Source organism: Castor canadensis, chromosome 6 (genome assembly GCF_047511655.1).
Source record: "Castor canadensis chromosome 6, mCasCan1.hap1v2, whole genome shotgun sequence".
NCBI classification, from domain to species: domain Eukaryota; kingdom Metazoa; phylum Chordata; class Mammalia; order Rodentia; family Castoridae; genus Castor; species Castor canadensis.
The window spans coordinates 69349606-69482050 of NC_133391.1; the positions used below are offsets into that span (position 1 = coordinate 69349606).

The 132445-nt window shown below is 51.7% G+C and overlaps 4 protein-coding genes across 5 annotated transcripts; 2 read left to right on the top strand and 2 right to left on the bottom strand.

The window, feature by feature from the left end:
* Window positions 1-4072: 4072 nt before the first annotated feature.
* Arsi (arylsulfatase family member I) lies at window positions 4073-10821 on the top strand. The gene is made up of 2 exons (XM_020157781.2): window positions 4073-4796; window positions 8254-10821. Exons 1-2 carry the CDS (start codon window positions 4486-4488, stop codon window positions 9656-9658), a joined length of 1716 nt encoding a protein of 571 aa, XP_020013370.1. The 5' UTR covers window positions 4073-4485; the 3' UTR covers window positions 9659-10821.
* A 5976-nt stretch (window positions 10822-16797) lies between these two features.
* On the top strand, window positions 16798-75867 carry Camk2a (calcium/calmodulin dependent protein kinase II alpha). Of its 2 annotated transcripts, XM_020170174.2 has the most exons (19): window positions 16798-17088; window positions 31934-32028; window positions 38362-38421; window positions 45547-45601; window positions 46439-46504; window positions 46615-46687; window positions 49209-49311; window positions 50939-51022; window positions 51145-51239; window positions 52230-52352; window positions 52671-52754; window positions 53884-53926; window positions 56457-56497; window positions 61559-61591; window positions 62547-62595; window positions 68891-68966; window positions 71298-71392; window positions 75140-75368; window positions 75649-75867. In XM_020170174.2, exons 1-19 carry the CDS (start codon window positions 17027-17029, stop codon window positions 75650-75652), a joined length of 1470 nt encoding a protein of 489 aa, XP_020025763.1. In that variant the 5' UTR covers window positions 16798-17026; the 3' UTR covers window positions 75653-75867. The 2 variants fall into 2 exon arrangements, with proteins under 2 accessions (XP_020025763.1, XP_020025764.1); XM_020170175.2 differs by lacking the exon at window positions 61559-61591 and having other exon boundaries at window positions 16801-17088.
* A 10554-nt stretch (window positions 75868-86421) lies between these two features.
* Slc6a7 (solute carrier family 6 member 7) lies at window positions 86422-105198 on the bottom strand. The gene is made up of 14 exons (XM_020162567.2): window positions 105059-105198; window positions 100609-100792; window positions 98919-99050; window positions 98574-98808; window positions 96655-96793; window positions 95065-95199; window positions 94114-94217; window positions 93866-93990; window positions 93056-93168; window positions 92851-92982; window positions 92309-92408; window positions 92019-92119; window positions 91008-91175; window positions 86422-88030 (listed from the first exon to the last, which is right to left on the bottom strand). Exons 1-14 carry the CDS (start codon window positions 105089-105091, stop codon window positions 87821-87823), a joined length of 1911 nt encoding a protein of 636 aa, XP_020018156.2. The 5' UTR covers window positions 105092-105198; the 3' UTR covers window positions 86422-87820.
* Window positions 105199-110491: 5293 nt separating this feature from the next.
* Cdx1 (caudal type homeobox 1) lies at window positions 110492-126431 on the bottom strand. The gene is made up of 3 exons (XM_020162581.2): window positions 125885-126431; window positions 112076-112221; window positions 110492-111539 (listed from the first exon to the last, which is right to left on the bottom strand). Exons 1-3 carry the CDS (start codon window positions 126333-126335, stop codon window positions 111327-111329), a joined length of 810 nt encoding a protein of 269 aa, XP_020018170.1. The 5' UTR covers window positions 126336-126431; the 3' UTR covers window positions 110492-111326.
* Between the last annotated feature and the right edge of the window lie 6014 nt (window positions 126432-132445).

A 132445-nucleotide genomic window follows, 5' to 3' on the forward strand; every position in this document is an offset into this window, starting at 1 on the left:
GGGCATCAAAAGAAAACCCATCACAAAAAAGGGCTTGTGGAGTGGCTCAAGGTGTAGGCTCTGAGTTCAAACCCCAGAACTGCAAATATATATCTGCGCTGACTTTCTTAAAAAAAGAATCCTGACTAGGATTTAAACTTTGGAAAGTGATCCATCATTCACTTCAGTGCCGGGCTATAATTCAGTGATGCCCTGGGGTCTGTTCTGGTGGTTCTGATCATTGCTGCTGAGCCAAATGCTCCCAAATTCCCAGGCTTTTGGAATTCATCAGAATGATTTTACATTTATTCTTTTATTTCTCTTTAATGTTTTGCTGTGCAACTGTATTACTATAAAGCAGGCAATCGCCTCAAGACACCTTCTTATATGTTCCCTCTGAGCTGCTTTTAATACTCTTGACTGGGAATGAAATGATTAGTCTTGCAAGAATTGTGTATGAAATAAGAGTCAGTAAGGGCTCTCCTCTGACAACGGATTGGACTCTGATGTTTCTGACTGTTCAGAGGCCTGCTATATTTTCTTGCAAGTCTCTGATGTGGACAGCCTAGATAAATTGACTTCTAGTGAGAGGAAGACAGCATGCATAACCTGTGTACAAGGTCTTTGCCAAGGTCAATAAGTCAGAGGAAATCGTATCTATATTAAGATAATTTTAGTTTGAAGACAACCACACCTACCCACTCTCATGCACACACATAAACACACTCACACATCATAGAAATGAGAGACAAAGCCACAAAACAGACTCACCTACTTTTCCATTTTTATATCTTCATAACCCTAAAAAGCTCCCTGGGGACAAATAATTAGAATAATGACATTTTCATGTTGAAAGAACTTTCAAATATTGCTCCCTATTTTAGTTCAGGTAAATCTTCTGTTACCTTCCAGACAGATGGCATTTTATCCCCTTCTTGTTTAGATCCAGGAATGGGGAACTCAGTACTTTTTGAAGTCTGATTTCATCAATGGAAATGAAATATCTGTAACAAAGCTACACCCCTGCCACATCTGATCTGCATTTCGTGGGCAGATGTGAGGTTTCTTATAGTGTTTGGATGTGGATTTCTTGTGGGGGGCAGGAGATAAGGGCACATCTATGTGAGTGGGGGAGAAGATCTTTCCTGAATAGGCGGGCATTCGTGATGTCAGTCATTTTGGAGATAGCTGCTCTTGAGACAGAGTGAAAAGGCTGGATTGGCCAGCCTAGCAGAGAGAGGGGCTGCTTCTCTGAGCCTTCTTTCTTTGGCCTGAACTTGAGACCTCTTGTAGTTCCCAGAGTCTTCATGGATGGGGTCTGGGTGGGGGTAGGGCTCCTACACATTGTCCCAAGGAAGAAGGTGGGCAAGCACTCTGGAGAGAACACAAAGGAAGATAAGCAGCCAATCTTAAAAGCAGTATGACCTGGATTCACATTACACTTTGTGTTTATTTCTGCCTTGTCCTCGCTGAGCTTTTGGAAATGTCTGGTTGAAATGTTCCAGCCTGGCCCAGCTGTATAACAGCATTGAAGAAGGAGCAATAGAGGAGGAATGGTGTCCTCAGAGGCCACTGTGGGTTTCTGTGATTGCCACGAGATTCTTAAAGAAATGTGACTATTGGGGCACAAGACTTGAGTGCCAGTGATCCACCCACTCCGCTGCACATGGTGATTCACCCATTACCCTCATCCTTTTATTGAGCAAGCTGCCAGAGTTCCTATAAAAGTAATCCCTTAAATTGGCCTGAAATCTGTCTCCTAGTAACTTTCACCCACAGGACTTAGTCCTTTCTCTCAAAAGCACGGAGCTGGGTGGGGTGGTACATACCTATAATCCCAGCTACTTGGGAGATGGAGGTAGGAAGATCAAAGTCCAAGGCTGGCCTGGGGGAAAAGTACAAAGACATGAAATCCTATCTGAAAAACGAACTAAAAGTGGCTCAAGTGGTAGAGCAGTTGCCTAGTAAGCATGAAGCACTGAGTTCAATGGCCAGTACCTCAAAAGCATAGGGAATAATCCTAACTACCCACTTTCACTGAGCGCTTGCTTTGTGCTGGGCCCTTCACTGAGCATTGTAGTAGCCCTCATTTATATTATTATCCCATTAACAGACTGAGAGAGGTAAAATCACTCACCAAGGTCAGACTCCAAATAAGTGGTAGGATTTGAACTCAAGCAGTCTGATGTCAGAGCCCACAATCTTGACCTCTGAAATACTGCCCGTCCTGTCCTTGTGACAGCTCCACAGAGATCCATAGCCTGTGCCCTTGTTCCTCTGGATCATTTTTGGGCCAACCTAAAACCTTACCCCCTTCTCCTTGCCATTTCTCTTTGTGTATGTGGAGCTAGGGGAAGGCAGCCCTGACCCATTCTTCCTGCCCAAGTTCTGGGACAATGTAAAGAATGCAAAGCACAGGTCCCTCTGACCTCCAGCGACTTGTCCCACTTTGTCACCCAGGACAGCCTTAGCCAAAGCCTCCGGAAGCACCATTTTAGTAACCTTCCCCTCAGGAGGCTGTACTTTTCTTGACTGTCCTCAACATCTCTTTTGCCAGAACAACAGGCTCAGTTTTCCCTTCTGATAAATCTGGTCACCCTAAATATGGGGCTTTGAGCAAACAGGAGTGGCTGGCCCCACGCAGCCAGCCCTCATTTTGAAATGCAGATTCACAATGGGCTGCTATTTTGGAGGTCTGGTTTCCTTCCCCATACACAGTGGTTTTTCAGCAAGAGGGAAGGGATCTTGGCAGGGAAAAGGTGTTAGAAGAGAAAACGCACCTGGACAGTCTTGGTTTCCTACGTTTCCCAAGAAGCTCTGGGAAAAAGGGGGCCTCTCGTCACATAACACTGGGAAATGCAGCTTTGCCAGCCCCTCCTGGTGATCAGCAGTGTTCATGTTAAATATTTGAAGTCCTACAAGTGAAACAGCCTAACTCGTTTTCTTTAGCCCAGTTTCCCTATTTAAAAATGCAGTCTAGTAAAAATTTGGAAAGCGATGTAGAGCTGAAGTTGAAATGGGTACCCAATGGCCTGATGAGTTCCTCAGGTAGGTTTGATTGGCCTTACACAGCGCTTAAACTTTACCAATATGTTACTAACACTTAACACTTGGAATATTCTTTTATAACTCTGGATTTGTTATTCTTTTTGAAAAATCAGAAGATCTGGATACACTAGTTCTCATTCTCAGGTGACAAGTGGACACTAGAAACAAGGTTGTAAGGTCTTTAGTCGCCTGCAGCCCCTATGCTTGCCTGTGCAATCCTGGTGCCCCTGCCTTGCTCACCCACACACCTGCCTGCGTTCTGCAGCTTGTTCTCTCTGACTTGCAGGTTTCTTTCTTTAGGAATTGGCCTGGGTGAAGTAGGAACTCATTCACCTGTTCATTCATGCAATAAACACTGATTGAGCTCCTACTGTGTGCCAGAACCCTGTGGATATAAGATGTACACAACAGTCATGCCCCCTGGACTCGAGGGCCGGTTCTTTAAGATTCTAGTTGGGAACTGCAAAATGAAGGGTTGAGGAGAGGGAAGCTGGCAAGTCCAGAACTTGCCAAAGAACTTGCTCATGGGAGGGAACTACCACTCAAACAGCCACTGTGAACCCCAGGAAAGAAGCCACTAACTTGTGGCTTAGACCATTTCCCGCCCACCTCAAGGCCTCAGTTTCTCCATCTCTAGAATGACCCTGTTGGACTAAAAAATGATGCGCGTCTTTTCCACTGCTGGCGCTCAGAGATGCTAAGACTCCATGATCAAGGAATGTCTGACTGGGCCGTTCCGGAACTGTTCCACCGAATTCCAAGCGGCCCCCCTCCCTTCTCTCCTTAGTCCGGGCCAGGGGCGGGCGCGGAGTCCGCCAGCTGAGCAGGCCTGGGCTCCCCGCCCGGAGGAGGGGCCGTGCTCAGCGTCCCGCCCCTCCACCTGGGGCTCGGCCGGGCAGATGTTACAACTTTTCGCATTCTCTCCCTTGGTGTCCCCTCCCAGACCCGCCCAACCCGTGTCTCCCTCCCTTTCCCCTCTGGGGTCCTGCCCACCTCCCTGCGGGAAGCCGGGCCGGTCTGAACACTGCAGGCGGGGTGCGAGGCCGGGCCAGGGGCTGGAGGGTCTGGGGGAGGAGAAAGGGAAAGCAGAGGCGAGAGAAATTAGGAGGCGGGAGAAATCGGGGGTAAAAAGGCAGAGGAGAGTCAGAGGATGGTGGAAAGCACTTTTGGGCAGCCGCCACGCCGCGTTTCAGGCTGGCCGGGCTGAACTCGGGGAGAGGGAGCGAGGAGGGCTCAGGGCGGGCGCAGGGCGGCCGGAGGCAGCTGGGCGCGGGCCTGACCTTCCCAGAGCGCCCACCAACCCGCTGCCACTCCAGAACAAGACACCCGCCCCCCACCCCCCGGGGCGCGGAGCGCTCTCACAGCACCCAGGCCTGCGGGCAGGTCGTGCGCCCTGGGCGCGCGAGGCACTGAGGCCCCTGGAGCCCTGTGCGCCTGGGCGCGCGGGCCAGCTTGGAGATGCACGCGCTCACTGGATTCTCCCTGGTCAGCCTGCTCAGCTTCGGCTACCTGTCCTGGGACTGGGCCAAGCCAAGCCTCGTGGCTGACGGGCCCGGAGAGGCCGGCGAGCAGCCCTCGGCTGCTCCAGTCCAGCCTCCCCACATAATCTTCATCCTCACCGACGACCAGGGCTATCACGACGTGGGCTACCATGGATCAGATATCGAGACCCCTACGCTGGACCGGCTGGCGGCCGAGGGTGTCAAGTTGGAGAATTATTATATCCAGCCCATCTGCACACCTTCGCGGAGCCAACTCCTTACTGGCAGGTAGGCATGGGTCAGACCCTTGGGGCTGGATGCCCAAGCCCCACATTCACCCCCTTGCTAGATTTCCCCTTCTGGAACAACTTTTTGCTGGGACCTGGGAAACACCCCTGTTATGGGATCATTTTGCCTCCAGTTGGCAGTGAGATCATTGGTGAGTCCTCTGCCCTCTCAGGCCCTCAATTTCCATATCTTTAGCACTGAATGGATATGATTCGCTCTCCCTCTCTCCATTTCTCTCGTGTTCTAGGACATGCACATTTCACAAATGTGGAGGAGACATCTGGTCATCCCTTTGTTGGAGGAATATGGCAGCCCCTGACATTTATTTTAAATAGACCCTGAGCCTCTGTGCAAGTCACTTGACTTCCCTAAGCCTCTGTTTCCTTGTCTTTAAAATGGGTTGAAGAACAGTTTTTGTCTTGAAAAGGAGCTATGCAAAATGCGCTTAGCTGTCAATAAATGGCAGCCTCTATATCAGTGGAAAGATTTGAGTTCCCACAGTTCCAGTGACTACAATGGAAGAAGACCAAGGAATTGATAAGTGGGAGTAAAAGATGCTGTGACCCGTGTAGCCTTAGGCTGGTTACCTCACTTCTCCAAGCCTCTGCTTTTCATTTGTAGAATCCTCCCAAGTTGGCTGGGAGTCCCAGGAGTGCTGCTTTCTCCTAAGAAGCTGTCCCCAGGTGGGGCAGCAGAATTACAGGATTAAAAGAGCTGGGAAATGGGGTGGGGGGGGGCAGTGAGGCAGGCAAGCTCTGGACACTTAGGAGAAAATCCTTTGGCAGGCTGAAGCTAATCCTCCTTGGAAGGAGGCCAAGGCATGCTTTCTTCAAGTTCCACCCCAGAGCCACTAATGTGATCTCAGGAGCCAGACTCCTTGTCTCCCTGTTTCCTGGACGGGAGAAACTGAGGCCTGGAGTGGGTGGGGGGCCTGAGAGGTCAGGTGCTAGGCAGGGCTCCTGGAGCTGGGAATCAAGTGGTCATGCCCTTTCTTCCTTCGATCTGGCATTTATATCCAGGAACTGAGAGAGGAAGAACAGGAGAAAGAGGAAAAGGGGTGGATGTGGATGTAGACGTGTTACAGGTGAGGGCTATTCAGACCAGACGTCACAGATATCTACTAACCTGAAGAGGGAGGAGGGATCTGCATGCTGAGAGTTTTGTATTCATTAGCATTTCTCTCCCTAGAGAATGGTAACTTTTGGTTTAAGCGGAAGAATGAGCAGCCAGCAGGGCAGCACTCCAGCCCACTGATCTGTGAAGTTAGCAGTGCATGGCACCGAATGGCTGGCCAGCACCTGCCCTCCACCCTCTGCAGCTGGCTCCATCTCCCAGATGCTTACTCCTTTCCTTGCTGTTCGTTGATGCATCAGGTTATGTTTGGTGGAGCTGGGGAGAGCCAAAGTTTCTTGGATTACTCATTCGTAAATGGGCTTTGGTGATTTAACTGGCCCACCCACCAAACAAGCCAGTGCCTCACCCACTCCACCCTTATGCAGAGAAGCAGAGAAGCTTGGTTGGGACTCAAGGCCCTAGGCGCTTCTCTTATCAGTCCAGTCACTTATGAGTTTGAGTGAGGCCTGGAGAAGCTGTATCATGTACAGATTTTGAGCATGAGTTGGGTAGACCTGGGTTCAAAGCTTAGTGCCTCTGCTTGCCAGCTATCTGACCTTGGCCTTGTTGTTGCACTTTTGGGAGCCCCAGTTTCATTGTCTGTAGAAGAACAGTAATAATAGTCTACACTATGGTTTTTTAAAATGAATATTAAATGAAATAATGTATGTGTGTAGCACATAGTGTTAAAAATGGCCTTAAGATAAGGGAATATAAACAGAGTGGGGGAAGGGAGGCTGGAAGGTATCAAGTGCGCAGGTCTTGGTTAACATGGGTGCCTGGGGAGAAAAAGGTGTGGGATTCTAACATTCTTGGGAAGTTCCAGGCTTCTTTTTTACTCTGGGACTTTTAAGACCTCATAAGCAGATCAAATGGGGGCCTTGACCACAGAAGAGGGACGATGGGCTATAAATGGATAAATGAACTTCAGAACTCTGCTAACATTCCACCTACTGCCACCTCAGGACCTTAGCCTGTGTGAGTGACCTGGATCAAGGGACCACAGCAGACACGTGGGAGCTAGTCTCATAAAACTTGGGAACTGGGTGGGTCTTAGAGATCTCCCATTCCAGCCAGCTCACTCACACACATGAGCAGCTTAGTTTGCTGGAAAAGAACCCTGCCTGGACTCGGCTTGGATTTACCTTCAAGTCTCAGTCCTGCCCCTGACCCCTGAGTGACTTTGAGCAAGGCCCTTCCCCTCCTCTGACCTTAGTAGATGACTAAACTAAAGGAAGTACTAGTTCCTTTCTGGCGATAAAACCCTCTGTCGTCATTCTTTCCCTCATTCATTCATTCATCCATTCGTTCACTCTACAAGCAACTGAGTGAGCTTTAAATATCAGCAGAGTGCTAGGAATACAGAGTAAAGGGCCCAAGAGTATGTACAATTGAGTATAATCCCATGGCCAAGTAGGTCAATGTGGTGTGCTCTAAATGCTGGAGGAATCCAGAGGCAAAAGTGGGTTGCAAGAGACATTACAATTGGGGTAATATTTGGGCTGGGTCTTCAAGAGTGAGTGGAGTTTGCGTGGGAGAGCAGGACTTACTGTAGGCCCTATGGCACATTAGTGGCTTAGAGCTCAGGGACTCTGAAGTCTGTAGCCAGACTGCCTGGGATAGAAATCCAACTACCAGCTGTGTGACTTACCAAACAAGTGATTTAATTTCCTGAGCCTCCAGGTCCTTATTTGGGAAATGGGAATAATGACATGTACTTTCTGGTTTGTGGTGAGGATTTAGTGAGATAATTCAAGGGGCTTGTTGCAATGCTGAGCACACAACGAGTGCATGGTGTTAGCTATTATTGTCGTTGTTGTTGTTATCATTGGCAGTGCTGGAGACTGAACCCCAGGCCTTGCACAAGCTAGGCAAGCATTCTACCACTTGAGTCATGCCCCTAGCCCTTTCATTTTTATTTTTGAGATGGTCTCAATGCCACCTTTGCCAGGGCTGGCCTTGAACTTGAGATCCTCTTGCCGCCTCCTCCTTCTCCAGAGTAGCTGGGATTGCAGGTGTGAGCCACCACTCCCAGCTTGTTATTATTAACCTTAGTCCAATCCTTAACTCCCCACCTTCCTAGCTGTGTGATCCTGGGCAAGTGGGTTAACCACTCTGAGCTTCAATCTCTTTTGTAAAATGATAGCACTATCTACTTCAGTTATTCGAGAATTCAGTGAGAGGGTGCTTACCAGCCCCAGTAACACCTGGTGATTATTGTTACTGTTTTTGCTGGTGGTGCTAGACCAGAGCCCACCATGGTGTGTTATTAGGAGTTGGTTGGTGGGAGCAGTGGTCCACAGCTCACCTGTGCCTTACCTGTTCCTTCCCCTCCCCACACCAGGTACCAGATCCATACAGGACTGCAGCACTCCATCATCCGCCCACGGCAGCCCAACTGCCTGCCTCTGGACCAGGTGACACTGCCCCAGAAGTTGCAGGAGGCAGGTTACTCCACCCACATGGTGGGTAAGTGGCACCTGGGCTTCTACCGGAAAGAGTGCCTGCCCACCCGCCGGGGCTTCCACACCTTCCTGGGCTCGCTCACAGGTAATGTGGACTACTACACGTATGACAACTGTGATGGCCCGGGAGTGTGTGGCTTTGACCTGCATGAGGGTGAGAGTGTGGCCTGGGGGCTCAGTGGCCAGTACTCCACCATGCTCTATGCCCAGCGTGCCAGCCACATCCTGGCAAGCCACAGCCCCCGGCGGCCCCTCTTCCTCTACGTGGCCTTCCAGGCGGTACACACGCCACTACAGTCACCTCGAGAGTACCTGTACCGTTATCGCACCATGGGGAATGTGGCACGGAGGAAGTACGCAGCCATGGTGACCTGCATGGATGAGGCTGTACGCAACATCACCTGGGCTCTCAAGCGCTATGGTTTCTACAACAACAGTGTCATCATCTTCTCCAGTGATAATGGTGGCCAGACTTTCTCAGGAGGCAGCAACTGGCCCCTCCGAGGACGCAAGGGTACTTACTGGGAAGGTGGGGTGCGGGGTCTGGGCTTTGTCCACAGTCCCCTGCTCAAGCGGAAGCGACGGACCAGCCGGGCACTGGTGCATATCACCGACTGGTACCCAACGCTGGTGGGCCTGGCAGGTGGCACTGCATCTGCAGATGATGGGCTAGATGGCTATGATGTGTGGCCGGCCATCAGTGAGGGCCGGGCCTCGCCACGCACGGAGATCCTGCACAACATCGACCCACTCTACAACCATGCCAGGCATGGCTCCCTGGAGGGTGGCTTCGGCATCTGGAACACTGCTGTGCAAGCTGCCATCCGTGTGGGTGAGTGGAAGCTACTGACGGGAGACCCTGGCTATGGTGACTGGATCCCACCGCAGACACTGGCTGCCTTCCCTGGCAGCTGGTGGAACCTGGAGCGGATGGCCAGTGTCCGGCAGGCTGTGTGGCTTTTCAACATCAGTGCTGACCCTTATGAACGGGAGGACCTGGCTGGCCAGCGGCCTGATGTGGTCCGCACCCTGCTGGCCCGCCTGGCTGACTATAACCGCACAGCCATCCCTGTGCGCTACCCTGCTGAGAATCCCCGGGCCCATCCTGACTTCAATGGGGGTGCTTGGGGGCCCTGGGCCAGTGATGAGGAAGAAGAGGAGGAGGAGGAGGAAGCCAGGGCTCGAAGCTTCTCCAGGGGCCGTCGCAAGAAAAAATGCAAGATCTGCAAGCTTCGATCTTTTTTCCGTAAACTCAACACCAGGCTGATGTCCCACAGGATCTGATGGGTGGGGTGGCAGGGGTCTTGGTCCCCCTATATCACTTCCCCACTGGCTCCCTGCTCCTCAGGGAGAAGTCTGAGGTCAAGTCTCCATCTGCAGGGAATTGGAGGGTATAGAGGCCCTCCACTGAATAGGATGGGATGCCTGGGTCCCAGTCCTGCCCTTCTACTGACTTGCTCTGTGACCTTAGGTGACCTGCATCAGCTTTCAGCACGTCTCCTCATCTGTGAGATGAGCTCTATGACTTCATGACTCTGGTGTGCATCAGTGCCTGGGACTATGATAGAGGTCCTGGCTGACCTTGCCACATAACAACTGACATAAGGCCTTGTCCTCTCTGTGGTGCTGCTTGGGTGAAGGGCCACATGGAGGCAGCTCCAGGACAGACACTAGCTGGAGCCCAGCCATCTGGCTGCTCTTTTAGGTACCCCTTCAGAGCTGAAGGGTGTAGGTGCAAGGTTGGGAGGTTGCCCATCCTGGGTCTTCAAATGTCTAGGCCAGTCTTGGGGCCAGATAGTGTGGGGATTCATGGTGGGAAGCTCTTCTTCCAGTCTCCCAGGATCCAGAGAAACTGGCTGGGTCCTTAGCTGCTGCAGTATCAGGAATGGTGGAAATAGCTGTGAAAAAGAGCCTCTGAACCAATCATCTTCTTTGATCTTGGGTAGAGTCCTTCCCCTCTGGGCCTCAATTTCCCTACCTACAAATTGGGTTGCCGGCCCTGGCTCTGCCTACCTCACAGCACTGCAGAAGACTGGCCAAGCTAATAGCTGTGGAAGAGCCTGTAAACTTGATTAAAGTGCCATTATAGGGCTGGAGGCATGGCTCAAGTGGTAGAGCACCTGCCTAGCAAGTGCTAGTCCCTGAGCTCAAACCTCAGTACCACACACACACACACACACACACACACACACAAGTCATTAAAGTGTTATCACACAGAGACAAGGGATGCATACTGTCTGTGAGCTCCTGTGTGTGCATGTGCATCCTGGGGCAGCTGGGAGTTCATAATTGGCTGAGTGAATGGCAGAGAAGGTAGACATCCTGACTAGGAGGCAGAATCTTAGGGAGTCCTGTTACAGATTCACTATGTGACTTCAGGCAAGACCCTGACCCTCTCTGGGCCTCAGTCTCCCTACGTATAGTGGATGAGCTAAGAGCCCTTTCCATTTGGTCACTCTGGGCGTCACTGTGTGTGTGTGTGTGTGTGTGTGTGTGTGTGCATCTGGGGGGGTGGGGCACGGGCTAAGTGATGGGGAGGAGGGGCGTGGGGGTTGCAAAGCCTGCTTGCTGCATAGCACGGCTCCATCCGCACACTGCGTTCTGCATATCTCCCTTCAGGTTCCAGTCGACGCAGTGTGTGTAGGCGAAGGCCCTGCTGTGAATTTTGAAAATAGTTATTTTTGTCACTGGCAAAGGAGGCCTGTTAGGACTCATCAGCTTGTGGATGAGCAGGATGGGTGGGGGTGGGGTGGGTGCGGTGCAATGGTTGCAGGGCTGCATCTCCACTGCAGTGACCAAGTCTTGGAGCAAGGGTCTGGTCTGGCCCACAGGGTGGAGGTGACTATGGTGTCCTAGGCCCTTCCTCCTGGCTCTGTTTTTTGCCTCTTGTCATCTTTCCCACATGGACTCTTTCTTCTCTGCCTCTAAGGTATTGATGACTGGCTTGTGGGGCAGGGGCCAGGGCTGACAGAGGCCTTTGGACTCTAGGGACCGTAGGATTTGTGTATGCTCAGGACGGAGGCTCTAAAGAAATCACCTGCTAGGTGACTCGGCCTGGTGTATCCCAGGGGGTGGACTGTCTTGTCTGCCCACTGCCCAGGATACTCCAGCTCTGCTGGTGCCCCTTCCAGCTGTGTGTTCAGGGCCTGACAGGCACACAGCCAGTGTTTTCTGTGACTCCAGGCTTGTGAAATTGCATGGACATTTTCCTAGGGCCTGCTGAGTTGCTTCAAGCTCCAGTCCCAGGCCCTGCTTCTCTTCCTGAGTCCCCTGCCCTTTAGGGCCCCAAGAGCAGAATCATAAATGGTTCTTTCTGCCATCCCCTGGCCACGAAGGCCTACTCCCTATGACCAACCTAACCCCAAGCAATAGACACCAACTGGGGACAGGGCTGGTGCCTGCTCTCAGATCCCTAAGTAGGAGGCTTGGCCAGCTCTCCATCTAGTCTCAAATCCAGTGCAGAGCTCACCTGTCTCAGAGTCCTCCTCATTCTAGACACCAACATAGACCAGCAGTCCTATTCAAGCTTCAATCTGAAGCCTGCTTCTGGGGAGCTTGTGCCTGGCCCAGCCCTCAGACTGGTGGAGGGTCTCTGTAAGCATTGCCTCGAGAGGCTCAGCCTAGCCATCAGGGTGTCCACCATCTCCCCATTCCTCCTTCACTTTGTGGCAGGTCCCTGGCTGGTACCACTGAACATATACTTATGCCACCTGAGCCCCTGAGGGGGAAGACAAAGAGAGGGCAGCCAGAGGCAGCCTTGGGTGCTTGGTCATAGGTCTGGGAAGGTGGAGCCCAGCGATGTTTGCTGTGGCTCCTGTTTCTCCCTTGGCTAGACTGGGAAGCTGCACACCTGTTAGCTAGAAGGGTCACAGCCAGGTAGCAGCCTATCCAAGCTGGGCTCTGGCTTCAGAGTCCAGTCCTCTAGGAGCCAGGAGAGAGCCCCACACCTGCCTGACCTCTTTTCACCAGGTCCCTCTGGCTCTGTTGGGTCCTAGGCAAGCACCCTGGCAATGCCAGGAAATGGAGCAGAGCCTGGCAAGGAAAGGAACTCAGGTTGTCATCCTGACTGCCCCTTGTATGTGAAACTGTCAGAGGGGCGTGTTCCCTCTCTGGGCCTTGGTAGACATCTGTAAGGGCCTTGTGCTCACTGGAGGACTGGAAGGGCCTAATAACCCCGCCAGGGGTGTTAAAGTCACACAGACCTGAGCCCCAGCTGTGTGGGCTTGGGCCACACAGTAAGTAATACCACATCTCTGCAAATTGGGCACGGTTGCATGTGCTTGCCTTGAAGTCTAAAGAGTGCAGGGCCTGGCTCCTGATATGGGAATTAACAATCTTCATATCCTTGGAGTCAGAGAATGAGTATTTTGTCTCCAAACTTCCCAGGAGGAAGTGAAGGTCCCACTGGGGAGAAGACCCACTGCCAGCTCTCATGGCATTGGAAGTTGGGTCCCCTAACTTCAGGGCACTGTTGTACAGCCCTTGGCTCAGCAGCCTCTGCCCTCTGTCCCATGGCTCGCTTTGCTCTCCCTTGCAAGGAGAGCCCCTACGGGGAGCACATCAGGGACAGTGCTGCCCTTGGACAGCCTCTGCTTTCAGCCTGGTGTCACTCACTACACTGCATTCACCCAATCTCTCTGCCCCAACCCTTGGCAGGATTGTTTCTTTCCTGGCCCACTTTCCACTGATTCTGCCCCCAACACTTGCTGCCCTTAGTGGGACAGGCCCCATGGGAACTCTTCAGATGGCACGTTTTCTGTGGTTCCTGCTCAGGCCCTGCAGGACCCTGTGACACTCGGGCATATGCACGTGAGCACGTGGGTGGATGTGGAAGGTAGGATTTGAGTCAGCTGTCACAGTGTCACTAGGGCTCTGATCCATCACTCAAGAACTCAGTCACTATCCTTTTGCCCCTCCCCTCAACAAGGGCACTGCCTGCGTTTGCATGCTGTCCCCTGTTCTGGCATGTCATGCCAGCTCAGCAACCTCCGGGCCCCCACCTCTGGCCACCAGCCCACAGCACAGAGGCCTGCTCTTGAGTACCACACACATGGTGCACACAGGGGCGCACGTGCCTTCCGTGGCCCTGGGGAGTGGGGAGTCTGGCAGGAACAATCCCCCTGTTGCAATCATCAGCTCATTCAGTGCCACACAGGCATGGCTGGCTCCTCGCTGTCCGCCACCACCGGGCACAGCTGCCAGCCTTGCAGGCACAGCAGAACAGTGAATTAGCTGTGGTGCCTCCTCATCAGAGTGGCAATTGCACTCAGTAAGAACGTGCCCATCAGAGGCAGTGCCCACACCTCTGAACTAGGCTCTAGAAGATTCAGGAGTGTGTGCACACATGTGTGCAATTCCTGCCCAGGAGATCTCTACCTCTTCTGCCTTCCTCTCCGTCCAGTGATCTCTCCACAATCAGGTGGGTCTGCAGCCTGGGACCTGCCCATCCCCCAGAATGGGAAAGAAAAGTGTCAGAAATCAACAGACAGAAAGGAGGGGAGATAGAAATGAGAGCAGATGTGAGAAGGAATGGGAAAGACAAGGAAAACTGAAAAGGAAGGAGGCAAAGAAGGAGAGGAAGGAAAAGGAAAGAAACAGGACGAGCAGACAGACAGGTGACTTGTCCCTGTCTCCTGCAGGCACCTTGGTGACCTCCCCATGCTCCCTTACCTGGCTATCTATATACCTCTGTGCCTTCTCATTGTCCCCTGAATCACTGTGTGCTCTTCCAGTGACCATGCCAGTCTCTCCCCTAGTCTCTGAGCTGCTCCATTTTGTCAGTGGTGGTGGTGGGCAGGGCGGGGAGGGGGAGAGGAAACAGTGGTCAGACCTGTGCCAAGCCAAGAAGATCTATCACCACCTTTGTTCAGAATGTTAGGTTTCCATTAATACAGCCCGTAGCACATTTGCTTTTTGTTATATCAATTATTTTTTTCCAGTGCTGGGGACTGAACCTGAAGCCTTATGCATGATAGGCAAGCATTCTACTGCTAAGCCACACACCTTGCCCGTTTTACTGATTTTGAAGCTGGAGGTCCTAGTGACCACCTCTTCTTCTAGCCCCAGCCTTTTGTTCGACAGGAATTTCTACAAATGAGGCCTGGGTAAGGTGATGTCCAAACCATGAACTAACCTCCTGTAGAGACTCAAGAGAACAGCACCAGAAAGTCCTGGGCCTCAGAGATGGTAGTGTGTGCTTCCACGATTTGGAAGGCATGTAAGGGAAAGGATTTTGAATTCCTCAATAATAATAACTCCCCCTGTATTGGGCATGTAAAGTGTGTCAGCTACCATGTTCATTTCATTTCACCCAAGAAATAGCTCTGGAGGTACAGAATGTTATTTACCCAATTCTGCACATGAAGAAACTGAAGTCCAGAGAAGTTAGGCCATTCATCCAAAATCACACAGCTTATAAGTCATGTAGTCACTCTAAGGAGTAATCTACACTGTTTCCCTTGGGTAATGCAGGTGACCTTATGGTCACCGAAGCTGTTCCATTGCTTTCATGTGTGGAGGCCAGGAGGACAGCCTGGAGACAGGTTAGAGGGTCTGGGGAAGAGTGGGTAGCAGGGCAGCCCTTCCCCCACCACCCTCCTGCCTCTAGCTTGGCCACGGTGTTCTGTGCCCTGCCTGCTGCCCACTGGCTGTGCGGCCCCCGAGGGCAGGCCTTTCCTCTCTGCCACTGAATTACCACGTTGGCGGCAGAATTGGGGAAGCATGTTGTGCGCAGAAACAAAACCAAGTGGTTTTTCCTTTTTCCGAAGGTGGTAATGGTGCAATTAGTGGCTAAGCCATTACCCTCCTCCCTTACTGCCTCCTTCCTTCCCCTCCGCCCTCCTCTGCTCTTCTGAGAGAAGTGGCTGGTGGGGCACTCACCCTTCATTCTCCTCATCCCTGACCTCTGCAAAAGGGCAGCGATTCCCTGGAATGTGTCCAGGGTCCCCTGGATGCAGGTGAGCCAGGCTCTTGTTGGTGCTGGAGAATACCCAAAGCCAAAGGTACACGCAGGGCCATCTGGGGTGGATGTCCAGAGCATTTGGATCTGTGCTTCCTTTCATCTGCCCTACACTCACTGAGGGCAAAGGCTGGATCACAGTCTCTGAAATGAGCTGAGGAGCCTTTCTTTCTGATAGAGGGGTGGCTGTGCAAGTCCAAGCCATAGTGTTGGGGTACTCATGACCCCACTTTAAGCCTTCCCTCTCCTCTTCTAGAAACTGAAAAAAGACCTCATGTTTGCCTACTTTCAAAAGGCGCCCATGGCCCTCGGGCCAGTCCAGCTTTGCAATTTCTTCTGCATGGGGCAGCTTTATTCCTCTATTTATACAAGGGAGCTGGAGGCTCAGAGAGGGTCAGTGACTTGCTAAGGGTCACACAGCTAACAAATGCTACAGCTGGAATTTGAACTCGGATCCTTAGTCTTAAACTCTAGTCCCTTTCCTTCTTAATCCCTAGGCCTTGGATATGGCTGATGGTGTGAAGAACTGACGTTGACAGGGAAGGTGCCTAAAGAATTTGGGAATGAAGACATCAGGGTAGGCAGGTCTGTGCCCTGGCCTAGTCTTGGGTCAGCCAGGCTGTGCTTGCCTCACTGTGCTGCCTCTTGCCTCTTTACCTTGGTTTGAAGTACAAGCAGAAACTGGGACAGGAGCTCCAGGAGACCAGGTCTCTTGGTCCCTTTGGGGGCACGGGTGGGGGAGAGGTTGTGGAAGATGCCTCAGGAGGAGCCCAGCTGTCACAGCTGTGAGGTGGGTGGCGGTGACAGGCAGTCAGAACTATTCCTCTCCAGATCCTGGGGTCTCCTCTGCTCTTTCCCCACTAAGCTAGAGTGACACAAATGGCCAAGGTGGCAGAAGAGCAAAGAGAGTAAGAGCAAAATAAGCACCCAGGTAAAGGCCAAAGCAAACCAAACCATAACCACAGAGGGAAGCTGAGAGAGAGAGTTCCAGAGACTACGGAGAAGAGAGAAAGAGATCCCAATGAATTGGCTGTTTCCCTGTAAACCTTAGAACCCAGCTGTTGCCAGGGCAACGGGGCAATACCTGTCTCTCCAGAGGAGATGAAGTTGCCAGGGTAACTACATCCTGTCTTTCCTGAGGACCATCCTAGAATGTGGCACCCACTGGCCGTTACTATAGCAACTGCCTCTTTGCCCCATTTAATCTCATCCCGTTTACTAAAAGGGCCTCATAGTTGAAGGGGGAAGGTGGGAAGAGAGAGGATCACTTGTGGACTAAGTTTGTTCTCTTCCTTCTTCTTCACCCCCCTCAGTCCCTCACTCCGGGGGGTGCCGGGTCCACCCGCCCCCGGGCCCACACAGCTCTGCAGTACTGTGTGCGATAGGGCCAGGGCGACTGGGAGCAGGTTTCGCAGTGGAAGGCAGGTGTTGGGGAGGCAGTTACCGGGGCAACGGGAACAGGGCGTTTCGGAGGTGGTTGCCATGGGGACCTGGATGCTGACGAAGGCTCGCGAGGCTGTGAGCAGCCACAGTGCCCTGCTCAGAAGCCCCAGGCTCGTCAGTCAAGCCAGTTCTCTGTTCATCCTCCTCCTCGGCAGCGGGCAGGCGAGTGGCCCCTAGTTCCGGGAGCAGAGCAGCAGCATCCCAGTCCTAGTCCTCCAGCCTCGAGCCTCGCCTGCCCGCCCAGTGCCAGGATGGCCACCATCACCTGCACCCGCTTCACAGAAGAGTACCAGCTTTTCGAGGAACTGGGAAAGTGAGTTGCGCCTCAGCAAGTACAGGAGGGTGCAAAGGGTCAGCCTCTTGGGCTGGGGTGTTTGTGCCTGTGTGGTGGGGGATCTCCTGTGCACACAGAGGAAGGCAGGCTGCACGGTTTGGGGACACTTGCATGTGCACAAGGTGTCCAGAGTCAAGCATAGACACATTTGTGGGTGCAGATGTGCCATGTCAGCTGGGTGTGTGTGTGTGTAAGGGTGACGAGTTCACAGCGTATGCCTGAGTGCACACACCCATGCACACGAGTGTTCACAACCTGGGCACACACAGATTCTTAGAAATTGAGGGTGAAAAGGGATTTTCCCACTCAGCTGGGTGCAAGCTACAGTCCTTTCTGTATTTTCATTTGTATACCTCCAGTGACATAGTGTTCACCACCTCCTGGGTAGGGCTTCCTGACTTTACTGTGCAGAGTGTCAACTTCTCCTTGTAAGTACATCCCTTCCCCACCTCCTCCTTCCCATTTCCCAGTAAGAGCGAGGCCATTGGTGCAGGAGGGGTTAATATGTGAGCAACTGATGTTGGGAGGAGGGGAGAGGCAAATCAGCAAGCTAGGGGACATCGCTGTTGCAGGGCTGTGCACACAGAGGCTGTGATCCTTTGGCAAAGTTGCTCATCTGTCATGCCTCTGGTGTTGATGAGAGAAGGATGGGAGGTTGAGGAGAGAGGAAGCCAAGGGATAGCCCAGTGGGCTGCAAGTGTCCATTGGGGAAGGTTCCTGGGTGCCCCTAGCACCCTGGGATGGATCAAGGGTTGGAGTGCAGTTTGGAGGCAGAGTGTGCTCCATGGGCAAAGGAACGCCAGTGCCCTGGTTGGTTCCTGCTAGCAGCAGGAGTCAGGGGAGAGGGGTCCTGTGTGCTGGTACAAGATCTGGATGTGCACACACCAGCCTGCATTTCGAGGAGGGGTCGATATATGTTGCTGTATATGGACTTTCAAGGAGAGTTGGTTGTGTTGTAAGAACTGATTCTGGGGTACACTTGTGTGCAAACATTTGTGTGTGTGTACCAGGAAGAGGTGGTTGTAGCTGTGATCTATGTGTAAAGTCTAAAACTGCAAGTGTGCCTTGCAAGGGTGCATGTGTATGAATATGCCAGGGCTGCTGTTAGAGTGCATGGGAGTGAAGGTGTGCACATGTATGGAGGTCAGGGCTGTGTACACACACCAGTAGACACACGTGTAGGGGGTCTGGAGGTGTGTAAAGATGCACATGTGAGACGACACAGTGGTGTTTGAGTGTGCACATCTGTGTGAAGACTGGGGGCATATACACAGAAAAGTGTCTATGTGTGTACATGTATGTGTGCGTACATATGTGAGGCTGGACTCACAGGCTCTTGTGGGCGTGTGGGTGTTATAGGCATGTGTGAGCTCATGCTGGTGTCTGCATATGTGTGGGAGGTGGGCCTATCGCTGTGTATAAGCAGAATGCTTTCACACACATTTGCATACCCAGACTATCCTGAAATCTACAGTCACACACCAGCTCCCTGGTGCAGACACACACCCTTGTGCAGATGTGTGCTCATGCTTGTCTGCAGACTTCCTGCCTATTTCAGTGTGTCTTTTGTTAGGGCTGTTCTGGAGGACTTGGGTTGCCCTTAATCTTGAGCTAGGACCCCTCTCCAGTTGGTATCCAGTGCCCACTGGGAAACCAAGAATTCCCTAAGTAGCCAGGAGCTGCCTTTCAGGGAGTGACCAAGGCTAGGTTCCAGCAGGACTGCGTCACAGAGCACAGTGAAATGGAGTAGAGATGTGACTCAAGTGTTCCAAGTGAAACAAAGTGCTGTTTTGCCCTGGGAGGAGATGGGCATCATCAAGATGTGATCCTCCATGAGCCTTCCCAGTTCTTCTGCCTGCCTGGATCCTCAGAGGGACCATAACAAGGACAGAATTTCAGGGGACAGGGAGCCATGTGTGGCCATGGCAGGAAAACTGAGGGTAGCAGGCATGGCCAGGCCTCATCTAATGAATTTCAGACCTCTTCCTTCCAGAACCATCAGTGCTTTTAACCTTTTTTTAGGTCATATATTCCTCCAGGAATCTGATGAAAGTCTAAGTCGACATTCTCTAGAAAAATGCACAAACCTACAAAATGTTACGTATAGTGCTAGGAGCTTGCAGGACCTCGGAGGCGGTGCACGGGGCTAGGGTGGAGGATGCTTGTATTGGAGAGAAAAGGCTGAGGTGGCTGGGCGCTGTGCCTCTGGTGTCCAAGTTACAAAGGCCAGGGCATATCACAGAGGAGGCTGGCAGCTCCTGCTTTGTATAACAGATTCAGTGTGAGGGTCCAGCAGGGCAGGGGTGGCAGCACTGCACCGTCCTCATCTCCGTGACATTGGGCAGGATGTGACTTTTCCCCCACCTGCAACTGGGAGATAAAAAGGGCCATAAGGATTAAATGAGATGGTGCATGTGAAGATGCAGCCTCGAGCCTGGTGCACAGTGAACTTCCAGGAGCATCCTACCGGGATGGTGTTATCCTCCAGGCCTGGGCAGGAGGTGGACCTTCTAGATGTTTCCCTTTTGCCTGGAGTGTGTCCAGCTTGGGGGAGGGAATCATTCACGGCTCCCTTGGGCGGGTGGGGAGGAATTGAAGATGTCTGCAGGCATTTTCCACTGATGAGCTCCCACACCTCCCGGCCACGAAATTGTAGTCACTGTGTAGAAGTTGAGCCCCCTTCCAGAGCCCACTCTAGATGACCAGTATGGTGATTCCCAGGGGAAACTGGGTTGACCTTAAAAGGAGGCATGGGGACCTTTGACCTTCCTTCAGCAGGGCCCTGGGCTGCCTAGCTGCAGAGGAGGGCAAGTGCCTCTCTGGACTTCTGGTGTCCTGCTCAGTGAGGCCAGTATTTTTGTCACCATCCTTCCAGGAGCCCCGGGTACAGCTGGCTACAAGTGAGGGGGCTGCCCTTCCCACCTGGTGGGCACATGAACTCCGAAGAACCAAGAACTTGACTTGGGTCCCCTAAAGGGTTAGGTGGGGTTGTCTCTTGGGACCCAGAGAGTTGCTCACTTGACCTCAGTCTTCCTCCCTGGGATGAGGGGAACGGAAGCCTGGACCCATGGAGCACTAGCTTGCTTGGAGGTGACTAGCGCCAGCTCCGGGGGGTCATAATGAGCAGAGGTGGCCAGGGCTCCCATCACACTTGGCCTTCTCTGATGTCCAGAATCGCTGAGAAAAGCAGGAACTCTGGGCTGGGGGACAAAGGAAGCACCAGAAGCTTCAGGAAAGGGTCAGGTGGAGGAGAGGGAAGGGAACGAAGCACCCTCCTTTCTTTGCCTTCCCTGGCTGTGGATTGACCCCTGCCAGGAGAGGTTAGAGAAGCAGAGTCCTGGTCAATCACCGGGCTGCACAGAAAGAGCCTCAGAAAGAGATTTGACTTGAGAGAGGGAGAGGGAGGGAGGAGAGAGCTCAACCACTCTTTTCTCTCTAGAAACAAGAATCTGAAATTGACTCAGACAGTGCTGGGTAGGGGAAGCTGGCAGGGGTGCAGGTGGCCAGCCACACTGACAGAGAGCGGCTGGCCACTGAGCTATAGCCCTGTGCTCTACAGATTTATGTTCCACAGCAGACGTAGCTGTAGCTGGGCCGATCCTAGGGTGGTGGCGTGGCCCAGAAGCAGCTCCTGCACTGGGGTTCAGGGTCCTAGTGCTTAAGCCTTCTTGGACCCTGTCACCTACAGGCTATGCAGAGCCGTTAGGAGGATAGACAGTGTCATATTGAAGAGAACACCGAGGTGCTAGTGCCCCACCCAGAGACAGCAGGGTGTGCCTTTTTTCAGATCCTAATCACCTCTCCCACCCATAGCACTCTGGGCCAGCGAGGTGGCTCTCAGTCCAGTCCATCAGCTCATTGCTGAGGGAGGAGGGCGAGGCTTACTCCTCCATCTTCTAGATGAGCAAACTGGGGCTGCAGGATAGAGGATGGCTCTGGGCATGGTGAGCATGTCTCCCATACTAAAGCATGGGGGGAAGTGCCTGAGAGGGACTCCTTGGTGCTGTCTCTGGGGAATATCCTCCCTCTTGCCCATGAACAAGGGAAAAGGGGCAGTGGCTTTGGGGATGGGAGGCCTCTGAGCTGTCACTTGTTTTCCAATCATGATTTTGCCTTGAATTTCCTGGGCCAGCTTGAGTGAAGCACTTATCCTTTGTGTGCCTCAACTTTACCATCTGTAAAATGGGGATCCCTTTTCTGGAGATGCCTGAAATGCCCCATTAGGTTGCTACCCTTAGCAGCTTCCTTCTGTGGAGGGCTACCTGGGAAACTGCAGGCCCACCTGGGAAACTGCAGGCCCTCAGCATACCAGAATTCAAAGGACCATGGGGACTGTCCAAACATGCACGTGTGGAGGACAGCCCCCAGAGGGAAGTGGTTTGGCCAAGTCCCCATGAGAGGCAGTGGCAAGGTCAGGACTAGGCAATGATGTGCAGGAACCAGAGGCGGAAGGTTGGGAAATTGGGAAGCAGGACCTGAGGAGGGGGGTGCAGGGACAGGGGAGGGGACAGCCTTCCTGGCTCTCCCTCCAAGCCATCAGAGCTGCAGGCAGGCACATGTTCTGGTGCATGCCGCAGCCCTCCGCCCCCACACAGCCGCCCCCACACAGGCTGAGACACACTGACACTCTGCCGAGCCTACCTTCCTCCCTCCTTCCCACCTCCCTCCACAAGCACACAGCGACACTGCTGCCACCAGCCCCTGCAGTCTGGGGTCAGGGCCCTCTGTGTGGAGTGAGGCAGCCCCTTTAGACACCATTCCAATGCTAGTGAACACACCACACACACCCACACACACACACACCCACACACACACACACACATACACACAAATGCATACACATGTAAACACACCTCCCCACGAATGCAAATACGTGCCCACACAGAGGGATTGTCCTTTCCCCAGGTCTGCAGAGATGCCCTGGGGACCAAAGGGCCTCAGAGGGCAGAAAGGCCAATTGCATAGAGGAGAGGAGGTGGATTTCATCTCAGCACCAGGAAGAGCTTTCTGAGGGTCACAACTGCTCCTCTGTCCCGCAGATGGCTGCAGCCTCTGGAGACGATGCTGAAGTAGAAGAGAGGCAAGTTCACAGCTCTTGGCCTCCTTGGCATCCTCCTGCCCAACATCCCTGCCCTCTCCTTGCAAGATGCTTGTGGCAAAGATGAGCAGGAGGGCCAGAAGTGTGGCTCAAGGCGTAGAGTGTCTATTTAGCAAGCACAAGGTTCTAAGTTCAAATCCTATTTCCACCACCACCACCAAAACAAAGCAAAAAAACAGTGAAGGGAAGATGCATGGCATGGGTGAAGATATTCTCAGTTCATTCAGAGTATCTGAGAGACAGGTGCTCTGTTGTTTTATGGCTGGAGAACTAGGGCCCAGAGAGGGAGAGAGAGCAAGGCCTTGTCCAAGGCTACATGGGCTGGTGACACATGAGAACTGGGCCCTCTTTCCATTCCGGTATGTGATCTCATCCCTTGGTGCCTCTCTGACACAGGACATCTGAAAGCCTCTGGGATGTGCACCGTGGACAGAGCAGGCCAGGCAGTCATCTGAAGCTGGGAAGAAAGTAGCCCCTCTGGAGTCTCCCCTGCTTGGCTCTGCTCCAGCCCTGCCTCTAAGCACGGTCAACAGTTCTCTATTTTTCCTTTTTTCTTTTTGTAACCCATTCAAGAAAACCCATGTGCAGCCCAAACAAGGAATACGTTGGAAGTTCTGTTGGTTCAATGTTCCCTGAAGCAAACAGAACCTTCTGGTCCCCAGGCCTTCTGTGTCCCCTGTGAGATTTCTGCTGGGGTGGCGGGTGGGTGGGGGGTTGTGGGACAGCTCATGCCCATGGCATCTTCTGGAGTGGGCGGTGCAGCAGGAGCGGAGAAGCACAGTTTCAGTAACAGGTCCCAGGACGCTCTGGCTGTGTAATGCTGTGGTGTGTGGAGTTCTGCTCACAGAGCCCCTGCAGTGACGGGAGAAGCGGGCAAGTTAAGCAGAAGACATCCTGAACCCAGCCCCAGCCCCTCGGATTATTTTTGCCTTTTGGAACCAGCATAGCTGTGTTTTGATTGTCTACTGTTAAGAAAGGACACTATTGTCTAAAAAGGAAATAATGAAAAAGGAAGAAAGAGAGGGCTGGTACATTATTACCAACAGTTGATTTCACAGATGGGTAAACTGAGGCCCCCAAAGAGAAAGAATTTGGCTAAGATCCATAGAGTTGTAGAAGCACCTTGCACAGGATTTTTCCTTTGTTTCTGAATGACCCTATCTGGATCCAGCTTTTTAATTGTTTTGCGAATTATGAGCTCTTAACGATTGTCATGGAAGCTACTGCCATTCTCCCCGCCAAACACGCACACACGGAGAGTAGGAGATACCAGAAAAGCAACAGACTCTGGGTCAGGAGTCCCGGGTTCAAGGTCTCATCCTCAGCTTCTTTGTCTTTGGAATTAGACGGGTAGAGCTCCATAAGGTATTACTGCTCATGCCAGATTCTGACACAGCCACTTGCAGACCAAACTCTAGACCAACAGGTGACACTGTTCCATGGCCAACCCGTGCTCCATGGCTTTTTCTCTTCCTTCAGATGTTCTAACCCTGCCCGCTGTGGGCTCCAAGTCGTCGGTTGTCAGATCAGCTGGTTTGGGACACAAGTTACTGAGACCAAGACGTTCAGATGCTGGTCTTCTTGCAGGCAGCAGGTCTGTCTGCATTGGACCAGGAACCTTCCAAGAGCACTCCACCTCATTTCAGAGAGGCAGAACGTTCAAGTATCTTCACAGACAAGAAGTTTGGAGGGAGAGGCTGTGTTTTGATTAGGAGATGCCTGCTGTGTGGCATGCAGGCGGGAGAATGAGGAACTTGCTTAAAGGCTGAGGACAGGAGGGGACTATGGATATAGACTATGGAATGGTCAGTGGCTTTAATCCTTTAGAGACAGAGACTCCTCTGCAAGGATGAAGAAGAATGCACATCCTTTGCCCCAAATGATGCACAGACACAGAGTCATTTTAATACAATTTTAAATGGGTCATGAATGACCAGAACTTCCCCAGAGGTCCCAGCTAATGGCCCCTGATACCATTAGGGGATGAAGGAGGAAGTGGTAAAGAGTACAGGGAGCACCACTATGGGTTGGGAGGCAATGGGACAGCAAGGGCACTGCTATTGAGGAGGCGACACCAGAACTAAAAGGAGGATGGGCCTCAAAGCCATATGGTCAATGGGCCAAATGCCACCTGCTATGGGGCAGGCAAGGCAGATTAAGCCCAGGGTGGGTAGGGGGAGGAGGGAACTGCCAGGAGTAGTGGGGGAGGGGAGGCACTGAGTGGGTGAGCTTGGCACCAGCACTTCTTCCATGGAGCCCCGGGGGTGGCAACCAGATTGTGGTGGGTTCACGGAGTGTGGGAGGTGGGAAGAAGAGGCGGCGGATGTCGGACATTTGTTCTGAAAGTTTGGCAGCAAATAGGAAGGGAAGAAGGAAGCAGCCAGGCTGCTGGGTCGAGAAGAACGTTCTTGGATATTTTATCTGGGGTGAGAGGGTGTTTGAGGAAGCAGCCAATGAAGGGAAGACCCTGAAGACTGTCTGGAACCCAGAAAGCCTCCATGGATTATGGTGTTCCTCCATCCACGACCCCCAGCATGTCCTCAGCTCTGAGCAGCTCTGGGAGAAGATAAAGATGTCACTCTATAGGGAGCTGGCATCTTGGGTTGCAGGGACCACTCACAAATGGCCCAGGAGGAAGCAGGGCCGGGCTTCTCACCTCCCTCTTTCAAGTGGAGAAACTGAGGTCTAGCAAGATAAGCAAATTGGTAGTTCAGGTTGTCTGGGTCCTCATCTATGGCCATTGAGATTGCTGCTGGCTGCCATAGTAACACTTCAGGGGGGTCCAGGCCAGAGAAGGCAGACTGGCCCCTTGTGACTGGCAGCCAGCCGTGCCCAGGACACTGTGCCTGCCAGACAGCCAGAAAGCAATTTCCCAGTGTGAATCTTGCTCTTCACAGCCCATTAGCACATTCCCACATTCTCAGCCACACTGGCTCCACCATGGCTCTGCCCTCTTGCTGCCTGCAGATGCTGGGTGGGGCCTCCTGGCCTGTTGGCACTCACTGTGCCTGTACACATGGGGGCCAGAGGTCGGTTGCTCACCCCTGGGGAGCAGCCCCTTCCCCTCCTTGCTATGGTCTCCACCCACCTCCTCCCTGGCTTGCTTCTACCCTGAGCTTGATAAACAAGGTCCATTTTATTTCCGATGATGCTAGCTGTTCTCATCCCCTTCTACATAATGATGCCCATACAAGGCATTGTGTCTTGAGCATTTACTGTTCTCCAGGGACTCTCCTAAACTCATTGCATACCTTATTATTTCATTGAATCCTTGAAGCAACTGCATGGGGTAGAGACTCTTACTGTCCACATTTTACAGGAGAGGAAACAGGCAGACAAAGGTGAAGTAACTTGCCAGTAAGTGGCTGAACATATGTGAAGTCTGGCTGGGCTGGTCCCCAAGTACCTGCTCTTACCCACTTAGAACTGCATTTTCCAACACTCTGGGCAGTACCCACATATAGCTACTTAAAGGAACTAAAGTAAGGGCTGAGAGCTCAGCACTTGTCTATCAAGCACGAGGCCCTGAGTTCAAACCCCAATACTACTAAAAAAATAAAGTTAAAATTCGGTTCTGTAGCCCCACTAATCTCATGTCAAGTGTCCTTTAGCCTTATGTGGCTGTGGCTAGTGGTTGCCACGCAGCACAAAATGTTTCTACCGTTGTTGAAAATTCTATTGCACAGTGCTAGGCTACAACATCAACGCTGGCAAAGTGTCCGTTCTATTAAGCCATATCCCCACCTAGCCTTACATTGGTGATGAAGAAACTTAGGCCTCCATCTGGGCCCATCTCTACCCTAGATGGACCACTCATAAGTGGCCCAGGTGAAAATGGGGCTGGGGTTCCTCACCTCCTTTTTTCAAATGGAGAAACAAGCCCAGCAGGATAAACAAGTTGGTAGCCATGCTGGGTGAGGACTGAGGTCTTCTGAGACCTCTTCTAGGGCCCTTGGTATTTCATCTGGCTGCCATGTCAACCCTGCAGGGGGTTCCAGGCCAATGGCACCTGAGATTTCATCCCTCTAATGTCTGTCTGTCTGTCTCCTATACCCCTCCCTACCTCCATTGTGTGATCCACATGGATACACACTTCATACCCAGGGTGACACATGCATACTTTGTCATACCTAGAACTTGATGGTATCACATACTCAGGGGCTACATTCAGCTGCCAATAAATACCTGTGGCCAGACACCTGTCCTTTATACCCAGAGGCACTGTCTCTCCATTCTGCACCCTGGAGCACTGCTCTTCCCTATTCCCTCCTGCTAAGGAACACTGCTCTCCCCCTGCCCCTGGAAACCCAGGAGTATTTTCGTAGGCACTCCCAGGATCCCTTCCCTCCACACAGGGCTCTCACATCCTCACCTCTCCTCCCACCCTTGCGTTCCCCACCTTGACCTCCTTCTTCCCCAGCCCTGTCCTGTTCCCTAGCTCTTGCCTGCCCACTCACCTGCTGTCCACCTGCTTGGCTTAGGGCCATGGCAGGAGCTGGCTGGCTCTACTCTGCCAAGGCTGCTGGACTGTGGCCACTTGCTCACACAGGACAAGAATACAGAAGTATATTTTTGCTGCATAACAGGGGATCTGTCCTGTCAACCTGATTCCCACCATCATGAAAGGCAGGAGAGACTTCCTCCTTATGGATAGAGACCTGAGGCTACATGAGTAGAAAGAGGGGTTCCCTGGTCCAGGTTCTTTCCTATCCTCACTGAGCCCCATCTCATTGCCCTACTGTGTCTTGGGCTCTGTGTGCTTCGTCCTGAGTCAAGTGTTTGCACAGTTACCTTACTAGTCTCCCTAACAAACCCAGGGGGTAGATGCCATCATTTCCCTCTCATGCAAGGAAACAGGTTAAGTGCCAAGTTCAGAGTCACACAGTTAAAGGCGAAGTGGGATTGGACCACAGCCTTTGTAATCCCAGAGTCCCAGCTCCTTAGGACTGTACTCTTCTGCCTTTGATGGAATCAGAAGGAAAAGCTCAAGCACCTCACAGGTTCACCAGGACTCTTCTTGCTTGCTTGAGGCTGCCAGTTTCCAGGTCTGTTAAATGCAGGATCAAAATTCTGATTTCTCAAGGTTGTTGTAGGATCAAGAGGAACCTAGTGGTGCCTAGGTTCTTGAACGGGGAAGCCTGGGCTTAGAGGGTTTGGTACTGTCAAATCAAGAGCTCTGACCTGGTTCTAAGGAGTTCCTCCTCCGAGTGCTGGGTGAAGGCTCTGAATCCCTGTCCCAGAACAAAATGTTGTTTCTGACCTCACTTGCTCAGGATGTCCTTCAGGGCCTCAGTGGCCTATTCCTGCCCAGCCCATGGCCCAGGCCCTTGGTTAGGACCCTTTGGATTATGTGAAAGCTGGAGCTGTTCCTAGGAACCTGCTTAGAGAGTGCAGTGTTTACTGTTTTATAGCTATGGCAGAGCCCAGGTTCTTGGGGCCTGGCGAGCATCCCAGCACAAGAGCCCACGTCATGGCTCTCTCCAGTGCAATTCCAGGGGAGCTGGGATTGTAGCAGGACTTCCCCAGAAGGTAGATAGGGTGCGTCTGAGCTGGCTTGGAAAGAATCACCTATTCCTAGGCCCACACTCAGGGGTCTGACTGAGTTAGTAGGTCTGGGTAGGGCCTCAGAATCTATACTTTTATGATTTCCCCAAGGGATCCTGTAGCAGTCAACTTGGTGATGATTGATCTAAGGGCTCTACCTAGAATAGAGGTGTTTAATTATTTTTCTTTTGCAATACTGGGGATTGAACTCAGGGCCTTGTGTTTGCTAGACAAATGCTCTACCACTTGAGCAGTGTCCTCAATCCTTTTGCTTTTAGTTTCTTTTTTGGATAGGATCTTGTACTAACATTGCTTGGGCCAGCCTCAAACTGATATCCTCCTACATCTGCCTCCTGAGCAACTGGGACAATGGGTGTGTGCTACCAAATCCAACTTGTTTTTGAGATAGGGATTCCTTAACTTTTTGCCTTCTGTCCTCCAAAAGTTACACTCGTCTCTGCCTCTGGAGTAGCTGAAGTAGGAATGCTACCAAGGCCAGCCTGGAGTTTTGTTTTTCTAATGGAAAAATTATATCTGTCTCTCCCTCCAACTTTCCATTCACATACTAACTGAGCTCAACTCTGGACCAAGAATGAGCTAGGTGCTGGTGAGCAAGGCAAGGCCCAGCTCAGCCCTCCTCTCCACAGAGCACTCACAGCCCTTCCCAAAAGTGGCCACTTTAAATGTTTTTCCTAAGAGCCTTCGGATTCATTTCCCTACCTGAGTAGGATGGATACCTTTGACAGATCAGTTCCCTTCTACCTCAGATGCTTGATCTTGTCCCTAATACCCCTGACTGAAAATCCTCTCTCTTGTCTCATTTCAGTTCCTCTCACTATTGCTTTAATTCTGACTCCTGCTCCTGCTTATCAGGGTCCAGTGGTGCAAGACACTGAGTACTAGGTGCTAGGGCACAGAAAGGAAAGTAAAATCCTGACGCTCAGAAATTCACTGGTACAGTGGAGGAGACACCCATAACTGATGGGAAGGTGCAGAGTGGTCATACTGTGATAGAATACAACAGATATTTGGTGTTCATGCCTAATTCTTGCACAGAGCTCCTAAAACTCTTGCAATTTTGCAAGTGACAGGGGTGACTGGAACATCTTTTGTAATACTATTTGGTCTTTAACCCCACTCTCTGACACAGAGCTCCTAACTCCCTTGGGATTTCCTGGGTGACAGAAGCATTTTTTGTTTTGATGAGTTAACTTAATATTGCTGATGAGGGTGGTCATCAGAAAGATCAAGCAATGATTAGAAGCATGGAGCCTTCAGCCTTATCTCCTGGCTCCCAGGGAGAGGAGAGGGATGGGGATTAAGTTCATAATCAATCATGCCTACATGGTGAAGCCTCCAGAAAGATCCTGAAAGCATGGGGTCAGGAGAGCCTCCAGTTTGGTGAACACATCCACACCAAATGGCAGGAGCATGACCCACCCAAGCTCCAAAGGACAGAGCTCCTGTGCTCAGGACATTCCCAGGCCTTGCCTTCTGCACCTCTTCATCTAACTTGTATCTGTAATACTTCGTCATACTCTTTTTGTATAATAAACCAGCAAATGTATTTTCCTGAGTCTGTGAGCCTTCATAGAAAATTCTCAAGCCTGAGGAAAGGGGAGTGTGGGAACTGTCAATTGCTGGCTAAATTGAGCAGAAGTATGGGTAACCTGAGGACCCGCTTCCTGTGGTTGGCATCTGAAGTAGAGGGGCTGTTTTGCTGTTTTGTGGGCCGGATCCCCTACCTGTGGGTCTGTGCTAACTCTGGGTGGCATCAAACTGAATTGTAGGAGACCCAACTCATGTCGAGAGAATAGGAGCACAGTTGGTATGAAAGAAGCTACACATATTTGGTGGCCAGAAGTGTTGTGGAAGTGATTAAAGGAAAGTGAGTTTTTCCTATACAAGGGACTCAGGGGAGCACAGAGGAAGGGCCTCATAGCAGAGCCGGTATCTCAGGGTCTCACTGCTTTCTTGATGGTGAAGAATAGGCGGGGGCTGCATGCCCCAGAAAAAACCCATCACTGTGCAGTGCTATCAATTTATGCATGAATTCTGGCCTCTTCCCTCTTTCACGGTTGCGCAGCCACTCACTTCCTGCTGCTCTAATGTGTCGCCAGTGAAAGCACTTCCTAGAGTGTACAGAGTGGGCATCGGTGCCAACTTGCAGGCTTCCTTGGGGCCACCAGTGTCATCCCCTGCCCCTGTCTGCCTCATTCTTGTGGCTTGGGCCTGCCTGTCATCATAGGTGGGGGAATGGAAGCTTGGAGGTTGTGTTGGAGTGAGGCCATGCCAAATCTGAGCATGGCCTGGTAGGCAGGAATGGGGAAGCTCATATGGTGTAGAAGTCAAAAACCACAGAAGTACAATACCTGAGGCCTAGAGCTGGCTCTGCCTATAACTTGCTGTGTGAGTTTGAGTCACTTACATGGTGCTACACTGGAGCTCAGAGTCATTGGCCCCACTCTAGACCTGAGGAACCAGAATCTGCATTTTAGCAAGAGGCACAGAGGGTTCATACGAACACTAGCTCTGGGAAGCCCACCTAGGGTTCCCTTTTCTTGCCATAAGCACATGATTAAGGCAACAGTGGTGGTGACCGTGGTATCAGGCCCTTTAGGGGCTTCCTCTGTGACATGACAGTTGACCAGATGGCCTTAGTGGGGAGGTGTGCAGAATGGCACCTCACATCCAAATCTAGCCCTCAGCCCAGTTTTGTCTGGCCCTCTGCTCAAACTCTTTTGTAATAAGGTACCAGTATTGAAAAACTTGGAACTTTCTCATCAATATCTAGACTTCTAGATTCTTTTGAAAAATTGAACGACGTAGGAAATGAGCTCATTCCACTTGACAAGTTTCCCTGTGCGCTCTGAAATTGATGCCAAACTTGAGCTCTTGTCCCATGCTCTCTTCCCATCACTGATCCTCTGAGGATAAAATCCCAGAAGTCTGTTAAAACACGTGAAAGATGTTTAGTCTTGCTCTTAATGTAACAATTAAAAACTAAATCTGACACTGGTGGCTCATGCCTGTAACCCTAGCTACTCAGGAAGCAGAGATCAGGAGGATCACAGTTTGAAGCCAGCCCCAGGCAAATAGCTCTCCAGACCCTATCTCAAAAATACACAACAAAAAAAGGACTGCTGGAGTGGCTCAAGTGGTACAGCACCTGCCTAGCAAGCCTGAGGCCTTGAGTTCAAACCCCAGTACCACAAGAAAAAAAAAAAAAGCCCAAGAAACAACAAAAAAAAAACCCTAAATCTACACCAAATTGCCATTTTCCACACCCCTTACTAGCAAATATTAAAAAACAAGTTTGGTAACTTGCTGTGTTGACAAAGGCAGAGGAGATTGGTCCCTTCACATACTGGCGGGAAATTGAGTTAATACAATCTCATTATCTCTCAAAATTGCCAAACACTACCTACCCCCTGACCAAAACCCCCAGTTCTAAGACCCTGTCCCGCAGACATGTGCACACATTGCAAATGTAATTCTAACGCACACATACAAACTTAGCCATTGAGACACTGGTAATAGCTAAAGATTAGAACTAACCAAGTTGGCCCTCAATAGGGACTGGCTAGGCACAGTACAGCACAGCTGTACAATTACATATTACGTAATTTTGGAGCTCTTTATGTTATGATATTATTAGTTGAAAAAAGGAGGGAACAGAACAGCCTACCCAGTCCAGTACCATTTGAGGAGGGAGAGTGTAGAAAGAGATTCAAGGACTCAGCAGCTTCTGCCACATCTGGGGAGGGGCCTCAGAGGCTGGGGCACAGGGGTGGTTGGTTCTTTTCACTGTCTACACTTTTGTATCCTTTGAATGTTGAGCCACATCTGTATATCATCTACTCAAAGAATTAAAAGCGAGCTAAAAATTTCCTGAGACCTAGAGTCTGTGGTCCTGACCTTACAGGATTCTAACACTTTTTAACGTGGTGAACCTAACTTTTAACAACTCTGGAGAGCTGGTCTGAGGTGAGACTGGGCTTCTGGGCCTTTTCTGGGTCTATCTGTCTTGTTTGTCTTCAGTCAGGCCACAGCAGCCTCTGTGAACATGGGCAGCTCTGATGGGGGTTCCTTTCCCAGCATGGTGCAGCTGCATACACACTAGCGTCTTCTGGGGACACAGCCCTCAGACTCCTCTCTTCTTTGCCTTCTCTGTTGACCTAGGGGAGCCTTCTCTGTCGTACGAAGGTGTGTGAAGGTGCTGGCTGGCCAGGAGTATGCTGCCAAGATCATCAACACCAAGAAGCTCTCAGCCAGAGGTAGGTACCTAGCCCATGCCTGCATCCCCTATTCCTTTTCTTCTGCCCACCCTCTACCTCTTGGCTTGGAACCAGGCTCTGAGTCTGGCCCCCTGAAGGACACAGGACTAGAGGCTCTTCTTGAAGACATGATGAGAACAGACCCCTCCCTTTTTCTTTCTTGGCAAATCTGGGCTGGAAGTCACAGCCTGTCCCAGACAGGCCAGGCTCTATACCATCCCCAAAGTAAAGGTCAGGGCACCTGATGGGACTTCCTTTCCCATCTGCCACTCCCCTTCCTTTCTCACCTTCAGACCTCTGCTCTGCCATCCCTTTGCCTGAATACCCTAACCTGGCTCCTTCCATGGCTCACCCTCTTTCAACCTTCAAGTATCCTTGGAACAGCTTCCCTGACCTCTCAGTCTAGGAGGTCTTCCCTATTTTCTGTCTCTGTTGCTGTCTATTTTCTTTATGGCTGTCCCCTGATTTGGTCTTTTCTCATTTGCTGGTTTGGTTCCTTGTTTAATATCCATCTCTTCTTGGCCTTGACTGTGAGCTCAGGAGGGTAGGTGGACATGTCTCATCACTGCTCTGTGCTCAGCACCTAGGACAGTGCCTGTGGTAGGTGCTCAGAGTGGCAAATGAACTTTGGGAGTCTGCTTCCAGAGCACCAGCCCACTCTCTGGTCCCTAAATAGGTAGTATGGGTGTGACTGGAGTTTTGGAAAAGCTATACAGCTAATTCTAATTTGCAGAAAGATTTGGGAACCATAACCCTAGGACCTTAGAAGTGGTCCTGGACCAGCAGCGTTGGCATCCCCTGGAGATTGTTAGAAATGTAAAGTATTAGGATCCACTCCAGACCTAAAAAGCCCAAATCTGCATTTTAACAGATGCCAGGTGAATCATAAGGGCATTAAAGTTTGGGACGCCCGCTCAAGAGATTCCTTGCCATTAGCTTGTGTTTAGGGCACTAGTGACAATGACTATGGTGTATGTGGGAGAAGGCTATCTTCAAAGATGCCAACATCCACCCCAAATGAAGCAGTGAACAGCTGCTTTGGGGACTGTCTGGTGTGGGGGAAATTCTGTTGAATGAGGGGAGTGCAGCTGCAGGCCGTGCAGCTGATGGGAGACATTGTGTGAGGAGCAGGCACAGGGTCCATGTGTTTGACAGGCCACAGCAGTGTCTGGGCCAGGGCCCAGCAGATGCAGGGTTTGTGAAGGTGCCCATGCTGCTGTAGGATGTTCATGCTGCAGCCCACAGGCCTCCCAGCAGGCCTTGTTTTGGCCTGCATGTTGCTGCTTTCATCTCTGCCTCAGTGTTGCCGGGTGCACAGCACTCTCTCTAGTTACCAGCCTCCCTGCTTCCTGCATCCTGCAGGGAGAAGATGGGGTCTCTGAGGGCCCAGGACCCTCCCGTGGCATGGTTAGTGTGAAAAGGCCAGACCTGTGGGAGGCCTGGAGCCACAGCCAGGGTAAGGAGTCAGGGTAGGCAGGAAGGCTTGCAGGAATGCTGTTTCATGTCTGGAGTCCTGGATTGGCCTTCTGTTGCTGTCTGACTAATAGAAGTCTGGTGCCCTCTCAGTATTTTGTGCCTCTAGGGATCAAGAGCAACGTCAAGACTTAGTGTGGTGATAAGTTAAGGTTGCCTAAGAGAGGTCTGGAATGAAGGTCTCTTTGAATGTCGGGGGTATTGGGCCAGCTCACCACAACCTCAGCGGTACATCCACGCTCACACTAGTACAGAGACAAAGGTCGCGGGACACAGGAAAGACCATCATTCTTATTTGGGAAGGTGACTAGGCATTCTTGAGACAGTGCAGACTCTGTGCCTAGGCCTGGAAGTCACAGACCAAGCTCTCTCTCTCTCTCTCTCTCTCTCTCTTTCTCTTTCTCTCTGGCTGTTTGTGGTCCTTGACCTCCTGGGAAGAGGGTGACACAGGCCTAGGTGAATGTGGAGGATGGGGGTGGGGAGGTTATCAGAAAACATTCCCAAAGAAGCCTGCCAACTGCCAGGCGCTTTTCCCCAGCGGGAGAGGAGGAGCAGAGGAGGAGCAGCCTCTTTTAGCAGGTCTCTCTGTTTGCCACTCATGTGCCTCCAGGGGGGCTTTAGTGCAGCTCATTTGGCACCAGACTCTAAACTTCTCCTGCTGGCTCTCAGGGGCGACTTCCAGCAGCTCCCAGTGGGGGCTGTGCTCACCCAGGGCATCTGTCTACCCCTCAGAAAGCTGTGACTTTCCCTCGCCCACCCTGCTCAGGTTCTGCTTGCAAGCGGTTCCCAAACCCAGGAGATATTTTATATTGATTTTTAAGTTAGCTTTAAAAATACACTCTCATAATATAATTCAAAGAAACAATAAAGAAATGACAAGTAAATTTTTTGCCTGTCCCAATTCCTGTCAGTTCCCTCTCTCCTCCTCATGCCCCCTAGTCTTTCCAAAAAGAAAAAATGTAGCTGCATAAAAAAAAAAAAGAATCAGTAAGTTCCACTGCTGAGGATTCAGTTGGTGAGGTTGAAATCCTGGTATTTCAAAGCTGGGTCACAGCAGCTGATTAGGACAGGCTCCATGCTGTCCTCCTACTGAGGGCTCTGCATGCTTCCCTGTCCATCCTCTTTGTAGCCAACTGGGGCACTTGGCACAAGGATGTCGCTGTTGCAGGGACCTGGGAACAGGTTGAGGAGGCCTGGGAGCCTCCCCAAGCTCTAAGCTTCATCTTGGTACATAGCGGTCACCTCCTAGGCTTCCTGGAAACCAGTTTCAGGGCACAGGATGGGAAGAATGGCAGAGCTCAATCAGGCTGCATCTGAATTTCATTCAGGCCCCTGAGAGGGTGCCCCCAGGGTCACCACAGGAGGCAGCAAGGTAGCAGGTCCTTGGAATAATTTCTTCAACTTCCCAGGACCCAGAGCCCAGTTGATGCCCTACAGAAGGAGGGGTACCTCCTGCTCCCAGACTTTTCCCAGGTCTTTCTCAGCATGGTTCATTGTCCCTTCTGCCAGAACCCCATATCCACCTGTCTGCTGGGGCCCCAGCTGCTCTGGAGGCAGAGCCTTGCCATCTGTGTGACTGAACTTCCTCTGGCTCTGCCCTGCTGGGATCATCTGGCTACAGGGACCTCATTGCAGTGTCCACCAACTTAGCCTCAACTCTGTGGCAGTGACCAAACTACCAGGGCAGGAAGATTATCGTGGTGGGCACTAGGGACAACCCTGAGACAGGAGACTGGAGACCCCTAGCTTCCCTGAGACTTCTAACCACTGCAGGACCCTGCTGGAAGGTCTGGGTCACCATTCATCAGTTGTTAAAATGGCAGACAATGCTGTATCGTGATTATGAGCACGGACTGAAATCCAGCTCTGCCACTTCTTAGAACCTTGGATGAGCAGCTCTGTGCCAGGCTCTGGGAATATAGCAGTGACCAAAGGACAAAGTCTAGTTCTCACTGTGCCCAATTCCCAGGGTACGACACTGAAAAGAATATTAAGCCTATGTAAAATGGGTAGTTTCAAGAAGTGGCAAGCGTTATAAAGAATTTAAGGCAGGGTAATGGGGCAGGAAGGACACTCTTAGAAAAGGGAGTGACATTATGCTGGGACCTGCCTGATGATAATGAGAAAGCCATGAGAAGGCCCAGGGGAAGAGAATTTCAAGCAGAGGGCATAGCAAGTACAAAGGCCCTGAGGTGGGAAGGAACTTGGTGTGGCTGGGGCTTGATGGTTGAGATCAGGCAGAACCCAGTGAGGTCTTTGCTATGGTAAGAAGTCCAGATTGCATTATAAGCACATTGGGGAACTGTTGGAGAATTTGACTCAAAGGAGTGACAAGATCTAATTTTTATCTTAAAACAAGTTCCTTTGATGCCATAGACAATTGGCTGGGGTGAGGAGTCTAGGGAGAGTCCAGGAGTGGTGTCCTCAGAGCTCTGAGTTCTAACAAGGCTTGACCACCTTGACAAGTAATTTTGATAAAGATGCCACCCCTTGATCACTGGGCCTCAGTTTTTCCATTACACAGTAAGGTCTCAGAGGTCAAGACATAGACTCTACCTGTCTTGAAATTCTCTATGCATTAGAAAATCAAAACATTGCAAACAAGGTTCTAAAATTATTGTATAATATATTTGTTTACATTCAACATGCTTTTAACAGTGACATTTAACATTGGTATATAACACATATGCAGGACACTGTTACATACAAATGGCTGACTACGAGATTTACACGAACAATAGTTCCTGCATTTCTAATAGCCAGACAGAGTTTAAAATTGTGTGACCAGTTTCTCTTCTCTCAGACATCAGTGGAACTGAAGATGCTTTCCTGGAGAGAGCATCAAAATTGCATATTTGGGCCCTATCCTCTCAGTGTGTAGCCTGAGCTAGAAGGCCCCCACCCTCTGTGAAAGGCCCAACCTTGACCTGGCTGATAGCTGGTTCTGGGAGCGGGGGGGGCATGTATGGAGCAGGACTCTGGCCTCTCCTGGATGGAGATCCTCTCCTCTGCCCAGAATGTGGAAGGAAGCTGGGAGGGAGGGGCCTGGGGAGGATGTTCCCAACCAAGCCTGCAACAGGTTCTGGGCTAGGGAGTTGAGTGTATGGAAACCAACTGGACTTAATTGTTTTGGCTGATGGCAAAGTCACCTTTTAGTATTGACCTTGGCTCCTGCAGCCCCTGGAGGACAGAATGATTGCTCTCATGGAGGGGTCAGGGGAAAGGGGATCTGGGTGATCAGGGATGAGACTAGGACTTTCTCTATCCTATTTGCCCTCAGTTGTGTACAAAGTGAATAAGAAACAAAAATGAATTCCATTCTTAGACTTGAGTCCCATCCCCAAGATAGTTCATTATGTTTATGCAAATATCCCAAAATCTGAAATCTGAAACACTTCTGGTCCCAAGCATTTTGTTGGTACTGGGGTTTGGACTCAGGATCCCAGCCCTTTTTGCTTTAGATATTTTTTGAATAGGGTCTTGCCCTGAGCTGCAGGGACCTTGCTCCTCCTGTTTAAGCTTCCCCCACAGCTGAGATGACAGGTGCATACCACTAAGACCAATTTTTATTGGTTGAGATGGGGTCTCTAGAAAAGTTTGCTTAGTTGGCCTAGAACTGAGATTCTCCTGATCTCTGTTTTTCTTAGCAGTTAAGATTATACACATGAGCTCTTCTTTTTGGTCCTAAGAATTTTGAATAAAGGATACACAGCCTGTATTCTACATTTGCTAGGAGTTTCTCTGTAACCGTTGTTTTTTGTTTGTTTGTTTTTAGTTTAAGGCATTAACTACTGAATTGTGAGGAAAAACGACATAAAGAGAACTGAGGAAAGGCATCTTCAGCTCTACTCTGTTATCCCTGAGGCCTGGGCTTGTTCAGGCTGCAGTTCTTTAAATGAGGACAGCCCATTTTGGGGTGCACTGAGCGGGGTCATGGTTATGATTGCACCTAGCAGCCTGAGAGTCAGACTTCAGGTGGCAGATCCCTGGTGAGGCTCTCCCAGGTGGGTGAGGGGACCTAGGGCCTTGGACCAATGGCCTGAAGGCAGGGCTATGGGTTTAGGGCCGTTCCCGAGGGTACAAATTGTACCCTACAGGATCTTTGAGACTCTGTCCCTGTCCCAGAGTCCTTTGAAAGGGAGGTGGCTTCTGGAAACACACAGAGCTCTTCTGGAGGGAGCAGCTCTCCCTTAGGAAGATCACACAGTCAATCATTTGTTCTCTCATTCGTTACTTCTTGAGTGTCTATTTTGTGCCATGCATTTAGGTAGACACTGGAAGAAATAGAGACCTTGCCCTCAAGGATATAGATGTCAAGGAGACAGGAGTGTGCTGTCCAGGGGCCCTGATTGATTGGAAGGGAACCCTGCCAGGCTGGCAGTCAGGGTAGGCTGAAGGAGTCTACAGTCCTACAGATGGCAGGAACAAGTAACAACTGGTAAATGAGAAGCAGAAGGATGCAGGAGATGGTCCACGCTGAGAGAGAAGCTTGCTCCCAGTGTGAGAATGCTGAGCAGCAAGTGGATGGGGAAAACCTGCTGGCCTCAGGGGGTGGTGAAGCAGAGGAGGGGCTGCGGGAGCTGGACTGGGGCAACCCAGGAAGGGAATTGGAGAACTCCCTCTTTGTAGAGCTCTGGAAACTGAGGCCCGGTGAGGGCGAGGGACTCACCTGAGTCTCTGCAACCCAGGCCTACCCCCTTCCACCCTTCCACACACCCCAAGCTTTTGCTGTCCCTAGAACCAGAGACCCTGGCCCAAAGGTCAACTTTTCCAGTGCCCTGGGCTGAGCAGGTGGATACAATAGAGGCTGGGGGTGGCAGAACAGGCTCCCTGGCACTCATCTGGGCATTTTTGTTTCAGACCACCAAAAGCTGGAACGTGAGGCCCGCATCTGCCGTCTGCTGAAGCACCCCAACATTGGTGAGCCCTGGGGGTGCGTGAGGGGTCCTGGCACGGTATTGGGGTATGGTGCAGCTGCTTTCTTCTCTGGGATGGAGGAGCAGAGGTGGGAAAGAGGGCATCCTGTGTGGTTTCCACACTACTCAGAGACCAGCTTGTTTTGGGGGAAGGTAAAGAATGGGCCCTTCCTCCTGCCCCATGCTGCTGCAGCCTCCTTCAGAAAAGCTGTTTCAGTACCACTCCTAAGCTGGGGAGAGATGGAACTAGGCCAGAGGGAAGCTCAGCCTTGACTCTGTGGCCTACTACCCAGACCCACCCTGACCTGAGTCAGCCTGACACCGTGGCCCTGCCCACCTCCCCGGTACCTGCCTCCTGTCCACCTATTGGGGAAAGCTGACCCTTGGCCCCTGCCCAGGACAGACCGAATACAGAGTCTGGGCAGGTGGAGACAGTGCCAGGGTGGCAGCCCCCACAGGGACAGGCCCTGAAAAAATACACCTCACCACCTGACTTCCTGTGCACCTGGGGTGCTGATCCCTGCCAGTCAGAGTTCTGAGTCATAAGGAGAAGAGCACAGCTGTTAAATCCAATTTTATCAGTAAAAGGCTGTATGACCTTGGTGGGAACCCTCTCTGAGCCCCTTTACCCATCTGTATGAGAGGAGGGCCATCTGGACCAATGCTTGTCTTTCTCTAATCATCTGGACATCCTGAGAAAAGATAGCTCAGTGGGTCTGGGGTGGATCTGAGGTTTCACAATTCTCACAGGGGAACCTAAGGCTGCTGATTGAGGAGAGCCTTCCAGGCTCTGTAAGGACTCCAAGCTCTCTAAGGACAGAGACAACTGTGACAGCCACCATGCTTTCTCCCCTGGGAAAGAAGTCTTTCTTGGTTCCCAGGACCCCAAGGGTTAAACCAAGACCCTGTCTCTCCCCTCCACTGTGCTGTGGCCACCAGAGGTGAGGCCAGCTGTACAGAATAAGCTCAAGGTAGCCACTGGGGAGGCCTTGGTTAGACACTCCCTGCCCCCCTGCTAGCATAACTTCTGTGTGGCCTGGGCAGCACCCATCTGCCTGGGTCTCCTGCGCCTCCTGTGTAAGGAGGGGTTTGAGTGCTCTCTGACTGCAAATCCTGTGGTTCTTATTGAGGCTGTTGGCTCAGAGGAAGGAGTATGTGTGTGTGTGTACATGTGTGTGTACACATGTGCATGCATGTGATGCTGCAGGACTGCAGCTGTCTCTGGTCAGTGATGCTCCTTTATTTGTGCCTCCCTCTCCCTCCCTTTCCCAGCCATAATCAGAGTGGCAAGCTACGGCCTCAAGCTGACAACTGTGGGCCATACTCTCAGTTTGCTGCTTCATTGGTGTGTGATCTGGAGATGTTATTAACTACTCTGAAGTTCAGCTTTACCTGTAAAAATGGAAATCTATCTGTCTTGTGGGATGGAATGATTATATTGCCCAGGGTTGGTGAAGATCTCAAGAAGGTCCCTGAGAGGAAAATAAAGGGGCCTCAACTCAGGCCCTTAGGTTCTTGAATTGTAGAAAAAGAAAGATGGTAAGAAAGAGACTGACAGATTTATTCAGGAAGTACAGATGCACCTTACAGGCAAGGCCCCGGGTGGGTAGAAAGGACGCAGATGAGCTGGGTTAGCAGGGCTGTAAGTGCTGGGAAATGCTTCGTTTTAGGCACTTGGGACTTCCCACTCACTCCTGCTGCTTTAGAATTATGGCATTATCAGTTCAACCCAGAGACATTACATCTAATAGGTCGGTTAATTTCAGTTCCTTGCAACAGAGACTTCTGCCTCTTGTGACTTAATGACCACCTTTCAGATCAGGCACTCCACCTTGAGCCACTCCACCAGTCCTTTTTAACCAGGTGGTTTTCTTGAAGGTATGTGTGCTTTGTCTCTAGGGCATAATAATGCTTAGAAGCAAGGACCAAGGAAGGGGTCATTCTGTGCATGTGTGCGTGTGTACATGCGTGCATTTGTGTGTGTTTAGCTACTTGTTATTGTTCAGTGAAGGAGCATGAAGCTTAAAGAAAAGAAAACAGCATTTATGCATTTCCTAATCAGGTTGTACATTACTATAATACTTCTTTCTGAATTCCTGCTTTTTGCTTCTCACAACCTGTTTTTAGTCTGTCCTGCCCCTGTTACATAGAACACAGCATAGCGACAGACCTATGGCAAGCTGCCTCTTCTCTAGTGTGCACCTTCCCCCCCAACAATATTATCAGAAGACATCCTTTGGGCTGGGCATGGGGCTGAATGCCTGGAAACCTAGTTAAACAGGATGTGTAGTAGGAGGATCCAGGTCCAAGGCTGACCCAAAAAGCATGAATCCCTACCTGAAAAATAACAAAAGCAAAAAGGGCTGGTGGTGTAGCTCAAGGTGGAGAGCCTGCCTAGCAAGCTCAAGGCCCTGAGTTCAAACCCAGTACTGCCAAAAAACAACAACAAAAAAAATTCTTTGCCTGGAACTCCGTAAGACTGTCATTGCTGTAAGCCATCAAAGTCATCAGTCTTCAATGGATAGCACGCTGGTAAAGAGAGTGGTCTCAGTCCCAGCTCTGCTGTTTACTTAGTGTCAGAGCATAGCCAGGCCACGGACCTGTCTGAACCCCAAAATTGTTCTCTGTGAAGTGGGGGCAATCATGGTGCCTGCTTTCTAGGAGTGTTTGGAAGTTAAATGGGATAGGCACACAACCTAACACATGGCAGAAATTCAGAAAGAGTTGCTATCTTTTTCCTCACTGTGTATCACGGAGCTATTTATTTCTTCATTCACCTGATGTCAAGCACATCCAAGGACTTTCCACATGGCAAGTCCTCCACCAGGAACTAAGGATATTGGGAGAAATGAGGGTGGGCAGATGGGGGTGGCAATGGCCGGTGCACAGGGCCCTGGGAAGTGGAGCTGAGCATCCAGCAAGGAGAACCTTAGAGGACCTTGCATTATGGCAGGACCCGGGGCTATAGGGCCCTTGGAGGGCACCTTCCTGGTCCTCCCAGCAACTCACCCCCACAAAGTTGCCATCCTCTGGAAGAAGTGCAAGGAGGTATAATAGATATGGGTGCAGAGCTGAGAGGCAAGTCTGTGCCTAGAGAAACCATACCAAATCCTATTCAGCCAGCTTACTGGTTGCTGTCTACATGTGGCCACTGCCTAGCCCCAAGGGGACAGGCCGGGGAGCACAGCTGTGCCATGCACAGAGCATTTACCCCCGCTCCAGGTCATACTTTGTGGAGGACAGCACCCTACTCTCTGTACCATCACCACCTGTGATGGGAAGACCCCAGAAGGCTGCTTCAGGGTGCAGGGCACTGGGACTGTGAGACAACCTGAGGGTTTAGTAGGTGGTTTGGGGTAGGGAAGGAAAGTGTGGGTGGTCAGTGATGAAAATGGCAATGTCTTCATTTACTGGGCTTTTCCTATCACTCGGCAACTGTGCTGAATGCTCTACAAGAATCACCATGCTAACTCTGCAGCAGTCCCATGGATTAGCACTACCATTAGGAATGGAGGCTCAGAGAGCTTAAGTCCTTTGCTCAAAATCACACAGCTTGTAAGGGGTGGATCTGGAAGGCGAACCCAGGAAGTCTGACTCTAGAGTCCATGTTCTCAGCCATTCCATTTAGCTTCCCAAGTGGGTATCACGAATGTGTTGTTGGGACATACAGATAAGGGAACAAGAACTATCCTCAACTTCCGAGAAAAAACTAACCACTGGAAAATCACAGAAATGTCAGAAATTTATGATTCCAGCTATGTAAATGAAAATCAGGTTACAGACTTGTTTGTTCTTTTGTGTGTGTTGGAGGTGGGAGGCTTGCTATGTAGTCCAGTCTAGCCTCAAACTCACTATGTAGCCCAGGCTGGCCTCAGCCTCTTGAGTACTGATTACAGGAGTGCATCACTACACCCAGCTCACATTTGTTTGTTCTGTGACAATATCTTAAAAAGTCAAGTGACTTCCCAACTCAGTGGGTACAGACACGCCAGTCACTGCCCCAGGAGGCAGGATGGCTACTATAGCAGTGGCCCTTGAATCCTTCTTGTCCCCTGGGCTCTGACTTAAGTATTCCTCAGGGCGGCCTCCATGCTGGGAGGGAGGCTTCTTATGAGTACAGCACTGCAAAGAGGTCTGTCTCCTGGGTTCTGAGGTGTGATTGCACCCCACTCTCAGGTACTATGGCAGACTCCAGTAGCATCGCACAGGTAGCACACTACCTAAGTGGGGGCTCCAGGTAGTCCATGTGCCCTCACCTGGCAGCTCAGAGGGACAGCCATTTATAACAGCACAAGGAAGGCGGAAGGCACCACTGAGCAAGAGTCTGCTCAGGAGAAAACCTCCTCCTGTTCTGTGTCAGCCCTGAGCCCTGACACCTTCTCTACAGGGGCTGAGGCCTTGGTCAAAGGGTGCATCTGGGATTCCAGTCTTCTCAGGCTACTTCCAAAGGGCCATTGACCAGTTTTGAAACCTCTTTCTAGATGGTTCCAGATGCAATGTGGCTTCTAAGAACTTTTTATGCTCAGGAAAGAGAAGTTAAGATGACCTCCCACCAAAGCAGATGGAAGGATCTGCTCCCCCAGAGTCCACTTGGAGGAAGACAGGAGAGGAAAAGGGGTTCAACTTGACCTTGACACACTAATAATGCAAGTTTATTGCAGATAAATGAAAGGACAAATGCTTTCTGAAGCATCTCCTGTTAACTAGAGTTAACATTGGGTCATATGTACTTTCATATGTCTATGATACACAGGCCTTCTCAAATATGCACACATTGTCTTAAGGCAGGCTTCCTAGAAATGGGCCTGAGACAGGCAGGTGCTGGGATCCATGCTCCCAGCCCATGGGGCGTGGATGCACCAATTTACTGAAGGATCCTGGTAGGGCACTGATAGAGGATTTCTGGATTCTAGAAACAAAGATACAGTTCAATATGCATATGCATTTAAAAATTAAGCCTGCATTTACTTTGAAATGTGCTAAAAAATTAAAATGGTTTGATGAATACCAAATGATAGAAGTGTAATAAAGCCGGTATAGAATGAATGGTGGGTAAATAGATAACTCACTTAACTGTATGTTTACTTTTTTTAAAGATAATAAAGCACTGATAAATCAAAGAGGGATTATACTTATGTACTCCTCAGATTTTGCTTTAACATATTTAAAACTTTTTTTTTTTTTTGGCAACCCTAGGGATTGAACCAAGGCCTCATGTATGCTAGGCAAACACTCAAACACTGAGCTACATTCCCAGCCCACATCTTTCAATTTTTATGACTTTGCATGTTTGTCATTTTTCATGGCTGGGACGAAATACCTGAGAAAACAACGTATTGGAGGATTTATTTTGGCTCATGGCTTCAGAGGTTCCAATCCACAGTTGCCTGGCTCCATTGTTTTTAGGTGTGGTGAAGCAGAACACCATGGTGGGGAGCTTGTGATGGAACAAAGCTGCTCACCTCATGACGGCCAGGAAGTGTGTGTGTGTGTCCAGGCCCAAGATCCACCCTTCAAAGGCACATCCCAGGGACCTACTTCCTCCAACCAAGCCCCACCTCCTCCCAGCCCATTCAGTGTGAACTCATCAATGGATAACTCATTGGTGACGTTAGCACCCCATGATCCAATCACCTGTCAACAGTGCCACCATCTGGGACAAGCTTTCAACACATGAGCCTTTGGGGGACACTATGAGCTAGGCTCATGCTTGTAATCCTAGCACTCAGGAGCCAGAGGCAAGAGGATTGTGAGTTCAAGGCCAGACTGGACTACATAGAGAGACTCAGACTCAAAATACCAAGGGCTGAGGATTTAGCTCATGGTAGAGGGCTTGCCTAGCAAGCCCTGGGTTCAATTTTCCAACATGCTAAAAAAAAAAAAAAAAAAAAAAAAGAGAATGTCTTGACATTTTAGTTTGTCTGTCCATCTGTAGAGTGCCTGTCTCCTATCCCCTGGGGGTGCCCACTTGGGGGTGTTTGCCTCTCAGTCCACTCTCTAAAGTTTATGTGTAAATGTAAGAGCTGAAAGCCATGCAGGGTCTCAAAATTGACTCAGAGATACAAGCATATGGCAAAAATTCAGTGTCATTAGCTTACAGTGAAAAGTGAGCCCCCGCCTGCTCCCCTCCTCACAGGTATCCCAATGCCCCCTTCTGTGCATTCTCCCAGACAGACTTGTGCCATATAAAAGCTTAACTGCATCCTTTATAGAAAAAACTACGCATACTATTTTGCACTTTGCTTTTCCCCAAACAATGTAATTTGGAGATGATTCGGAGCCAGTGGCAGCATAACTGTTGCATTATTCTGACAGCTGTGTAACTTCCCGTTGTGCAGAAGAATCATAGTTGCCTGAGCCACCCTCCCTCCCCCCCACCTCACAGACATTTTTAGGCTGTGGTGCAGGGAGGACAGGAGAGCTAGCCCTCAGCTGACAGGCTGTGGCCCCCACAGTCAGCCCCAGGCCTCAGGCCTTTCTTTTCAAAAGCTCAGGTAAATTTTGGGAGCTCAGGGTTCTGGGGAGCTTTGCCTTTGTTCCTGGTAAATGAAGTGTGAAGAGATGACAGCTTCATAAAGCCAGAGCTCAGGGACCAACTGCTGTCACTCCTGCTCTAGCCCCCATAGCTCTATTATCTTTCAGACCTGCTTGATGAGCAGGGATGACGGGCTTAGAGCCAGCCAGCACTGAGTAAGCACTGACTAAATACCTCATGGAACTTTTACTTTCCTTCCTTTCCTCCAGGAAGGAAAAGAGAAAGCTCAAAGAAAGAGGGCCTCAGAAAGACTTGGCAACTTGTCCACAGTCACACAGCCAGTCCAATACAGAGATTGGAACCACAGCTTCTTTCCATGACTCTGGCTTGCCCAGTCACGAAACTGAGGGTTGGAGAGAAGAGAGGACCAAACTTTGACATAACAGGAGTCTTTAGTTTTTAAACCCAAATCACTTTCAATAATGCCTGGTCTTGGTGAGCCGAACCCTTTTCATGTGCATTTGTCCAAGTGCCCAATACCAAGTTGTTCTCAGTGACTGAGAAATTGGGATGTTGACTATGCAAGGGTGAGAGGGACAGTGGGGGGAAGCAGTGTGGCCAAGTGTAACCAACTGTCTTGATCCCTCCTCACAGTCCGACTCCATGACAGCATCTCTGAAGAGGGACATCATTACCTGATCTTCGACCTGTGAGTCTGTAAAGGGTGTGGGTACCTGGGCAGGGATGACCTTGCGGGTCCCTCAGCCTGAGAGGTCCCAAATGCCCCCAGGCTGGGCTGCTCTCCTTCTTCTGTGCAGAGCTGCCCCAAATGTGGTCTGCTCACCACCCAAGTCGTGCAAGCTGGTTTTCCTGCTTAAAATACCCACTGCTTTTAACGAGCATCATATATTTATTTCTGTTTCTCTTCTATTTGTGGCCAGTGATGCTGGTTTGCCATTTGTCGTGGAGATATGAAGTTTCCTTTTGAAATAATGGGCTTGGCTCCTGGGTGGGCAGTGAAAATCTGCAATGACGCTGGTCCCATCCATGAAACAGCCCTTGGGATGGCGAGAATGGGGGCGCTGCATGCATGCTGGGTCAGGGAGCATATGGGCAAACTGTACCTTCTACCCGATTTTCCTGTGAACCCAAAGCTACTCAAAACATAAAGAGTATAGGTGGGTGTGGTGGGGGCAAACCTGTAATCCCAGCACTTGGGAGGCTGAGGCAGGAAGATTAAGAATTTGAGGCCGGCCTGGCATACATAGTGAGACCCTGTCTCAAAAAAAAAAAAAAAAAAGACCTAAAACAAACAGGAAACTGCCCATCCATCCTGCCCAACACAAGCCAGGACCCAGTTGGTGGGGGGCGGGGGGCATGCTGGAAAGGGTGTGTTGAAAGACAGGAAGGGAGTTGCAGTAGAGGGCAGCCCAGTGGCCTTGGCCCTGTCTTCCCAGATGACTTCTTGAAGAGCCCCGCCCCCAGGGCACCAGGCTGGGTGGCACCTGGGATCCTGGGGGAGTATGACTCTGTGCCTATCTCCTAGGGTCACTGGTGGAGAGCTGTTTGAAGACATTGTGGCCCGGGAATATTACAGTGAGGCCGATGCCAGGTGAGTGCCAGATGCAGCCTGGCAATGGGATTGGAGTCAGGACATTCTTGCTCACATCAGCTTCCCAAGGGAGGCCTGCCCTCAGCCTTGACCCTTTCCTCTCTCCCCAGTCACTGTATCCAGCAGATTCTGGAGGCTGTGCTGCATTGCCACCAGATGGGGGTGGTGCACCGGGACCTGAAGGTGAGCAACCCGCTGTGGGTGCCTGGGTGCGGCTCACCTGGAAGGCAGCCCACCTTAGGAAGCCCTCTGTCGCTGCAACTTCCCTCCTCCCACAGAGCTTAGTGCCACAAGAATCCCTTTAATTTCCCTGCATTTGGTGGGTGGGAGTATTTTCCCCACTGTCAGGTGAGGAAACTGAGCTCAGGAAGGTGGAGCAGTTGGTTTTGGTCCCCAACTCTCTCCACACCCAGGCCCAGAGGCTTTGTGCCAGGCCAGGTGAGATGCAGTTAGACCAAGGCTGCCGTGGTGGGGTGGAGAAGGAAGAAGTCTGGGTCCAGATACCATCCAGGCCATGCTCCAGCCACTTGGCAGGGAGCATCTTTTCTCTACTCCTCAACTTCCCCACAGTGGGGGTTGCCATAGCAACCCCTGCCCAATTGGTGGGGCTGTCTAGTGAGACAGCACAGTACCTAGGACACAGACGTGCTGCTCCTCTTATTCCAGGATCTCTGATGGGTGCAGGAGAAGAAAAACCGGGCTTGGGGTCCCTGGAGTCCTCCCTCTGCCCACCTAAAGAGAGAGTCTAGGTCTGGCACATGCAACATGGCTCATTCTTGTCAGTACAAAAGACATGGATCTCTCTGCTGGCCTCGGCATGAGCACTTAGTAGTTCATACCATCTTCATTTTGCCAAACAGGACACTAAGGCTGAAAGAGTCCAAGGGATTTGTCTAAAGATGGCATTTTAATTATGGTGAAGCAAGGACGAGGGCACCCTGGCCTTCCAACCCCAGCTCCTGTGACCTCAGAGTTCAGAGGCCAAAAGTAACTTATCCATCTCCTGCTTCTGTACCGGCTCCTTTTAGGGTGATCCTGCTGGCTGTCCACTGAGCCTCTGCTCAGTGACAATGATCTACCTCCTAGGGGGTAGCTCCTTGTACTATCAGGGGAAACACGCTTTCTCTTTCCTACTGGGATGCTTTTCCCTAAACCCTAGTTTGGAACCACAGAGATCAAGCTTCCAGCTCCAAATAGCTCTAAAGGGACTTGAAAAGCTTTGTCCTTGCTCCTAAGCCTTTGTGTGCTGCACTCCCCATCCCTTCTCCAGATCTTCCTCATCCTGGATACCCTAGGCATGCGCCAGTCAGTCTGGGTCCCTCTTGGGGCACAGTACTCTGGACAGAACCCCTGCCCCTCTCTGACTATCTTGGGCCATCCATGGCTTCTCGCCTGTGTCCCAGGTAAACTGTTGTGACTCAGTCTAGACTCATGGGCAAGTGTGCTCTGGAAGAGGGTCTCTGACCACATAGCTGGGCTGCTTTCCCCGAAGGCCTGTTCCCATTATAGCTGCAACCCCTGAACACAGAAGAGGAAAAAGGAGAGGCAACCCAGATTCAGGCCACTCTGGATATACTAATTAGTGGCACATTCATCAAATCAGGACAGGATGCTATTGAGACCCAGGACATGTTGGGAACTCAGTCCCCAGAGGACAAAGGAGGCTTTAAAGAAGCAGGCAAAAGGAGCTGTATTTATTTAGGCCTGGGGTTGGTTTACACAGTGAAAGGTCAGAGGTAGTGCCCATTGGAAGTCCCACAGGGGAAGGCTTGAAGGAAGAAGGGAAGTAGCTGTCTCCAGAAACTTGGAGCCCCTCCCCAAGCTAGAAATCTGAGTTCATTAAGCATGTACTGCAGGCACCACAGGGCTTTTTATGGATTCTCTCACTCAGTTAACCGCCCCCCCCGCCCGCCACACACACAGGCACATGCCGAATGTATACTGTCCCCATTTCTCAGAGAAGAAACTAAAGAGCAAAGAAATGAAATAATTTGGCCAAGTTCCACAGCACAGATGTGGCAGCACTGGTATTAGGCAGGCGATCTACTGCTTGAGCCATGCCTCTGGCCCCGGCAGCACTGGTATTAGAAGCTGGGATCATCTAAGCGAGGAGCTCATACTCTCAGTTCCCCTTGTTCTGAGTCCCAAGGCCGAGGGGGACCAGCAGGAAGTGGAGGAATTCAGGGAGCCTGAGCCAGTGGGAGGCAGTAGCCTCAATGCCCCAGAGGCTGGGTGTGGAGCATTCACCTTGTCAGTGGTGGTCCCTTGTTCAAGCCTCACCATCCTTTAGCCTTGAATGGTTAAGATGGGGTTAGTTCTTGTCTTGATTCTGAGTACTTACCAAGTGAGTGAACTTGGTCAAGTCACTTAACCCCTTTGAGCCTCAGTTTCCTCATCTTTATACATATGAGAAATACTTAGATACAACAGGGGCTAAGGGCCTCCCCTCAGCCCCAGCTCCCAACCCTGGGGTGGCAGGGAGAGGAAGAGTCTCTTTGCTGCAGAAGATGGAAGTCTTGCCGTAGGATAGTTTCTGGGCATCAAAGCTCGGGAATCCTGTGGTTGGAGTTGGAGTTGTGGAGTTGTGGGCCCTGGCTTATCCAGCCACCTGTCCTGTAAGCACAGGCCCAGAGGTAAGATGATCAATCCACTGACTGTCTTTTGGCCTCTCCATCCCTCTTTCCCTCTTCCTGGTCCTGGAAAGCCTGAGAATCTGCTGCTGGCCTCCAAGCTCAAGGGTGCCGCAGTGAAGTTGGCAGACTTTGGCCTGGCCATAGAGGTGGAGGGGGAGCAGCAGGCATGGTTTGGTGAGTGGGGCAGGGAATCAAGGGACGTAAGACGGGCAAGTCTTTGTGTGACATGTGGACCCTGGGAATGCTCTGACTGGAGGTGGCTGCTGGGCTAGCCACAGCCCAGGGAGCAGGGGTCCCACCCACCAGCAATGGGCCAGTGCGTGAAGCCCACCTGTCTCCCTGGAAGCCAGGCACAAGGGCAGAGCTATCTCTAAAATGGCAACATGAGCTGGATGCTAGTGGCTCATGCCTATAATCCTAGCTGGGAGACTGAGATCAGGAGAATTGAGGTTCGAGGCCAGCCCAGGCAAAAAGGTTTGTGAGAACCCATGTCAACAGAAAAAAGCTGGGTGTGGTGGTATATGCCTGTCATCCCAGCTATGGAAGCAAGTGTAAAATAGGAAGATTGTGGTCCAAGCCAGCCTGGGCAAAAAGCAAGACCCTATCTCCAAAATAACCAGAGCAAAAAGGGCTGACTGGACACATGGCTCAAGCATAGAGTGCCTGCCTAGCAAGCATAAACATGAAGCCCTGAATTCAAATCCTAGTACAGCAAAAAAAAAAAACTTGGCTTCTTTTTTGTTTTTCCTTTTGACACTATTATCATTATTATTTATTTTACTTTATTTTTTTGCAACATGGGTTCTTTATGTGAGCTCACACCTTCATTGCTGGCAGGGGATCCCAGGGGGCTCCCCTGTGTCTCCATGCTGGAGGTCAGTGTGCTGATTTTACAGATGAGGGAACAGGTTAAAAATCTTGGAAAATGTCCAGGGAGCTTGAAAGGGGTAGAGCCAGGACCTCAGCTTAGATGATCCAGCAGGCTTTGGAATTTTGGTAGCATTTCAGCTATCTGAGGCTACTTTTTAATGGACAATATTGATCAGCAGTTAACCACCAGAGCTCTAGGTTCAAATCCCAACTCTGCTATTTATGAGGTGTGTGGCTCTGGGAGAGTCATTTAACCTCTCTGAGCTTTGGTTTCCTTACCTGTAAAATGGGGACAATAATAGCATGTTTCTCAAAGGTTGTGTGAGGGTTACTAGGAGCAGGCACGGGTGTGGGAAGTGCCGTCCCAATGCTTAGAACTCACACTCAGCAACTCGTATCTCTTCCTGTGCTTAGTGGTTAAGATATTCTGGGTGTCCTTGATTTCAGTTGATCCGTTCAACACTGGGAGGTAGTTAACATAGAAATCTCGAATCCTTCACTTGACAGATGAGGAAACTGAGGCCTGGAAGGTAAATAAACCACCCAGGGGATTGAGGGGCAAAGCAGCTCCTACCAGGGAGTGGGCTCAGCTCTCAGCCAAGAATTAACAAGGAAGTGCATTTCATCCTGAAGGCCACCAGCAAGTGGTTGGCAGTAGCTGCTGGGAGGAACAGGAAGGAGCTCTGTGATTGATTAGTGCTGTCTGCTGTAGGACCTGGAGAGGGGATTGGTGACAGGTGTGCTATGTACAATCAGATCCTGTTTAGAGGCTTTGCTGGGGTTGAGTGACACAACCTCAGCTCTGGGGGGCACGGGCTGTTTTCCAGCTCCAGGGCAACCCTCATCCCCTCTCCCGGCAGGATCTTGCTCCAGATTACTCACGTGCCAACCTCTGTGTGTGTGTCTGCCTGTCTGTGTGTCTGGGGAGCAGGGTTCGCAGGGACACCTGGATACCTCTCCCCAGAAGTGCTGAGGAAGGACCCATATGGAAAGCCTGTGGACCTGTGGGCCTGCGGTGAGTCAATGTGAAAGCCAATTTGTCCTCTGAGCCCTCCCCCCAGCTTCTGCCCATCACTGCTCCTCCCTTTATCGCTCCTCCCCACAGGGGGCTTAAGGTTCTCCTGGTCCTCTTCCCAGGGGTCATCCTGTACATTCTGCTGGTTGGGTACCCCCCTTTCTGGGATGAGGACCAGCACCGCCTGTACCAGCAGATCAAAGCCGGTGCCTATGATGTGAGTGTTGCTCCTCTCTCCAGCCCTGCCCCCCTGCTCCCTTCCAGTGAAAGCCAGAGCCCAGTGAGCTCAGACAGTAAGGATGCCCCACCACCCCGCCCCGCCTTCCCAAGCCCATTTAGGTGCCCCATGCACCGATGGGGCGGGGTAGGGGGATGAGTCCAGGGAAACATGAAAGCTGACCAGGGCCAGGTGATGACAAAGGTGCCTAATGATTAGGGACTCAAAGTCATGGGATTTATCCCAGGGGGTGCAGAGGGCAGAAACAGCACCAAAGCAGGGTGATGAATGTGGGAAAGCCCTGAACCATGGTTTTTTCCCTCTCTCTCATATACATAAAATAATAATTAGCAGTTCTCTAGCACTCTTCTGAATGTTTCACATGTATCATTAATTTAATCCTTATCCTAATCTAAGATGCCACAGAACCATTATCACCCTCATTTTACAGACAGGAAGGCTGAGGCACAGAGAAGTTAACTAAGGGCCCAGGTCACATAGCTAAGAAATGGTAGAACTGGAATTTGAACCCAGGTAGTCTGACTCTAATGTGCGTGCTTCTAAATACAAGCTATTCTGCTTTTCTGCAAGTCTGCGTTTTATATGGCATTTAAGCCTCACGATGTCTCCAGGAATGGCTTGAGGGCTCAAGTGACTTCCCCAGGTCTCACAACCCAGAAGGCAGAGACAGGACTTGAACCCGGGCCTCCTGATTCTGCAGTCAGGACTATGACCTTGTCTTCAGACAAGATCCAGGCTCAAAATGACAGTGGGAGGTCTCCTTTCTCTCTAGCCATGTTCTGGACTGTTTTGGGTCAGGGGGCCCAGGTCCTCCCTTAGTTCACAGGAATCTCTCCCAACTCCTGGTTGTGGATGCCTCAGTGGTTGGGCATTAGAACCCCTGCCTGCTCCCCTGCCAGTCAGGGGCTGGGGGATTGCAGGGGTGGTCTGGGGCAGGCTGGGCAAACTTGGCCCCTCTGCCCCTTCCAGTTCCCATCACCAGAATGGGACACGGTCACGCCAGAAGCCAAGGACCTGATCAATAAGATGCTGACCATCAACCCATCCAAACGCATCACAGCCGCCGAGGCCCTCAAGCACCCCTGGATCTCGGTGAGCATCCCTTGGCGGGAACTCCCAGGAGCCCAAAGGTCTTGACCCTGCCCAGCTCACAGCTCCAGTATGGGGGGCAAGGGATTTAATCCTACTTTGGTTGTTGGGGATAACAGGGAAATAAGGGATGTTGTAAGCTGACATCAGGACTGGGGTCTCACTGGCATCGACTGCTGCCAGGCACTGAGCACCCCACATATCCCTTAAAACAAAGAATTATTCTCCCCAAGATGCCACAGCTAGGCCCCTGCTGAGGGGCCCTTGGGCAGGCCTGTCTTCCAGTGTGCCTTCTACTCAAGCTTCTCCCCTTTCCTCTAGCACCGGTCCACCGTGGCCTCCTGCATGCACAGACAGGAGACCGTGGACTGCCTGAAGAAGTTCAATGCCAGGAGGAAACTGAAGGTAATAGGGCCTCGCTCTCCATATTCCTCCTCCCCTCCGGGCTCACTCATTCTTTCCTTTACGGATTTGACAAGCATATTTTGAACACTGCCACAGCAGGCTGGGCTTTGGGGAGCCCATCCCCACCCTATCTGTACTCTGTGGAGAGGACAGACAAGTAACCAGAAAACTGCGGGGCACTGGTGAGTGTTGTGCCTGGCTGATGGTGGGGACGAAGCAGGGCAATGACAATTCCAGGTCTAGAAGGATCCAGGAAGGATCCTGGGAGGCCTTCTCAGAGCCAGTGGCGTTTAACCTGACCCTGAAAGACAAGCAGTTATCAGTCCACTGTAGAGTCAGAATGGGAAGATGGTCCAGAGTAAACAGCCTATGTAGACGTCTGGAAGTGTGAGCATGACCCTGGAAGTGAGGACTATGAGTGGTTCCAGTATCGGGGAGAGCTTGTGGGGCAAGACATGACTGGGCAGGAGACCACACTGAAGTGATTGGCTCCAGCTGCCAAGCACTAAGGAAGAATGAGGACATGGCCCAGGGAGGTGATGGTTGTCATGATGCCAGGAGACCTGAGTCCTACCCACAGTGAGAGCCATGTCACGGAAGGAGCCTCAAAATTAAGAGATCTTTAATAGCAGAGATTGTTGGATTCAGAGTGTCTGAGGCCCAAATCAGACAGTGTCAGGACCAGGAGGGCTTTAGTCCCAGCCTCTTGCTGACAGAGAAGGTTCCTTCAAGTTGAATCCTCCATGATTCTAAGCCCAGGGGCCACAGAAGACAGACCAGCTGAGGCACACATGGTCTGATGTCCTTGCCCATGCAGGAAACTTCCATGGCCTTTAGGAGTGCCCACTGCTAGGTGTCCTCATGTCCATCAGCTTTGGCCAGGCTTTGGGACCTATTAATATCTGTGCCTGGGATGGCCCTGTCCCAAAAGATGTGTCAGCCAATGCCAGCTTCTCCAGGAAGAGAAGATGGGCTCTGGGCCTCAGGGTGGGGGACAAATGGAGGGACAGGGGCACAGGCTCTGACTTCATGTTGGAAGGGTGCTCTTGCCAGTCCTTTCCCATGCCCCTCCTGTTCCCCTCTCTCCCCTTCACCTCTGCCTTCCCAACCCTCCTCTTATCTGTTGCAGGGAGCCATCCTCACCACCATGTTGGCCACCAGGAACTTCTCTGGTAGGTTGTGGGGCCAGACCCCCACCCCCAGTAGTACATCCTTCACTGATCTGCTGGGAGCATTGTCCTGTTGGATAGTTGGGCATCCCCAGAGTGGGGTCTGCAAAAGACATCATGACTAGGGCTTAGCTCACCTGCCACAAACGTGTACCCAGAAAGGAAAGGAGAGAAGTCAAAGGTCAGCTAGCCACAGAGGACCAATTAGAGTGTCAACTGGTTGTCCTGTCACACAGCAGCACTGGGGCTCTCAAGCTGGACCAGCTAGAGGTAAAGGCTTCTGGATGATTTGGGGTTCAGGTTCAGGAGGATGGAACCAGGCCCAGGGACCACCAATATTGCCCCAACATTGCTGGAGCCCTGTGCTAAGCAAGCCTCAGGCTTCCACTTAGCTGGCCTTCATAGCAAGACAGTGAGGGCTGTTGCCATTCATCTTTTCCAGATGAGGAAACAGAAGTTAATGGAGAGGTCTGCTCACAGGACAGAGCGTACCTTCAGCACGGGTCTGACATACCCAGAGCTAGTGACTATAATCAGCCTGGGTCACCAGGGAGACCCAGGCAGGAGCTTGCCAGGCTCCTGTCCAAAGCCAGGCTGGTTAAGGCAGGGAGTGTCACCCAAAGAGAGAAGGAGAAGGGATCATTGTCAGCGTTTAGCAAGCAGCTCCTCTTGGCATGGGCCAGTGCCAGGCCAGAACTGCCCAAGGACAGTCTCTGGGGGAGCCCTGAGTGCTGACGTGGCAACAAAGCAGATATAGACCGCAGATATGGCAAAGCTCACTCCAGGGGCCCTGAGACTGGGTCTGGGCCAGCACAGATGGCTGCCTGCCTTGGGCATTGACTGGACCTACAGCCAGGAGTCAGCTCTGAGCAGGATGCAGGCCTGGCTTCCACGAGAGGGTCCACACGTCCATGCTGGAAAAAGTGAGGCCAGCATCAAACTTGGGCTTGTCTCCCACATCAAATTCTCATTTGACAAGGATCCTGTAGTTCCTTAAACTGAAAGCTGAGACTCCCAGACTGTCAGAGTCTTTTTTTAACAACAGTAGCACTTGGAGATTGCTAGTCTAGAGCTCACAGTAGAGGGACCCATGGGGTTGGATCCCATCTCAGGAACAGAGGTTTTGTTTTGTTCTGTTTTGGTTCTTTTTTGTTTGTTTGTTTGTTTGATCTACAGCATGAGGGGAAAAAAAAGAAAAGAAAAACTCTAGAATGGGTTTCCAGTCTTGAAATCTGAAAATCAGATTTCATAGAAAATCCCAGGTTTCTGTGATCTCTTGAAAATCAGAGAGTGGTCTCATTAGATAAAAATCCCTCTAATAGTAGGCTAGAAATAAGAGGCTGCCTTCCTTCAGACTCTAGGGCAAGTGTCCCCTTCCCTGCTGTTCATCCTGGTCTAGCCCACAAAGCCTATGGGGGATAGACAGCCATTTTTCCAGGTTTGGGACACAGCGGTGGCTCCTGCCCCTTGGTCTGGAAGTGGGAGACTTAGATGAGAGCCTCCAGGAGTCAAAGGTAAGAATGTAGAGGGACAGGAAGCAGGGCCAGCCATGCACGCCCCCATGCTGAGCCCCTGGGGCATCAATGTCCTGTTATGCCCCTCCCTTCCCCAACCCCAGCTCACTCTCTCCAGGGTACCACTTAGTGAACACCAACTGTATATAAGCTGAGTACTGTGCTAAGCACTTTGGAAACGCCTGTCTCATTTAAGGCATTTGCTTAAGGTCTGAAGCAGCTGGATGCCTGGTGGGGCTGGACTGGGCAGTCATGCCATTTCCTGGCTGATACCCACTGCCAGGGCTCCAGCCAGGAAATAAGGAGGGAGGGAAGGGGAAATGACTGAGGTGGAGGCCTCCCTGAGTAATGTTGCTCTGTTGTTGTCTGCCACCAGGGAGGGACACAGTCAGCCCCAGTGTGAGGCTCCAGAGTCTGAGGTTGGGGAGGCCTAAAGGCAGGGGGTAGTTGCTACCCTACAGGGGTAGGCCCCAGCAGGGGGACATCTGCTTCTTGTCACCAGCAAAACGCAGCCTGCAGCTGTCCAGAGTGAGTAGGCAGGGCTGACACATGACCTCTGCAGCAGCATGAGGCTAAAATTAGAGAGGGCCAGGGCAGATGGGGGGCAGGGGAGGAGTGTCCAGCCCCTGGCTAGGCAGTGGGCCTCCGGGTTGGCCATCGCCAGCACAGTGGTAACCAGGATCCAGAGGGAATCCCCAGGCTGAAACAACAACCCTGCAGTCTCAGGGCACATTGGACGCCTCCTCAACCCATGAAGCCAGAGAATTATACTTGAGATTGCGGAGAACTGGGGATCCCAGGCCCCTTAGTGGGCCACTGGCAGTCCCTGGGCAGCTGAAGAGGGAGGAGAAACAGGAGGAGGAAGAAGAGGGAATTCCCCCCAGTTGCTAAGCCAGCTCCGTGTCTGCACTGTCCACCCTCCAGCTGCTCCGGCTGCTCGTGGATGCTGCTCTTCCTCACCCTATGGGCCTTGGTGCCCTGCTTGGTGTTACTAACCCTGTACTTTTTCTCCTCCACAGGAGGGAAGAGTGGAGGAAACAAGAAGAACGATGGTGTGAAGGTAAGCCCCTTGGGAGCCCAGCAGGCCTGTCTTGGACAGGATCTCTGTCCATATCAGGCCTAGGGCAAGATCCAGGCCTTGCTGATGGTCTTCTGAGAAGGCACAGGTCATATATGTGGCCAGAATCTCCTCAGAACCCTAGGCCTGGGCTCTGGTGCCCACCTCTTACCTTGCTTGGTTGTGGCAGGTAGTGGGGGAGTGGCCAGAAGAAGTGAGGGGCAGGTGGCTCTGGGTTGGGGTGAGTATGAGGAAAGGAGCAGATCAAAAGGAGTTTCTGGGGCTCTCCAGGACTGGAGGATTTGTGAGCAAAAGGTGTAAGAGGGACAGAAATGGTGGTGAGGGGTAATTTCTTCCTGCCCAAGTGTGAGTGGGCTGGAATGGGCCCTGACTTGACGCACACACTAGGCCCACCCAGAAGGCCCATGGAGGATGGACAGCCATTCCTCTTGGCTTTGGATTCAGAGGCCTCCTTCCCTTCCCCTGCTTGTTTAGTGCCCAGGATCTCCTTCTCCCCTCACCAGGCCTATCCCCTGTGCCTAGTCCTGATGCCCGAGCTACTTACCTGCACACGCTGCTGGCCCTTCTTCCCTTCTTTTCTCTCTTCTCACTCTGCTCTCTGGGGCTTGGTCCCCCTACTCTCTGTGTCCTCCCACTTTGCCACCCAATCGCCTAACAGATTCTCATCTCTGGAGACCCTGCTCTGGGTTCAGTGCCTGCCTGGCCAGATCCCGGGGCTGGGCTGGGCCCAGGACATTGGAAAGTGTGAGATGCTGTGCAAATGCAGCCACCCAGTGTGTTGGTGGCTGTATGGCTTTGTTTATAGTGGCATTTATGGTCTCAGGTCACTGGCTTTGATCTGTCAAGGGTTACATGGGAGGAGTCTGGGCTGGAGGGCTAATGTCAGGACTGGGCCCCCCTCTGCCTTTTGCCTTCTTCCACTTGAGGTTCCCTTAGGTAGGATGGAGTGAGATGTGGACTTGGTGATCATTTTCCAAACTTCAGCTTTAAAAACAGACATACAAAAAGCAATAAAACCCCTTCTAATCATTCTCCCTTCTCATCTGGAGTGCAAGATGCAGTCATGTGCCGTGTGTGCAATGGTGATTCCTAAAGATTTTTTTTTTTCCTGAAGATTATGATGGAGCAGAGAAACTCCTTTTGCCTAGGATTTTAACTGTACCTCTTTGTTTTTCTTTCTTTTTTTTTTTTTTTTTAAGACTGGGTCTTGCTATGTAGCTCAGCTGGTCTAGAACTCCGGGTCCTCCTGCCTCAGCCTCCCAAGTGCTCGGATTACAGGCATGCACCACCACTATAATCCTTACTGTATCTTTTCTGTGTTCAGATATATTTAAATACACAAATACCATGTGTTACAATTGCCTACAGTATTCCATACAGTAACTGTACAGGTTTGTAGCCTAGGAGCAACAGGCTCTACTGTGTGGCCTAGGTAAGTGTAGTAGGCTAGGCCTATAATGTTTGCACAATGAGAAAATCTAATGATGCAGTTCTCGGAACATGTCCCTGTTGTTAAGTGATGTACAACTATACGTAATTATTTGGTTACTAGAAAAAAACACTGGTTTTCAAACTGAACTCTTTGGAGCCCAAAGGCTCTGGCAACAGATGAGATGGAGTGGGATTAGAAAGGGGGAGGCCTATGTCACAAGGTTCTGGACTTCCCACACCCATTTCAGCCAGAACAGTGCCTTAGCACAGCCATCACAGGGATAAGAACCAGGCAGGCTCACCAACAGTTGGACCAGGGCTGGTTATTTCAACCCCCTGAGCCTGGCCTTCCTCTTTCACCTCCTCTGGCCGTTTGTGAGGATTAGCTGGGATAACATGCACTCAGAGCTTAGCGTACATGCTTAGGGGATGTGAGTCAGAATTATCTTTTCTGTTTTATGTGTTAGACTTTCAGGTAAAATTTCTCTCAAAAACAGAGGTGGCTCAAAAAAATATTTGGAAACCACAGCTCAAAAGCTACCCCAGTCTGTAATTTAACATATACCCAACCCAAATCCTGCAGTGGACTCTGGCTTGCCTGCTCTTGGGGTCCCCTGAGCTGCCTCTTCCTCCCAATGCACATGGGTAATAACAGGGTGGGGTAGTAGGGTGGGGGCTACAAGTTTGGAGTAGTGGGGCCCTCTCTGATGCCAGTGTTTAGATGCTGAGCTGAGGGTGCTGGCCCCTGGGGAAGGCCATCTTTTTTTACCCCAATTTGAAGTATGTGGTGGCAGAGGCTACAGGCCCTGGTGGTCCGTGCCCAGGTCAGTGGAAAAAGAGGGGGCAGAAGGAGAGGCTGCCTTGGTCGGCCTGACTGTCAGATGCAGCCCTGACAAAAGCTGGTAGAAAGTCATGGGCATGGGGTCAGGAGGGGTCTCCCTCAGGCTGGCTCTGGGGATGCAGCTGTAAGTCTCAGTCCTCTAAGGCAAGGCCAAGCGGTAGAGGCTAGCAGAGGGCAAGGTCAACTCAGACCATGGGGTCTATGTTGTCCCTACAGGGCTTTCCAGTGGGCACAGCTGCACGAAATGTCCTTACTTCCTGCAGTACAGGACGGACCCTGAATGACTTGTCAGGGTGACTTGGATATGGGTGAAGGAAGAGAAACTCAAAGGCCATCCCTGGCCCAACCACCTCTTTGTAGCTCAGACACCTTCCTTCCATCTAGGAGGGAGTCCAGCTGGAAAAGAACTCGGAGTGCCTGGCCTAGGCTCTGGGGAATCGAGCCTGCTATAAGTTACTCCAGTGGGGCTGCAGGAGTGTGACAGTCATGTTTCCTCAAGTCAAGAAGTGTTGGGCTTGAGTCTGGGCCTCACTGCTCCCTCCCCTGAGGACCTGATCCTGGTCCTGTTTGTGATCTGTGCGAGGGAGTACAGCAGCTGTTTGCGAGGACTGGTGTAAGGGTCTCACTGTGGAACCTGGTGGAGTCACAGCCTAATGGACACCGCCCAGCTGAAGGGGAAAGTCCATAAATAAGTCCTTAGAGACAAAACATTCCACCTGGGGTGGAATGGGACAGGCAGTGGTTATCTGGTTGCTGTGGGGAAAGGCCAGCTCAGCTGGATCTACAGAAGACACTTGCCTGTACCTCATGGGTCTTTAAGAGCTCTCCAGGGCTAATGTTGACTGTACTGAGTTTCCACCACCTTTGCATACCTTAGAACTTCGTTTCTGCATGTGAGATGCAAGCGAGATGACGCCACTTTCCGTGAAAGTCCCTTTCCAATCAAACTCTGAAGTGTTGGTCAGCCAGGATTATCAGTGTCGCCCTCCTTTGTGATTCAGAAGCAATGCCCCACCCTGGCCATCCCTAGGCCTCAGCTACTACTTTCTACAAGGAGTGGTCCACCGCTCCCACCCCTCACCCCACTCACTGCCCCTGTTGGTGTCCTATCCGTGCCATTGTGACCTCTCTCCCCATGTCCCATCCTGTCACTGTGCGTCCAAATCTGATGCAGTCTTTGCTCTGTGTTCCCTTTTCGTGTCCCGCCTGAAACCTCCTGGCCCCTGCGTGGCTCCTCAGGTTTCTGCTGACAGCTGAGCTGTGTGGGCCTGTCCCCTTTCTCCAACACCCTGGGCCTGGTCTGGCTCCAGCCAGGGAGGGAGGCCAACACTAGTAGGAGAGGAGAATAGAGAAGAGGAAAGGAGAGGGGCTGATGCAGGTTGTTGGCTGTAAAGTCACACTGTCCAGCAGCTGAGAAGATACAGGGTCCAGGCATTCATGTCCCCATCAGCACATGAATGTGAAAATGCCCAGTGAGCTGTGCTGCCACATCTGTGCGGGCCCTGGTCACAGGTGCAGAGTTAGGTCCTGGCACACACAGACTCACTGAATCATGGAATTAGAAAGTCCAGGAGTAGACCTGAGACCCTTGAGAACTAGCCAGTACCTCCCATGGCAAAAGCCTACCTGGGGGGCAACTCCAGTCTCTGCTCTGCTTCCCCTCACCCTGCCAATGGGGCAGCAGGGCCAGGGGTCTCCTGACCTCTCAGACATGAGGGAATTCAGGAAAGGATGAGCCTGTGAGAAGGGCACAGGCTGTGGGTACCAGGAGCCCCAGTCGGAGGAAAGAGCCCTGTAACAGGCCTGTGTGCCAGCCTCAGTACTGACAGTGGCTTGCTAAGAGAGCTGGGGCAGGTCACTAAGCCTTAGTTTCTCACCTTGGCTTTACAGCCAATAAAAGGAAGGCTATAGACCCCCAAATCTAAGCCAATCAGCAGGGTTACAAGACTCATGGTCTAGACTCAAGTTCACGTCCACCTGTGATTCAGTTTCTCTATCAGCATAAAGGAGCTGAATAGGATTGGCACTGGGAAATTGTGAACACAAGCAGGACTTCAAAGGCCACTTAAAGGGCTGGCTCCTACAGCTGACCTTATATTCCCAGTATCTCTGGGAATATTGCTGAAAAAAGAGATGCCCCACACCTAGCTGTCACACTCCTCTGAGGGGACCTGGTTTTGTAATTTTTGACAGGTTTTCTAAGGTTGGGGACATAGCTCAGTGGTAGAGAGCTTGCCTAGCATGCACAGAGCCCTAAGTTCCATCCCAGCACTGCAAAGAAAAAAAAAAAAAGTTTCCCAAATTTCAATGACATTCACCTGGGAGTGGGATTCCCCTTAGCAGAGATGCATGGAGAGCCTAGAGGAAAGCATTTGGCCTCATCTCCAGGCCTGAGCACCCTTTTGTCCTTCAAAAGCTTGGATTCTGGAGAATCCAAGACAGCTGGCATCCAAGAGGCAGGACTGGCTTCCCCCAGAGTGAGGTGTGGTGGGTAGCTCTGATCCAAGGCAGGCTTGGTCTTGAACTTGGCTGTTAGACTCAGCAGATTCAGGCAACTGTGCATTAGGATCCAGAACTTCAGGCTAAGAAGCCTGGCCCTGCCGGGCCAGCTGTTGTTGGTAGCCCTGACTCCTTGTCCCAATGGCAAAGAACCACAGAGGATGACACTGAGGCCCATCCTCCTTCCAAACCTCCCATCTGTCGTTTCTCTGCTCCCTGCCGTTTTCACGCTCTGTCTTTTCCTGTCCCATCTCTTCTCCTTGTTTTTCCAGAAAAGAAAGTCCAGTTCCAGCGTTCAGTTAATGGTGAGTGTCTGCCGTCTCCCAAACGCCGGTAAATGCTGGGCCTCGGCCCCTTGCTCCCTTGCTCCTGCAGGCTGCATGGGAACCCAGGGCGGGGAGAGAGTGCTCAGGGCGTGCTTGGTACGTGTGCCTTGTGTGACAACATGTGTGTTGTGTGTGTGTGTTGTTTGCGTGTTTCTGTTGACACCTCCAACTCCACGGCCCAGACCAGCAGGCAAACAGCAGACCTGACATTTCCCTTGGTTCCAAACATGGATTTGAGCCCAAGCCCATGTCCAGTCCTTGGATTCTGGCTTCCCCCCACCCCACCCCCACCCCTCTGCTCTAGAACTCATTTCAGGACTTGGTTTGTGCCAATTGTGGCCAGGGTGGGGCTTGGTTTGGCTGAAGCAGCAGGTGCCATGGTGGCCCTCTGAGCTTGTGCAGGCCACCATGGAAGAGGAGTCACAGTCCTGCCTCTGTCTAGGGCACCAGCAGTGGCACTGTGGCCCATGTCCCTCTTCTTCTGGTTCCATGGCTGTCTCACTCAGTTGTGTGGTTTTTCTCCCCTCTGAAAAGCCCACCCTTTCTCACACTGGGCCTCCCTCTTTCTGTCTTCTGCTCCTGCCAGTGTGTATTCCTTCCCCATTCTGTGGCCACCATGGTGTCTCTCTGCTCCTCCCCACCCACTCTTTGCCCCCTCGAGCAAAAGGGACCCAGCAAGACCCTCTCAGCCCTCCCAGAAAGGTCAGGAATCTCCTTGCAGGTAGCCTTTCATATCAGCCCCACTCCCAGCCACCTGCTTAGCTGGGCTGTCCTCAGGCTGGAAGGTCTGGCAGAGTTTTCAGGCAGCATCTGGACACAGAGCCGGGGAGGCATGCAGAAGCCGAGCACCTCATCAGCTGGGGCAGCCCTGACTGGCCACGCTCTGCCCTGCTCGCCAGCCATACCTCACCGCCTCCCGTGTTCTCTTTGGCAGGAATCTTCAGAGAGTACCAACACGACCATTGAGGATGAAGACACCAAAGGTAGGGAAGGGCCTTGCCTTTGGTATCCGGGCCCCCAGACTTCCTGGCGCTTGCTAGGCAAACCCCTGCAGTGGGAGCTCCCTACAAGAAGTGCCCCATGCCAGCCTGTTTTCAGCCCTTCTGCAGAGTCTAGCTTTGTCTCCTGACAAGTGGGAGTGGCTTCCCCATGAGGGTACCACGCAGATGGGGTTTCTTATTTTAGGGTAATGGATTTACTTTATTGTGTATTAGAAAAAAATTAACATCTTCAACTCATGAGTGTATAGCAGTGACATAAATTTTCCTTTGGAAATAAGTGTTCTTGGGTTTTTGTTTTTTTTTTTTAAACTGAGTTTACAACAGGAAGTAAGAAGACTGAAGAAAGGGAGAGAAAAAAACCCAGAAAGTTGGTTGGAGTATGGGAAACCCAAACCAACCAAAGCCAACAAAACTTCAGGGATTACTGTAGTTAGTGGCTAACAGTCCTCAAAAGTTCTCAGATGCGCCAGGTGTGGTGACAGGTGCTTGTAAACTCAGCATTCAGGAAGCTAAGGTAGGAGGATCTTGAGTTCAAGTCCAGCCTGAACTAGGTAGCAAGACCTTATCTCAAAAATAAATTAACAAATAGATAAAACCAAAAACAAAGAAAGAAAGAAAGCTCTCCTATGGATGAGGGAGCAAAGATACCTGTGATGGTGTCTTTGTAAGAGAAGAAATAACAATAGCACCCTACAACTTACGATCCTTGCCGGGCTAACATAGCAGAGCTGCACAACAAACCCAAACTGCAACGGGCTGCATATTACAGCGGAGGACCCAGGACTGAGAACCTGGGCAAATTGGCCCAAAGGCCTGCAGCTTCAACTGGTAGGGTTGAGATTTGAACCCAAGCAGTCTGGCTCCTGAGCCTGGCTGGCAGGCAGCTGGAGGCCTTAGTGTGGCAAGTGCCAAGAGCTTTCAGGAAGGGACACAGTGCTGTCTCTAGGCAGAAGACACAAATCCTTGATGGTTAGCAATGTCCTGCTGTGCTGCCCTCACTGGGCACCTGGCCCTCCTTGTTTCCCATGGGAGACTGGCAGATTTAGGGATTTGCACACTTCTGGGGGTGGCAGAGCCACCTGGGGAGACTCTGAAATAAACAAAGCAGCTGACCTGGAGGGAACTCAGCTGTGCCAGTTGAGACATCTTTCAGGAGTGCGGATTTTTTGCCTTGAACGAATACAATGGGTCTGAGGGTGTGGTTCAACTATGGAGCACTTGCCGAACACGCATGACACCAGCACTGGAAAAAGAGAAAAAAGACACGGTTGTGGGCGAATACTTTATCATGTCTTTTCTTTTCACAATTGCAATTTAGGCTTTTTTTTTTTTTTTTGACACACTGCATATTATGATGGCCTCTTAACTCTGCCAGCAGCCTAGGAGATGGGTCCAGCCTGTGGCTGTCCCTTTCTGGCATTCCCAGCTTGTGGGAGAGTGACAATACCTTGGCCAGGCACTCTGTCATGATAACTAGGCACTAGCCAGTCAGTCTTCTATGATAGCCCTGGAACCAACTTTACAAATGCCTTCTCCTGAAGGACAGCCCACTAGGGTCCAGGAAGTCACAAGTTCTGTCTAATCCCATTCCCAGCTCTGTCTTTGCACATCCCAATTCCTTAAGTCTGGTGGACCAAGACATTGGTCTCCTCTAAGATACTCCCGGATTTAAGGCTCTCTGTCTTAATAATAAGGGATGGACTCTGGGATTCTGAGGCAATTGATGAGGCCTCATCATCCTGGTGTCAAAGCAGACAGGAACTGTGGAGGAACCTCACACTGTACTTCTCCACCAGAGTTCATTTGCTGGGTGACCTTGGACAACTTACTCAACCTCTCTGAGCTGCAGTTTCCTTAATAGTAAAGAAGTGATGATATTAGAATCAACCTCAGAGATTACTGTGCAAATGAAATGAGAGGCTGCTTATACAGTGCATGAATTTGACATGTGGTAATGTTTAAAATATCTTAATGTCTTTTTGTTTTTCAAACTGGAGTTCATGGTTGAAGGATAGGAAGCCCCATGACATTTGCTTGGAAAAATCAATTTTACTCAAAGACTATTTTAAGACAAATATTTACATGTTAAACAGACAGAGAACTATTTGGAAAAGAGTGAAGAATTGTGTATGCTGTTAATATAAAACAGGAGATGGAAAGGATGCCTTCCACCTGAGATAAGGGCTTTGAGCTGCACCCCGAAGGCCCCGCTGAGCCACTGTTAGCCTCTGCTTTCAAGGAGTCAGGATGGGATCATTTCCCTTCGGTTTCAGTTCACCTCTGCCCCTCTTACAGAAAGAACTCTGGAGCCCACAGAGGAGGAAGGGCACATGTGGATTATTAATTGCAGAGCTGGGATGGTGTTCTCTGCCTCAGTTTCCCCACATGTGAAAAGGCCCCAAAGGCCATGCCTTGGGGAGAGAAGAGCCCTTGTGCCTCCCCCAGATTCCCCAGCTCAGAGAAATTACCCCAGGAACCATTTTCTGGTGTTAACTTGTTAAGCCTTCTCTAAGTGAGGATAGCAGCTGACTGGTGGACTCTGACATGACATGAGAGATAATTAGAAATGTCATCCTCCAAGGAACAACTTCCCCCCCCCCCCCGAGGAAGGGAAGAGACATGAATATTTCAGAGCACCTCTGGACTTATGCAAGGCCTCTTGCCCTCTGCGCTGTGCCAGACTCTGCCAGGCTTCCTCTCCACTTCCCTGCCTCCTCCTGATCCGCTCTATGCAAAATCCATTTTCTCTCCAACCTGAAAAGCTGCTTCGGAAACTGAGCATTCTGGGAAATATCAGTCAGGAATGCTGGTTCCATCTCAGCCTCAGTATGCTGTGTGTTCTTAGGAGAGTGCCATAACCTCTCTGGAGGCTCAGCTTTCCCATCTGTAGAAGGGCATTCCTGGGTTGTCTGTGTGAGCCTCTGGTAAGAAGAAATGCCAAAGGTGGCTACTGAGCAGCTGCTGGATAAACTCCTCTCCCAGCTGCCAGGCTGCTGAAGGCATAGAAAGAGCCCAGACCACAGACTTCAGGTCCAAGAAGCACCAGGACCAGATCTGCAGTCCTAGAAAACAAAGATAGGGAGATCGCTGCTCACTGCACTTCAACTGTTGGCAAACTTGGTGCCCCAAGTGGTTGGAGGCAGAGCCAAGTTAGTGTCTCAGGCTGTGTTCATGGAGGTATTATGTCCAGAATTGGGGAGGGAATAGGGAGTGATACTCAAAACCTGAAATCCTGCATTATTCAGTCCACAACTGAGACTGTGTGTCACACTCAGACAGGTGTCCAGACAGCTCAGGGACCCTCAAGGGGTAGTTGACCAGCTTATGGAAATCACATTCTGCAGAATGAGTCCAGAAGCCTGGTTTAGAGAGAGGGCAGATGATCACATCAGAGCTGCAGAAAGCAGAAAGAAGAGCAGACTGTAACTAGGAGCAGGTCTCAACTTGAAAGAGGACAGAGGTACACATAGCGAGAATGGTGTAACTGCAGTGGGCTGCCTGGCAGGCTGCCCTGCCCTGCCCTGGCTAGTGACACAGGCCTCTCTGCTCAGGATGAGCTTCCAATTTGGAGATTCCCAAATGAGAAGCATCACAGCTCTGTTCACAGAGCACCAGGCATCACCATTTACATAATCCAGTTGATATTATGATGTTGATGAGACAGCAGCTGGCTCTTAGCTGTTTCTGTCAATATATTCTTAATTTTCAGACCATCCCTATAAGGTAGGTACTATTAATATCTCCATTACAAATGTAGGGAAACTGAGGCGCAGGGCAGTCCCTTGCCCAAGGGCAGGCAGCTTCAGAAACCAGGCCCTCTACCACTTTGCTGCACCCCCCCTCCCCTGCCACAGTGGCCCTGAAAAGCAGCCCTGGAGACAGCACATTAAGTAGAGGTTCATTAAATGACAAGCTGGAGGGTCTCAAAGTCCATTCGGAGAAGGCGAAGGTGGTGGCACAGGTCCCACTCGTCCCCTTGATTTCATGTTGGAGTGGCTATGCCAAGGTGGTTCCTGGTAGGGTCATCTCTTCCCATCCTCAGTTGCAGCTTCTGTGACTCTGGACAGAGCTGACCAGGAGATGAGGTTCTGGAGTGCATAGGGACACAGGTGGCTGGGTAGTTGGGCAATTCCAGGGTTGGAGAAAAGATGGCAGACCACACTCCGGTTTGGACCCATCTATCCATGTATTCATTCAGGCTACATGTGTGTATTGAGTGCTGCCTCTGCCCTAGCTCAGGCAAGGACCCAGAGAGAGGGGAACAACATGTGTCACCCGGTGTCACTCATGCCCTAAGATGGGTTCATTCCCAGCTCAGATGATTCTAGTTGGAGCCAGGAGAGGAAGCAGTGTCTGCTCACTGAGGTGACCAACACTGATCATCATTATACCATTTCCTGAGTCCACATGTGGCAAGGGCTGTGCCAGGGCCCAGATGTGGGGAGAGCGTGATGGGTTTTAGAGCTGCAAACTCTGGCTGGGTCCCTGCTCTACCAGAGCAGTTATTTGGCTTTGTCACCTCCAGTTTCTTCGTGGTGATGTGGCCGAGATTCTGTAGGCTAAGTACTAAACACACAGCCTGAAGCCGGGCCTACTCACCCATTCATTCAGTAACGAAGGCCTGAGGGGGCGGACCTGATCCTGTCTCCAGGCAGCCGGGCACAGCGCCACATCACCTGTGTCAAGCAGAGAAGGAGCCAAGTACATGCGTCAAGCAAGTGTGTGCACTTAGCATTACGAGAGCGTGGGCTGGGGACCAGGGGCCTATGAAAAAGGCCTTAAGCTGGGCTCCCGTCTCTGTACCTGTATTTCCCAGGTCCTGGCAGTCACAACCCCTCAGTGGGCTTCAGTTTCTACAGTAGTTTGGGAAGGAGGGGAAGTCCCTGGTCTCCGAGCGGTCTTCCAACCTGGGTAGTTTGTGATTCTGTAGCCCCCAGGACTGAGGTGAGCTCCTGAGCATGGGGCAGGGCCCCATGAGTGACCAGTCAGGGCCCAGCCAGGCCTGGTCTCCATCCCCGCTTCTAGACTGAGAGACACCAAGGCCCACCCAGAGCCACTTTCTGTGCAGTGTGTTGTCTCCCTCACCAGGCAGGCCACTGAAAGGACTAGGTTTGAGGTTAACCTTGATCTTGGGGAAGAGGGAAAGAGGGCCTGCCCTGGAGAAACTGAGGCAAGCTTTTGCTAGGCTCTTCTGGGTTCCAGGATACCTGGCTGCAAACGCTAGCACCACTGAGGCTCAGTCACCTCATGTGTGACATGACGCAGGCTGGCCTTGCCCACCTCCCAGGAGTCTATAAGAAGGCAACCCTGATGGCGCTGCAGGAATGGAAGTGCTTGTATCTGCTAGGTTCCAGACTTTGGGACAAGTGCTCCGTGGTCATCACCTCATCCCACCTTCACACCAGCTCTGGGAGGAAAACACTGTCATCTCCATTTGACACACCAGAGAACAGTCTTGTGGCCCACAGCTGCACAGCCTGCGAGGACCTGGGCTGGGACTTAGATGAGTGATCCACAACTGAAACTTGCGTTCTTTCCCCTACCATTCTGCTCTAAATGAATGACAGGCGGTAATGTGCCAATTTCACATATGGGAAAACTGAGGCCCAGATCATCACACATGGGAAGACTGATGTCTAATTTTCCACCAGAAAGACCAAATGCTTGTGATGTTTCAGTGGCAGTCAGGGGAGAGTAACAATTTATTAATCCTAGAAAGTTCTATACAGCTCAGTGCCTGAATCCTATAGGCATCAAAAACCTCACCCAGACTCAGGGATGTTACCCATCCTGTTACTTAGCCCTAAAACTTTCCTTCTTGGCTCCAGGCTTGGCTGTGGGGGAGCCCTGGTTCATGACTATTGGTGACCATGCCACATGTGACACCATTCTGATTCACATGGCAAAGTAAAATGGCAGGGATGCATATTTTGGAGTCGAGACCAGGTTCCAAACCAGGATTAGAGTCAATGTGTACTATGCTTTTTAGCAGCAAAGGCTGCCAGCTGAGACGCTGCCTCTGCCTTCTGTAATTGAGGGAACTTTCATCATTTTCTCCCTTCTGGGCCTCTGTTTCTTCTGTGAAGTGGGGATGACCATATCTGCTCCCAGGGATCATGCAGGGATAGTCAGCCAAGCTAGATGAGGACTCAGTCCCGGCAGAGTCTGCCTGGCACATGATAAGGACTCAGGAAACAGTAGTTGGGCTTCATCATTGCCACTATTATTATTATTATTATCATTATTATTATTATTTGTGTCCCCTCCTGCCTTACAGTGCGGAAACAGGAAATTATAAAAGTGACAGAGCAGCTGATTGAAGCCATAAGCAATGGAGATTTTGAGTCCTACACGTGAGTCAGCTGGGCTCATTTTGCATGTCCTGCCTGGATGGTGTTGAGGGGGTGCCAATGGCTAACCTCAGGGTCCTTGTCGCTGACCATCACGCGCTCACTCTGCATGTGCTTCGAATGAGGCTGACCTCATGTTTCCGTTCTGCACTCGGACTTTGAGCTTATGTCGAGCTTTCTGCTCACACTTTTCTCCATCCAGTCCTCCCAGCCTGATCCCTGAAGGAACTGCAGCAGGATTCCTGCGCTTCCCCCTGGAAAGAGGGGTGGGCTGCACCTCAGCATGGGAAGGAGGGGAGGGAGGCAGACCCTTCCTCAGACCTGCCTAATGGGCCTGGGTCCTCACCTGGACTTCTTCAAGCCACTGACCTCAGCTGGGCAGGAGCGGGCAAGGGCCTAGAAAGTGTGTGGCTTTAATGAGCAGGAGTACCACAAAGCAGAACCTTAAATCCTCAGGGAGTTAGGCAGTGTGCACACAAATAACATAAAATTAAGCAGGTGTTCTGATACATATGTACCAGATACCTCTGACACATAGGTATGCATCCCATACATACCTGCGCCAGTTCTTGGTGGGAAGGCTGTGCACCTGAGCTGGGCTGCAGCGCCTCCTGGTGGTCCCTAATGCCTTTCCTGGTTTGGCCCCAGGGAGAGCAAATATTCTGGACTTAGACCATAGTGTTTCAGCCAGTCCTGACAAGGCCTGGGACTGATCACCACACATATGCTTTTTGATGGACAAAGGTTGCTGACTGAGGCAGAATGACCTTGGCCTGTTGGGGTAAGGTGGGATGGGAATAACCTGGCCAGAGAGGGGTGCTCTCTAAGCAGTTTTTCCCTGTTTTCCTTGTGCCAGGAGCTGCAGTAAGCCTCCCAAAGGCTTGACAGGTCAGGTGCATTCTACCTGTGGGAGAGTTTTGGCCATGGCAGGTGTCAAAGCCCTAGAGACTCACTGGTTTTCTCTGGAGGACGAAGGGGCTTGGAAGGTGCATGTGTGTCACTGAGGTTAGCATGTACTGCACTTATGTGTGTGCATCTACTTGCACATGTGTGTGCACAGCTGTGACTGTGTGCACAAGGAATGTGCACAGGTGTTTGTGCTGAGGTGTTGCATAAAAGCAAGAAGCAGGCAGTTAACACTAGTCTTGCAGCTAGCCCTAGAAAAATTGGGATTATTATACCAGTGGAAATGCACGGCCAAGGAGAGAGGGAAGATGAAGTGGGCCCTGTGGACAGACCCTGAATCCCCGGTGCCATTTCTGAGGGCCCTGGGGACCTACTTCCACCTGTATGATGTCACTTTATCTGGCATGTGCAGTCTGTTCTAGGCTCTGGCCTTTGCCATGAATTAAGGGGCCTGTGGTATCCTGGTGTCTAGACCTGGACACTCTGAATAATCCCCTATCATCTCACTGAGCCTCAGTTTCCCTACATGTACAATATGGTTGGAGCAAATGATCCCTGAGTCTCTTCACTCTCGGAGGCAGGTACACCCAGACACCCCCTTAATGGGGCTTCTGTGTGTGGGGGTGGGGAGGGGTGCTCCATCTTCCACTGTCAGCACTCCAACCCCACCTGGGAGGATTCTGGAGCTGGAGCACAGCTCTGAGCACAGCTCCCTACCTCTGACTTCATTCGCCTATAGAATTTGGGGTCTTGAGTGGAAAAGTGAGTTGTGTGGAGTCACCCTGCAAGGACTTTGTCCAGCTCAGACAACACTGTGCCTGACACCCTCTTCTGGTATCTCCAGTTCTACCCTGGATTGGGAATTTGGCCTGTCCAGGAGCATTTCCTATTCCTGGCTTCATTGCTATTGTCGCAGGGGTCTATATTGTGCTGCAAAAGACCCCTTAAATCTGGAGCTAGAGAGACAATTTGTCCCCTTCTCCTGCCGGGCTGTCATGGTCTCCCTTACAACTGCACACCTGACTGGGTGAGCAGAGGTGACTTTTATGTAAAGGAAAAAGCAGCTCCCACCCCATATCCAGGGAAGACAAATTAGAAATAGGTGCCTTTGGAACCACTACCTTAGCTGAAGTGCAATGTGGAGATCAGATAGCAGGCTGTGGTCATTCCTGCAGGCACCTATCCTGGTACTCTTACTTCAAGAGATTAAGCTGGGATCTCATAACCAGTAAGTGGCAGAGCCAGGACCTGATCCTAGGCTCCTGGACCTAAATGGCAACTAGTCAACACCACCCCATACTTGACAGTGCACAGCCTCTTTCCACCCACCAGCCTCTTCCATCCTGCAAGGCAGGTGCAGACTCACCCGCTAAGAGTACAGCGAGAAGCCACCCTAGCCCCCTCTTTCCTCTGGCTTCCTTCCCCCAGGAAGATGTGCGACCCTGGAATGACGGCTTTCGAACCCGAGGCCCTGGGGAACCTGGTCGAGGGCCTGGACTTCCATCGATTCTATTTTGAAAACCGTGAGCAATTCCTTCTCTCTGGGGTGCCTGTTGTCTGCTCTTGTTCCATGTCCTGCCGGATGGCACAGCAGGGTGATGGGCAGGGCCCCAGGGGCATCTCAGGAGCCAGTGAAGAGGAAGATCCTGTGTGGACAGGGGTTGGTACCCTCTTGGTTCCCTCTCCTAAACTTGGCCCACTGACTGCCAGCAGCCCCTCCTGTGACTGAGGATGGGACAAGGCAGGCAGATGGGTCTTCAGAAACCAGGGACATATTTGACAAGCTGTTCCTGCCCTTGACCTTGGGAGGGGTCTGGGGAAGACCTTTATCCCCACCCCCACTTTTTTTTTTTGAGACATAGGGTCTCTCTGTATAGCCCAGGCTGGTCTTGAACTCGCAATCCCTACTTCGGTCTCTCTAGTTCAGGGATTACAAATATGTGCCACCATGCCCAGTTTTTTTTTTTTTCTCTTTTTATAGACAAGGGAGCCTTCTCTTACGTGAGGAGTGGGGTCACACCCCAAGCTAGTAATTTGGATGTCTGGGGCCATCACAGATGCCCAGCTGGCTCCAGGGTTATTTCACAATATCCTCTGTAGATTGGCAGTTTGGGAAAAAGGGGAGGACAGCGAGCTCACACTGCTGTGCCCCTGCCTGTTTGTCTAGGTCTTTGTCCTGCATGTCTGTCCTTCCTGGGCCTCTCCTTGGCAGGAGAGATCTCAGCAGCTGCACCACCAGGGGCTGTCGGGGGCTGAGGCTGAGCCTGACATAAGGTGCCTTGTGCCTGTCTCATCCAGTCCAGGGATCAGGCAGGGACCAAGCAAAGGGCACATAGGTAGAATCCACTTAGGATGTAGAGGAAGGACCCGAGAGGTAGTACAGCCAGGGTCCCCCAAAACGAAGGGCAGGCTCTCCTGGAGCTTCATAGCATCATTGCAGGTGTATGTAGACACCACTTAAAACATCGGCTCATGCAGTGAGAAAGCTGTTCCTATTTAATTCTCTTTCAGTCCTCTGGCAACATCAAAGGGAAAGGCACAGTTGGGTGCCAGCCTATCTTTAACACCTCTCTGATGCTTCCTAATTTCTTCCTCTATCAAAGAGCAAGAGTCCCAGAATCAGATCCCTTGAAGTCAAGAACAGAGAGCAAGGATTACATAACTTCATTTTGTTTTCATCGGACTTACTAACTTTTTATTCTGTGATACTGATTGTCCACAGATGATTGTGCAAGACAGTTTTCTTTTAAAATAAGCATATAAATTAGTAGAGCGAATCAATGAGGAAAATATTTTCATGAAATATGCACAGGTGGCATTTGGATATGGTGAAAGTGTTAAGAGCGGTACTTCAGTGCCTGAAGATCTAGTTCAACTCTGTCATTTAGAAGGGGAAACTGAGGCCCAGAAAGAGGAAATGACTTGTCCAAAGGAAACCAGAAGGTTGGTGGTAGAACCTGGCCCTGACTTACTCCCAAGCGCCTTTCCTTGCCAGTGTGGCCCACTCTGTCTTCACAGTGGTAGCCTGGAGCTGGAACTGACACTCTCCTGGCCTGCACCTGCTGAATTTTATAAAGTGCAGAGACTCCAGGGCACCCTTCTTCTTTCTACTCACCACCCCCCGCCAAAAAAAAAGCTGTGAAGAAAGGAGCTACATGTTTGTCATGAATCGAACTCTGATTCTCTAAGGCTAGCAATGGATTTGGATTCTCATGTGAAGAGAGGTGGCTGGACCTCCTGGGTCTATCACTTGAAGCTCCCAAGGATCACTGTGGCTGCCATTGTACCTGTGTTCTCTGGGGGCACAGGGACAGAACACAGATAGGGGCCATGTAGTCCCTCATGCAGTGGCCCCCATCTTAGTACTGACCCTTGGACTCTAGAGTTGAACATCTGGTCCCCTCCAAGGCAGGATCCACAGAAGCAAGACCCTGACAGATTCCTCCCCTTCCACTCCCACCCTAGCTTCTAATCTGGTTAAAAGACATCACATTAAGGTGGAGCCCCTGGGGAATCCCAGCCCTTGCCAACAACGGCAAGTCCCATCCCTCAACAATGATACACTCTCTGTTCCTTCTGGAATTGTTCTAAATTGTTCACCAGGAGTCTGATTTCTTTTAGGCTACACTGCATTTCTTTCAGAAACTGGCATAGTTTGGGCCAAGCCACATGGCTACTCTGGACCTTAGTTTCCATATCTGCTAAATGGATGCATTCAAATAGATGGTCTTGTGTGCTGTATGTGATCAGGGATGTTTAAGGAAGCCTCCTTGCTTTTTGTAGAAGGGGCACTTGGTGCAAAGTCACTCCCAAGCCTGTGATGCTAAAGATGTACATTCTACATGTCTGAGAGCCCAGAATTCTAAGTCTGCTATTCTGTTTGTCTAAGAACTCATAATTTTGGTCTTTTACCCAAGGCCTGGGTATAGTGTGATTATCATATTAGGAAGTAGACGCTATTGGAGGCTTTCTGCGGCCCAGAAAAAAAAAATAAAGACATTTTATGTTTTTCAGAAAATAAGTGCCTTACAAATCTGGCTGGATATCAGAATCAGAGGCTGGGGACAAGGAAGGGAGATTTTTATTACAGTTCCTTCAACTGGGAAGTCTAAGGGTGGCGTTAGGGGCTGCATTTTAAGTCAGCTATCCACATGATTGGGACCTACAGTCAGGTAACTCTAAGGGACGGCACAAAGTTCCTGTTAAAGAGTGAGAACCTAATGTCTTCTGGCCAATCCTCCCCCCACCCCGGTCATTGTCTTCCTGTACTCTCATTTCTATCTTTATGAACAAGTTGAGTTTCTAGAACCAATATGATAATGATAGCAAAAATGGTGGGGTTCATCTTTCATGTAGTGGGAGCTGGTTTCAGGTACTTTGCTCAGTTCTATCATGATTATAAGATCTACACGTTTCCCTTTAACTCTGGAAAACTGCATGACCTCACTCCATGACTACCAATACAATCCTAAAAATCTCAAAGGTTATGCAATTCCAGAATTCCCCAAGTTTCTATAATCTGGTATGTCAACAGTAGCATTCGCAAATGGAGCCCCACCAGCCATGTCTGGACTGTAGAGGTTTCATGGGGTCTGTGTGCGAAATTTGAATGTTATTTCAATCATTTAAAAAGGAAGAATTTTCATATAAAAGCCCAGATTTCCAGATTCTTTTGAGAAACCAGGTGTGGTGACATGAGTCCCACTTATTCACATTGCAACCACTAGGGAGGCCGAGAGCAGGACAGGACAAGGGGTTCTATTTACCACAGTCCTTATCACTCCCTACTGTCTCTCTGACCCAGAGGCAAAGTGTCTGTCATTCAGCATCTTATACCTGGCTCAGCCCCCTTGTTTATATACCTGTCTGGCCCCTGTAGGGATCTGGGTTTGAGACAGATCAAGGTTATCTGGGTCTAGACAGGCACTCTACCACTTAAGCCACTCCACCCATCCCGGTCATCTGGATTTATAAACCTCTTGGCCCCATACCTCTGAATGGAGACTACAATATTAAGATTCCACTTTTCTGTGTTTGAAGAATTCAGTGTGTCTGAAATCCATTGGTATCTAAGCTAGGACGGGAGTTCCCCATTACCAAGCATCTCTGTCTTGACTCCCAGGTAGCTGAGCCCTGTCACAGTTTGCCCTGTTGCAAATGAGGCAGGCAGAGGGGCCTCCCTTGGGAGGGCTGTTAGGAGTTGACAGCAAAGGAAGCAAGGCAGGAGGCCCCCAGTTGCATCTCCTCTGCCCCTCCTGCCCCAACTCCAGTGTGGTCCCGGAACAGCAAGCCCGTGCACACCACCATCCTGAACCCCCACATCCACCTGATGGGCGATGAGTCAGCCTGCATAGCCTACATCCGCATCACGCAGTACCTGGACGCTGGCGGCATCCCCCGCACCGCCCAGTCAGAAGAGACCCGTGTCTGGCACCGTCGGGATGGCAAATGGCAGATCGTCCACTTCCACAGATCTGGGGCGCCCTCTGTCCTGCCCCAGTAAGAATCCTTTCTTCCTGCCTCCTCTACCCACTCGCCCAGGGGGAAATGAAGGGTGTTGGCCTGGAGAAGGGACACACTGGGGAACATGGATACTGCCACATGCTTCTGAAATACTACGGTGGGGATTGGGAAGATGCCAGGGAGGAGGCGCCATTCCTGTAGGTCCCAAGCAAACCTAGGTGGGAGTGCTATAAGGCAGTGTGGACCCCATCTAAGGTGGTGGGTGGGCTTCCCTGAGAGACATCACACTGACTACCACCTGCACTGTCTCTTACAGTTGAAGGACCCGGCTGGGGTCGCTGCGGTGTCATGTCGCAGAGATCCACTCTTTGTCCTTGGAAAGTGGCTGCTGATTCTCTCTCTTGGATTTTGCTGGAATTCTCCCCATCTCATCGATCGAACAGTTTACCTCTGTTCCTGCATCGAGAAAATCTGCTTGTTCACAAAAGCCATCCCGACTTCAAAGCAAATGGCCAGCTCTCCCCACCCCCACCCCTTACTCCTGCTCTCTTCCTGACAGGGCAGGGCTTCCTCAGGCCTGAATACCTGGGGTGCTGGCCCCAAGGACTTCCCCCCCACCACTTCCACCCACTGTTGTTGGCCTGGACTGGCCTTGGCTCCAGCTATGTGTTCACCAGGCTTGAGGAGGAGAGATGTGTAGTGGGGGTTCCTGTCATGGACCTCTCCTCTTCTGGGGTCCCCGAAGAAGTACAGGTGAACCTCTCCCCCCCATCCCCATGGCCAGCCTCCCTGTGGGAGAGTATGAAAGAAGGGCAGAACAGGAAGCCCTGCCTTCAACTGCTGCCCAGATCTCCTCCCCTCCTGGGCTGGCCTTCTGGGGGTCTGCTGACCCTTCCCAGTACAGGGAGTTCAACCCCTCACCTGCCCCACTTGCTGCCTCCTGCGAAGTCCACCTGCAACATTGACCTGCTCACCCACCCTCCATCATCTTTGGAGAATTCCAACTTCATCATGTCCGAGAGAGAACCTGATTGTGTTTCAGGGGCAAAAGAAAGCAACGTTTAGGAATTACTTCTATTTGGACCGCATGCCTTTTTCTAGCCAAACTTCTGTGTATTTCGTAAATGGATTTTGCGTTAAGGAATATTTATGTAATAACTAAGCCTTTCGAGTTATGTGAAGAGGGCTGGGTTGGGAAGGGGATAGAAAGAGGGGTGAGAGGTAGTTTTTATTCTGTTCTAGGCTTTTTTGGTTTCTTTTGGTCCTTTCTGAGGTGGACTTTGTCACCTGTGGTTATCTGAGGCTGAGGCGGACTTGGCCCCAGGAAGCATGGCCTCTCTGCCATTCTGGTCCTGAGGTGAGCCAGTGCAGGCCTCCCTTCCAAGTGCTAGGTGACTAAGAAACAGTGAGTCTAGGCAGGGAGAGGGCTGAGGCTATCAGGATGGAAACATCCGGGCTTGGCTTCGCTTCTCTCTCAAACTGGGGTCCTTACCACTGAACTTTCCAGGATTTCCTTCCTCCACATGTGTGTGGAGCCCCCAGTGCCCCCACCCACCCCTTGGTCTCTGAACATGGGTGAGCATGGGCCTTCATTGCCTCTCTCTACCCTTGGCATCTGATGGCCAAAGCAGAGCACTGGATACTTCTGCCTGCCTTCTAGTCTTCACGCCTCACCCTGAATCTGGAGTTTCTCTCTCTCTTCCTCTCTCTCTCTCTCTCTCTCTCTCTCTCTCGCTCCTTTCCTCTCTCCCTCCCTCTTGCCCAAAGCTGACTGGTGTGGAATGCCTTGGTACATCCACAGGATCTGCTGTCTGCACTGTTTCCTTTGCATGACTTTATATGCAGTAAGTATGTTGAAAAAAATGAAAAGAAGAAAAACACTCAGCAAAATCAATCTACATGTTTTGGATAAAAAAAAACAAAACACCCAATAGAGGTTGTATTCTCAGTGTCCGACTCGGAATTACATTGCTGCCTCTCTGTGCTTTTGGCCTCTGTGTGGCCGTGTTTTGCCAGCATGAGATACTGTCCCCTCTGGAGGATCTAGGGGAGGAAGAGCCACATCCCCTGTGTTAGGGTTTGGAGGACGCTGCAGTGCCCTCAGCCCTCCCGGGTGTTGGCTGGAGCAGAACTAGGGGGATGTTTAATCCTGAACTTTCTAGTTCTCCCCCATCATGAGTTGTCTGCTGGGCTCTTTTCTTAAGTCCTGCTGCACAGGGACAGGTGAGACAAGCTGGGCTGCAGGCCAGGAAAGGGGCTGCCCAGACCTCTCTTTTGCAAGCTGGCCCATCACTGGCCTCTGTCCCTGGAAGAGATCCTGCTGCCCTGTCCTAGAGGGTGTGCTCCTTGCCTGCCCCAGGGCCCAGAGGTCTTCTCAGTAAGGTTCAGTGATCTCATTTTCCCAGCAGCAAAACTACCTGTCCCTCTGTGAACTGCCGGTTCCCTATGGCCATCCCCAATCAAAGGTGAAGGAGAGGTGTGGCCTTCACCAGGGGATGCTACAATTACCAAGCAAGGTCTGGTTTTTTTCTTCAGCCTCAGTTTCCCCATCAGTTAAAAAGGATAAGTGTTCCTAACCCAGACTGATGGAGAATCAAATTGATGGTGACATGAGGCTCAGTATACCTGAGGGGAACTTACAGTGTTCGGCGTTGGCTGGCTTTCTATTTGCTTTAGGCCTGGCCAGCCCCCATCCTCGCCCATACCTGCCCCTCGTTCCCCTCTTTGGTGCCTGTCCATTGCTTATCAGCAGTGGACTGCAAGGAAAAGAGAAGTGGTTGGGGGGTTAATAGACTTCAATTCTTAGCTCTGACCAGACTTGCTGTGTGACCTTGGGTGAGTCCTTTCCTCTTCTGGGACCTTGGTTTCCCTACCAGAGGAAACAAGATAAGGAGGACCCCCAAATCTTGCCTTTCTTTGGCTGTCACACCTCTGTCCACTGTGTGCCTCTCCAAGTGCCAGAAAAGTGGAGGCAGAGCCCTACCCCAGGCTGTGATGGCCCTTACTGTAGAGGCCACCCCTGTGGGTGAGCAGTCACCGGATGTAGACCCTGAGGACCAGGGTGACCCTGAGGCAGCAGGCAGGAAACACTGCCCAGAGCCCACCAGACAAACTCTATGCTCCTCTCAAATGCCCTCTAGATGCAAAAAAAAAAAAAAAAAAAAAAATCCAAATCCAAGTCAAAACCCAGGCTCTAGCATGCAAATATGTTTACAGGAAAGTACTCCACAGGGTTTGTGCCACCCTGGCTCGAATCCTGCTCCCGGGCCGCCTGTCTCCCTTCAAGGGAGACCCTATGGGGATGTGTTTGCCAGGCTCCCCATGCTGGTTTCTTTGTTAGTATTTGTTTGGGGTTTTGTTTCAATTCCTTCTTTTCTTTTTTTAAAAATATGTGGCTGTGAACTTGAATGACCACTGCTCAAACTTTCTGCTATTGGGGGGTGGGGAGGGAAGAAGGGGTGTCTGTTTTATTCTTGGTGTTTTCAGTGCAATAAATAGCTACAAACTTCTGTGCACTTCATGTGTCCCTGTCTTGGTCAAGGAGGGGCCCTGGAAAGTGTTCCCTGGTCCAGATCTCCCCTGCTGCAAAATAAAAGTTCCAGTCTTCATTCTGATTGAACCAGCTTGGGCCACATGTCAAGGCTGAGTCAGTCACTGGATTATGCCTGGGCCACATGCCCCATACTTAGAGCCAGGGATGAAGATGGCATACTCTCAGGCACTTAGGGTATCCTTAAGAAAGCAAGGAAGTGGATATGAGTTGCTATGAACAGCCAAGAGCCAAAGTCTCCTTGAGCAGTCTCTGGACAATGTTCATCTTCCGGGGAAGCTGAGGAAATCCTCACTCATTCTCTTCCCTCACCCCAACCTCACAGACAACCCCAGGCCTCAGAGTACCTGGAGGGTGGTTTGGAGAATGGGCTAAGGAGAAAAAAGTTCTCTTTACCTTCAAACATGCTTATGGGCCCAGCTTGGGGCAGGGGCCTTAGAGCTGGAGAGCAAAGACCATGAGAGGGCCCACTGGCTTCAGGAAAGTTTTCTGAGTCCAAGTAGCTTACCAGTGGCCAGGCAGAACCTGATGGTGATGTAGCGGGTTTGGCCTTTCTTGTCCATGATAGAGTGCTGACCATCCTGGATGCTGATACGAGATGTTTGATACTAAAACCAGGACAGTCTAGGCAAGTCAAATGAGTTGGTTACCTGGAAGGTAACACACACGCACAGGAAATTAATGTGAGTCAACTCCCTGTATAGTTATCCTTATCTCAACCAGAAAAACCCTTGGTCCTTCCTATTATTGCTTATACTTTCTCTACAACAGAATTAGAAATAAGGGCAAAATAGTTTCTGCTGGGTATTGAGGGGGTGGGGGGGAGGGTGAGGGGGCGGAGTGGGTGGTAAGGGAGGGGGTGGGGGCAGGGGGGAGAAATGACCCAAACATTGTATGCACATATGAATAATAAAACAATAAAAAACAAACAAACAACAACAAAAAAAAACAAATGATTTGGTTACCCTAAACTGTGCTCCTCCTTCCCCCAAGAGGCCTGGATTCCACAGGTCTGGGGGATGTGCTCACTGGAACCCAGTTCCCTTTAGATTATGTTCCAGGTGCCCAAGGCTGAGTCCCTGTACCAGCTGCCCTGACCCAGGGCAGTCTGTCTTCCCTGCTGGTATGTAGAGTGGCCAGGAATTGTGCCCTTTGCAGACCCACGCAGACCTTCACAGTGAGAGCACAGGCCAAGGCTGATAAGCGCAAGAGGGACCTGGGGGCTGTTGTTGCACTTTGTCCTGGAGCCCACAAACAGCATCAGGACTCTTCCCAGCTTTGCTTTCCCGGCCCCAGGCTCCTCCACCTGAAAGGCTTGAGGGCTTGGCCTGCCATTGCAAGTCTGCACCAGCAGGCGGCAGCACAGGAGTGGATTACAGGTGCTTCTTGGCTACTGCGTGTCTAACATGGTCTGGAGGGCTCAGTTGATCTCAAGAGAGAGCCTTTAATTCTCAAAAAGTACCAACTCCGCTTAAACTACTGTTACTACCTCACAGGAGCATGTTGCTCTATGTTCACAGTGTGCTTTCCCAACACCCCTTGCCCTAGTTACAGCAGCCCTGTTTAATTTGGGTTTTTTGTTTTTTTTTTTTTTGCAATACTGGGGACGGAACTCAGAGCCTCCTTCTGGTGCTCTACCACTTGAACCACGCCCTAGTTCTTTTGTTTTTAGTTTGTTTTTCAGGTACAGTCTAGAGCTTTTGCCCAAGCTCCATCTACCTATGCCTCCCAAGTAGCTGGGATTGCAAGTGTGCCCCACCACACCCGGCCCGTAACAGCCCTGGTTTGAAGATGAATACAAGGAAACTGAGGCAGACGACTTACCAGATCCTGCTGCCTTTGATCCCCCAGTCTCCTTCCAGTCTCCTCTCTCAACTGTCTCCACACACCAGGTTAGGTCCCCCTATGAGTTTTCACAACACCCTCTACCTACCCTACCTCTGTCCTGAACTCACCTAAGCAAGTATCCATAAAATTGTGTGGTCCTTGTAGGCAGGACAGCCCCTTGCCCAGTCTTTGCACAAAGCAAGTATTGCCATTCTTGCATGGAGTCCACCCTGCAAATGTGTGTTGCTAGAAAGAAGGACAGGACAGGAGTAGACCTGAGCATTCCACGTTCCCTGCAGCAACAATGGCTACCACTTCCTTCATTTGTGCTCCGTCCTCAGCACAGCCCTCTGCCGTGAGCACGATCAATTCCCTCATCCGCAAGTAGGGAGAATGTGCTCCCGAAGGGTGAAGGAAGACATCCAATGTGGCTCAGGACATGAGGGAGGAATTTGGACTCCAAGTCACAGCAAACACCTGCTTCCTGGGTCAAGCTGGAGCCAGGCTGGGCTCGGAGGAAGACTACGGGATGAGCTAGATCTCGTGTCCCCCAGAAAACCCTGGCACCATTTCAGCCAGCAAGAGCCATGCAGAGAAGTACTCGGGGCAGGCTGTGATGGGGCTGGATCTGGAGGTGCACAGTGTGTGGGAGCCTGGAGGAAGGGGACGAGGAGGGGGGCCCAGAGAGGCTTTGTGGAGGTGCTCGGCAAGATGAACTGTGTGAAAGCAAAGGTTGGGACCCCAGAATGGGGAGAGAGGAAGAAGAATAAGCTTAGGAAGGGGTTGTGGGAGCCAGAAGTGTCAGACACCTGAGGGAGTCCTGAGTCTGCCGTGACATGATTCTGACTTTTCCAGGATATGGGTGGGCCCCAGCAGTGGAAAAGGCTGTAAATCCTTGGGGAAACAGCAGGTGCTGGGAGTGTTAGCACAGGGCGAGGTGGAGCAGGTCCTGTCCAAATGAGCCCCACTCCTTGTCCTTCCTCCCAGGACCAGCCCACTGTCCCTTCTCCACCTGGCCTGCCTAGGTCTCACAAGCCACTTCTCTCAGTGGAGCCTGACCCAGACATCCCTTCCCAGGCCCAGGTGGACGGAGATAGAGAAAAAGGGGTAATTATCACCATTTTCTCTTCCTATGACGTTGGGTGAGTCACAGCCCATCTCTGGACCTTTGTTTCCTCATTAGAGCAATGACATTGAACTTGTGGTCCTCAGATGTGGAACCAGGACAGACTCAACCCAGGGAATTTGTCTGACATAAAAATATTTCAAGCCCCACCCAAGAGATTAAGACACTTGAGGCTGGGCAGGGGTCCAGGCAGCTTTAGTTTTACAAGCACCCATGTTAGCTGTCTGCACTGAGCACCCCTCACCCAATTGCACTGGGAGACCAAGATGAAGTTAGGGGAAGCCCCACCCCAGGCTCCCCACTTCCCTGTCCTTCTCCCCTGACTCAGCTAAATCAATATTGACCATAGGCCCCTCCTTTGCCTCTAATTCCTACCACCCCAAACCCTGAGGCTCCTTAAGACCCTGACTACAATCAGCAGAGTGAAGGCCAAAGTAAGGCCTTTCTTGCTGTGCCCACTCCCAGCCTGCATCCCACCACTCCTACTGGTTTGACAGGGGCATCTCTGCTTACTGGAGAAACCATCAGGGCTTCTGACCGTTAAGCATGTCCTGCAAGAGGGATAAAACTTCCTTTTCACCAGGGAGAGCCAATTCCCAAATCCATCTCTGAGAAGGGGCCCGTTTCCCTCCCCAGGTCCCTCGGCATGGTTCCCACAGAAGACTGTTAGGGGCCAGTGGAGGCAGCAAGTCTGCCATGCTCACCTCTCATCCTCAAGGCAGCTTTGTGGAGGCAATGGTTCCTGCTCAAACCATTCATTTTACAGATGGAGACACTGAGGTTCAGCCTCTGAAAAGTGTTGCCACAGTGCTGGCAAGTCCTGGACCTCATCTTGGTTTGTCTCAGGCTCTAGGCATGCCAGTCCCTACTTCCTTCTCCCTGTGCTAACTAGAAGTGGGAGCTGAGCCTTAGTTTTCTCACCTGTACAAGGGAGAGCTGGCTAATGACAACCATTTTACCTAGAGAGTTACTATATGCTTGGCTTGGGTTTAAGCACTTTGATCATTTTTTAAGACTTGCAATGAGCACCTAATATTATCTTATTTAAGCCCTTGCAAGGGTAAACTATTCTTCTCATTTTAGTTGGAAGAGGTTGGGTTCAGAGATGTGAAGTAGCAGATTCAGACAAGTTGTGGAGCCACTATCTGGCTCTGATCAGTGGATGTCCAAGTCTTCCTTGGCACCTACTCTTGACAGTTCTCTAGGGTTACAGATCACAGATGCTGTGGACGTTAGCAGGAAAAGGGCTTTTTTCTTTCAAAAAAAAGGTGATCCTGGGGTGCCGGTGCTGGGAGGAGGCCGCCCTGTGGCCAGAGAGGTCTTGCTGCTACTCCATCCCCAGGTGGGGGTGGGGGCTTAGTGGAGGAGGGAAGGCCAGGGCAGCAGGAAGTCAGGCAGAGATAGAGCCAGGGGTGCTGGCCAAAGACCTACTGTGGGCATGCATCCCTGAATGCCCTTCCAGGGCAGGATCAGCGTCAGCAAGGACTCAGGCCCCGGAGGGAGTGTCCGGGAGCTCAAGGAACCAAACTTTCCATGAGCCACCAGCAAAAAATGAGTCCAGAGGAAAGCAGCACCACAGACCCCCTAGGTTATGAAACCACGATCACATGGGATTCTGAAGGGCTGTGATTCTCTTAACTCTTTACTGGTTGTCCCCAGAGCTACCAGAGAACTGTACAGTTTTATACTCCATTGTGCACAGATGTAAGAGATGAAGGAAATCCAGGCTCTGTACTTGAGAAGTTGGGTGGGGAGGGGCCAGAGGCCACAGACACAAATGGATCCCTTCACTCAACAGACATGTATCATGTAACACCAAGACCCACACCTGTGCTGAGGGGGCCCCACCCCCCACCCCCAGCAACCCAACCCTGTGTGAGGCAGCTACAGAGCGATTGTCATCACTCACATTTTATAGGAAAAGAGCCTGAACTTAGAGAGATGAAGAGACTTCCCATGAACACAGACCTGGGTCCTATGGCCTGAGCCCTGTTGTGCTACAAAGGGGTCTTGGGTCCACAGAGTGTGTGATACAAGGGTCTTAGCCACACAAATAAAAGGGATGTGAGTCCTAGGGGCGGGCAGGCCAGGCTGGGCTGTCCAACCTCTCCAGATGTTGGGCTGAGTCAGACCCCCAAGGATTCCAGGAGTCTACATCTGGTTGGGAACTCAGGAAGGCTTATGGAGGAGGATGTATTTAGGAGGAACGGCTGGGAAGCTGTTGGATGGGGTGGGGAGGGTGGGGTTAAGGACTGCCTAAGCAAAGGGTGGGAGGCTGGACAGCCTGAGTCTGCTCAGGGTACAGAGTGAAGATGAACTTGCTGGGGTAGGAGAGGGGCGCACAGGAGGCAGACAGGGCCTACTGAGGACCAAACACTAAGATAACCAGTGTGACTCCTGTGGTTGTTGACCCTCACTTGACCTTAGGAATATGGCTGTCCCTTTTTCTTCCCCTCCATCTTGGCTCTCAGTGATCACAGCTAGAAGGGACTGCAGATGGTTCTGTGCCCATCTCAGTATTTTCTGGAACCCATAGGAACACTTGCTCTGTGAAGTCCTGGAATAGGAGTGCAGGGCCCCAGAGCGTCCTCTACCATACCCTAGGCAGACATATGTGCTGCCTCCCACTGCTCCCTGCCAGCCTCCTAAGTTCAGGGTTGCATAGCAATGGAGATTAGCTGAGACAAGCAGGTGACCAAGCGGTACTGGAGGCCTGGCCTCCACTTCAGCACATTGCCACGGTGGGACTCTGGGTAAGATCTCACCTCTGGGCTGCTTATCGTTAAGTCTGCAGAGCAGTCAGGATACTCTGATAGAGCCTGCTGCTTGACATCTTTTGAAACAGTTGCCCACATACCAAATTGGAAAATGTCTTTTTTTTTTTTTTTCTTTTGGTGGTACTGGGGTTTGACCTCAGGACTTTGCATTTGCTAGGCAAGTGCTTTACCATTTAGTGAGTCCTTTTGCTTTTCAGTTTATTTTTGAGATAGGGTTCTCATGCTTTTGCCCAGGCCAGAGATCTTCCTACTTCTGCATCCTGAGTAGCTGAGATTACAGGCTTGTACCACCACTCAAATTGAGAAATTTCCCACAAAAATCCAAACTTCCATTAAAGCCAGGAGACCTGGCAACCAAGGCCACCCTCCTGAGAGGCAGATTCACCCTTAAGATAAGCATTTTCTTCTCCAGCTCCCTCAGCCCCCACCACACCCTGTCTCTCCAATACCCACTAAGTGTCACTTGCCAGTCATTCTCCCTCACACACCCGCAGCTTTGCTCTCTCGGGCTCCCTGACTGGCCCTGTGGGCCTGGGGTGGCAACTGTTGGTAACATTTAGGATTCCAGGCTGTGTCCTATTAGACACAGGGCTGATGTTCCCTTTGAATTGCCTGTTGTGCTGTCATAATATCCTCCAGCTGGGCCTCTCTGGTTCCCATCAACTCCCACCATGATCAGGGTCAGCTGTAAGCAGGAAGACTTGAAATCAGTAAAGGTTAGTGATTAGGAGATATTGCAAGGCAGTAGAGGGAGAAGAGTGGTCCAGCAGGAAGGGGTGTCCAGGAGCACAAAAATGGAAAAAGCAGAACACACTGAGGACTGGGCCAGGGTAGGCAGTATAAAAACTGTGGGCCTAGGGGGCCCAGGGGCTGGGGTAGACAAGGCAGACAGGGGAGGCAGAGGAATCCAGGGGTAGTTAGGGACAAGGCAGGTAAGATGAGGTGGAGATGTGAAGCTGGTGGGATCCCTTGCCTCCTAAGTCCTCCAATCTCACACCTGTAATCTGTGGGGCCTGGGTCTTACTTCCAAGACACCCAGCTGCAGCCACATCTGGGTGAGGAATGTCCCCAAGACCATGACCACTGATAGAACAGCACCCTTTCCTTTTGTGCGCTGAAAGAAGGCACAAGCCTTCTCTGGTGTGAAAAGACATGCCTGCTTTGGAAAGGTTATCTTTGCATCCTCTGCAAATTAGTAAGTCATCCCTTTCCCCCACCTGGAGCCTGGAACAAAGGGGTGAGAGGGGCCTGGCCCTTTATTCCGGGAAGCTTATTAATACCCAATAGCAGCCACCTTCCTTCCACCCCAAACAAAGCCTTGCAACACACTGGGTCTCCAGTTGAAAGGACTGGGGGCTCTTTTATATGACCAGGTCCTGCCAGGAGGGGGTGGGAGCACCAGGAGGTTCTTCCCATTGGAAACCAAAGGCTCCTCCCAAGCTTGGTCTTCCAGCTCCAGCCCTTACCTGCAGGGAAGGCCAAGAGGGAGATGTTGAGGGAAAGAAGGCAGCTGGCAGGGAAAGGAGAACAATGCCCAGCCCTGATCTGCTGCCCTCCCCACCTTGTGCAAGTCTGTGGGCCTTGGTTTGTCCGCATGCATAGTGAGGATCTTGTAGCCTCTAAGGCCTAGAGTTCATTGTCTTTTTCACTCCTCTCCCCCACTGCTATAGAGAAGTGACAGAGCAAGTGTCAGAAGCCAGGAAAGTGGGAAAAGAGATAGGTGAGCCTCAACCTCCTCCTCTATCAGGTAGGACCTGGAGAGACAAGCCCTGGGTTGCCCACCTCATGGCAGCAGTAAAGAGACTGGAGGACCTCATTTGGTGTTTATTAACAATCAACCAGCAGAACATAGATGGGCTGGGGAGACTGGGAGAGAGACCGGGCCTGGAGGTTGGCCACAGCTACACAAGGAGACCCTGCTGCACTGGGGAAAGCTGTGTGCAAGAGACTATTATCTCCCAGGGACCCAAGGCACCCAGAGCTGCCCTCTGCTCTCTGCCTTCGCCCTCATGCTGGTTCTTTGGACCCACACCCAGGAGCAGGGTGAGTGGTATCAGGACCCAGTGTGGACCATCTCTGAGTCTCTTGATTTCCTTTGTCATTCACAGCCCAAGGGCCACTTTCCAGCAGCGTGGGGGAGCTGGAGGAGACAGTGAGAAGGGAAGAGAGGGGCCCTAGATCCTGACTACGACTCCTATTCCCACCTGCTGCTCTGGCCTCCCTACCACCCCAGCCACAGGGTCTACCAGGTGAAGGTGTGGTCTTCTCTAAAGGCTGGTCCTCCTTTCTTCCCCCCTCCCACCCCAATGCCTCACTCAGGCCACCAGCACCTCTTGCCTGCCCTCCACAGGTCTCTCTGATTCTTAATCCACCCTGCATAGACCCAAAGTGATATTCCTTATCATGCAAATCCCCTCCCACCCTGCCTTCCTGGCTGCCCCCTCCCTCTATTCTTCATTCCCACTGAACCCTCTTGTCACCTGCCAACATCAACATCTCCAAGCACTCTTGATTGTGTCCCAGCAGGTCAGCCTCCTCCTGGCCCCTTGGGCTCTCTGGCCTTCCCTCTTCTCTACTCTCTGTGAACCTTCCCTCTTCCAGGCCTCGGCTCCCAGCTATTTTGGGAAACCTGGCCTGCATACATGGATCCACAGGGATCTTTCTCCCCACTTAATTTACTGACCCTTGACACCCACCCAGGGCCTTGGGAAACCCCAGAGCCTCTTACTGCCCTGGACTCCAGGTTCAAGTTCAGGTTGTATGGAAGAGTACAAAGACAGCTCCCCCCAGAAAAGGAAGAGTCTGGGCCCTGCACAGAGATGTCAATGTGGTACCTGCTGCCTCAAGGGAAAGAGAGCTGGCTGGCTAGAGGCCTGGGGTCAAGTCCTCTCTGCCATGTGACCTTGGGCCAGTTTCTCCCTCCCTGACCTCAATATGTCCATCTGCAAAGTGAGGACTGAGTTGGATCATTGTCAGCTTTGAATGGGCTGTGTGTGTGTGTGTGTGTGTGTGTGTGTGTGTGTGTGTGCTTAGAAGGTTAAACAGAGGTTTCAGGAGAGGCAGAGGCCACAAAGAGGGACTCACATGGGGGGATCAGCATCATTGTGGCAATCTCCCACAGTCGTTTGGAATCCCAGCAGGCTTGGCCGCCCCTTGCAGGCCCCATGAAGGGCCTGTGAGGCCCTGGTAGGGCCTCTGTCCGCCCGCCTCACATCATGGACTCCTCCTCCTCAGCGATCTCACGGTCCACCTCGATGGCTGTGTTCTCAAAGCTGGTGATACCCCCATACTTGCGCATGTGTACCATCAGCGGCTTTGGTGACTGGCTCCCAGCCAGTGTGGCCACATACATGCCCGTTCGGTTCTCCTCCAGCGACGGGCCCCAGTCCATGGCTGGCCGGCTGGCCTGCTGGAGCCGCTGCAGCAGAACAATGGTTGTTGAGTGCTATCCATGGTCAGGCACCCAGCAAACACCTGACCAGATCACCTGCCTGAGAGCTTACAGCAATCCAGGGTGGGGTAGGGAGGCACAACTACTTCCCAAGGGAGTGACTCCCATGTCTGGATGGGAATCTGCTCTGCTACTTTCAAGCTGGGTGGCATCTGGGAACCACCTGTAACTTGGGAACCGTGAACCCCTCATGGGTGCCAAGAACAGGGCAGGCCTGGTAAAAGGTGGCTGTCATGATCACGAGGCAGGGACCACCTCTGAGCATCCAAAGGTGGATCCAGGAGCCTACTCTGTGTCCCTTCCCGGACACCAGCCCAGCTTTGGAGCCCCAGTTTCTGGGAGGGAGCTGACTAACTGATGAGTCAGCTTGCACAGTCCAGAGTTGCTTCTTCCTCAAATTTGTTCCAGGGCCCCTGACTCCCCTGCCAGGTAGAAAAGCCCTGTGCCCTGGAAAAAAGGAGGCATCCTCTAGTCAGCGAAATTCATTAAGTGCAGGTTCCAAGGGAGATAACACATGCACTGCCCTTGGGCTAGGGTTGAGCACACTGACTTAGGCCTCACAGCATGGCAATGCTTATTTAAATATGTTAAAAGCCCCTAACCCTATTACTCAGAAACCTGCCGATGGCTCCTCCTCTCCCTTGGAATGTTCACTGTGGTTCCTGTGACCCACAATCCACCTCCTTGATCTTGGCACTGGTCACTCTCCCTCTGCTTCAGAGACACAGGCCTTTTTGCTACCTTCAAACATGACATCCCCTCCTGCCCTGGGGCCTTTGCACCTCTTGCCATTCTGTTTGGAATTCTCTCCCACCAGACATCATTATGGCTCATGGTGTCCATTTTTCCAGCTCTCTTTGACTGCCCTGGCCAAAATACCATCCTCCATCACTCGCTAGTCCTATACTCTGCTTTCTGCTTGTATGTGTTTTGTTTTTTAAAGTACATCATTTACCACTATTGTCTCCTGCATTAAATACAAGCATCCTGAGAGGAAGGATTTAGAAGTGTCCAGCTGAATACTGGTACTCAAACCAAAATTTTTTCAGTGCAAGAACTAACTACTGACACTTTGGTCTGGATAATTTGATTAGCAGCATACCTGGCCTCTACCCACAAGATGACAAGAGCACTCCCCATCCCTTCTATGACGTCTCCAGACATGTCAAATGCCCCTCAGGGAAAATCACTCTCTGGGGATCCTCTTTTGAGCACTTAGCATGTTCCAGTTCTGGGCTAGGACTTGGCTCACTTATTCTCATTTTATCCTGATGAGAGGGGAACTTCCCCCCATTCTGCCACTCCCATAGATATTATCTGAAAGTTAAAGCTCAAAGAGGTTACTCAAGTTGGCCATTATCACACAGGTGGGAAGTGGTGGTACTAGGATTTGAACTTGAGCAGTCTGACTCCATCCTGAACTTTTCAAATACTTTGCTTTTCTGCACCCACATGCTAGTTATGTTGGTAAGCTCCTTTTCTTCTCACAGCAATCTTGTGGGTAGGGATCACTGTCCTTATTTTAAAGATGGAAAAACTGAGGCTCATTCATGCTTCTGGCAAATGGCAGAACCAAGATTCTGATCCAATGGGCCAGTGTTGAAAATCCTGGTCTCTGAAGGGCACTTGTTGGTCAAGCAACAACTCCTCGGCCGTGCTGACATTCCCTGGCCCCAGCGTGCTGCCCCTCTATCTGGCTGGGGGCTCCCGCAAGCAGGGTGGGAGCAGGGCTGAGAGGCTGAGAGTCCGTGTTTGCAGCAGTTCTGTGGTAAGGCTGGAGGACCCTTAGCTTCTTCTCCTGAGTCCCTCTCTGTTCTGACTTCCCTCTGCAGACACCTGGCTCTCAAGCAAGACAGGCAGCATCCTCAGCAGCACAGGTGGCCTCCCAAGGCTCAGAGAAGGGCTTTGCCAAACCAAGTCACACAGAGGCTGAAGGCAAAGCAATAGTTGGACTCTAGGTGCCTGGTGGCCTGGGCCACAATTGACTTCTGCAGTTGTTGGGCACAAGAGCACCAAGCCTTTCTCCAAGTGGAGACATAGAAGGGAGAGAGGGCAGCTATGTGGGGTAAGCATGGGGCAGTGGTGTGGTGGTGAGCGGGCCATGAGAAGGGGGCAGGAGAGGCCTGCTTTGTTGCCAATTTCAGTGGTGAAACCCTACCACCATTGCCCATTTCAAGCCATCAGTGACTCAACAACCAGCTTACAACCCTCCTGACTATTGAACAATTGGCTTTTCATGAACCAGGCTGACTGGCTCCAGTATCCTCAGATGGGTGTGTGAGTTGTGGGGAGGGTCCCTGGGCTCTCTCAGGGCTCTTCAAGCTCCATTCTCAATGACAGCTTTAGCCACAAAAGAATTCCACATCCACTGCTTTCAAAATGAAAGCTGAGTGTACAGAGAGAGCCCTGTGGCCCAGGGAGCAGCAGGAGCTTGTTATGGTCACATCACATGTTTGCTGGCCCACAAAGGGTCACTACTCCCCTCCTTTGAGGCCTGCTGACTCCTGTGTCAAATGGCATGTACCCTCTTACACCATCATTCTATCCAAGGTCACACGCAAGATACAGAAGGGCTCCTGGGCACAGAAGAAGGGTGACAGTACACTGAGGTCCCTCAGTATCTGATTCTGGGCTCCAGAGGGAAGCTCTACCCTAGTGATTCAAGTTTAAGTCCCGATCCCCACCCCACCCAACCCTGGCACCTTGGGCTGGTTCCTATTGTCAGTGTCTACTGACATTGTGTCTGCTCCCTCACCAAGGTCCCCTGTGCTGTGAGGTGCCATGGGCAGGACCCCAGTGCCCTGAGTCTGCCTAGCCTATGCAGGCCTTAAGCTATTGGAAGCCTGCAACACCCTGGAGAAGGTATGCCATGGGCAGGAGTCTTCTGCCCAGGACATTCCATGGGCCCAGAAGGCTGGAGGTGGGCAGGGTGGGGCAGACTCACCTCCCAGAGAGAGCCCTCCTCTCGCAGCACAGCCAGCAGCATGCCAGCTGGGATCATGAGGCAGGACAGCAGACCCATCAGGATGCCCAGAAGCTCGGCCCAGGCGGGGAAGCGGTAGTTGCCATATTCTGAGGGCTGGTACTTGACGATGCTGTACACCAGCAGGGCCTGCAGGGTGGTGACTTCAGAGTCACAGGGTGGGTGAGGCCCAGGGCCTGGGATAGCCTGGGTCTGAGTTGCCTTAAGGCCTGAGAGAACTCAGTGTCCTAAACTATATGAGAGCCTGAGATGATCCATCTATGGAGTCTTTGAAAGCCTGAGCTAGCCCAGCTCCTAGTTGACCCAACACAAATGCCTGTGACCGCTCAGCTCTGAAGCACCCTAATTCCCACGGTGGCCTGTCTCTGAGCTACTCCCATCACAAGACTGAGAAAACACAGCAACAAGGCCCCAGCCCTGAGGCCTGGGAAAGTCATGCTATTTTGCCAACCAAGTGTAGAGAGATGCCTGGCACAGCTGCAAAAGCTGGGGCCACGGCCAGGTGTGGCAAGTCACAGCTATAATCCCAGCTACTCAGGAGGATCACAGTTCGAGGTCAGCCTAGGTAAAAAGTTAGTGAAGCCCAATCTCAGGCAGGTATGGCAGCATGCACCTGTCATCCCACCTATGGAGAGACATAAATAGGGGGACTGGGGTTCAGGCCAGCCCAGGGAAAAACTCAAGATCCTATCCAAAAAACAACTAAAAGCAAAAAGGGCTAGAGGTGTGGCTCAAGTGATAGAGCATCTGCCTAGCAGGCACAAGGTCCTGAGTTCAAACCCCAGTTTAAAAAAAAGCTGGGGTCTTCAGGAGAACTCTGTGGGCTAGGTACCTCATGCCCACCCTGCAGCTCTGACAGAGGCACCATTCTGGGCCAAGGCAGCCCAATAAACTACATGGACAGCCTGGAACCCCAGAAACCTACCCTCTTGACCCTCTCCTTCCCCTTCCCCAGATCCCCACGCCCATTACCAGGAGCGTGGCTGGGGACAGGAACAGCCAGCAGGCTCTGAAGTAGAGGCCCGGCTTAAAGCCCAGCATCATGTGGATATCCCGGCAGAACCTCTGGATGCCTGCATGGGGAGGGGAGGAGAAATAGCCCCGCCCACAGGCTCCGTAAGTGCCCAAACTCCTCCACACCCCCGCCGCCCCCCACCTGGAGCCCTGGCCCTCAGGCCAGTCACCCAGCTGCAGGTGCTTCAGGAAGACCCCACCGTCCTGTTCCACAGAGCCTCGGCTCTACCTCCCATGGGCCTTCTCACCATACACCCGGGTGACAGCGAGGCACGTGGTGATCACTACCACCATGAGTCCAAAGCTGGCGCTGTAGTCGTCCAGAAGGACCAGCCAGTACATGCCCCCCTGTAACACAAGGCACAGGTGTGGGTCCCACCAGTGTCACTCTCTGCTGTAGCCCCTTGTCCTAGCAGGGTGTGTGTGAACAAGGCACACACATGGGGTGGTACTGTCTACATGCTCAGCCCCATAGAAGCATCATCCCTTCAGCCTCCCAGCCGTCCTAGGTGCTGGAACCCCTGTTCACCTATGAGCAAAGACAGGCTCAGGGAGGGGAAGTCACCTGTCTGAGGCTACTCAGCAAGTTCAGATCTTTCACACTAATACTCCAAAGCCAGGATTTGATCATAAGGCCAAGCTGCCTCCCTTGGGAGACAGGGTCTGGGTGGGGCAGGCTCCTCACAAAGAGGAAGACATAGGAGGCTCAGTGATGCTCAGCCAGCCAGTGACATTGCTGTAGGTGCAGTCCCTGCCCACCCAGCCTGGTGTCCTCCTGCAGACAACTCACATCAGTTGTGAGGATCAGCCCCATCAGGTACATGGCCACGCAGATGAGGCCCGAGAACACGGCCTTCTTGGGTCGCAGGTAGTATGGGAACTCATCTGTCACTGCTGTCACGATGGTCTCCAGAAAGGCAAACTGTGTCGAGAAGTAGTGGGCTGGGATCAGAGTTCAAAACTCCCCCTGCCCCACTCCCATCGACAAGGCTCACCTGGCTGTCCAAACCAAGAGTCAGAAGCATGAAGAAGAAGAGGAAGGACCAGAAGGGCGACAGAGGCAGCATGGTCATAGCCTGTGGGTAGACCACAAAGGCCAGGCCAGGGCCTGGGCCAAGGGCACACAGGGTCAGCAGCTTGGGGCATCTGGCGGGCCCCATATAAACACTCAAAGACACACAATCGCTTCCACCCAATTGGGCACACTCCTTTAGCCAAACTCAGAGACATATACTAAAGATACACTTCTAATGGGTTCTTAACTCCTGGGACTTAGACCAGCACACTATGGGTGCTCAATAAATATAAGTTGATAGAATAAATGACTTAACAATGGGTGCACGCATGAACACATGATCCAAATATAAAATGTTATCAGAGCAGTTCTAGACACAATCATTTGCACAAAGAATTCCACTAGCACACATACTTACACACATCCATTGGCACAAGACACACTGATTCACAAGATCATTGTCACCCTTGATTCACTTGCACAGAGACATCTCAACCAGGATGTGACTCCTTTGGACAAACAAGGCATGAAAGGTAAGACAACCTCATACAGCGACTCATTTGTTTTCTGAGCAAATGAGATACAGAGATATCATGAGATACAGATTGCTACATTCTCCTTTGCACACCCATGCCTTTGCACATGGACACGCAGAGACCAAGACCTATTCATCTGCATGCACATGCACACATACACACGACATAACCATTCACAGTCTTGCTAGACACTGGCCTAGTCCCATGTGTCTCACACCCACTCTCACCCCACGAAACCCTGGCAGCCTGCCCACCTGCTTTGGCTACTTGGTCCACAGGCACACCCAGCTCCTGAGACATGTAGCCCAGCACGGAGAAGATGGCGAAACCAGCCAGGATGCTGGTGATGGCATTGCCCAGAGTGACGATGAAGGTGTCTCTGCCAAGACAGTCCCGGCACAGACCAGAGTGAGCCGGCCACGCCCTCAACCCACAAGGCCTCCCTGGCGAGCCACTCTCCTCTTGCTTTGGTCTCAGGCTGTGGTAAACTGCAGCCACTGACCTGTAGATGTTCTGGTGAAATGTGTTGTAGGAGGCAAAGGTGAGGAGACCCCCAAAGCCCACACCCAGAGAATAGAAGATCTGAAGAGCAGCTTCGATCCACACCTGCACCAGGGAAAGAGGGAGAAAGAGGGCAGACAGGAGGGGCAGGCACATAGAGGACCAGGGAAGAGCAGCTAGGAGGCAGGCTAGGCTGGGTCCAGACATGGTGTGGAGAAGAGCCAGGCTCATCAACGTGGGCCAGGAGTACAGCCAGCCCCAGCAGTCACACTGCAGGATGTGGGCAAGTCCCTCCCCATCCCGATCTGAGTTTCCCACTCAGGGTCTGGCGGATGTCTCTAAGCGTGGTTCAGTCCTGAAGACAGTAGCACCTAGTGTAAATTTTACAGTAAATTCATGTTGACAATAAGCTCATGTAGCCCCTCTACCTCCTCCTGGAGTCAGAGGGACCTGAATTGGAATCCCATCTTTAGTGCTGTCTAGCTGTACAGCCTGGGCAAGTCACAGCACCTCTCTGGACTGCAGGCCCCTCATCTGTAATGAAGGAAGGGGGACAGCATGTACCTCATAGGGAGGGGCACGTAGCATCACTACGACATGCTAGTGAAGGGACAGGCACAGTCACTGGGCAATAAATGATAAATGTCAGCTGTCAGTTCCATGTTGTTATCATCACCATTATTAGTGCTGTCCTTGGAGTCAGAATCCTAGTTCTGCCACCCTTAGCTGTGGGACCTTAAGCTTATCACTAATCCTGTGGACCTCAGTTATTTATCTGTAAAATGGGAGGAATGTCTACTTCACAAGATTTTAAAGAATAATAAATGAAGAAAGATATGCAGGAAGTGCCTACTGCTGGGGACTCCCTCCCCATCTGGAGGACTCCTGCCTCTGCATCCTCTTTCCGCTTCTTGGCTCACCTCCCTCCACACCCCGGGGATGAGGGCCTCACCTTGGAAGACAACAGGTGGTGGAACTGAGGGGTCAGATAGAACTGGATGCCCTTCCAAGCCCCAGGAAGGGTCACTCCTCGGACCAGCAGCATGATCAGGATGAGGTAAGGGAATGTGGCCGTGAAATACACCACCTGAGAGACAACAAGTAGGGAGCAGAGACACGGGAACTTCTACACTGCTCCTCTTCTTAAAATTCCATCACAAGACGCTGACACTCAGGGTCCACATCTCTAAAATTCCATCACGAGACTCGCCTACTCAACCTTTGGGGTGGTCCGAGCCAGGAACCAGACACCACTCAGGATGTATCTCCCTGTTGCCTCCACCCATGCAACTTGCCAGCAAAGTGCTGATGCCCCCCTGGAACACAAGGCACAGGTGTGGGCCCCACCAGTGTCACTCTCTGCTGTCACCCCTCTCCTAGCAGGGTGTGTGTGAACAAGGCACAGCTAGGGAATGGGGTGGTATCCAGACCTATGTCCACTGCCATACCTGTGCAGGCCACCAGCAATGGTTCAAGAGCCTCCTCCTCCCGTGTATACACTCTTCCCTGCAAACCCCTCTGCACAATCATCAGAAATTTGACAATCCCAACCCCTCTGCCCTCTCCCAAACCAACTCCTTCCTTGAGCCCCAACATCCTCACTGCTTTGGCCATGACCATGACCACCCCTTCTCTCTTTCTAAATGCTTTCCACCCTGACTTCTTAGTCTTTAACAGCTCTGTTCCTTGTGGTCAACAGCTCTCACACAGAGGGACACATTCACATTTACAAATGGTGGATGGAATCATTCACAAGGTTTCCAAGTCCTGGAACAGCCTGGTGACTCTTCCCACCCCTTCTTTACCTCCAGTGTTCTTTAGTGGCTTGGTTCTCCCTGCATCTAGTCTGCCTTCCCTACATGAGGCTCACTCCACGTCTAGATGCAGGAATGAGCACAGGACCCAGTCCCAACCAAGCAGAGCATGCCATCTCCCTGGTCACCGAGATCTGTTCAGGTCTGACTTCCCTTCCCATGTGGGTACATGTGTACAGGGGAGAGGAACATGGCCCAGATTACCAAATAAGACTAAACTCTACAAAACTGTGGAAAGAGAGAACTTTTCAACAAGTAGATTATATGTAAATCTGGTGCAGCTGGGTCAACCTCGGGAAGAATGAGGCCTCAAAAGGAAACCAATGCCAGGAAAGCACTGTTGCCAGGCCAGAGAAGCAGATTCCTAATAATATCCAATAAACCCCAAGACCCAGCTATGCTTAAAGCACATCTTCTGGGCTTTCCAAAGAGCCTTGACTCATATATCCACCCTCTAAGCAGTAACAAACTATCACCAAGTCCCTCCAAAGCGCCAGGTACCAGGTAAGCGTGCCAACTCGAATCACCTAGGGTGCTGCCCATGGTGGGCTTCTAGTCTAGAAAGCAGCCCAGCCCCTGTCCCTCCTCACCTTTCCTCAGGCAGTGCCCCTCCCCCTGACAGGTGAAGTCTGTCTTCTCAGCCTCAGTCAGAGCCTGTCTCCTCCCACCTGGCCTGCCCTCAGGCCTCTGGGGCCACCCAGACCTCACCTGGCCGCCCTTAGCCTCACCTTGCCCGAGGACTTCACTCCCTTGAGGATGCAGAGGAACACGATGACCCAGGCCATCAGCAGGCAGAGGCAGAGGTTCCAGCGGATCTCCCCAGGCCTGCCAATGCCCTGGCTGCCCTGGATGTGAAGGACGTAGCGGCTGTGGGAGACAGAGGTCCAAGTGTCCTCAGGTCACCCAGTCATGCTCCACAGGCCTGGGGCAAAGCTTTGTCCAGTCTTCAAGGTCCTACTGGCTCTTCGCTATGTGGCAACCCTCTGATCTTCTCCATCTTTCTCTGGCTGACTCTGAGTTCAAGAGCTGGTCTCTAGCAACCCATGCCTGGGCTCCCTTTCTCCTGCACTTCCATGCTGGTTTGCCTGAGGTGAGCAAACAGCAGGAGGCCGAGAGTGGGAGAAATGAGAGATCTGGGTATTTGCACATGTGGACACACACACACACATGTGCCATCCAGGGGCCTAGCTGTGTTTCTGTGAGCTATGGTTCTTGCCTGGCAGCCCCTCTTCCAAGGCTCCAATTCATCCATTCCCTGGCCCTCTTGCTTCCTGGGTGGTAACAGCTCTCCCTATTGCTAATCCCTAGTGCCCCCTTTCCTTATGGGTTCCCTGACTCTCAAGACAGGCCCCTCATTAACCTCCCTCCAGTTCAGCCCTCTTTGTGGTACCATCTGCCCCCTGTCCACATGCTGACAGATACAGTGGGCTGTGGTGTTGCCACAGAAATCCTGGGCAGCTGATGTGACCATGTCAAGTTCTTTGGCTTTGCACTTTGGGCCCAAGTCCATGCGCTCCCAAGGGTCAGATGATCTTCAGCAGGGTGACCTTGAAATGGACAGATGAGTGAACTGTGCAGTCCTCACAGGCTAGAACAGTTCCAGGCATGGGACCATCTGGGGGAAATCACTCAGAGCAGCTCCTTGCAGTGGACGGGAAGGGGGTATCTAGTCTGTCCTCTGGCTACCCAGGGGCTAGGCTACTCTAGAATGTTCCAGAACAGGACTGGGATTCAGGAGTTCTTAGAATCAATATTGCCTCTACTGAGCAAACCTCTGGGCCTTATTTTCCCAGCTATAAATTGGGGCACTGGGATAGGCAGATGGGCCTCCACATCTTTCTGACAGCCACCATTCCCTGAGCTGACAAGGTGCTTGTGACTGGGATGATGGTTCTACCTTGTCTATATCTCACAACAATCCTTTACTATAGCCTCCTGTCTCCTATTAGAATAATCTAAGATAGTCCTTACTCTGCATGCTTCTGACCCAATGCTAAGTGCTTTCCCTACTAATACAGTAGGTGCTCAATAAGTACTTATTAAAATAGCGAGTAAGACAGTATATTGGTACACGCCTGTACACCCAGCATTGGGAGGCTGAAGCAGGAGGATGGAGAATTCCAGCCTGGGCTATATAACAAGGCCTGTCTCTCCAAGAAGAATGAATGAACGATAAGTAAATGATGGAGGAGATAGCAACCTGTGAAGAAGGTACTACTGCTACCCCCACTGCTACAGAGAAGGAAACTGAGACTTCAAAATGTCACTAGTACTGCTATTACCACCATCATTATTATCATTAAGTAGCATTTATTGAGCACTTACTGTGTAGCAAACAGGACTGCAAAATCTATACATAGCTTCCCTATGATCTCTACAGCCACCCTCTGAAGACGCCACTACCATTGTCCCTCATTCTACAGACAAAGCCACAGAAGCTAAATGAATCAATCGTTCAAGGTCACACAGCTGGTCAGATGAGGAACTTGGATCAGAACCCAGAGTCCATCTACCACTAGCATCTGCACTCTGTCCTTGGGGTGCCCCCCCCAAGCTCCTTGGGGACACTGGCATTTCCTACCCTCTCCCTGCCCACCCCCAGTAGTGCAGGTGCTCTGCTGGCTGGCCGTGGGCCAGGCTGTCTGACCTCCAGTACTCCTCACTGGGGCTGACGGTGCTGGTGAGGTTGAGTGGCAGTGCCCCATTGCCATCCCTGGGGCCTCTGTGCTCTAGGCAGCGCTCTGTGTTCCACCAGTTGCCACAATGCTCCCAGGGCAGGCTGCTGGCAAGGGAGGCGAAGAGGTAGAAGAGGACGTAGGCAATGATCATGTTGTAGTAGATAGCCACCAAGCCTACGATGAGCAGCATGGCTGCACCGGCACCTGGTGTGGGAATAGCCGTCACCTCTCTGGGCTTCGCTTCCCTTTCTGCCTGGTGCTTGGAAGGGAGGTGGGGCAACTCCCTGCCTCCCCCAGGCCCGGCCCGGCCTTACCTTTGAAGAGTGGGCTGATTTTCCAGACAGCCAGAGGCCCCAGGCTGGAGAACTGACCGAGAGAGAGCTCCAGGAAGAAGAGGGGGATGCCACAGATGGCTAGCATGAGGAAGTAGGGCACAAGGAAGGCACCTGTGGGGAGAAGAGAAGGTTGGGGAGGGGCTCAGGTGAGTCAGTGTCCCTCCATAGCCCAGCTCTGGCTCAACCTCCCCTGAGAGCAGTCACCACCTGCCAGTGGATGGGACTGTGTACCTGCAGGTCACCGAAGGCCAAGAGGACTGGCAGGACTTTACTCACCTCTGTAGCCCTGATGCCCAGAACAGGGCTAGGCTCCGAGCAGACACTGGAGAAATGCCTGCTCAGTGAGTGAATAAAGGAGAGAGTGAACAAAGGAGTGGATAACTGAATTTCCTACCAAAGAGAGTGAAAACTCCTCGGTATGAAGTCAATGCTTTCAGACACTGGCTCCATGTGCCCTTCCACTGCCCACCAAGCTACCTCACATACTTATGGTTTTGTGGGCCCAGCACTATTTTTCCCTGTCCTTCTCACATTGGCAGTCACCTCCTTCAGACAACTGCCCTTCACCATGTGGCTCTGCAGGGGCTGCAGTCACACCAGCCAGCTCTCGACTCCCTCTTGTACCCCTGTGGACACATCTCCCAAGTGAGGCCAAGCAGAGACTTTCTCTGCAATTCTGCATAGACTCATTCAGATGGAGCATTTCTGGACAGCTCTGGGGTGACTGAAACCAAGTCATTGCAGAAGTGTCTGAAGGAGGAAGCCTTCCAGTCTCAGGAAAAAGTGTCACACGCAGAGAAGGGCAGGGAAGCAAGGAGAGGGAGAAACAGTAGGAGTTTCCGGGGTCTTAGAGGCCGCCTCCATCCCACATTGCTGGTCTTATAAATGTCTTTGCTTTATTTCACCCAGTTTTATCTGGATCTCTTTCACTTGATCAATATCCATTCTGGAACATATTCGGAAGAGACAGTTGGAGATACAGGGACTGGAGAGAAAACATGGTCTGGAAGGAGATGGTACTAGGTTGTAATACTGGGTCTGACCCCTGTGACCTTGGGCAGAGAACCAGGACTCTCTAGAACCTGGCTGCTTTATCATTTCCACAGTGCCTACCCAGGTGGGTTGTCATCGGGGTTAAGTGAGGCAGGCACCAAGCCTAGGGCCTGTGGGTGGTGAGCGATAAACCCTAGCTATTGTTACGAGTCTTAGTACAGTAAACTTGATGGAGAAGCAGGGAGCAGGGACAAAAGGAGAGCTTTCATAAGATGGGGGAGACCTTGTGTTTGCAATCTGAATGGAAAAAAAGCAGGAGAGGAGGAAATATTGAAGAGTCAAGAGAGGGAATGATTAATGGAGCAGGGCTCTGGAGGAAGCTGGAGAGGGGATGGGTGAATATTAAAAACGTGAGGATTACTGACAAGCAGATAGAGTCTTTTATCTCCAAGCACAGGCAGCTCCCTCTGTCTTCTAAGCAGGGCCAGGGAGTGTGGAGCCTGAGAGAGAAAACCATGTGGGTATCTGTCCTGGGGATGAGAGGGAGGGTGGAAGAACTTATCCTAGTCCAAGGTCACACGGGAGACAGTGACTTGAAGCCACCTAAAAGCTCATTCCATCTCAGAGTTTTGGGCTACCACCCCAGACACCATTGCACAGGATCTCAGACCCATACCTCCTCCATTGGTGTAGGCTCGATAGGGGAAACGCCAGACGTTTCCCAGACCCACACAGTAGCCAATGCAAGACAGCAGGAAGTCCAGCTTTCCCGTCCAGTTTCCCCGGTCTGCGGCAAAGTCCATGTCCAGGTCCACATCGCCCTGGTCACTGGGGGTCATCAGCAGGTCTGGGGTAACAGGCTGCCAGTAAGAGAGACCAAAGTGAGGAGGGAGAAGGCTGAGCCCAGGCTGGGGCTGGGACCCCAAGTCAAGAACATGGAATTGGATAGGGCTGAGTGAAGAGTTGCTCTAAGGGTTCAAGTAATCAAGTGCTCTCAGCCCCAGTCCTATGCAGGAGAGATCCTCCGGACCAGCAGGTGGCTGCCAGCACTGAGAAAGCTGTCTGATCTCCTAATTTAGGAATGAACCAAGGATGGTCCTATTTTTGATGACGACGATGATGATCTCAGTAATAGTCACCACGTGTTAGTGCTCACTGCACTAAACATTTCACTCACATCACCTGATTTCATACTCAAGACAATTCTATGAGCTAAGGACTCACCTAAGCTCCATTTTAAGCATGAGAAACACTGAGGCTCAACGAGGGCTCGTGACTTGCCCAAGGTTTTTACCTGTTGGCTAGGGGGAAAACTAGGCTTTGAGCCCAGTTTCCTGATGCTAATGACCTTGTCTTCATCCACCATGCTGGAGTTATGTTTCTGTTCTGGGCACTTGATTTTAAGAAAGACACTGACAGTGTGGAACATGTCCAGAGGGCAGGTGGCCAAACCGGAGGGTGTTCAGGAAAAGATGTTACCGGGGGACAAGGCTTCCAAGCCTTTAGCATGGGAAGCAGAGTCCTTGGGAGACTGGACTCCCTGAAGGAGGGATTAGGCTTATGCCTAAGGACTGTGGATTTTAGCTCATGATCGGGAAGAAGCTTCTTAAGCCTGGTGTGACTCAGAAAGTCTTAGTCTTTCTGTCATTGGAGGACAGATATGTGCAGAGGGGAATGGAGACCAGCTGTTCTTTATGTCCCCTTTCACAATTCCAAGTGGGCAGAAAGGTCCCCTTCTGGCTGGGGCTGAGAGACAGAAGCCCACTTCCAGCTACTTGGGATCCTGGTCTCAAGGGATAGAAGTTGGCATGCCCAGGCTTAGCACCTGGAAGGAAGCTCAGAAGTACTGGCAGGTCCATCTAAAATTTAAAGGGTATCTTCCAGCAAGTGACTCACGAGTGGGTCAGGAAAAAGGGGCAGCCACACTTTGCCTACTTGCCTCTGAAATTCACACCCTATAGCAGAGAATAGTAGAATGCAAAGAAGGCCAATTAGCACTATCCAGGGTCTTCAGAGAGGAGAGAGGACCCTCCTACGTCCTGTCAAGAAATACTGGTAGGAAAACCATGACTCCACTAAATTGGGAGTTAGTAGAGTGACTAACACACTACATAACTTTAGGATCTTCTGAGCCTCAGTTTTCCCATCTGGACAATGAAGGGATTGGATAGATCATCATTTCTAAAAACATATCCCTTGGGATATTCATAGCATTCTGTGGGAAAATGGTCCTTGAGTCAAAGAAGTTTGGGAAAACCTGGGTTAACACAAACTAAAACTTGTTTCTTTTCTACAGAACAGAACTTGTCAGATCCTTAAGGCTCAGTGGTTGTCCAAATAGGAACTAGAAGGCAGTACTCCTCCCAAATTCTATTTAAGGGTCTCAAGAAGCCACCGTGCTTGGATGTAGTTGGGGAAATCGGGTCCAGACAGTGCCTGAATTACTGCAATCAAGATGGTGAAAGGAAGGCTGGGTGTGGCCTAGTGGTACAGCACTTGCCTAGCATGCTCCAAGCCCTGGGTTCCATCCCCAGCATCCCTAGAAGAGTAGGGCTGCTACAAGTGTCACAGAACTGGAGGTGTCTGCTAAGGTGAGTGTTGAACAGTGCATTAGGTGACAGCATTGTGCTAACAGTGTTAGGTTGACTCTCAGTGATAGTGGTGACCATGTTTGTGATCTTGTTTGTGACTGGGCAGTGGTAGCAAGGACAGCCTGTCATGATTATAGGTGATAGTGACAATGACAGAGAATTTCTTTTAAAGCCAGTAGGCTTCACAGGTTGAGACAAACATATGTTGGACTGGCAGCTTTTTGCTATGGTCTCAGCCATGCTGAAGTGGGAAGGGGGCAGCAGCTCTAGACTTACTGAACCCCTCCTTTCCCTAAGGCTGCTTCTTTAGCTAGTAAGCATCCACCTTCCAGAGCCTCTGGCTCCCAGGTGAGCTCTGGGAGGGATGAGGCAGCAGCCAACTGACACCGGCCCTGACCTTGGGTGGCAAAGTGGACCTGCCACCCTGAGATCCCCTGTCCTGTTCAGGTCAGCTGGCAGGAGGTCCTGGTAATGAGGCTTCTCTGATCCCTCCACAGAAGCTGCCCTTTCCACGCTCACAGAGCAGTCCCTGGCTCTGTTTCCATGGCAACAAGAGTTCCAAGAGCAGGATACTGAGAGCTCATCCCCTACCTCCCCCAATCAGAGGGACGCTTGCTTGGGCTCCCGGGCCAGGGGACAGGGTCCTCCAAAGCCAAGTCAATCAAAAACCTACCTGGAGTTTCCCACCTCACCACAGGTTGAATCTCAGGAGGCTGGCACAGTGGGGATGGGGGTTGTTGAGAGACAAAGGACAGCGACCACATAAATGGGGCAGGGTCCTAAACTATCTGAGTTGCTTCATAGTTGGACCTGGGTGGGAGCCCCCACTTCTGAGCCCCCACTCTGTGCCCCTGGGTCATGCAAGAACACACACCTGAGTTTTGCCAGAACTGCACCCTCTCTTTTAGAGAGCAGCAGATGTAGATCCCCACCATAGGGATTGGGAGAGGCAGAATTGCCCAAGCCAAGGCTCTCATACCTTCTCCAAGACAGACAGACAATAAGAATTTGGACTCCCACTTCATCATTGTATAGAGGAGGGAACGGAGATTCAGGGAGGGGATGACCCAAGGTCAAATAGCAAGGTAAGGGCAGAGCAAGACTAAGACCCAGATCCCTTGACTCCTAGTCCAGTGCTCATCTCTGAATGATGATGCTTCTTTGCTGTACCTTGGCATTTTCTCCCTCCTTGCCTTCTTCTCTTTGAGACCTAGGAAGGAGATCCTGAGAGATCACCCCAGGCTGTCCTATTGGTTCTACGTTGCTTACTCACCTCCAGGTAAGAGAACCCTCTGTGCCTCAGTTGTCTTGTCTATAAAATGGGGATAGTAGAACCTAGGACCCCCAGAGTCATTAGAGACTAAATGAGATGAGGCTGGCTAAGCTCACAGCTACCACCTAGGAGAACTTCACAATACATGGCTATTTACATAAGTGTGGCCTGTGGTGGAAAGGGGCAGGGGCTCTTGTGGGGAGGGAGAGCAAAGAGGGAGAGAAAAAGAGTGGGAAAAAAATGAGGGCAGGACCCAAGAGGACCTCAAATGGTCCCAAGGAGTTACTCAAGTCAGCCACTTACCCCAGTGGTTCCATGCTTGGCAGCACAAGGGCAGAGAGCTTGAGTCAGTGTGTGTGTGTGTGTGTGTGACAGAGAGAGAGAGAGAGAAGCCCCTGTGAATTCTCACACCCACCTGTCTCTTCCTGTCCACAGCATTCCACCCTCTCCACCTTGTGGGGGAGGTGGCGTTGGTGTCCCCACATTGGGGAGGGTTAGAGAATGGACCTGTTCAAAGTCACAGTGCAAGGGGCAGCTGCTCCAGGAGTTCTGACTCATTGACTTCTACCGACCTGAACTTTTAAGCCAAAAGCCAGAAAACTTCTCCCAATCCTCCCCTCCCCCACCCCTCCCCTCAACAACTCAGCTGGGAGGTCCTCCCATCCGCAAGGCCAGGAGAGGATGAGGTCTGGGGCCACGTCTGTCCCCAGCATCCACCTCTACTTCTTATCCTGTGGTCTCCCTTTCTCCCCCTGCCTCCTTTTGCCGCCCTCAGCCCTGCACCTTGGGGGCTCAGCAGGGAAGGAAAGGCTGCCAGGAGAAGGAAGGGGGCGGGGAGGACACAGGTTGAGGGGCCTGCAAGGCAGCAGCCGGCAGAAAAGAAGCGGGGGTCCGCTATAGGCTGGCAGAGGCTGCATCAGTACACAGTGCCCAGGTGAGCACCAGGTCGCTACCCGCCCCCCGCCCCCGAAATTAATACCGCTCAAGGCAGGCGCTCAGCTTCTGACACTTCCACCCGCAGTAAGACCCCTGGGGGAGCAGGGGCGGAATGGCGAGAAGCAGGTGTCTTGCCGCAGCCACCCCTACCAGTGCCTCCTGGAGCTGCAGACACCTGTTCGCGCAGGCCAGAGCCAGTGAACCCGGGCCCCCACTACCTGCATCCCACTCCCCAGGAACCACGACCCCGCCCCTGACCGTAATCCGGCTCAGTTGGGCCTCCCCAGCCCTGGGTGGGTTCGGGCCCCTCCCGCCTCGCGCCCTACCTTGCGGAGGTGAGCTCCCTGGAGCTTCTTCATCCTGGAGGGCGGGTGCTGGCGCTTCCCCGAGCGAGCGCGAAGAGCGAGCCAGCGAGCGAGCGAGACGGCGAGAGCTCGTCCGCCAGCGGCGCCCTACCCGCCGCTCCCGCGCGCCGGCTGAGGTGGGCGCGGGCGCGGGCGCGGGCGCGGGCGCGGGCTCTGCCGTCTGGCGGCTGCGGGCGTGGGGCGCGGGCCCGGCGCTGAGAAGAACGCCCCTGCCTCTCCCTGCGCAGCGCACGAGGCTGGGGAGACACCCAGACAGACCCGATGACCGACAGACCGCGGCTGGGGGATGCGCGCGCCCCCGCACGCAGAGCTCCGGATTGGAGGGGCCCCGAGCGCGTGAGGAGGGGTGTGTGCGACAGAAACCCTCCGCCTCAGCTGCCTCCTAGGTGACCTTGGGCGAGTGACCTACGCTCTCTGGGCCTCCCTTTCCTTAGTTGGGTGAGGAGGGAAGCAGGCCTCCCATTGCTCTTTGCTGTGTGACCTTAGTCAAGTTCTCTGTGTGGCCACTTCTTCATCTGGAAAGTGGGAGTAAGAATGTCACTTCCTTTGCAGGGATGTGAGGAAATCAGGGAGATGGAACAAGGGAAACAGCTAGCACATGGCCTGGAACATAGTAGACACTCAGATTGACCAACCGTGATTTGCCCATGGGCTATTTATTACTCAGTACAACCGATCAGTGTTTATCAACCACCTAAAATGGTCCTGAGTTAGATGCCTCATTTTCCCAACCTAGAGAGGCAGGCCTTAGTACTCCTATTTTTCAGATTAGGAAACTGAAGGGCAGAGAGTTCTAGTTACTTACTCAAGGTCACACAGCTAGTATGCGGACATCAGGGACAGTCAGGCTTCATGGACCTTCCTGACTAGTCGTGATCCACAATGCTACTCCTTTCCTTGAGATGAAAATGAAATCAGAAGGTTTGGGCGAGAAGAAGGGACAGGCAAGTGCCGCTGTGTTGCTGGGACTTAGATTGTCAGGACCAAATTTTTGTCCTCCAGCAGTATGACCTTGGGAAAGTTATGATTTTGCATCTGTAAAATGGGCCACCAGCCAGCTAGTGCATGGTTCTGATGGTCCCATGGTTCCTAGCCCATGGCTAGGATGGGATATGATTGTCTAGAGCGAGCATATGCATCAGTTTGCTGGGACTGAACTTGCTATGCTTGGGGACAGGCACATACATACATTACACATGTGCCTCCTTTACTTTTGAGGTATCCTAGTTCAGATATTAGCCAACTATATGTTGGCATCTACATGGGGGAGGCTTTGGGAAAAGTGAGGGTAAGGGTCCGCTCTTTGTCCCTGGAAGCTTGAAATGAGGTGGGGAGGGTTCAGATCTTAGCATGGGGAAAGTGAAGGCCCTGCTGCTCCCCTTTAGGCCTGTCCAGCTGCTCTTCCTTTTAAGCCTGACCACACAGAGCAGGCTAGGGCTCTCCAGACCCAGGAGGAAGGAGTCTTCTTTACCCGATGCTCCCAGGCCTAAGGTTGCCATGAATGTGAAGAGAAGACACATTTACTGAGCCTTACTGTGTGCATTACAACAAACGTCTACATCCACTAAGCAGTTTTTTAATTCTTCCCAATAGCCTGAGAAGACAGTTTGTGCATCTCATTTTATACCTGAGGAAACTGTCCAGAGGAGTAAAGTCATGTCCTTAAGGTCACATGGAACATGGAATCTCTGGGCTTTGAAAATGAAGCCAGGAGGGCTTTGGGCCCTGCCTGGAGAGAGGCAAAAGCCAGAAGCTCCTGACTCTGACTGAGGAGGCCCAATGGGGACCAGCAACACCTCCCCACACCCCCCAGGGCCTGTCACTGCATCTCCTACAGGATAGGCAGCAGTCTTTCCCTCATTGGCACTGGGGTTCCATCAGACCCTTTGAGGCCCAGAGAACCTGAGGAATGAGGAGTAGGGTAAGGCAGAGGCTCAGGAGTCTGGAAGACTGGTCTCTTTCTGGCAGCATCTAGGGGAGAAGTAGAACAGGGCAAAATGTTAGCCTTCCTAGAGTAAGCACATCATGGGGTAACCACTGAACTTTGGTGACGATCACAGCAACTGTGGCATTCAGTCTAGGTCCACACGTTTCAAACAGGGAAACGTAGGCCCAGAGTGGGCAGGACTTGCAAAATCACTTGCAGAGTCACACCTGGAATCTAGGAATATGACCCCACCAGGCTGGGTGGTCCACATCACACAGCTCTGCTACCCTCTCCCTGTCACTTGCTTGGGAAACAAGCAAGACCCTATCATTTTCTAGAGGATGTTATCCACATTGGTCACTCTACTCACTGAAGCCTTGATTTTGTGACCTTCAAGTGACCAGGAGTTCAGTGACCAAACACATTTGACTGTTCCCTCTCCGCTATTCCAGAGGGCCTTGACAAAAATAACTACTTAGGAATCCATATGGCAAATAGTCTACCTTTCTACCTTCCCTTCCTTCCTCCCTCTCTTCTTTCCTCCTCTCAGTATTTCTCCTGATCTCACGTCAAATCAGAAGTGAAATGGAGATGTATGCTGATTTAAGGAAAGTGTTAGATGAAAATGTACTTCCTTTTATTATATAGGGAGATATTTTTAAATGCATATAAATAAACATTTTTAATTTGCTTAAACGTTCAGATTTTATCACTGTGGAGCATGTGTTTTGTTACACCAGGAGTGGTGACTGTGAAAAATGAGATTCCAGACTGCAGTCCATCTGGCGTGGTACAGAGAAAGTGGTTCTGGAACAGCCCCTCTGGGCTGGTCCAGGTTTGGCAGGGAATGGCCTCCAAAGCTGGCCTGGGCTGGGCACACTGGGCTCTCTGCTCTGCATCTCACCCACTCAGGGCCAGACTGGTTTCCTCAGAGATCCACAGACCTCCTGTCACTATTCCTGCCATCACAGCCCTTTACACACATTCTGCTGCTGGGAGACCTCCCCCACTAGAGCACGAGGCTTCGAACCCTAAGTCTGTCCTGAGAGCGGGCTGAGACCTGCTCTGCTCAGCCTGCACCAGGCTCTTGGCACTCAACAATGGCACTGGCTCCTCCATAAGACTAGGGTTCTCAACATGAGGCTGGGGTCTATGGATCCTGGGAAATTGTCTGCAAAACATGGTGCTGATGTGCATGGTTCTGATTTGGCCTTAGAGGGCCAAGCCACATCTATTTCTGGCCCAGGTCTCCAGCAGCAGTGCAGGGTCATCCTCCCGGCCGAGGGGACTGCACAATCATTAAGTGCAAAGCAGCATTAGCCTTCCTGATAGGATGGCTGGAATGCCTCTTAGCCCTGGGGTGGCTGCAGGGTCTGATGGACCCTGAGGGGTCTCTTTCCTGAGCCATTGCAATATCCCAATCTCTGGTGGGACTCATTGGGTGACAGGAAAGTTACAAGGCACAAGGCAGCCATGGAAGAGTCCTGGGTGAGTTTCTTTCTTCATAGAGCTCAAAAGCTGATTGACAGGTGACCACCAACACAGCTTGTGGGGCCAGCCAACCTGCTGGTCCCTCATCTGAACCATGGCTGCAGTTCCACAGCTGGCCAGGTCTGGCCACTGGCCTCCTGCCAGGCAGAGGTCTCCGGGAGGCTGGGGACAGGCCACCATCTGTCCTTAGCACTGGGGGTGGGGTTGGTCAGAACATCAGTCAGGCCTGCCAGCATCTTACACTAGGATGTAACAGCCCTGTGAGCAGGTAAAACATGAGCATTACTGTGTGTTGCGCCAGGCACACACAATCCTAGGATCACTTACGTTATTTCCCTTTGACAAAAGAGGCGGCTGAGGCTCAGAGCAGTTAAGTAACATGACTGAAGTCTCACAGCCTGGAGGCAGTTACGCTAGAACCCAGCCCATCTGACCATAAAACCTGCTGCCCCACTGAGTCACAGGAAAGGCATGACCCTACATCTCAGTCACCCCAGCAGTCCAGAGTAAGCGTACAGTGGGATGCTAGTAGAGGCCTCTGGATAGGAAGCATGGGAAAGAAAATTTGAGGGTTTCCTTGCTGTGGGGTTTGCCAGCGCCTTTGATGTGTTAATACCCTACTATGACTCCTTTTCTGGAAAAGGAGGCCAGAGAGAGGAAGTAGTTACCCCAGGGTCAACACAGCGAATGTATTTAAAGATTAGAAAATTGGAGTCAGGTGCAATGGCTCATGCCTATAATCTCAGCTACTCAGAAGGTAGGGATTGGGAGGATTGGAGTTTGAGGCCAGCTCAGGTGAAAAGTTAGTGAGACTCCCATCTCAACAAACAAGCTGGGCATGGTACTTCATAGTTATAATCCCAACTATGCAGGAAGCAGAGGTAGGCTGATTTCCGTCCAAGGGCAGGCCCTTGGACAAAAAAGTGCAAGACCCTATCTGAAAAATAAACTAAAAAGGGCTGGTGGCATGGCTCCAGTGGTACAACACCTGCCTAGCAAGTGTAAGGCCCTGAATTCAAATTCCAGTACTGCCTAGCAGAGGCTGGGGAGGAAGGAAGGAGAGAGAGAAAAGAAAGATGAAAGAAAAAGAAAAACTGTGTTTACTGCCAGACACCCTTCCACCTGCCCCTCTCCCCCTGCTCTTGGAACCCTGGTCCTTTCTTCTGCTACCACCTGGTCTCCTGCTACTGATGAGGTCCTGCTGTCTCCCTGGGCACCAGCAGGAAAGGGAGAAGTGCCTGCTGGAGTGCAGGGGCTGTGACAGGGCAGATCCACTTTGTGCACTGTTAGCAAAGGCCCCAGGAGCAAAGGGCAATGCAGGCAGGTTGCACACACTTTTTATGGCCTGGCCACCTCCCAGAACAGCAAACACAGGGGCAGGAAGCTGGCACAAGAGCCCTTTGGGGAGAGAAGGCCCACCTCTGGAAGGGAGGTAAGAGCAGCAGCTTCTTGTAGGAGTTAAAAAAAAATCATATTCTGGATTCATATTGCTCATATTGCTTCTTACCCTTCTTCCCTTCTTGGCTGGACCAGCACCCACTAGTCTTTAAGGTCTTGGTTCAAACACTGCCTCCCCCAGGAAGCCTTCCAGGCCCCAGGAAAGCCAGGAGCCTGCTCTGCACTTCCCATCATGCCCAGAGCACAGCTCTTGATTGGCTTTTATCCTTCTATCTTAGCACCACCTGCATACATGGCTGTCTTCCCACTGGACTAGGGACGTCAGGGTGGCAAGGACTGTGTGCTTCCTGGGTCCAGCCATGCCTGGCACATGGGCAACTGAAAATATTTGAAATATTCAAAAAACTGACAGATTGAATCTGATGATTCTGCTTACAAAATGGACTGACATTTTTTCAGTCTCATAGATTTGCTCTACCAATGTCCTGTTTTGATCTTTTAAATATGTTTTAAAGGTGACCTTGTTGTAGGCCTATGGAACTGGAAGGGAATACACAATTAGGGAAGGATGAGAGTGATTTTGATTCTTAAAATTTTTTTCTTTAATGCTATGTATAATGATTTTTACACAGTTTTAAAAAGAGGGAAATTTTATTCTTGAAGCTGTATCCAGGAGACTCCACTCGCTCTATAACATTTGTCCACCTGTGAGCTTCATTTGGTACTTGCTGGGTCGGTGGGGAGGTAGGACCCACTAGCAGGTGGCCTCTGTCCCCTTCTCTCCTGCAGGGGCCTCCCCCTCTGCCCACAGGCCTCCTGGGTGTGCAAGTGAGTGGCCAGGGTTCTGCACCCCAAAGGCAGTCAGCAGAGTCCCTCCCTCAGGCTCAGTCCCAGGCTTTTTGTCAGCCTCCAAGCTGGGGAGGGTCAGGGAAGGTGACAACAATGATGGGGCAGGTAGAAGTGAGGCTGCAGGAAGAAGCAGGTGGGAGTTGACCACATACCTGCTTCTCAGGTCAGGTCTCTCTCAACATCCCCTCTTGAGGTCAGTCTGTCCCCTACAGAGGCCTCCCACCTCATCCCTTGAACCTGTAATGATGAAGTGGGCCTGGGGATTTGTCTTGGCCCTTCCACCAGTCTCTGGGGTTTGAGATGTCCCCAGGAGACTGAGACTTCCCATGCTGAGCTCTCTTATCCCTCTGAGGCCTAGAACACAGGAGCTGGAAGAGGTCTGTAGCAGAAAGGCTCACAGCACAGACAGGCTAAGGGGTGCAGGGATTGCGTGGGTGACTTGTCCACAGTAACCCCAAAGGTCAATGGCGGAGCTGGGATACACACCAGGCTTCTTGGGCCCCTAAAGAAGCCCACTTTTCAGTACCCAAGCCCCCAGGTCCTGGGCCCCAAGGTGGGAAGGGGCTAGGGCAGAAACTCTTCTTTGACAGGCATGGGGGAGGAGGCACCCAGGAGGCCAGCATTGCTGGGGCACAGAACCCCCAGGGATGGCCCAGCGGCCACAGTGGTGCCATCCAGGGCTGGGGGCAGCTGTGGAGGAGGTGGCTGCTGCTGCTGCTGTTTTTTCTTGTTCACTTTGCGCTCCTTGGCCCGCCGGTTCTGGAACCAGATCTTCACCTGTGGGATGGCAGAGTAGAGATGAGGCAGAGGTGGGAGGGAGTGGCAGAGCTGGGAGAGAGGGGGACAATTGTGCTTATCTCTCTCCAGGTGGCATTTGTGGTCTCCCTCCTGCTACAGCCACCAGATCTCAGGGTCCCCAGCACATTTTCCCCATCTAGAATTTGCTCCCCTCCCCCAGGCACCCTGCTTTACTTCCCTCCTTCCCCTTCCAAGACCTGTTTTCACCACTCTCCTGCGGAGAGCCCACCCTGGGCCCTGGGCCCTGGGCCTGCCCCATCTCTAGGTTTAACAGCACAGCTGGCTGCTGCAGCCTACAGCTAGCCATACTCCCTTTATCCCCTTGATGGGGGGGCAGGGATGTCAGAGTTCACTGGGGAACCTGGCAGCAACTTAAGTGTCTGCTATGCTGTGACCATGACCTGGTGACATCACCTCTCTGTTCTCCCTCTCTGAGCTTTGAAATCTGTGTAGTAGCCCAAAAGCTACATTCTAGGCCCTGCTTCCTCTTGGAGCTAAGGCGGGAACTCACACACCTGCCGTTCAGTGAGCCCTAGATTAGCTGCCAGCTCTGACTTCCGCCGGATGGTGATGTAGCGACTGTAGTGGAACTCCTTCTCCAACTCCAGGCGCTGGTGGTCCGTGTAGACCACTCGGTACTTGTCCTTGGTCCGAGTCTTACCTGAGAAGCAGAGGGGCCAGGAGGAAAGGGGAGCTTGTCAGGAGGAGCCTCAACAGGCTGAGGTAGGCACTGGCAGGAAGCTGCTGATGGAGGATACGTAACCAGGGTTCCTCTCCTGCTCTGAGCAGCTGCTCCCCAGCTGTTAGGCAGCCTTGCCAGCTGTGGCTGGGCTGCAGACCTGTCCAGGGAGCTGGAGAAAGCGCAGCTTCCAGGTATCCCTGCCCGCTCCATCAGGAAGCCTGCAGTGGAATCTGGATGTTTAAGAAACTCCCCAGAGGGTCTGGTTCAGAGATCCCCAGACCATGAGTTTGAACAGCGGAATCTGGGTATACAAGGAGACTTGGGGTGGGAGATTAGCTGCTCCTTGCTTCTGTGCACAACCAGAGAGAGCAGGGACGGCTGCTTAGACTCAGGAGCGGGGGGGACAGTAGGGGGAAGCAGGGGAATTTAGGAACTGTCATGGGCCAGAACACCCCAGTTCTGCTAAATACTAGTCCCAAAGTCAGACAGGAAGAATTGGGGCCGCTGCAAACCCCCAGGACCTACTAGATACTCTGAAGGACACCAAGGTCTCAGCTGGGTGCTGCACCAGGGGCAGAGCTAGTCTGCCTGCAGGTCATTTTCCTGCCTGTGTCCAGGCACAGAGCAGTGGTAACTGAGCTCTCCACTAGCCCTACTAAGCTCCTGCTGTGAACCACACACTGGGGTGGGCAGGGAGTGGACAAGAATTCCTGCCCACTTAAAGCTTAGGTTCTAGGGGAGAGAGACAGACAATAGAAAATAAACATGGAAAATATTTGATATGGTAACTGGTAATTATTTCAGAAGAAAAGAAGGCAGAAAGGGAGACTAGAGAGGAAGACTGAGCATTCAGGAAGGAGAGAGGTTGAAACTTTAAAAAGCAGGGCCAGTTTGGTGGGCATTGTGGGGTGCACATAGTCTTGGCTACTCCAGAGACTGAGGCAAGAGGATTGCCTGAGCCTAGGAGTTGGAGAATATCCTAGGCAACATAGTGAGACCCCATCTCAAAACAAAAACAAAATAGCAAATTTTGAACACAGTGTCTCTTGAAGGCCTTACTGAGAAGGGGAATTTAAGCAAAGAAGGGAGTGAGAAAAAAGAAGCATGCAGGTATCTGAGGAACAAATGCAAAGGCCCTGGGGTGGAAGCAGGGCCTTCTGACATGCTTACGTGTTTGAGGAACAATGAGGAAGCTGGTAGGACTGGGATGCCATAAGCAAGGGACACAAGGGCAGGAAACAAGGAGATGAGGTAAGGAACTCTGGGATTTACTCAGTCTGGTGTGGAAGCCATTGCAGGGTTCTTAGTAGGAGAGATACAAGGTCTGATGTAGGCTTTCATGTTCCTCTTGCTGCTGCACGGAGACAGACTAGGAAGAGGAACAGAAAGTACAAGGAGACCTGCAGTAGTCCAGGAGGGAGAGGCAGAGACTTGGCTTCTAGATTGGCTCTGCCTGGGCCAGAGCCGGAGTTGAAGGCCACCTGGGGTTAAGGGTAGAGCTCTTTCTGGGGCTGGGATTGGAGGTCAGTCTGGGGAGAATATTAAGAGTCCTGTTTGACCTGGGCTAGTGTGGGGGCCTTGCTTCCTCTGTAAGACCTGAGCATGTGGCTATAACTAAGAGGCGCATGCCAGCACACATATGTCCACCAGGACACAGCAGGCCTCAGAATAACCATGGAGCCCCTCCCACCTCACCCAAGTGCCCCACAACAGCACAGCCTTCACTTCCCTGGGTTGCAGCCCTGGCTCTGCCTGTCCCTCAGCGCAGCGATCCCCAATCGGGCCCCTACCCCCTCTAACAAGCCCACGCAACTTGGCAGGACAGCCACTGGGCTCCTTAGGAGCCAAGTGGTTATGTGGAGAACGGGAGACAGCAGATGTTCCTGGGAGGCTTTTCCCTGGGTTTTCTGCCAGAGCAGCGGAACCACGCTGGACATTTCCATATGCACTGACCTCAGTCTGCTGGCCCAACATAGCGTGGGGTAGCCTCGGTCCTTCGCTAGGCCTGGCCCCAGGAAGGAGCCAAAGGAGTGGCTACCAAGACCTTGGCTCCAGATAGGGCCCCTCCTTGGCCTAGAAAATCCAATGCTGGCTCAAAAATAGCTCTGCCTAATGCCACCAACCACCAGAATCTAGCATAGCTCTGAATCCACAGCCCGCTGGGTTCACTGGGCCAGAGCCAGAAGAGGTCTAGGGACTTCAGTCTCCTTCCATTTCACAGATGGGGAAGACTGTAGTTCAGGATGGCTACATGGCAGCCAGAGATCCAAATAAGAGGCCTGGGAGTCCCTCTAGTTCAACCCCCCTGTGGAGTCAGGGTCATTGGAGGCCCAGGTGGGCACAGACCTGCCTAAGACCATGTCCCTGGTCTAGAGCTCTCTGCCCCCTCCAGTGCACAAGTTCTCATCCTGCCATTTGAGGGACCACTGAGCACCCTGCATATCTTTCCTAAACATTGGCAATGGAGACTTACACAGCAGCCTCTCCCCACCCTCCATGCTACTCCTGGGGAAGGAGCAGTCAGGCCATGCTAAGGGCAGGGCCTCCTGAGAGCCCAGCCTGAGCAGGAGTTGGACGGCCTGCAGGTTGGGGCCTTTAAAATGCCCAGAGGACTCACAGCCACCCTCAGGAGGATGGATGTGGCAAGGGATAAGGTTCCCTGCCGCCAGGCCTCCCCTGAGTGGTTCCAGACCTAGTCTTGAAGACAGCCTTTCCCTTAGCACTCAGCTCTCCTTCCACCCTGTCTGGTGAGCCACAGGAACACACTATAGCCATTTCGCAGGGATGGGGGTGGGAACCAGAGCCTGGAAAGCAGTCTTGCTGAGGGCCATCCTGCCAGGTGGTGTGCTAGCCTCCAGCCGGCTCTCCCCAGGATGGAAGGGGTGTGGGACTGGATGGAGACAGGACATGGCGGCACAACTGCTGCTCTGTCCTGGCAAAGCTTCGGTGGAGATCTGGCCCACAGGCCTCGGCACCCCCTCTCTGGCCTTGGAGAGGAGATGGTGGGCTCAGGAGCACACTGGCCAACTGCTATCTGGCCCAGCTGCTTAAAGTGCACAATTTTATTGCTAAGAAAACAGCTCTGCCAGAAAACAAAATGTTTGATTACCTGTGTGGCACAGAAACCAGGGAATCCCACATGCTGGCCAGGGAATGAGTACTAAGGAGGGCATCCTCCATGGAGCCCAACTTGGCAGTATCTAGTCCCGTTTAACAAGCACAGAGTTTTGACCCATGAACCCAACTTCCAGGAGTTGACCTCATGAAGAACTGCCCACAGCTGCAGCTGCTTCTTCTAGCACAAGACTGAAAACAATGTAGGTGTATACAGGTAGGGAACCAGTTAAACAAAACATGGGACATCCATGGGGAGGAGCATGAAGCAGTCATTAAAAGGAAATTAAAAACCCTAAATATACAAAATGTAGTAATTTCTAAGATATTTGAAAAAAAGCAAGACATAGGATAGTGTAAAAAGGAGAGGGGAACTGGAGTAAAAAGCCACAGGTAGGAAGTACGCTTTAGGGTGTTTTAAATTTTTACTGTATGTACATGTGAAAAGTATTTTCAATTACAGTCAGGAGCTCTGGGCTCTGATCCTAGCTCTGGACAGAACTTGTGACTGCCCTGAACCATCCTCCCTGTTCTCTCCTCTGAGCACCTGTGCCACCTCAGAGATCAGAGCTGGGCGGGGTGGGGGGGGGAGATGACATGGTGGCAGGGTGGTGCGTGAGAGCAGAGGGGTGGGGAGAGGGCCCAGATGAATGATTTACAGGCTCTTGGGACACTGGGTTAAGAGGGAAGTCCAGGCTCCTGTAACAGGTGTCTGATGAGGGGCCAGCCACTCCCAGGTACCTAATGAGTAACCTCAGGGCGAGATGCCAGTGTGAGTGGGTAGGAGGGAGGTGGAGAGCCCCCTGCACCTGAGGGCTGAGCACAGAGATGGGGGGGAGCCTCGGATCACTCACCCGACAGTGAGTGACAGGCCCACTCTCTGCTCTGGTTTTTGGGTGCACAGAAGGTTCCATTCCTGTGAGTCAGTGATGACCCCAAACCGTAAGGCATGTGTAGTAGAGACCCTGGAATGCAGCAGGAATCCTGGGGAGCTTTCCCAATGCACAGATCCTGGCCCTGAAATTTGCAGTCAATGGGGCCAGAATGGACCTCTGGGATTTGATACTTGACTAGCTTTCTAAGTGACCCTGGCGTGTGGTTGTTTGGGCAAGCAGTCCTCTGGGGTTGTATAGGGCAGCTTCTCACCAGCTAGGTGGCCTGGAACAGTCTCCTCCCCTCTCTGAGCCTCATTTCTGTATCTGTACAATGGGGATAATCTTAATAACAACAAATGTGTACATGTGCAGGCATTTTGTGTATATATATATATATATGTCTTTCAATAACCCATGGGGTTGTGTAACTGTTATCCCTATTCTATAGATGAGAAAACTGAGGCTATCCATGCATCAAGCAGGTGAGAGTCAAAGCCAGATCTGTCTGTCCTCAGAAACAGCACTAGAAGCTACCGCATGGTGGAAGGCCTCAGTAATCTCCAGCCCTGAAGTGATCATTTGGCAGGGAGGGCAGTGCCTAGCGCAGTACCTAGCATGTAGTGATCATTTGACAGGGAGGGCAGTGCCTAGCGCAGTACCTAGCATGTAGTGATCATTTGGCAGGGAGGGCAGTGCCTAGCGCAGTACCTAGCATGTAGCAGGTGCACGGGGAAGGGGAGATCCTACACCTTTCCAGTAGTGGTGGAATGGCCACCTGGCAGGAATGCCAGGAAATAGAACAGTGCAATGGGTGGTGTGTTGAATGAGACTGTTTATTTATAATGTCCCTTCCAACTTGGAAGCATGAAGCTCCCAATGTTTGTTGATTCTCTGATTGTGTTTGTTATTATTGCTGAAAAAAATCCTAAAGCTGATTCCCCAGTCTGAGAATCTAGACACCAGGCCTGTCCAGCTGGAGGGCTGGGGCAGGAGCCATGGTGGCCTGTGGTGGGCCCCCCCGCCCCATCCAACCTAGACCAGACAAGACAGATCATGGCCTCTGGTTACTCCAGAGTGGGTGGTAGCAGTTTAAAGGGCCTCTGGGTTAGCATTTCCTTTGCCTCTTCCTGCTGGGCTTTTGGCCCTGAGGGATGATCAGCTCCGGCCCTTGGTGGCTGGACCACAAGTCCAGCCTCAAGTGGCTGTGCATCAAGATTCCACTTCATCCCCAGCATACAAGCATGCTCACACACACATGCATGCAGAGGAGTTTATAAAAAAAAAAAAAAAAGTACATATTGCCAGGCCCCACCCCAGTCTACTTCTTGCCATCCCATCTCCCTGCCTTCTCTAAGACACCCCAATTGGAGTTATGGTTCCTGGGTCTAGTCGCATGCCATCAGTGTGGCCTTGAAAGTTCTTTGTCTCTGGACCTCAGTTTCTCCAGAAGAGGGCTGGGTATCAGATCCAAGGGCCCTCTGCACTATCACATTCTGTGCAGCTCTGAGCTCTCTCTTTAAGACCCTTCACTGCTCACCACCCAGGTAAAATGCACAGGGGCACATCCTCCCCCACACATGTGCCTGCCCTACACATCCTCCAGCCAAGTGTAGCAGGTGGGTGGTGCCAGTCTGGTGCAGAGGGGACCAGCACAAGGCCTTTGCTGGGAGGGAGCTTAAGTTAGGAGGAAGGATAGCATAGAATCCACTGCAAAGAACTCCCTTTTTCCAGATGCGGAAGCAAGTCCAGAGAAGTTATTAGCTCCCTTGCTGAGACAGATGCAGGGTGAACAGGCAAAGAGATGGGTGGAATGGCAGAAGGGGCTCAGGATGTGCTCAGAGGATGGCTCCCTGACCCACCCAGGAGGCTGGGTACCTACTGGTCAATACCTTTCCAGGGCCTGGTGGAAACAAAGGGGGAATATTTTTGCTTACTTGTGCCAGCCCTGACCCTGACTCCAGGTGGAACCTTGGACAACCCCTTCTCTACTCTTGGCTTCAATGTCCCCATCTATTGAAGGAAGAGCAGGAGCCTTGTGTGGCCTGTAGTGAGGAGAGACAAGAAACCTGGAAACTGGAGTGAGGAAGGAAAGAGGTGCCTAAAGAGAAAAGATGGTAGGCATCTTTTGTATATTTGATAAGGAGGAAAATATTGCAAGTATGTTGAGCGTTTAAATAACTTTAATATAGAACATGTGAGAAGCTGCTGAGGCAGCAGGGTGCAGGCTGCTCTGGAGGTTTGGGAGAAGCCAGGTACACGATGTGTGTCACAGACCTTCAGGAGGCAGAGAGCCGGTGTGGTCCAGCCAGGCCATCCTTAAGTTTCATCTAAAGATGTGAGTGACATCCTTAGCTTGGACAAGTGCCTGAGCTTTCCTTCCTCTAGCCTGGGACACACATCCCAGATGTGAAAACAGTCATAAAGGGCAAAGAGCTATGGACCCAGAAAGCAGAAATGAGCTATTTACAGAAGCGGATGTTGGAGGGATCCCTTGGGAAAGAGAGGAATGTCACCTTAGGGGAAGCAGCAGGGCAAACAACACACTGGCCTGGCAGTGGGGAGTGCTGGCTGGGCTACCTGCTCACATGGGATCTCCAATGTGAGCCTGTTTCCCCATCTGCGTCACCAGCAGGTAGGACCTCTGCTGCAGCAGGCCTAACCCCACCAGTTCCATGATGGATGTCTGGGGCTTCCTGCTGGAACCATAATGGTCCTTGTTCCTGGGGAGGTGCAATCCCTGGCTGCTGTATCATGGCTCTTCACTCAAGCCCTGAGGTTGGTGTGGGGATAGAGTGGGGAAGGGTGGCTAGGCCAGCTCATGAGGGATCCCAGTAGTATTGGCCAAGCTTCTCCTTCTTCTAGTCAGAGTCCTCTGTCATCACTGCACCCTCCTTTTCCAGCCCACCTCTGCATCATCAGCTGCCTTATCTCCTACATCAAGGTCCACAGGCTGACCTGGCTTTGAGAGGCAGCAAAAAGAAGGGACTTTAGACTCAGATGGATTCGAAGATCCTAATTCAGGTCAGCCACATGCCAGTGGTATGTCCCTGGGCAGGTCACTGGGCCTCTGAATCCCAGCTTATTTATTTATTTATTTTGGTGGTGTTGGAGTTTGAACTCAAGGCTTTGTGCTTGCTAGGCAAGTAATCTACCACTTGAGCCATGCCCCCAGCCTCCAGTTTATTTGTCGGTAAAATGAAGATGTGAATGCTTCCTTTCTATGGTGGTTACAGAGGCCACAGCATCTATCTGACAAGGTAACTAATAAAAGCTAGCTGTGTCCAGGATGAAAATGAAGTAGAAAATGATGATCATACTACAGAAACAAAGAACCCAAAAGAAGCCCAAAGATTCCCCAATGGTAGTAGAGCTAGGAGCCTACCTAGAATGCACCCATTCCAGGACCTCTTCAGCAGTGTCTCCCTTTGCTGTCCAATTCTCAACCAGTAGCTACACGTGGCTATTTAAAATGAAATTAATTCAATCCTGTAAAATTCTGTTTCTTAGCCTCTCTAGCCATATTTCAAGTGTTCAACAGCCATGTGTGCTGGTGGCTGGCCAATTGGATATCTCAGATCTAGAGCACTTCCATGGTGACAGAAAGTTCCACTGGACAACACTGCTAGGCCCACCTCCCACCAGGGGACAAATGCCCACACCACAGAACATACCTAACCATGCTGTCCTTGTTCAACATGGCTGCTCTTGCATCTGACACCTATTCTATTCTTCAGATGTTTGTCCACCAGGGACCTCAGCCCAGTACTGCCCTTCTAAGCCTGGCAAAGAGCCAATGTATCACTTGGGCTGGTGGCTTGGCCTCTGAAGCATTCCCTCCTATCCATCCCCACTGCCCCTCAGCCTCAGCCCTGCCTCAAAGCTAATGGAGAAGCTTGCTGTTTGGGGGTCATTAATTCTATATTTGAAAAGGTACTGAGTGCAAGCTAAGCCTTCAGGAGACAGAAGCTCCTATTATCATGACTACTGGTGGGGTGACACTTGAGCCCAGACCTGAAGCTTGAGAAAGAAGCTTCCATGTCTCCAGTGGGGAAGAATATTCCAGGAAGAGAGAACAGCCTGTACAAAGGCCCTCAGGCAGGAAGGAATGAGCGAAGGGCAGAGTGCTATCTCCCTGGGGACCATAATCCCCAGGACTCAGAAGACTCTTTGGCAAGGAAGAGAATAGTACTCCTTGCCTTCCTGAATGGGTAGACGAATGATAAATGAATGAGTGAGTGAGTGAACAGGTGAGAGGCACCGGGTAAGTCTGAGTGCTAGCAGAGCCTCTAGCACAGGGTACTAGATTTGATTCCAAGAGCAAAGGGAAGGCATGGGAGGACTCCAAGCAGCAACCTCAGGTCTGCTCCTTCTGTCCTTTGATGGGGGGTAGGGTGGGGAACCTAAGGGGGGAATGGGGAGGGGTTAGCATGTGAATACAGTAACGGTCCTGACTCCAGATGTAGTTACTGCTTCTAAATCATAGGAGTTCCAAGACAGAAACCTAAGAGGCCAGCCCATGAAGAGAACATTCCACTGATAGCTGATCCCTCCTGCTAACAATGCTGTTTTGGACCTTCCTAAGCTCTAAGCAGCAAGATCTGCCAAAGGGGGAAACAGGGGACAACAGTCAACCAAAAAAAGCCTCCTGCCACCTTCTAACTAGGTCATTCCCCTTCCCAGCTACATCTGAGAGTTGAGGTGTCAAATGGAGCTTCAGCCTTGAGAACCAGATTTAAACAGCCATGCCCCTGCTGTGCCTGCCCTCCCTCTCCCACCCGCCCAGCCTCTCACAGCTCAGGCCTCAATGGCCTCCTTTTCCCACCTGGCCTAGGAAGCAATGGTGGAGATGGGCTTAGGCTGAGTCCCTGAGGGTGTCGTTTTGTTTGACAGAGTCTTGGTGGGCTGTGGACTCTGATCCAAGCCCTGTGCTGTCATACTCTAGCTGTGTGAGCTTGGAGAGCCCACCTTGCCTCTCTGAGCCTCATGAACCTCATCTGTAAAAGGAGCTCAATAATAGATCCTTACACCCTTGGGGGTTGTTGTGAGACGAGTGAGGTCACCCATTGGCACGGTGTCTGCACGTGGTAAGAGAATCAGCCAGTGCCAGGAATCAGCTTTATCATGAGAGCTTGCTATGTGCAAGGCAGGATGGGGATGGGACTGATTAGGACTGGTCTTTGAAGGGATAACAGATGGCAGCTGACAGGGATTGAACGTAGACAGTGATATATGTTGCTAAAACAAGGGCCCAACACAGGGCTTAGAATGGAAAGAATCAACAAGGGCTTCCTGGAGGAGATGGCCTCAGAGAAGGAGCAGCATTTGAACTGGTGATGATGTAGGAGAGGGAAGGGAGGGCAGGTCTGGTGGGGGGGGCCAAGATTGGAGAGGCAAGAAGTATGAGGTGTGACCAATCAAAGTGGTCGCAGGCACCGAGGCATCAAGCACCTACTGCCCATTTGCCAGGTGCAGGGCTGTGTTTTGTAGGTACCAAAGCTTCAAGATGCAATCCTATCATTATCTTAATGCTGCCATGGGAGAAGCCCAGCCTAGAGAAACGATCCAAGTTCACTTGCCTAAGGCTGTCCAAACTCTAACAGAAATGCAATCCCAGATCTGAGACTCCCCAGCCTGGCTCTTACCTGTACACAGTGAGGATCTCAGTTTCCAGACAAACTAGGAAGACAGTATCTCAGCACTGGGTTAGGACTGCTGCTCAGAGTGCTCTGAATTCCATGGAAATTAGCTGGATTTTGCCATGGCTGTTTCATGGCGATGGGGAGCCAGGGAATTCTCTTGGTAAGGTAAAACTGGCAGTATATGGAAGACGACAGCAAAGAATCCTTGGGAGGCTAAAGGGGAGGGGCCAGCTTAGAGGCTAAGGGAGAGGGCCTCAAATGTGGCAGGAGAGGATTGTTCATCCTCGCCACATGCCTCAGTTTCCCCATCTGAAAGCCAAAGGGGTTGGACCAGGATCTAAACTCCACTGCAAATGCAACAGTCCCATCATCTAGTCCTGTGAACCTTCGGCCACTCGGAAGCGCCGTCCACCTGTGAAGCATTGTTTAGCCACAGGAGTTAGGCTGAGCCCAGGAAAGAAGGGTGATGACAGCCTCCTAATGAAATCGCTGATATTTGTAGATGCAAAGAGGTTGGACAAGCTGGTGGCTCACGCCTGTAATCCTAGCTACTTGGGAGGCAGAGATCAAGAGCATCGTAGTCAAAGTCAGCCTGGGCAAAAAGTTTTCGAGACCCTATCTCAAAAAACAAACAAACAAACAAACAAACCACAAAACAGGGCTGGCAGAGTGGCTCAAGAGGTAGAGCACCTGTCTAGCAAGCCTGAGACCCTGAGTTCAAACCCAAGTACTGCCAAAAAAAAGAAGTCACACAAAACAACAGAGCCCCAGTAGTCACTTCCCACCCTGGCTTCAGACACGTGTTGCCATTCACTCAACATGGGCTGATACTATGTTGATGGGCCTCAGGCTGACTGAAGCCCACCAGCCTCTCCTGTATTCCCATTTCCACATCTGCTGAGAACAGAGTTCAGTCCCAGCCTCAGCAACCCCAATTCCCCAGGTGAGTCTGGAGAGGGGGGCAGTCAGGCTTCTACCACTGGCCTGAATGGCTAACTGGACAGCTGTGGGTCCAACTGCCAGGAGGTGACCCTAGAAACCACACGGAAGCCAAGATCTCACCCCTCCCTGTTCTCCAAGAAATATCTCCTGCCCTTCAGACTTTCGCGGGTCATACCATTCCATGAAATGCACTGAGCGCTCACTATATTCACTCACTGTGTTGGTGAGGTTCAGACAGACATAGTGTGGACTTCTTGGATATAGACAGCGTATAAACACACATGCAAGTAGGACAGTAAATGGAACTGGAGTTAATGCTATGAAGGGGACACAGCAAAGATTATCAAAGGGTATGGGAATGTCTAATTTGGGAATCATGGAAGTCCTCTCTGAGGAAGTGACCATTAAACTACAACCTGAGAGGTGAGAAGGAGCCAGGCATGCAAAGAATCAGCAGGACAAGCCTTCCTGGAAGAGGGAACATGCACAGAACCCAAAGTGGAACATGACAGGCCTAAGTAGCTAAAAGAAGGTTGAGTGGCTGGAGCGTGATGGACAAGTGGAGTGGTCTGGAATGAGGTCAGGGAGTCAGCCTGGGCCAGGAAGTGAGGCCATGAATCATGCAGACCTCAGGAAGGCATGTGGATTCATCCTAAATAGGATAAGGACAGAAAACTTTTAATCTGACATCTCTCTCAGCTCAGCCTACACTTGTGTAAATTCCTTAGTCTCTAGACCTCAGTTTCCCCATCTGTATGTCTGTTCTCTAACTGTTTAGTTTGGATATTCTAGAATACTAGGGGCTCAGAGGAGGAGAGCAGCAGCCTGAAGAGCTGGTAGCCAATGTGATTGAGGGCTGAGGAGCAGTGGCATGCAGTGACCTTCCCTTAGCTGTTCCAGACAACATTACACAAGAACCACCTCTGGAAGCCTGTACCTTTGTTACCCAGAAGGAGAAACTGAGGCCAACGAGGGGAAGGGCAAGGCCTTTCTCTCAGGGAGAGTCTATAATCCCAGCCCAGCCCTGTCCCCACTTCCAGAGCACCAGTGAGTCACATGGCCAAGCAGGCTGGCAGTAGCCTCCAGCTGTGGGAAAGCCCAGAAGAAGGGTGTCTTAGCTGGGCTCCCAAAGTCCCCTTCCTGGAATCCTAAGTCTCCATGATCCTTCCTTCTACTTTCTGAGACCAAATGGGACAGCTTTTGCTGTCCAGCAGTCACTCATGCCCCTTTCTGCCTGTAGACAAAGTTTATGGGTGACTTGAGACCAGCAGTGGAGCTGGGCTCCCCAGCTCTTGTGCCCAGAGAGGCAAGGTGACTTGTCTGACATCACACAGCCAGCTGGGGAGGCTCTTGCTAGTCCTCTGACCCTCACAGGCCCATTCCTTACTGAACACACAGCATGGCCTCTCTCCAAGGCCCACCCACCAGGTACCTCCTCATTCATCTACAGAGTCACCTGATCACCAGGAAGCAGCAAGTGAGAGAGGAAAGGCAGCTTCCTTCTTCAGACCTCCTAGGGTGCTGAAGGCACCCTTCTCATCTTCTCTACTGTGGGGTTCTTACCCCGGGATCATGGACACAGCCTCCACAGGCCTCCAGAACCCCTGACACTTTCTGCCTGATGATGCAACCTTTTCCTCCAGGGACAGGATTTGTACTTTCCATCAGATTCTTCAAGTGTTTTTGTAACTCAAAGCAGGATACAAACAGCCATTCAACCTTCCTCCCTTCTCATTTCACAAACAGTAAAACTGACACCCAGGAAAGATGGCTCATAGAATCAGTTGTGTAGAGAATTAGAACACAGGCTTGGTGCTCAGTCTGCCAGAGTTCAAATCCCAGTCCAACCAGTGTCTGCTTATGTGGTCTTGTGCAAGTATCTAACTTCTCTGTCTTCAAAATGGGGGGAAACAGCATCCACTGCAATGTCACAGAGTTAATTGTTCCATGATGTCAGTGATCATTACTTAATGGAAATCACAGAAGTCAGCAGCAAAGCCTGGTTGCCTGCATCTCCCCAGAGCTTCTGTCCTGGGAGTTCCAAGAAGGGGTAGAGTCTGCAACTGCTGATCGCCCTCCCAGCATCTGCCAGGGGAATAGCTGGGTGTATGCAAGATGGGGGTGAAGAGAGAGGAGGTGGGAGAAGTCCCAGCCTTGCTCCCAGCTGGGGGAAGGGAAGGAAAGGCCCCACATCAAAGGGTGGGCAGGCCAGCTTCCCGCCCCCAAGCCAGGTGGTCTTTACCAGGACAGGCAGGACACATTCTGGACAATGGGGTGTCCTGTTCACTTCCCAGCCAACAGGAGTCACTACTGAGCCAAGACACAGCTTGTTACATGACAAAGGGGGGATCCATAAAGGTCAGGCCGCCCCTCATTAAAGCTGGGTCTTTGTCCTGTCCCCTCCCCTGCCTTTGAAGAGAGTGGATCAGAGAGGCCTGCCTGGGGGCAGGAGGTCCACAGGCTAGAGCCAAACAGTAGCCACCTTCCCAACTGCTCCTGCTTCCCCTCCCCCTGGGGTCAAAAGTTCAGGAAGGGCCCTGTGGCAGCTAGGTAGGGACCCCTGCCCCAATCTAACCAAAGAGGCCTCTACCTCAGTCAAAGAATAAGACCCTATCTCCTCACTGTAAGACAAAGAGACAGTCCTGGAAAGGAAGTGACCTGCCCATGTTCACGCAGTGGCGGATGGGCCTATTTGGGGAAGGCTTGTGGCCTCTGCTGAGACTGGGATAGGAGTGGAAGAAGAGCATGAAGACACCAGGGCCAGCGCTGCTAAAGAGTCCTAGGATAAAAGCCTGGGGACCTTCCTTCCAGCGCCAACTTTCCAGTACTCACAGGAACTAGTCTTCACTTCATGGGGTCTCAGTTTCCCTATCTGCACAGGAAGGCTTGGTTGGGCTACTAGAGGCTCCAGCAGACTGAGACTCAGAAGAGGAAAGAGTGGTCCGGGTTCTACACTCTCGAATCCAAGCAGGGTCAGGTCAGAGGTCAAACAGGGGGCGGCCCGAGCCGCTCCAGGCCCCTGCCAATGCCGGGGGAACCGTCCCGAGGCCCAGGCGAGGGAGGGGTCCTTACCACTGCCACCGCCGCCTCCGACCGCCACACTGCGCCGCATCCACTCGTAGGGCGTCCGCCTCTGTGCGCCTGGTGGGGACGGTGCGCCCGGGCCGCCCAGGGGCTGCGCCAGGAGGCCCGGGCCGGACCCCGGGGGTGCAGGCACTGGGCTAAAGTCCGGAGGGGGCCCGAATGCCAGCGAGGCCGGGCTGGCGGCGGGGGCCGCAGGTCCCGGCCCATAGGCAGCCGTCCAGTCGTCCTTGGGCGCATGGAAGGGCGCGCCCCAGGCGGAAGGGGGCGCGGGGGGCGACTCCACGTGAGAGTGAGTGTAGCCGGCGAAGTCGGGGTACTGCGGTGTCGCGGGGGGCGGGGCCGGGGGGCCGTAGGCTTGCGGGCCCAGGCCGAGGCTCGCGGGCCTGGCGGGGCCGGGGTACACGGGAGAGTCCTTGTCCAGCACATAGCCCACGTACATGGTGACCGCAGAGCCCCCCGCGCATGCTGGGCCCTGGAGCCGCCGCTGCCGGCCGCCCCGACGACCAACAACTGCTCACCTGAACTCGCCCGCCCCGCCGCCGCGCCCGCCCCACCCAGGCCTTTTATAGCCAGGGCCGCCCGGGCCCCAGCCGAGCCAGGTTTGCATTTCAAAGCAGGGGGAAGCCTCCGGACCGCGAATCAAAGCGGGAAACCCGTCGGGGGCGAGGGGTTCAAAAGGAGACAAATTGCCGCCCCAAGCGGGAGGTGGACTGGCCAGGGCCTGGAGGGGGGTGGGGGAACGGAGGGTGCGTCCTGGGCGAGGGTCGAACCACTGCTACCTGTGCGGTTGTGGTCCTCATCCTTGCAGTGGCCGTGGGGACCTCCTCAGGACTCCACTTTACAGGTGGAGAAACAGGTTCCGAGGGCCAGGGGGACCCCAGGCAAGTGTCACCCAGCACACTGGGGCATGTGGTGCACGCCAGCTTGAGGTGAGGGGGTCAACGCTGACTTCAAGGGTTCCGTCTGTAAGGTAGCAGTAACCTTTTGGGGAGGAGGGAGAGGGGTCATGACCTCTCTGGTCTCAGATGAAAGCTGTGGATGTTTTTCCCTGGAAAATGCACATATGCATATACATGACTCTGCATACTATTGGGGTTTTACTTGGTTAGCTCTCCGGAGAAATTTCTCAAAGGTGTGGAGCAGGCAGGGCTTGTGGGACATCCTGGGAAACTTTTCACAAATTCTCTTGATGACCCCTACCCTTTCTTCATCATCATCATCATCATCATCATTGAGAAGATGCAAACATACACAAAAGTAAAAGCGTGGAATGAACCACTCTGTGTTCATCACCCAGCTTCAACAGTTTTCAAGGTTTTGTCACCCTTATTCATCTACTCCCTCCCTTTTTCCAAAAATATTTTAAAACAAATTCCAGATGTCGTGTCCTTTTACCCCTACATCTTTCACATGCATCACTAAAACACTGGTTCAAAAAGGGGACCGCAAGGTGGACAAATCCTGGGAAGGATCCGTGAGGGACAGGGCTCTGGGTCTGGAATGCTGGGATTCAGTTGGGTTCCTCCACACAGGAGGCTCAGAGCCAAGGAGCTGGGCAGAAGATCCTCCCGCGTTTCCTGGGATGTGCAGAAATGTGTGGAACCCATAAGGAAGGCAGACTCTCTCGCCACCTTAGCCAGGGCTAATCAGCATCATCTCTAGGCTAGGCAGATGGGTCAAGGTCAAAATATAACTTGCAGGGCCCAGCGTAAAATGAAAATGCAAGGTCTCTTATTAAAAAATTATCCAGAGCCAGGCACCGGTAGCTCATGCCTGGAATCCTAGCTACTCAGGAGGCAAAGATCAGGAGGATGGAGGTTTGAAGCCAGCCCAGGCAAGTGGTTCAGGAGTCCCTATCTTGAAAATAACCAACATAAAAAAGGGCTGGTAGAATGGCTCACGTGGTAGAGTGCCTGCCTAACAAATGTTCAAACTCCAGTACCACAAAAAAAAAAAAATCTATAATTTCAGGATGGCAACATCAGAGCATTCAACCAAGCATGAGGCCCTTGTAAGCCGGGACCCGTGACTGCACAGGTGACCTGCCCATAAGCTGGCTCTAGTCAGAATCTAGATAGCAGTAAGTGTAGGGTTCCCCTTTTTGCTCAGAGGAACTGTCTATTGTATGGATTGTATGGATGGAAACATGGAAGACCAGGAAGAAAAGGGATAGAGCCCAAGTTTATGTAACAAAATGAAGGTTTCTTGCAGATGAAAGGGGGCCACCTGGACCCTTGCTGACATGAATGAGCACATGACACAGCTGAGCACATGGCTACCTGAGCAGGGAAGATCCACAAACCCAGGTTAGGAAGTGGACACAATGGGGAAATTTTTCTCAAAAGTCATTTGGAGCTCTGGCTCCACAGGCCCAAACTTTTGAGAGGCCAGTAAGAAGTGAGATGAGAGAGAAAAGGCCTGAAGGGACTGAACTTTACTCTCTGAGCTAGGGTACTTGGACTGGAGGAAAAGTCCTGGAATGGGGTCTGTAGTTTGGGAAGGACAAGGCAGACCTGAGGAAGAAACCCTCTTATACATACATGATCAAGTGCTTTCTGAAGGACCATCCATCAGGGAGTGGGCATCACAGCGTGAGGTCATGGGAGGCATGTATGGGATTGCTGGAGGCCCTGTTCGGATTCATCCTGGGGAGGGACTTACCAGCTAGAAATAGGTACAGGAATTCATTTGTTCATGTATTCATTCATTTGACACATGCATATTGACCCACCTCCTGTGCTGAGTGTGTTTGATACTGGGTAAGGCCTTGCCTCGGGTGTGTACAGCACTGTGTGAAAGTGTAGGAAGGGCAGGTGTGAATCAAATAATCCTAGCAAAAATGACAGTACATCTTGACAAAGGCCAGGAAGAGGGAATCAGGGAAGTCTCTTGGGAGGGAGGAGGTGACATGTGAGTGACTGTGAGTCAGGGCCCTGGGGAGTAGGGAAGGGCATTGTGAGAGAGGGTCAGTATGAAAAAGACCCTGAGAGTTGGGAGCGCTTGTTCTCCTAGAACTGACAGACCAGTCTTGAGTGGTAGGGGGCGTGCAGGGGAAGAGTATCAGAGCCAAAGAGCAGAAAGAAGCTGGGCAGGGGTCCACAAGTGATGGAGATGGTAGCTAGGACTTGGTGTGAGATGGGCCAAAGTAGCAGGGGCTTTCTGAACAAAGCAAGGACTGTTTTCCTGATAGAGAGAGAGCTGAACAGAGACTCTTGAAGCCTGGTGATTCTCCTGGCTGATCCGTGGTCTTCAGTGTCTTACCCTCCCGCTTTGCAGATGCATCCTGGATGGGGCACCATTCCTTCAGGTTTCTCCCACCATTGAACCCAAGGCCTGCAGCCTGCTAGGCAAGTGCTCCACCACTTAAGCTCCCAACTTAGACCTTCTGACTCCCAGCTCAGTGCCCTGACTGCATCTCTCTCAGATGGTATGTTGACCCTTCACTTTGTGTTAGTGTAACAATAGCCACCATGTGCTGTTTATCAAGCATTTACTAAGTAAGTATCAGGCATCTCGTGACTCTGCACGTATCATCTCCAGTCAGCCTCACCACAACCTAGAGAAGAAGGATGGATTCTTATCTCCGTTTTGTAGATGAAGAAACTGGAGCCCAGAAAGGTGAAGTCACCTGCCTGAGGCCACACATCAAATGAATGCCTGTCTGGAAGTCTTTCTTTCCACTAACCTTTGAGGACAGTGAGGTGAAGACAGTAAGCCAGCCCATGTATGCCTCCCTGCCCCCCCACCCCAACTCGTTAGCTGCATTTTGCTTAAACAAATAGCTTGGTTCCTCTTCATTCCATGGAAAGTGCCTCTCTGCTCTCCCCTTGCCCTCACCCTTAAGTGAGGGTCTGGAGCAGCCCTCATGTGGCACCCTCTTGTGGTACTCTGGCAGACACTGCAACTTTGTTTAAAAGTCCCAGTTTGAAGACAGATGCTGGTGACTCACTCCTATAATTCTAGCTACTTGGGAGGCTGAAATCGGAAGGATCGAGGTTCGAGACAAGCCCAGGAAAATAGTTTATGAGACCCCAATTTCCAAAATAACTACAGCAAAATGGACTGGAGGCGTGGCTCAAGCGGTAGAGCTCCTGCTTTGTGAGCACCTGCTTTGCAAGCTCAGAACCCTGAGTTCAAACTCCAGCCCCACCAAAAGAGAAAAAAAGTCCCAGTTTGAAATTTCAGGTCCTCTCTCACTTTGGCTTCTGACCCATCATGTAACCTTGAAGCCTGGGCCTCGAGACTTCCCCTATATACTCATTGGGACTACTCGCCCCAGAAAGTAGTGCAGCTGTGGAGAAGCCTGTTCCTGTGGGCCACCTCTTCCTCTCTGACAGCCCCTTATTGCTGGGAGTGGCTGTTTATTGGACTCCTCCTTCCTCTAGCTCCCAGGCAGGCAGCCCCTCTTCTCACACACTGGCCAGTGCCTCTTGGGGTGGGGTGCAGAGATGATAGCCTCATAAAGATCTTAGTGATAACTTGGTTTTTAAATTGGGTTCATGGCCCTGGGAGAGAAATGTTCTGGGCACAGCTTCTGTTGGAAATGGTTTGCTTAAGAAAGAAGCTGGTGGGCACCAGCTACCACCATTCCACCACCATGCCACCACCTCCAGTCTCCTGAAGCTCTCTCTAGACTGTAGTCAAGACTCGGCCTCACTCTGACCTTGGGATGGTTAACTTCCCTCTCTGAGTCCTTGCTTCCACCTTAGAAGAGGGGATGGCGACTCCTGCCCAGTCCACCTCCAGAGGGTAGAGGTGAGCCTCAGAGTAGGTGGTGGGGCTCCCAGGAGGCATCTTTGCCTTCCAGCCCAGCCTTCCTCCCAATCCTTTCCTTTTCTCCTTCTGCCCCTCCAGAGGCAAGGGCACCACCTACTGGCCCTCTAGGGCACTACAGGAGGTCTCAGACCTGTTGCTTGTCTGTGATGTCCATCCTTCTCTGCATGGGAACAGGAGACAGAGAGCAGAAGAGATGCTAGAACCAGGGCCTGGGCACAGAATGCCCTCCCCAGGAAGATCACTGTGTCTGGCCTGTTGTGTTGAGAGATATAGAGACCAGGAAAAGAGAGGTCTCAGTGAGTCTGTGGTCAAAGCATGGACTAGGACCCAGAAGTCCCAGCTCCCTGTTGGGGTGCATACCTGCAGCCTTCCAGACAGACAAAGGGAATATGGGGCCATTCGGTTTATGGTAGTTCCCAGCAATCTCCATACCAGCCTCTGCCTGTCCTCTACAATGTACCATAGTTATCTGGTCTCATCCCTGCTTAAATTCCTGCATATCCTCCCTAGTGACCGTAGGATAAAAGCCAGACTTCCTTGAGCTGCAAGACCTTTACAGCTGGCCCCTGACTACCTCTCCAACCTGGTATACCTCTCTCTGCCTCATCATTTCTCTCTGCGTGTTCTAAAACACCAAGCTGTTTCTAGCCTCTGAGCTTTTGCAAATGCTCTTCCATCTGCCTCAAACGCTGTCCTAGTCCTGCTTTGTGGGTGGCCTCTCAACATCAGATCTGAGTTGAAACATTTCTTCCCCAGAGAAGCCTTTGTCTATGTGAATCAGGACCCCCTTCATCTACCCAGCCTATGATTCTCCATATCTCTTTCATTAGATTTAGTTCAATTTGACATTATTCATTTGTGGTTTCCTGATGTTTGCCTGTGAGCTCTAAGAAGATGGGAGACAGGGTACATGGTAAGTGCTCAGATAGCTTTTGTTGTGTCGATAGGTGGTAGGAGAAACAGGACAGTCTGGGAGCTGGGGTAAGAGGCTCCATCTGAGACCTGCTGTGGGCTCTCAAGCAGATTCTGGACCTCAGTAACTGGTGTGTCCAATGAGGAATATGTGGCCTTCGAGGGCCCTAGTGTTGTGGTGGTCTTAGCCATCTGTGAGTGTACCAGAAGTACACACCCCAGTGCCCTGTGGCCCTGGGGCACTGAGATGAGGTAGGAGTGTGGGACAAGAGGTGCTGGGGGAGGCCAGCATATTGAAGCTTTTATCTCCTGGGGTCCTGGTAAACCTCAGTGACTGCAGCCTGGTCCAAAAGCAGGAGTCCTGGGAATCTCAGATAGAAGGTAGTCTGAGATCCCCACTGCTCCCACTCAGGCCGTGCACGGAGTGGGGAAGGCTCCCACTCTCTGCCTCTCTGGCTCTACAGCCTCAGGCATGAGGATCTATGTGCCCTGCTAAAGGTGTGTTGGGGGAAGGACACATCTCAGGCCCCCCTGTGAATCTCAAGCAGGCACCCCTACTCTCCGACCCCTCTCCATGCCTGTACAGTGAACACACTCATGGGATCCTTCTGGCCCCAACACCCAAGATGACTGTACTGAGGCCTAGGACATGTGTGTTGCTTCCTCACACCCCACTCCCGCCCAGGGGGCAGTGCAGGGAGCGTGGGAGAGCCAGCTGTGGTGGCCGCTGGCCCTGCCTGTGTGAGTGTTGAGCTGGCCCTCTGGGAATTCTCCTACTCAGACTCCCTTCCCAGTCCCTCAGCCCACCTTACTGAAAGCCACTGTTTCCGGCCATATCTGACAACGTGGGAGGGTTTTTTC

What these genes read in the sequence shown, in the direction of transcription:
- Arsi (XM_020157781.2), top strand. Translation starts at nt 4,486, where the DNA reads ATGCACGCGCTCACTGGATTCTCCCTGGTCAGCCTGCTCAGCTTCGGC. An exon ending in AGCCAACTCCTTACTGGCAG is followed by an intron (nt 4,797 to 8,253) that starts GTAGGCATGGGT and finishes TCCCCACACCAG; the next exon opens with GTACCAGATCCATACAGGAC.
- Camk2a (XM_020170174.2), top strand. Translation starts at nt 17,027, where the DNA reads ATGGCCACCATCACCTGCACCCGCTTCACAGAAGAGTACCAGCTTTTC. An exon ending in TACAGTGAGGCCGATGCCAG is followed by an intron (nt 46,505 to 46,614) that starts GTGAGTGCCAGA and finishes CTCTCTCCCCAG; the next exon opens with TCACTGTATCCAGCAGATTC. An exon ending in GGCCACCAGGAACTTCTCTG is followed by an intron (nt 53,927 to 56,456) that starts GTAGGTTGTGGG and finishes TCTCCTCCACAG; the next exon opens with GAGGGAAGAGTGGAGGAAAC.
- Slc6a7 (XM_020162567.2), bottom strand. Translation starts at nt 105,091, where the DNA reads ATGAAGAAGCTCCAGGGAGCTCACCTCCGCAAG. An exon ending in GAGTGAAGTCCTCGGGCAAG is followed by an intron (nt 95,200 to 96,654) that starts GTGAGGCTAAGG and finishes GTTGTCTCTCAG; the next exon opens with GTGGTGTATTTCACGGCCAC. An exon ending in AGGAGGGCTCTCTCTGGGAG is followed by an intron (nt 88,031 to 91,007) that starts GTGAGTCTGCCC and finishes GTTCTGCTGCAG; the next exon opens with CGGCTCCAGCAGGCCAGCCG.
- Cdx1 (XM_020162581.2), bottom strand. Translation starts at nt 126,335, where the DNA reads ATGTACGTGGGCTATGTGCTGGACAAGGACTCTCCCGTGTACCCCGGC. An exon ending in CGGAGGCGGCGGTGGCAGTG is followed by an intron (nt 112,222 to 125,884) that starts GTAAGGACCCCT and finishes TCTGCTTCTCAG; the next exon opens with GTAAGACTCGGACCAAGGAC. An exon ending in TAGGGCTCACTGAACGGCAG is followed by an intron (nt 111,540 to 112,075) that starts GTGTGTGAGTTC and finishes GCCATCCCACAG; the next exon opens with GTGAAGATCTGGTTCCAGAA.